Raw genomic sequence first — 135683 nt, 5'->3', positions numbered from 1 at the left:
ATTGAAAGACCATTGAGGATTTATTTTGACAACAAGTCCGCGGTTCTTTACTCCAACAACAATTGGAGTTCTACAAATTCAAAATTCATTGACATAAAGTTTCTGGTTGTTAAAGAAAGTGTTCAAAATGGATAAGTTTTCATAGAACATATAGAGATAAATTTTATGCTAGCTGATCCACTGAATAAGGGTTTGGTACCTAAAGTCTTTCATGAGCATGTTGCTCATTAGGTGTTGTTTCTTAGGGTACCTTAGTTCTGTGGGAGTCTATATGTTTTATATTTTGCTTTGGATATTATATACAATTTTTTTTATGCATAATAAAGTTGATGATTTATTGTTTTATTTTGAAATTGTGCATTATAACTATTATGTTGTAATTAAAGACTTTGGATTGATCTGACTAAAGAATAAAGAAGGATCAATTAGAAATAGACATGTTTGAGATCACATTGCATGAAATTTCCATGTCACTCATCTATATTTGATCTATGTCATTGAGTATATTAATATGGTGATCATCGTGGTCGAGTCACACTTAAATGTGATGAAAGTTGTGGTGGTTCCATAGTTGATATATAAGATAAACTAGATTGTATTAAGGAGAAGTCTAAATATAAATAACATACAGATGCGTGCCTAAAGAACCTGTGATATAATTTTTTCAGGAAGATATGAAGCCCAAGTGGGAGATTGTTATAAATTTATAATTTCTAATTAAGGTGGACATCATATATTTGATACAATGATATCAACTATTTATTTCCGGGATTACATTATAAGTGATCTAATTACTGGCTCCCCTTAGATTTCTAAAAGCTGATAACGAATATGAGTTTAATGGATGGATACCCATCAGGTTAACTTATAAGGGATAATGGGAACCCCATAAGTTAACGCATAAGGAAGGTTAACAAAGAATTAATATAGATAACATGTTCAAATCTAAACAAACAAGTCATGTAATATATATAAAAAAAAACAAGACATGTTCACATAATAGACCCATCACAAGTTACCTAGCACAATATCAATTTTTAGTCTTTGGACAAAGAAATTAATTTGTAAGTGGTACTCTCAATGTAATGATCAAATATTAACAATTAGTTCTGTCAAACAATAGCATTTCTTGGGAGCGACTATTATTCACTTGAAGAAAAAAACTTTATAATTGTTACATATTTATCATTATATGTATGTTATTATTTGGCCAAATTATGTTTTCCTTCGGGCCGAACACAATTTGCATAAATAATCTCATACTCATTTGTGTAATTTCAATTAATTTCCACAATAGAGATTACTTTGGCAACATATTGCATCAATTAATTCAAAATAATTACCAAACAAAAAAAGGTAAACAATATGAGTTCATCACAAAAAATATAATCTTGGAATTAAAACCTTCAGAAACATGGCAAAGAAGCAGTTTCCTTCCATATAATTCCAAATCAAAACAGTGCAAGCTATTTAAAGAAACATGGCAAAGAAAGCATTTTGATATAAACATTTGCACCAATGCAATAGCAATATAAATCATTATAAGTATGTACACTTTGATTATACATATAATATATATGCACATACTGAAATTTCAATATACATATACCATAATATAGGAAAACACGTAATATTATACAAAAGTGCAATGCATTGAAACATTAACTCAATTGAATTCCCAGTTGAATTCAAAAAAATGCATGATATCATAGCACAGTGCCCAAAAAAATGCACGTTACCCTATTGATTCATCTTTCAAAATATCCTAAGCATTTGCCACTTTAACCAACAATTTTTTTTCACAATTCTGGATCAGAATTTTTATCTGGATGATATTTGAGAGAGAGTTTGTAATAGGCTTTCTTGATTTCGAAAGCATTAGCATTCTAAGTAACACCAAGAAGATCATAGTATGCACGATAATGTTGAGCAGTGTTATAAAACACCTCCTTTGGATGAGCAATGGCATAATCGTATTGATAAACACAATTTGCAACAATCGAGATTGCAAAAGCATAAAATAAAAGTAGTATTTCATATATTGATAGATAATTCAAACCCTAAATTTCCAATCTTCATAACATTACAGTGGAAGCAAACAAAAAAGTTCCAAATTTAAATTATGGTTCATACAAAAATTGGAAAAACACCCTTTATGGAGAATTATAAAAATTCAGAACCTATGCTCTGATACCACTTGATGGGAATTCCTTATGATTGGTGAAATACTAATCATAGGATCTTGAATCTCATGATTCTCACACACATATATGAAACAAATGGGGTAGTGTCATACCTGAATCCATATTCTGGATGTGCTCCTTTGACCTACATTTCTAAAAGAGGTTTTGTGGTATGATGGTCTTCCTCAACTAAATCTCTGATTCCTCTTGGGACTTGCATGTTCACTCTGATGGAAAGAGGAGAAAACTGAATTTGATTTGGTGTGTTGGGGACCATAACCTTCCTTATGCGTTAACTTATAAGGTTCTCATTATCTCCTATGTGTTAACCTGATGGGTATCCACCTATTAAGTCCATATCCGTTATCAGTTTTTAGAAATCTAAAGGGAGTCAGTAATTAGACCATTTATAATATAATCACAAAAATAAATAGCTGATATCATTGTATCAAATATATAATGTTCACCTTAATTATAAATTTCTAATATCTTATTACTACTATCTTTACCCAACCACATAGATCAAGTAATTAAATCTCACCTTCCCTCATGCATCTCATCTGTGTATGTTAAAAAAAACTTCTTACCACCAACAATCAAGTGTGCAGATCAATTGATAGGATTTTATTTTAACTTCTCTAAATTCTCTAGTTCAAGTTCCTAAAAATGTTTTTGTGTTGCCTTTGTCACTCATAATGGTTTGATAGAAAAAAAATATTATTTGAAATCTAAACTATTACATAGTAGTATTTTTATCACCTATAAATGACGACATATAAGATTCTAGGAAAAACTATATTTTTTTTACTTTGACCTTTTAAAAAATGAAGTATATAATGTTATTGTCAATTACAATCCAGGTCTAATGCATTTTGAATAATGTCATGAATTAATTAATATATTAAGAGTAAATTACACTGACTCTGAGTTTTAGCAAAATTATACAAATCATCATCATTTTCTACACATACATAAACCTCTTTCATTTTTATACTTTCATTATACTAATCGCCCCTGCATGAAAAATAAGCGTAATCTTTTAACAAAAAATGTGACAAATGCAATTAAGTTAAACAAAATATGATATATTGTGGAGATAAATCCTAATAATATGAGTGGATACTTCTTCATTATTTTTGGTTCATTCTGATATAATATAAGAGCGATTTAAACAATATATCTTTAGAATTGTTGGTGCATTTTGTAACAAAAAATAATAAATATACATTGATTTGTATATTATTTGGACTTTTCTCCACAATATATAAGTTTTGTTTAACTTAATTGCATTTATCACATTTTTTATTTAAAAATAGACTTATTTTTCATACAGGAGCGGTCAACGTGTTACTCTTCTGAAGTCGGTCATGTCATCTTTACCTATCTACTTCTTTTCTTTTTATAAAGCTCCTGTTTCTGTTATTCATGAGCTTGATAAAATTCAGAGAAGATTTCTTTGGGGTAGGAATGAGGTGAGTAAAGGTATCCATTGGGCGAGTTGGAAAAAGGTGTGTTGTTCTAAGGAGGCAGGGGGTCTCGGGGTAAAAAAATTTGTGTCTGTTTAATTTAGCTTTATTAGGTAAGTGGAGGTGGCGATTAATGCATGAACGTGAATCCTTTTGGGTGAGAGTAGTGAGATCCAAATATTGTGTGGAGTCGAGTGGGGATTTTCTCAGGGACGAGTGTTTCAGGAAGGGGTCGGTGTGGTGGAGAGACCTGGGGTGTCTGCAGAGTAGAGAGAATGGTATTCAAAACAGTTGGTTTTATGGGGGGGTCATCAGAAGAGTCGGGTCGGGATTTTCTACTTCGTTCTGGAAAGATAAGTGGTTTGGGGATGTGAGTTTTAACTGTCTTTACCCTAGGTTATTTCAGGTTGCTCTGGACAAAAATGCTTATATTAGCTCATTGGGCGATTGGAGGAATAATGTTTGGTGCTGGAATCTGGAATGGCGTAGACTGTTGTTTTCTTGGGAAAAAGAGGAAGCTGATGCCCTTCTTAATTCTTTAAAGGATGTCAGGATTTTGCAGGATTGTGCTGATGGGTGGTTTTGGGTGCATGAAAAAGATGGAACTTACTCGGTTAGAAGTTCTTATAAGGCCTTACAGAATGAGGATAATAGCTATGATTCGTGGTTCTATAAAAAAGTATGGGGATCCAATGTTCCGCTTAAATTGAGATGTTTTGTTTGGAGGTTATCTGTAGATGGAGTTCCAACCCGGCTAAATCTGGTTAGGAGAGGTATCTTGAGGGATGGAGCACAATTAGGATGTGTTTTCTGTGGAATGGCGGATGAATCTGTTGATCATTTGTTTTTTTCCTGCTCTTTCGCTTATGGTGTTTGGCAAGCTATTTTTTCCTGGTTTGGACTTAATTCTGTTTTTCCAGCTGGAATTAGGAATAACTTCCTATCCCATTGGTCTTATTTGCGGCTAGGAAATCCTTATCATAATCAGTGGATGTCTATCTGGTTTGTCACCTTGTGGTCTCTTTGGTTGGCAAGGAACAAAGCTATTTTTGATAATTCCCCTTGTAATCTTGATGCGGTAATTTCTGTTATTCAGCTTCATTCTTGGAACATTATCTCTGCTAGATCTCCTACATTCTATTACTCGTTCATGGATTGGGTGTGGAGCCCTTCAAATTGTTTCAATTTGCATATGTAAAGGTTTTTTTGTGGATAGGAGCACCACTTGTTCTCCTAATTTTTTTCTCTATTTAATATAATTCATTGCTGATCAAAAAAAAAAATAAGCAATTTTATGAATTATTCTACTATATTTTCTAGTTTTGATATTTTGAAATTTGGAGGACAATGATTTTCAATTTCCATTATATTTTTTACTTTGAATATTTTGATTTACACTTATAATTTATCATATTTAATGTATTTTTTTATTAATTTATACACGTATCCCTAAACGTATCGTATCCTAAATTTTAGAAAAAATGCGTGTCGAGTATCGGATACGTATCGTATCCAATACACGTATCCGTATCTGTGCTTCATAGGCGGTCAGTGTAGTGTAGAAAAGTGAAAAGTGGTTTGTATGATATATGCTACTACTAGGCATGAACATTTTATAAAAATGGTATCCTATGTTTAGCAGTTTAGCAGACAAATAATATCTCAAATTCAGTACTACACATTTATCAGATTCCATACATGTTTGTCTGCTGATATTATTAAGACAACATGTATGTAAGAAAAATAATATCAAATAAATCTTAGTCCTTTTTAAAAATTCACTACAAGATTTCATTGAAGGTTCCTCTTGAATGCAATGCAATGTTCACCAAGATTCACAAAACCCCTCAAATATCAATTTTCTATTACCCTTATATTTTAAGTGTCTCAATTTTGGACCCTTCTAAGAGCATGCAAAATTGTCGGTAAGGAATCTCTCACCATACCCTTGTCTTTATGGTGGCCCACATTCCATTGCATGTACATGCATCTCAATTTCTTAACCTTATATTATGTTGGCCCAACCAAACTACACACCAATAGAAAATGACAAACAACAACATGAAATGAAAAAAAAGATATTGTAGAATTCAACCTTATGTTATTTTTTTAATATATGTATACTAGTTGTAGGACAAGGATCTAATGTACATAAGTTTGTTCCATATCAATCAAAATATATCATGTTAATTAAAAAAAATATTCATGACGTTTTCTATTTTTGTTTCATTATGATTGCTTTGAGACAGACTTCAGATATGCATGGGGACAACAAATGTTTATCCATGGTTGTGGATGCTTCTTCAGTCCAACAGTGCTATTCTGTGAATCATGTCTACTTTTTCTTTACTATTAATTCTGTCGTGTATATGTATATTTTTTATTCATATGCATAAATTATATAGTATGTTAGAACAAGTACTTTGATAATTAAATACATTATGTGTTTTAATATAAGACATGTATAAGATAAGGTGCAATAATGCTATGAGTATGGTTATGATGAATTGTATATTTCACTCTCATCTTTGCATCTTGTGAAGTTGTAATGAACCATCCGACAAGTAAGACTATTTATATCATATTTAACCTGAACTTTTTATCCACACATTTCATTATTTATAAATTTCATTGTCTGTTGCACCTGCATTATTGTATAGGTTGTGTGTTCCTGAGGAACAAAATAATCGAGTAACTTCTTTGTGTGGCTTATCCGTATTATCACTGCACTAAATGTGTCCTCTAGTTGCATGTTGAAGATAATTTAACATTCTTACATTTTTTAATTGAGTTTTACATATATCAACTATGTTTATTCATAGTTGCTGTCAGGGTCAAATCACTCCCATGCGTAATTAAAAAAGTGAGTCATATGATGATGTTTTTTTTATCGACAATTGTTAGTAGGTTAGATTGTTATTATTTTGTTGTAGGTGATACTCCTTTTTTATTGATGGTAAGACTTGAACCCACAACTTTCTACACTTTGTTCCATATGATGATGTTAAGCTTGTTAATCCAAATAAATAAATGTCTCCATGTAAAATAATGTTAGTTTGTATAATAATTTTTATGTAGAAACATATTTAATTAACCAATCATATTTAGAGATAAACAAATTTTTCCTAATCTTTGATTATGGTTTTCCTTAGTCTCTTTCTCTAAGATTTGGATTAACATTTATTTGATTTATTTTTAAATCGGCTCAGAATAATTATTTTATTCAAAGTAATTACTTAGATTTAATTATGTCAATATATAAATTAATATTATTGTTTTTAATATATTGTGAATATTTTATTCTGATTTCATTACGTATAAATGTTAATGAATGATAGCTGGGCTGCTCAATTAGGGTAACCCTTCATGCAAGGGACAAATTTCCAAGCAGTCAGTCTTTTTTCTTACCTTATCTAAAAGGAATTATATAATTCAAAGATATATTGTCTCAAACTATATTTCACATTAATGATATTGAAATAAAAATAAAAAAATAATGAATATTTAATTTATTTATGATATATTTTTATTAATGCAAAACATGATTTATAATATAATTTAGGATAATAGATCACTTTTCCCATTATACCAATACAGCCATGAACGTTGGAAACACCAATTTATACCCAACGTTTCTTGGAAACAAAATTATTTATTAATATTGATGAAGTTACTATAGCATCAAAGTAAATATCTCTCCTCCACCTTTTAAGCAATTCACACATAATTTTAGGAATCCTCATGAAAGAGAATATGTTACCCAACAAAAAAAAGCTTCATAATTTTAATTGAAATTTTATTTTTATTTTTATTTTTATTTTTATTTTATTTATAATTAGGTACTCTCGTACTACCATTAATATATTTGTTCTCTGCTGAAAATAAATAAATATACTATGTACCTACTATACCAAATTCTTACACTAACTATTAGACACAATCAAGAACCATATGAATGATACAAATTTGCATGCTCTCATGAGTCAAAGATTTTGATATATTTGAAGATAGAATGAAAAGGATGTTCCTCAATGGAATGTGTACAAGCGTGTGAACAAAGCCAATTATTCAACTATATATCAAACTTTATTCAGGCTTCAATATATTCAATCTAACAAACCTCAATGATTAAAGGTTTGAACCCATCATTAACAACCCTAAAACAAACCAATTTGTCTGGTGAAAAAGAAGCGTGATACTAATTTAATCGCTAATTGAGGATTTTGACCCGACAATAATTGGTGGCAACAATGTTTGCTTTCAATTAAGATTAACATACAAATTCTATTATCACCTAACTCTTAATTTGGCGGTGTCCCTACCCACATACATGTCCAAAGTTTAAAGATATCCAATGTTTGTTGATGTCATCTTTCTTTAATTTCTAACGTTTTTTATTATGTTTTATTCTGCAATCAATGTACTTGGTCATTGGTGACTATATGTGTATAAATCGTGAGGTAAGTAACCAATTTTATACTAGAGAAAAATATATATATATTGACAATATATGAATCCAAATGAATGGTGAATGATGTAAGAACAAGTATACATTTTGATACTGTAAGTGTATAACTATTACAATTTTATGGACAACATACTTTATGTCTTAGAATGTGTATCACTCTATGTGTTAGAGTTGTGATTAGTTGAAATAAATATATAAATTAAAAAATTAATTATTAAGTATTTTTTACTAATAACAACTTATGATACATAGAATAACACATATTCTATAAGAGAAGATATTGTACCCATTTTATATATAAAATGTGACATGGACCCATTGTGGTGGTTAATTAAACTAAGATTATGAAAAGTAAGGCAAAGATACTATGTATAAAATAGATGTTATGATTTTTTGACCCGCTATCTAAGGAGTGGAAAAGTGGAAAATTTCACTATCTAGTATAACAAGTATATTTGTGTTTCACTTTGAAGCTTCTCTTTTGATATGTTGGATTATGATTCTGTTGTCACATTAGAGGACCCATTGAGTTTGTTCAATTAATCCCCGGAATCTGTGTTAATTCTAGTAAGTAATTGTGATAACAACTTGTTGGAAAAGATGGGTGAAATGGGATCACAATGATTTTAACTTGTTAACTACAACGAGTTAATTAATAAAGTTACAATGAGTTAACATTTAAGTGAGTTGTTAAAAAACAATAAAGTGTAGAGTAAGCATTTCTAGCTTTGATTAAAGCTAGAAAGTTGTAACCAAAGCAAAATCTAGATTCAAATATTGTGGGGTATGGGGACTCGGTTGATTTCTTTTACTTCTTCACTAATTCGTAGTACAATTCAAATTTAATTATAAAATTTGAAAAATATTAGTCAATTTATTGGAACCTTGGGAGGTTTATATATATATATATATATATATATATGGGTTCTAACATGTGCAAGAAAGAGCATGGTTAAATAAGGGTCCATTTATTAACAAAGTGTTGATCTAGTGGTGTAAGGTCTCACTAGATTTACAAGATGACCAAAATATCAAGAGTTTTATTCTTATGAACGACCTTTGTTGTGAGGGGCAGCCACACACCAAAAAAAATTAGTTTATTACCCAAAAAGGTGAGAATACCTTTGGTAGCACCAAAAAGTAAGGGTCACATCTTTTGTCCAATAAATTGTGTCATTTGCTATTGTTGATCAGAAAAAATATTTAATAATTAAACTTTAATTTAAATATATTTTTTCAATCAAATATAATAAATGATATATGAACTAACAGATCTTCAGGTTAAATAATGTCTCCAGACTAGATAGAAAGTATGACTTTTGATAATAAGTAAGCGCATGTTAACTTTACTGCTTTTGCTCTTTGACATTTAAATGTCAACCAGAAAATTGATTTTTGGCATTAGTTCCCCTTAATTTATGCAAAAATATAATACATTAATAATTATGGTTTAAAATTAAATAGTATGATTTTTCATTGTTGTTAACTTATCACCCACCTCTATTTTTTTTGTTACAAGGGAATGGTAAAAAACGCCTTAATTTATTTTTCATTATTTTTGTTAGGTTTATTCAAGTGTGAAGTCCCATATTAGATATGCGGGAGGAGCGAAAGAGTTTATAAGAAGGAAATGCTCATGAAACTAAAGCTTTAAGGTTTTGGTTCAAAACGTGGTGTCTCACTTGTGACTATTCACTATTCCCTCATGGTTGGAGGCTCCCCGATAACAGTCTGGTCCAACCAACAGTTTCCATCCACCTCTAGCTCTCTAGTTTCTGTTCAATTATATGTTGGCAGTTTTATTATTGCTTTAATTTATTTCATTTTTAAAAGTGTAGTTAATTAAAAGTGTAAACTCAGGTATCTGAATTATTTCCATTCAATTCGTACTTCTTATATATGGAGTAGATCAAAATGTTTGGAGGAGTTCTCGTACAATTTTATATTTAGATTCTTTTTGTTTCTAAACATAACTTTAACTTGATTATATTCTATAAACTTAGCATTATTTTTTTATCAGCAATGATAAACTTAGTTTTATTAGCCGGTTAATTATATGGTAACTTGTCATGCATATAGATTCTTATAACCTATGATATACAAATTATCCAAATCTCTAACTATTGACACATACTTAGAAATGGACTAGGTAGGATTAATGAACATATAACAAAGCTAAGACATCTACAAAATAAGAGTATAAAATCTATATATTTTATTAATATATTATTTACTATTTATTTATATTATATTTAAAAATCAGATATAATTAAATATGAATTATGAATAACACAATAATAATAATGTAGAAAAAACAACCCAAAACTAATGAAGGAAGTTCATGTGCCGCCGACACTGAAATCAATTCACCTTTTTTTCGATTGATAACTCTGAAATTTATCTATATGCCCATGGCTTTATGTTCATACACATTTCTTACACTATTTGTCTTCTTCTTTTCATTGACCCCATATGTAACTAGTACTTGACTACTTCTTGTGTCATATATACTCCAAAACAAGTACACATCTATAATTTCCATACATCAAAATATCAACCTCAAGCACCAACCAAATCGTAATTGCATAATGTACGTAGTAACAAATTCATAGGCGATGGTCTAATAGAGTAAAGTCTTGATAAAACTTCAGAAAGGCCAAAAGGTCAATTGTTCAATTCATGTAAGTGACACTTATTATAAGAGATAGTCTCGCATCCCGAAAAAGATTAGTTACTCTTTGTAGTACCTAAAAAAGTTCATGGGAATTATTATCACATTAACCTTCTACTTCTTTCGCTTGCCATAATTGTTTTTTCTACATTTACATCTTTTATGCCTATTACATAGAAAGAACCTCTTCGCTTACAGAAATAAAACCATGTATATTTACCATTCTCAAATTCACTAAGTAGAAGTCTCGTGCATTATTCCCTATTTTACTTTTGCGGTTTCCCGTTTGTTTGGGTCACATAGCAGGGTGAATCTGTTCACACAGCTCAGCACCTAGCGGTTGGTACATTGGTACATTATTATGGTACGGTTTGGCCAGAGTGGGGTCAACTATTAATACTCATAATAGAGATATCATTTTCAGAAGGAAAAAAAATCAACACAATTTTAAAGAACGGATGAAATTTTAAGAGGGGTAGATAATCACATTTTAATGATTGAGTTGTACGAGAATCACAATAGACCCTTTGTGAGACATATATGCATGTCTGAATTTGTATTAAGGTAATATTGGTCTTTTTTTCTCCTTTTATTTTAAAGTAAATACAACGACATCATAAATTGGAAGAGTACTCTTCAATAAAGAATCCTACCTGCCACAAACTAAGACAAAATTACATGTTATAAATTAGTTAACGATTTTCTTAACATCAATTTTCCGGGTTAAAACTTTGTATTTGGTTAGCACCCTTATGCTGTATTAATATATTATTTCTGTTTGTTGGATGTAAAAAAATCCAGTTAAGGAGAACATATAAAAAAAATTATGTTGAGAAATTAACGGATCGATATCTACATTAATAACTAGGTATTTAGTTTTTGAGTGTTATTTTAAAGTTGAGGTTAAAAGAATAAATTAACTATCAATGAGCAATGAGTTTAAATTTTTGACATATTTGATATTATGGGCATAATGCATATTACAGGTATTCTAGGTTAAAAATTGCAGGATATGTACTAAGTTCCTGCTTAATGGGACCAAGGATGCAAATATATACATATTGTCTTCATGGACGTAGCCAAGAAATATCTAGTTTTTATTTCAATATTGAAAATTACTCAAATATCATTATATATTGCTTGTATATGATAAATTATAAACTTATGAATAAATAATGACCGTGTTCAACTATATTATTACTAAGAGTTGGGATAGATTACACAACAATTAAATATATTTGAATAGTGAGTAGATCTAAATCATTAGATGCTCATAAAATTGATGGTCAAGACGTGGATTAAGTTTAAAAAACTTACAAATGGATCTCTACTCATATATGAATTATAATATAAAATTTATGCACAATTAATACATCATTTATTATTTATTTTTATTACTTTAAGATTTATTAATAATTAAATAATACAATAAAGTATATTAAACTTTTACCCTATTATTACATACATTTTTCTGATTAAACTAAATATCCCAAAGAAGGGTGGGGCCTAATGCATGTCTCTCCTCCATGTGCCCTTATTGTTTTACCCGAGTAAGTATGGAAAGTGCTTTTAGAATTAGATTTTCATTATTTTATCTCTAAATCACAAGACAATAAACATATTACACTTTGATTAATCTCTAACTCACAACACAATAAACATATATTACACTTTGAATAAACATAGTACACGACCTTCCCACTTTGAATTCATAATAATAAGAGTAAATTACACTGACACCCTCTAAGTTTTAGTGAAATTACACAAACCACCCCTCACTTTTTTACACCTACACAAACCTCCCCTATTTTTAAACTTTCATTACATTGACCACTCCTGCATAAGAAATAAGTGTAATCTTTTAAACAAAAAATGTGATAAATGTCATTAAGCTAAACAAAACATGATATATTGTGGAGACACGTCCAAATAATATATGACTCAATATTTATTTATTATTTTTGGTTCGTTAAACTAAATTATAAGAGCGATTTGAACAATATTTCTTTAGAATTGTTGATGCATTTTGTAACAAAAAATAATAAAGATACATTGATTTGTATATTATTTAGACTTGTCTACACAATATATATATTTTGTTTAACTTAATTGCATTTGTCACATTTTTTTGTTTAAAAGATTACACTTATTTCTTATACAGGGTGGTCAATGTAATGAAAATTAAAAAATATGGGAGGTTTGTATAAGTGTAGAAAAGTGAGGGGTGATTTATATAATTTCACTAAAACTCAAAGGATATCAGTGTAATTTACTCTAATGATAATGTTCAGGTCAAAAAATCAACAACCTTACAACTATGATAAAATTATTATTATAAAGATTTTTACATTATCAGAATATATCATCCACTAATCATATTCCATTACAATGGAATGCATACACATTAAATAGAAAAAGTAAGTACTTGAGTGTAGCTAACTAAATGTCGGTATTACTTACCAGCAATGTATTGATCTAGTAGTATAATGTCTTGTTAGATTTCTAGGATGACCAAAAGATTAAGAGTTCGATTCCTGTGAAGGACAAACACGCAACCAAAAAGAAATTAATTCATTACCCAAAAGGGTAAGCTGATAAAAAAATGTCGGTACGACCGTACAATGCATGGATGAACTTTTTAGGAAAAAATGGTAGAGTAGAAGAAAACAGCCTGTGTAGGGAAATGCAAAGAGAGAGAGAAAGAGTCCTACAAAGTTATAGGTAAAATCTGAGACTGAGACCACATCTTTGTGAGAGACCCTACTGAGATTTTCCCTCTGACCCTCACAGTGAGAGCAATGACATTGAACAAGACGTGACATTGAAGTGTATGATAGAGAATCTCATCTGTAACATTAATGTCCAAGATATCAATGAAAATTTCACAAATTGTGCATGCATGGGGCTACTTTTTTGGTTGTGTTAGCTCACAATTTTTAATGCCAGGACCATAATTGTTAGATGTAGGGATATGTACGTAGGAAAACAAATGAAGGGTAAGCAAAAGAATAGAATATACAGAAATATCTGCTCTGGTTTTTGCATCAATTGTTGGATTCTTACTCTAAACTCTAGAGAATAATAACATAAAAACAGTATACTTCACAGGTTTCTTTCTATGCATTTATTCATTGAACATTGTAGAATGTACAAATTTTTGCAGAGTGGATAAGATTGATTATGAGATAAGAGACTTAAATGATGGAAGCTCCATGTATTTATTTTATATATTGTATAATAATAACGCACGATTATAAATCACCTTTTGACTTTCTCCCATTAATGTTTTTATATATAGATAACTGAATTTAATAAAGGATTTTTCATACTCCATCCTAGAGTTATGAATATAATAATCAAATTTATGAAGTGGAACCTGTCTAAAGACATTGATTATTTAATGTTGTTGTTACATTATCATTTATTAATAACTTGTGTTGTAAACTTGTAATATTTATTTTTTCAAGGGGCAGACTTGTAGTAGCATAGGGTAAAAGAAAGGGATGAGACATTCCTAATGTTTGAACTTGAATGTGCATTCATTGTTTGTTTAGGTAATTTAATTGAGTGAGCTAATTCTAAGAATCAATGACATCTTATAATGTTTTTAAATATCTTTGAATATTATATAATAAATAGCTTAAAAATTGCCCCATAAACTAATTTCTCTCACAAGTTTACTCCATTAGTTTAATGGTATTGATAACCAGTATCTTAAATATATTAATTCATAAACCAAAATATTGAAAAAGATTAATTCTCGGGAGTCATATTTATTTGTTGGGATAGATAACCATGCATTACAAAAGTGATTAATTCCTTATCCAAAAAGGTTAAAAATGCTCTTGATAATACAAAAAAATCAAAACATTAAAAAAGATTTAAGTGGTTTCACAACTTTTAGATTTTCAATGTTTTAAGAACACTCATTTAAATTTGAATTTTGTCATGTTTTGTTTGATAATAGGATATTGTCTTCTTGGAGGAAAAAAAATACAATTTTCCTCAAAAAATAATGAGTAAATTACACTTATACCTCCTGAGTTTTAGTGAAATTACATAAACTACCCCTCACTTTTTTACACCTACACAAACCCCCCTCATTTTTATACTTTCATTACACTCACAATCCCGGCATAAGAAATAAGTTTAATTTTGTGAATAAAAAATGTGATAAATGCAATTAAGTTAAACAAAACATGATATATTGTGGAGACAAGTCCAAATAATATATGAGTCGATGCCTCATTATTATTTTTGGTTCGTTACGATATAGTATAAGAGCGATTTAAACAATATCTTTTTAGAATTGTTGATGCATTTTCTAACAAAAAAATAATAAAGATACATTTATTTGTATATTATTTGGATTTTTCCTCACACTATACCATGTTTTATTTAACTTAATTGCATTTATCACATTTTTATTTAAAAGATTACACTTATTTATCATGCGGGGTGGTCAATGTAATGAAAGTATAAAAACTAGGGGATAGTTTGTGTAGGTGTAAAAAAGTGATGAGTAGTTTGTATAATTTTACTAAAACTCAGGGGGTGTCAGTGTAATTAACTCAAAAATAATCAATGAATCTTACAATGATACATATAAATTTGACTAAAGGGTTACCTCTAACCGTTCAATTCTAATAGCCCAATAAAGTTTAAATTCATAAGTTCATACTCGAAAAAAATTGAGCTTTTTTTTCAACCGTCCTTTAGGATATGAACCCTATTAAGCCATACCTAGGTTTTTTAGCCTAATCGGCAAAGGTGTGAAGCTCCACCGGATTATTGCAATGTACAAATGGTTTTGTTAACCTCTCAAACCACTTGATCTCTTATGTATATGATTCTTCTAATTAGAACTTTATCACAAGATATAATTGTTGAATCGAAATAAAACTTTATCAAATCAATATGATATAATTGTTGTCTTAGATATGGATATATGCATTTGCTATAGTGCACTATTATCCTATTAAAATTCTAATTTAATTTTGGTGCACATGATTGTAAAGTTTTATTACACTAGCAATGTATCATTCATTATTAATGTGTATCACTCTTATTTAAAAGTTAATTATTGATAGCATATAATTAATTAATGATATGTTAATAGTGTTGTCTTTTGTATGGAACTGGGGTAAATCGGATGATCTGAGTCTGACCGGGTGAGCTCGTGATGAAGAAGTGGAGTTGACGTTGATTGTTGTTGTACACCCGTCGGGGAGGTACTTGAAAAGGTTATCCAACACTCAAGTCAGTACGTATTTAGAGAGATAGAGAGGCAGAATATAAGTAGAGAGATAAGTGATTAATAGACAGATATATTAGAGATAAAATACTCTCTTATTTACAGGAACAATGCAGTTGAAGTGTAGGCTACCCATTGACTAGATTGGGCGACCGGTGGCAGCGCACGAGCTCTCCACATGTTAGACCTAATGTGGTGCTGATTTGGGCCTTGAAGACAGACCCGTAGGCCCAATCCAATGTTCTTGGCCTAACTTGGAAATGTGGGGTAACCCGAAATAACTGGGTTGTCATGCGACACCTTACTCTAGTCGGATTGGAATAGCCCGACGTGATGGTCGAAGACAACAAGTATCCGGTTTACCCGGGTAGGAACAAGTGCAAACAATTCTCACATCGTGAGAACACATATTATTTTCTCTTAAAATTAAAAATATAATAAATAAAAAAGAAATATTAATCAAATATTGAAAGAGTCAAAGAGGAAAGGAAGAGAATTGTGGAACACATCACTATGAGCTTCCCACCACTAAATTTTAAAATTTGTATCCTAAAATGAAAGTAACCCGAATAAAGGAACCAAATGAAAGAAAAGAAGCAGCACAAAAAGGACTATGACGACAAAAGACTGTTCCCACCAACACAATTTAAAATTCATGCACATCATCACATTTAAGTTGTTGAATTGCAATTCTGTGTCTTAGGCCTTCTACTTTTCCTTTACTTTCAATACAGTACACTATTTTTCTTCCATCTTTTTCTGATACTTTTTGTATTCAAAATTCAGATTAAACATCAATCTTTATCTAACAAAAACATGTTTTTTTGACCAATTAAATGCTTATATGAGGTATAATTTATATTAGTCATTTATATTTCATATATCATGCAGTTTCAACTAATTAAACTAGTTGTAGCACACCAGCACACTAAAAACCCAAATTTTAATATTTTTTGTACTACCAAGGATAATCCTTTAATATTTTGGGTAACAAATTAATTTCTTTTGTGTGAATGACTATCTCTTTCGATAAGTCTTATTCCCAATAATTGAATCATTAATCTTTTAGTCATCATAAAAATCTAACATAGTTTTACACTATTAGACTAACTTGATTCTTGATTTATTTTATAATATTATAAAGCTAATAATGTGATCCGAATAAGTCACCCATCACAAATCTCATAACAAAATACAGAACCCCAATATTATTATTTTTAACACTAGGAATGTTCTTGGATCATCACATAGTCACATTAATCTCACTATATAAACCCATCTTCCACTCCTTTTTTTCATCACTCACCATTCAACAACATTCACATCTTACAACACAAATCTCTATCACACAATCTTCTCTCTATAAAAAAAAACAACTAACTGTACAAATGACAACATTTCTCAATTCTGTTACCGACTTGAACATGATTGACTCAAACTTTGAAGTTGATAAGCTCACTTATGAAATCTTCTCTATCTTAGAGAACAAATTTCTCTTCGGTTATGGCGATTCCCAAAACCAAAAGAATTCAGTTTCCAATTTCATTCCGAAGGAGTTTCATTCTGCTAATGACGCCGCCGGCAAGGTCAGGGTTCTATGCATTGACGGCTCCGGCGCCACCGACGGTATCCTCGCCGCAAAATCCCTCGTTCACCTAGAATTATGCCTGAGGAGAAAATCCGGTAACCCTAATGTTCACATCGCTGAATATTTCGACGCTGTTGCCGGCTCCGGCGCCGGCGGAATCCTCGCTGCGCTTCTCTTCACCCGCGGAAAGGACGGTTTGCCTTTGTTCACCGCTGAAGAGGCGTTGAAATTCTTGATCGATAACCGGAGTAAGATTTTCCGGCCATCTAACTCGATTATCCGGCGAGTTCTCCGGCCGGTGGCGTCGAAGGCGGAGAAACTGTTCCGGAAGACGTTTGGTGAATGCACACTGAAGGACACGTTGAAACCGGTTTTGATCCCCTGCTACGATCTCATCACGCGCGCTCCGTTCGTGTTCTCACGCGCTGATGCGTTGGAAATGGACGGTTACGATTTTAAGATGCGCGACGTGTGTGCCGCCACGTCTTCTGACCCTTCTTTAATGGGTCCCACTGAGATAAGATCCCTCGATGGAAGGACAAAGATCGTGGCCGTTGATGGAGGAATCGCGATGAACAATCCAACGGCTGTAGCAATCACGCACGTGCTGAATAATAAACACGAGTTCCCTTTCTGTAACGGCGTTTCAGACATGTTAGTCCTGTCACTTGGTAACGGAGAGTCTGACTTTAACGCCGTCAAGTCACCGTCATCTTTTGTTAGAATCGCCGGCGAAGGAGCTTCCGATATGGTAAGAATTTTTATCACATGAAAAAAAAATTCCCTTATTTTAATTTATTATATAAATTTAAAATGCCCATGAAAAAGTTGATATTTTTATAATAAAAAATTTGTAATGGAATGGTGGTTAGGCTAAGAGTAATGAATGTATTCACCTAACTAACACCCATAATTTATTTATAATTTATATTTTGTGCATGTATGTGATTTATATTATTTTATTTATGATGGGGTTGGTGGATTAATTATTGAGATTATTATTCTAAATGTGTTATTTTTTTCCTGAATAATGTAGGTTGATCAAGCTGTATCAATGGCATTTGTGGAATGTAAGATGAACAATTATGTGCGTATTCAATCAAATGGGATAATGTCAAAAACAAACAAAGTAAAATCTAACAAAACAATGTTGGATTTATTGGCTATTTCTGAAGAAATGTTGGCACAGAAAAGTGTAGAATCTGTTTTATTTAAGGGAAAGAAAGTTGTAGAAAACACTAACTTGGAAAAGTTAGAGTTGTTTGGAGGAGATTTGATTAAGGAACAAGAGAGAAGAAAAAACAGCATTTTACCCATAGTTGTGTTTAAGAATGCTTCTCCATCACCTAGGACTTCATCTGCTACTACTTTGTCTACTTTATCTTCAAGCTCTTAGAAAATAAAAAGGAGATTAGGAAGAAGAAAATCAAAACTAGAATTAAATTATTGAGTTTAATTAATTTTTCATGTGAGTTGAGTCTTGTGGTTTTTTTGGATTAGCTGCCGCTTGGGACCAATTAAGGAAAATTGACTCTAAAAAAGCTGTGCAGAACTGAATCCTAAATACCACTTTTCATTATTTTTATTTATTTTTCTTCTCTTTAGTTTTGGTATATATTACTTGTATTTAGTGATTATGGTTTGTGTATATGGCTATGGTCAAAAAGATGAATTTTGTTGTGTTTGAATGTGAGAATTAGATTGTACTGTTTGGTTATATAGTATTGTGACTCGGATGCATTGATTTTGAGCTAGAAGTTGATGCATATATCAAGTCTCATCTTAAAACAAAGGTCGATGGTCTAACGGTGTAAGGCCCCACTAGATTTTTAAGGTCAAATGTTTGATTCATGAGAATGACACTTGTTGGGATGAACAACCATAAATCTCGAAAGTGATTAGTTCCTTATCCCAAAAGATAGAAATATCCTTAGTAATACCAAAAAAACCTTAAACACAAAGCAAATATAATTTTTTTAAATATATTTTTGAAAACAATCTATGCTCTTGAGTCATAAATCTCTAATCCAATAGTTTGTAAATCAATAATATATTTATTCGGTTTTAGTATACAATTAAACTCAAATGAGGCAATTCAAGGGATGTGGTATACCCTAAAAAACAAATAAGGCAATTAAAAAAGTTGGTACATAGTTTCATATATGCCATGCACACTTGTAGAGGAGGATAAGAAAATCATGAAGCATATAAAAGAGGAGTAAGTTCTAAGTTGAATATTTGATAGTGATATTTATGGGGAGAATTAAGAAAACCGAAAGAGACAATGAACCAAGCTATCCAAAATTATGAGGAACAAGAAGATGCATATTTGGTTCATAAAAATTAGTAAGTGTTTAATGCTATTAAGAAAGTCCTTGAGATTTCTTCATAAGATAGGGAAATATTAAGGCTAGCTACTATTTTCTTTTTAAGTGTATTTTTATGAGTGTTTACTCCCTTATGTTCCAAGAGGAATTAGGGTTGAGTAAAAAATACTTATTGATCTAGTGATGGAAGGTTTTGCTAAACCTAAAAAAATTAAAATGTCAATGATTCAATTCATGTGAACAATACTTGTTGGTAGAAGTTATCATGCATTATACACCCCGAAAAAAGATTAGTTATCTCCCTAAGAGGGGAGAGGATACCCTTTATAATACAAAAAAATTATAATCTCATTTTAATTAAGAATGCTTAAAGTTTAATTCTAGAAAAACAAATCATTAGTTGAGGTGTATTAGGAGAATGAATATTTTTTTACTCAACCCTAATTTAAAGGTCTTATTAACGTTCTTGAGAGTTAATTTGATAGAAATACATGAGGATACATTTCTATAAAATCTAAAACACTTTTTTTTTAATTTAGTATAAGTTTATTTAATTTGTTTAATTTAAAACAAATTTGCATTGAAATCATTTTTCTTCTATTTAAATCAGTCTCATATAATATTGAACAAGTCTATCCACATTAATATTATAAAACTCATGTAAATTATCGATAAAACATTGCTCTATTATAAAATGTTTGATCATTAGGAGTAACAATTGTGGGAAGAGACGGTCATATAACTGAAAAAAGATTAATTCCATATTAGTATAAAAAAACTCATGAGAATTTAAATCATGGATGATCAAAGATATTTCTTTTCTACAAGCGTAAAAAAAAGTGATTTCTTTTGTAATAAAAAATAATTGGAGTAGAGTTTAACAAAAAGAAAAGAGTCCAATAATTCATTTGAGTGATTCAACTCTTTCTTAGTTAATCCTTCAAATCCCTAATTCAGTTGAAATTCAAATTAACAACACCAAATTCAATTCATTTCATTTCATTTCATTTCACCTCACTCTTCAATCATCCCAATGGAGGATTCCGATGGAGTCCTCAACTTCGATTTCGAGGGCGGCCTCGACGCTGCTCCTCCTTCCGCCGCCACTGCCACCGTCCCATCCGCTGCCGCCTCATCCGGACCTCTTATCCACCACGATGCCTCTGCTGCCGCTTCCTCCATGGCCAACGGCAGCTCCGTCGGTATAACCCCTCATTCCGCTGCTGATCACCCCTCCGGCAACGTACAAGGGCGGCGGAGCTTCCGGCAGACGGTGTGCCGGCACTGGCTTCGAAGCCTGTGTATGAAAGGAGACGCGTGCGGGTTCCTTCACCAGTATGATAAGGCGAGGATGCCTGTGTGCCGGTTTTTTCGGCTTTACGGGGAGTGCCGGGAGCAGGATTGTGTTTATAAACACACCAATGAAGATATCAAGGAGTGTAATATGTGTGTTTCTTTCTCTCATTGATTCTCATCCTTTTATTTTGTTGTTGTTAATGTTGCTGTTGTTGTTGTGTGATTGAATATCGAGATTTGACAAAGTTTTAGGTTGGTTGTAGATTACCTGACATAACCTTCACATTTTATCCGGGATTAGAACTAGCTGTATAGAGCTTTGCAACAAAGCACAATATGTAGGGTTTATGATAGAACGTAAAGAAAAAGTTGTAGGTGAAATTACTAAGAAGGATTTAGATATCAATAATTTGTATATGATTTATGATAGAATATTCCAGGGTCGTTTGATACATAGCTTACCCTAGCTAGTGGGAAAAGGGCTTGATTGTTCTTGTTATGGTCTGATTGGGGTTGTATGTTTGCACTTTTTTTTTTTAATTTGATTGGGAGTTTTAGTCATTGGTGTTAGGGATGAGCATTACATGCTCTTAAGTTCTCATGAATTTCTTTTCTATTTGTGCATGTTTAGGCTGCCCCATAGTTTGGTTCTAATTTCTAAGATGGTGTTTCTGTGTACTACTACAAATTGTCTATTATATATAGTAGAACCCTTTTTGTTTGGTTTGGGACTCTCACTATTGCAAATCACTTTGTACTCTAACTAATCTAAGTTGAGCCAAGAAGAATCATTTAAGGGGGCAAAACTCTCCTAATGACATAGAGTGATTTTTCAATGATTCCTTTCTGTCTTTTGATTACATTTGGGATAGGGTAATATTTTTTGGCATCCCCTTGATGCTCTGCATATGGGCCTCTAGTGGTGTTTCTTTGGCATATACTACATATGCATAGAGAGTGACATGATTTGTTGCTTGGCCCCACTGCTTAGTTTTAAGGTGTGTTTTTTATGCGAAGAAGCCTTATTCTCTTGTAGTCTTCTCTCTTCTCATCTAATAACATATCTTTTATTATAAAAATAAAATTCTCTGAATATTTGTTTTTTCCATTCACAAAAGAGGAACTGAGCTCCTTATAGCTTGGACCAAAATTCGCTGGTAATACGCTAGGGCCATTTGGTTATATGAAATGATGACGAAATATTATGTATTACTATTACATCAAATTTTACTTTACTTAAATTCTGAGTTTTGTCTTCCCTGGTTAATAAATAGTTGTATTATAGTAATGGTAATTGGGCTTCAAGTGCATGTAATGTAAACCATGTATGAACAGAGGAAGGGGTTGGGTGGTGGTGGGAGTAAGCCTTATGGCAAAGTTACAAAAACACTGGTTACTATGTTGTAATTAGATCGTCTAAACCACATTTTAATCTTAGGGAAATGCCTTTTCTTTGCTTCAACATATTATTGACTTATTATTGCATCTTGAAGTTCCTTTTTGATAGATAGTGGTCAAAAAAGAATTAAGGAAGTATGAACGTATGATGGTGATTCATGTATATATGATAGAAGTTATTCAATAACCTTAGAGATATAGGTTTATGAGAAAGAGAGAGTTCCACATTTTGGGGTACATGTGACGCGTAAGCAAAGTAATGGAGGGAACCTCTGACATAATCATCACACCCCAATCTTTAAAGACTGGGGTTGGTGCAAATTTGGCTAAGATTCGTTGGTGAGTTATGTTATGTCATTATTTAATTATAGGTAAGCTGTTGTCTTTGTCTATAATTCATGAATTAAAAGTTTGTTTGCACCTCCCATTTTAGATGAATGATTTTTTATAAGTTTCAACTGATCAATAGTATTTGAAAATGGTGATTGTGAAAGAGATCAAATGTTCAGGATATTTATTCCTTTTCTTGTCCAAACATATTTATTCTAGTTTGACTTAGTTTCGTAATGCGTTATATTCTAGCTGCTTAACATTTGTAAATGATATCTTTGGCATATTTTCCAAGAGTGGGTTTTCCCAAATAGTAGGAGGTGCTTCATGTCTTATTTAAGGGGTTTTGAGAGAAGAAAGGACGGTTAGATTCTGTGGAATTGTTCACAATGTTTTTGATGATCTTGTCTTTGGTGCATTTTGCTCAAGGGAAATGAGTTTTTCAAAGAAGTTTCTGCCCTGCATTAGTTCTTGGTGTCATTTTGGTGTTCGAGGAATGAAGTTTTATATGGAGCTTCTTTGATGGATATTCAAAGGAATTGATTTGTTTGATGTGGCTAGGATAGTATCCTATCTTCTTTTTCTCTTTTTAGCTTGGTCTAGGAGGATGTGCTATTATACTGTTGTATTCATTTAATTATTTTTTGCTCCACTCTTATGTTAACAGTTGCCCTCTATCATCAAAGAAATATGCATGCATTCTTTGTCTGATTAGTTCTATTTATCTGCCATTATCTTCTTTGTTTAAGTTAAGGTTATCAACTTCTGTGTATATGATCTTAATATTTTAATATTTCTGCATGTGTAGGTACAAGTTAGGATTTTGTCCCAATGGGCCTGATTGCCGATATAGACATGCAAAATCTGCTGGACCTCCACCTCCTGTTGAAGAGGTCCTTCAAAAGATCCAGCATTTGTATTCTTACAATTATAATGGTTCTAACAAATTTTTCCAACAAAGAGGTGCTAGCTATAACCAACAAGTTGAAAGATCTCAGTTTCCTCAAGGAGTTAATTCTACAAATCAAGGTGTAACTGGAAAACCCTTAGCAGCAGAGTCAGGTAATGCCCAGCAGCCGCAGCAAGTTCAACAATTGCAGCAGCAGGTCAGCCAGAGCCAAATGCAAAGTCCTGCTAATGGTCAGCCCAATCAAGCCAATAGAACTGCAATCCCTTTACCTCAAGGAATATCTAGGTCTGTTCAGAGTCTTGTAGTTTTCAATTAGGCTGGGTGAAATCTGTCATCTGTATGCCCTTACAGTTACTTAAATATATAAGCGTAGTACATATAACATATTGAACATATTTTTATTTGGGAGATTATGCCAACATTTGCCTTGTGTAGTTAGTTTCTCCTAAGACTATTGCTATCACTTGGCTGTCTACACATATATTTGATGTTGTTTGTTATTGGCTGATCACACACATCAATGTTAGTTGATTTCTTGCATGTTCTTTACCACTAATTGACTTCAACTCAATTGGATGAACTTCTGGCTTCTAAGGTCTAATTCCTCTTGGAATTTTGATACCTTGACAAGCTAAGCTTCAAGTTCTTAATTGCTTACTGTTTAATAAAATTTATTGTCAGGATATTATTTGTAGTCCATAGTGTAAAAATGTAAAATAAAGTTTGACAATTATTGAAAGTGAGAAGGACGTATGTATCTCAAAAAGAAAAGGTTGACATGTTAAAGGTAAAACATGTCAGAGCAGCTTTATAACTTTAACAGTATAATTCTCGTTTAGGTTATTACCATGTGCTCTCTGTTTGTTTCACTCATTATCAAGTTATCTTCTATTACCGAGAGAAATATTGTTATAATATTGGTTCCCTGTGCCTAGAATTTGAATTTGTATTACCTGCTGTATGGTTCCCGTTACCGAACTAGAGATTACTACATTATCATTTACCGTTCCAGAAGGGAAAAAATAGATATTTTTTGAGGGGTCTGTCCTCAAACTTAGATTCTTTATCCTATACAAGCATTGCTTCAGTTGAGGCACTATTCTTTCATAAATGAGTTAGACTGATATACTTCTCCACTAAAAACCTTAGGTATTTTATTGTTAAAAGTTGCAATCGTGAAAATCTTGAGTTATCTGTGCAACAAGGAGTATGGGCAACACAAAGGAGCAATGAATCCAAGCTAAATGAAGCCTTTGACTCTGTGGAAAATGTGATATTGATTTTTTCAGTCAATCGAACACGACATTTCCAGGTATATTTTGTACTTTGCATCTCACTTGACAGGGTTTGTTTGGTTTTACAGGTTTAGGCCAATGATCTCTTTGCTATCCAATTTGACAGGTGGAATTGAAAATATTCAACTCCTTCTAAAATGTAGCATGCCTTTAGATTATTTTTACATGAATACTAAAATTTGAAACTAATTGATAGATTTGTATTTTGGGGCTTACTATTTGCCCAATTCTGGGCTTAGAATTGCTTGCAGTGTTAGCACTTACCATTAGTAAATTTTTCTCAACTAGCTCAACAATGGTCAGTATCAACAACAAAACAATATCCAAAGCCTTTTTTTGCTAGGTAGTGGACTACATGGATCTAATGATGCCACTGTGTTCTGTTAAAAACCAAATCTTTCAAGAATCAAGAGCCTATTTAGATCTAAATCCTTTTTTATAGTTTCACCTAGAGTTGTTCTTAGTCTTCATCTAAGTTGTCCTCCATTCTATCAAGTCTCAGTCAGTACTCAGTACCACTACTACCTAAAAAGATAACCTGTCAAAAATTTCATATTTAATATCGTGAGTAAACTAAAAATTGGTAAATGTCTTCTAGTCCTAGATTTATCTTTGATACAGACTCACGGTGCGAGGTACTCCGACGAAAGTGTTTGTGGTGATGTTGGTATTGCCTAATGCCTATTGATGGATATAATGATGCATCGATCCAACTAATTATGTGTTGTTGCTTTCTTGTTCAATGATATTTGTCTTTTGCTGATAATGTAATTCCATAAGAGGAGCAGCCATATAATCCCAGATCTGCATTTTTGTTACCTAATAGGTTACTTGAAGAATTTACTACTTCCTTATGTTTCACATGAATAATAAAATGCTGCCAGTCAGCACTTGGATATTTTCTTTGGCTGTCGCGAAGCCACCTAACCTGAACTTATCTATATGTTTGCAGGGTTGTGCAAAGATGACATCCAGAATTGGTGGTTCTGTTGCAGGGGGGAATTGGAAATATGCTCATGGAACTGCACATTACGGGCGGAATTTTTCTGTTAAATGGTTAAAGGTATTAAAACTTCGATCCATTTCCATGACTTATCTTCTCGATGAATGGCAATAATGCCATAGGTGAATTCTGACGATGGCCTTGAAGAAACTTGGCTGAGCAGCTGCTTCTCTTGTCTGAACTTTAGTACCCACTATTTCCTTCTTCAATGCACATTTTGTGATTTTATTTTCATAAAGGGTGTCAAAATTTCCCCCCTCCATTCATCTTTCTATCATTCAGATTTCAGACCTCTATCTAATCAAACATCTGTACCAAATCATTTTCTTTGCCTCAGAAATTATCAACCCACTAACTGCCTTTATCCTTGGCTATTATTCAATATCTACTAGGGAAGATTTCGTTTTGTGGGAAATTAGATCACTAACTCTTATCCAACCTTCTCTCTCATGGCATATTACTACTATAGTTTCTTTATCTTACATGAAATGTTGTGGAATCTGATGTATTCCAGTTATATCTTTCTCTTCTTTCAGTTTTTTCTGTCCTTAATCTTTTCGTGGCCCAGAGAGGTCCATATTAAAGACTTCCTACTTTTTTAGTTAGGGGTCTTCACTTTTTGTTTTCCATGTCCTTTCTTGCACTCTCCCTTTTGGTAAGGTTCCATCTCAAAACCAATTGGCAAGAAGAGTTGTCCAAAAGTTATATAAACCAGACCACAAAGAATGAGGTAGGCGATGTGAGACAAAAACATGGTATCAGAGCTTATGTGAGTGGTCAAGAGTTCGGTCCTTGTTGTCCCCATTCTTCTAAAAATGTAAAAGAAGCTAAATTCAACACAAGGTATGGTGGACCTTTGCATGATCCACGCTTTAAGACCAAAGGGCTACTGCATGAGGGGGCATGTTAGATATATAAAAAAAACATTTATATGCTTTCACCCAGCACAACTTAAGCTTTTGCAGAAGTTGGTGCTTGATTGACACCTTCTCATCTAACAATATTTCTTCTTCTATCCCAAAAAAATTAAATGAGATAACTAGATGAAGTTTTTTCATGAACTAGTATTAAAAACTGTGTAATGATATCTGGAAATTTTTGGTACATTAAATACTCTGTCTACTTTCATTATTACTTGCAGTTATGTGAACTGTCATTCCACAAAACTCGCCACTTACGGAATCCATACAATGAGAACCTACCAGTGAAGGTAATATCTTTTCCATTTCAATGATCTAAATTGAAGTGTAGTATGATATGTTGTTTTCTTGCTTTACCCTCGACTAGCTACCTTCTTTTCCTCTCATGGTTATTATTGTATAGAGAAAGTTGTCATTTAAAGTTAATTTTTTCTTTAATATAGCAAGGGTTTGAATGTTGGATGCATCATGCATGTGCTGTTGATATGATGCCTGTGAATATGTTACTTGGATCCACCTTCTGCAATAGCTATACTTCGAATTTTACCTTACTATCTTGGTTAATATTTTATCTTTTGCCGCATTGGTTCTTTTATGTTTTAAGTGGCCATTTTGCATCACCAATTAGTAGTTATCCCTACTACCTAAACATAAAAACAGATACAATCTTTTAATTTTGACCATTGCTAGGATATTGTCATTATCTGTTTGGTATTTGAACAAGTGAGTTGATGAATGCAGCATAGTATTGATTTCAAGCTACACACTTTATATGCATGTCAATTGTGGAAATAATTTGAAGTATTAATTTTTAGGCCATTTTACCATTAAAAAAATTAGGCTAGATCTTTATGATATATCGCACTGCAGAAAGTGATAGTAATAGTAAATGACATGAACAAAAAATCATTTTTGAACAGTCCTGAATTTTATGGCTAATCAAGGAATGTAAGATATGCCATTTGAAGTTTCGTTTATTTATAATTTGCATGCACTGTATACAGAAATGGGATATATTTTCAAATGGTCTAGTCACGCATGTCCATAGATCTGCAGTATATATATCCGTGTGTATATGTGGGTGTATATATATATATATATATATATATATATTCATTTTGTTCATTTGCGAAATTGTTGGTCCAATTTACTCTTTATCTTGTATGATGCTTCCAGTTGTTGGATTAAAAATATTCTGTAAATGTAATTGCAGATAAGTAGAGATTGTCAAGAGTTGGATCCCTCAATTGGTGAGCAATTAGCATCCTTGCTTTATATTGAGCCAGATAGTGAACTCATGGTATGTTTTCCTTGAATGATCTTGTTTATGTAAATAGGAACTGCTAGAGATAGGTTCATGATGTACGAATGGAGAAATAAAATTATTTGGTTTGCTGCTACAGAAAATAGTGTTGCTCTGGGTTTGTCGATTTTATGTTTTCTTCTTATATACTATGGAACTTTCTTCTAAGAAATTTCCAAAACACGAGCTAAGAGTATTCAAGCTCGGGAAAGAACTAAGAGCTAAAATTAACATGATCAGGGGCATTTCCTGAGCCCGGCTATCTAACCTAACCCTATTTGAGTACTGACTACTGAACATATTCTAGCATAACATCATAGTAAGAGGGCTTCCTTTCCTTCCTCAAAGTTGTTGTGGATCAAATATTGAACTTGTCTGTGTATGTTCTAATTTATTTGTTGAGACTCAGCTAATTTAGTGAATGGATTTAGTAAAAATAAACTACTCTTTGACCTGTAATGCTTTTAGAGTTGGATTAATATCTGCTTTCTTTTGCATAACTGCAGGCTATCTCAATTGCAGCAGAGACTAAACGAGAAGAAGAAAAGGCAAAGGGAGTTAATCCCGATAATGCAGGAGAAAATCCAGATATTGTCCCATTTGAAGACAATGAAGAAGAGGAAGAGGAAGAAAGTGATGAAGAAGAGGAGAGCTTCGGTCAAGGTGTTGGGCCACCTAATCAAGGCAGAGGAAGGGGCAGAGGCATGATGTGGCCGCCTCACATGCCTCTTGGGCGTGGAGCACGACCTATGCCTGGAATGCCAGGATTTAACCCAGGAATGATGGGTGATGGATTACCCTATGGGCCTGATGGATTTGGTATGCCAGATCTTTTTGGTATGGGGCCCCGCGCTTTTGCCCCATATGGTCCTAGGTTCTCTGGTGATTTTGGAGGGCCCCCAGCAGCCATGATGTTTCGTGGGCGGCCCTCACAACCTGGGATGTTTCCTGGTGGTGGGTTCGGGATGATGATGAATCCTGGACGCCCTCCCTTTATGGGAGGGATGGGGGTGGGTGGTCCGCCAAGAGGTGGTAGGCCAGTCAACATGCCTCAAATGTTGCCTCCACCTCCGCCCCCACCTCAGAATGCCAACCGAGTCCCCAAGAGAGATCAAAGAACCAATGACCGGACCGATAGGCATGGCTCAGGATCAGAGCAGGGCAGGAGTCAAGACATGCAGAGTCAAAGCGGCGGACCTGAAGATGACATGCAATACCAGCAAGGATACAAGGCAAATCAGGATGATCAAAATGAAGATAGTGAAAGTGAGGATGAAGCACCGAGGCGATCACGACATGGAGAGGGGAAAAAGAAAAGGGACACATAGAAAAATGCCAATACAAACTCTAAATGCCCTTCACCAAACACAACATATTGATGATCCACTAACCAGGATTCTAGTTTCCAATTATTATTATTTTCAATGAATTGATAAACCAGATCTCTTTGTATGAGTTCTTTTTTGACTAAGAGACATGGGGTGCTTCACAAAAAGTTTATTAATTTTCTTCACATGTGATGTAATGTTAACATATGGTTCATTGGACATTTACTGTTAAATGTAACACAATCAGAGGCAAAATTTAGTAGACTCAGAAGAATGTATACTTATTTATTTTCAGTATTTGTAAAGTGGACGTAACAATAGATTACCCCAATGAAAAATGTGGGATGGTTTACACGTCGTAGCGCATTTCCTTTATGGCACTGGTTAATCCAATTATGACTCCTGGAAAAAGAGGATGAATCCAAATATTAAAAGAACCAACCAGATTCACCAGTATTTGATGATGATGATGTATAGATAGTATAAAACTTTATACTGAGAATATATAAATATTAAAGAAAAAAAAATCTAGTGTAACATATTTTTATACTATTATTGTATCATTTATCATGCAAGTAAATGATGGATAATGTATTAAATATGTATAAATTTTTATATTGACAGTGTAAAGATATTACAGTCTAAATATTAAACTTTTTTATTTAAAAGTTTATATACTATTTAGTACATAGATGATGAATTAAACACCAGTAATAATTGCACTATTGCATAACCCCTTTCTCTGCATCCTATATGGACACATGTTAGTTCTTCTATTTTTAGAATGTTGTCAGCATTTTATTGATATTTAGGAATGATTGTTCAGTGAAATTAAAAAGAATATACAATTCATTTATTAGTTCAAGACAAGCTCATCTAATGTGTAAGTTTGTGTATTAGAGTCTAATATATATGAATCTATATCAAACTTTCATATTGATTCAGAGCAAATTGATTTCAACCACTATCTTTTAAGCATCTTGGTCAATATATTATTAAAAATTCACACCTACTAAAGAGCTACCTTTTATTAATAAATAGAAAAGTTAAAGAGCTGCCAGCTGAGTTATTCTGATAAACATTTAATTAATAACTTGTGACTATTTAATATTTTATATGAAAAATATATATACTTATTTTACATTATCACTATATCATTAACAATTCATATTTTATTATTATTGACTCTTAAATAAAAGTAATACAAATTAATGGTGAATAATGCACTGACTAAGTATAAATATTCACATTATCGGTACATATATATTACATACTTTTATATATAGATATATATGTGTGTGTGCAGATTAGGTTTGTAGACAACCTATTTTTTATTAAAATAAATAGCAAATAAAGTATAATTAAAAAAAGTCTCTGTCACATAAAGAAGGGATAAACGGTTTTATTTAGTGAGAATGGTCAGTAACACTTGCTAAAAAAATATAAAGTGAGATCTTGGGACAATTATTTAAATTATCATATCATCATATGGGGTTGTTGTCTTAGTCTTGTAGATAACTATATGATATGTGAACATATACTATTTCGAGAACTCACTCATTTTGACATATAATATAGGATAAGGAATATCTGAATACATCTTCAGGGTTTATTTGCATATGTTGGTACTATTCATGTATAAAATTTCCCTTCATTAAGTTTTTGTTTTCATTAATAGGAGTCTCTTCAGTATAGGCCCTTGTATATATTTTATAGTCTTTAGTTCTAACATTTTATATACATTTGATATTAGCTTTTTTTTCATTTCTAGTTGTGGACACATATTTTTAATGAAAAATAAGGAAAATAAAACTAGAATTTACATAAAGATGACAAATATTATCGTGTCAAATCATCAAAAATAAATAAATATATGGAAGTATATCAAGATCTAAGAAGAACATAAAAACGACACAGAAAATAGAAGATTGTGATTGTTCTGGATTTTTAATTTTAATCTCAAATGTACATAAAATATGACGACACATACATATACATAGGGATCATAAAATTCCACAAAATCTTATATAAAATCACTAATAAATTTGTCTCTATAGCATGGGAGGATATTAATAAATAAAAAATAGCATGCATGTTAAATAAAAGATTAAAAAATTCATATGCATATTAAATCTTCTGCGTTTATGCTAATTTTGTTTGAATTTATTTTTGATTGGAACAACATTGATACCCACTAAATACTTTAATTTAGTAAACCTTAGAACATAATGATTTCTCTTAAGAATAAATGTAGAGGTTGAATCTAGACCCATATGAGAAAGTGGTGGTTAGATTAAGGTTCTAGATATTCAAGTTTAGTTGTCCAACAAGTTAACCGTATGAAGCAATAAATACTTACATTATGTATTTTTCAATGCCACAAGTAACAGCAACAGAAACTTAATTTAATTCATTAAATTTATTATTAATAATTTAGATATGTCTGATATCATTTATGTTGTACTATTCAATAATTTCTCCCTAATGAAACCATTAAATAATCTTATAACAAGGATTGAAAAAATGGTACAGTTAGATGATAGAAAAGAATTAGAGTGGAGAAGAATCTCAAAGTTATATAGTACATAGCTAGTTTTGAAATAATTATTGTAATTTAATTAGATATAATATTTTTTGGTATTATCAATGATATTTAATCACTTTTTTGTATGGAACTAATTTCATATTGTTCATCTTAAACAAATGTCGCTCACAGAAATTAATTAGGAATTGACATCAGTAAACAAACACATAGTTGGTAATTGGATATAATATAAACTCATTAGTATTTAAATATACTAAATTCAATAAATAAAAAAACAAAACAACACAAATGAAAATTTGTGAGGGTTTGCTCGGTTATAAGAATAAATAATATTCATTACTATAATTTTTTACTTTCATAATTAATATATTTTAAATTTTGTTAAGCATATTAGGTCAACAACTCCCACCAGATTACATGCAAACATTCTACAGTTCAAGCATCCTAATTTGACTCTTCAATTGGATGGATCCGATCAAACCAAATTAATGAAATGGATTTAATTTTAAAAATAATGAAATGGATTTGGATTGATTATTACATGCATCTGGTCGAAATCAATTATTTAAAATTTGAAAAAAAAAATACATATCCTTAGTTTATAATTATATATATATAATAGACCAGTTCTCTTATAAATTTCTCCAATTCAACATTTTAAAAGTTAAGAGTTTGAGTTTCATTCACAACAAATACTAATATACTAGTATTTGTCGATAAAAAAATTCAACACCTTATAAAAGTTAAGTGACAATCGAGTTATTGAGAAACATCTAGAAAAAGAAATAAGATGAAAACAGTAGTATTTGATAAGCAATAAAAGGAAAAGCGGTAGCTATAATACAGAAGGTGGCAGGAATGGTTAAGTATGAGTTGAAATTGAAATTGAATTTTAGTTAATTAAAATTTTGTAGGGTATAAATATTATGAAAACCATTTCCTATGGTATTAAATAGAAGCTGACTATACTCTATATTCTATAACAAGAAACAATGCACCAACTACTCTTGGATTACTTTGTCTGACTTATTCACATGTCCATTATGCACATCAACCACTGTATTTATTGACTTATTAAATAAATGTAAATGTTGTCACTTAGACAAAGTTTGCAACATTGATTCACAGCATCACATGATAAAAGATGTGTTACAAAAATTAAATTATGTTTGGATATATTAATTAATTGTTATTAAAAAAATGTTTTTTTATTATTGAGTATGTTCTGATTGGGTCATTTAGGTGGGCTTTTAGATATATTATTATCAAATTGCACTTCAATTTTCTTATTTTTTTTTACTTTTATTATACAGAATAAAATGAATAATGATATATCAATTTGATAAAAAGTAGTAAAGCTATTGAAATATAAAATATAACTCTCACTAGAAATATCAAAGTTCAGATTAAATAAAAATTACAGTATATTTAGATTTGCACATTTATAAAATATTAAAATTGGTAAAATAATTCAATTAAGTTGTGTAATGGAGAAAAAACAATGATTATGTAACTTGTGTTCATCGCATATACAATAAGATTGTAATATCTATCCCCTCACCATAAATATTTATACACATTTAGTATATCACTCATTATTCATTTGTATTACGTTTTTTGAAAAGTTAATAATAATTAAACATAAACGATAGATGATTCAATAATAGTATATAAAACTCATACATTATTAATAGTACATACATTTTTTCTCATATAATAAATGAGCCGTGAGTCTTGTAGTGAAACCTAAGGCTATGGTTGGTTGGGTTGAAAAGGAGAGGAAGGAAAGAGGATGAAAATAATGTTTTTCATTGTTTGATTTGCATGGAAGAAAAGAGAAAAAATTATGGAACTCATGCTTTTATATTTTATCTTTAATATTGGGAGGAAAACTGATGGAAAGATTAATGAAAGAATTTTGCTAATTCCCTACATTTAAGAGAATATAATAAAGTATTTCCTCATAGCATGAGATAATTTATCTCCTTCCGCCCAATATTAAAGATAAAATATAAAAGAAAAGTCTCTTTTGAAGATACTTTATCTCATGGTATGAGGAGATACTTTATTCTCTTTAAAAATTCACATTTCCTGTTAGTTACCCTTATAAATGTTGATAATTTACTAAATTTTTTAAAAACAAACCATCAAATGCATGTCATTATTAATAATAAATTATAAAGAAAAATGTATGCACTGACAATGTAAAAATTGTATATATTATATGTACATTATCCACCATTCATATTTAATTATCATTTACTTTTAAAAAAAATACAAATAAATATCATAACAGTACATAAGAATAAGATATTACACTCGTAATTATATTATATTTTTTTCTTTCTATATTTTTTCTCATTTTTCTACCTTTCCAAAGGATTAAAAAAATAATTACATTTTTATTTATTTTCTTCTAGTAATTCTTTTCCTTTACTTTTCTTTTCTAAACTTTTGTTCTGTAAACAAATAGTGTAAAGGAGGTGACATTAATTGACTCCACCAGAAAAGCATAGAGGTGGAACAAATAATTCAAAATAGCAATAGAAATTGAGGTTCAAAAATCTAAGCGAATATGTCGAAAAGTTACCAATGCAACAAGTCTATAGACAAATGTTTCATGTAATACAACTTGGTGTTAAAGCTTTTTGAGCAAAGCTAGTTTAATTTAATGTAACACTATAGCTTTATGGAATAATATACTCCTACCACATGACTAATTAGTAATAAAGTGATGATTCATATCGTTAATTCCAATAAAATTAAGATTCTATGAACAAATCCTGGTCGTGTCAGTTCAATATGTAGGACCACTCAATATAATCATATTATAATAATAATAATAATATATGAATTTCATAGAGGATTTAGTGGTAAATTCAAAATCAGTAATAATGTCACAGCATCATAGTAATGAAGGACCAATTGATGAGAAAACAAAAAATGTAGATGGCCAAAATGCATGCACCTTGTAACAGTTCTTAATGTTCATCATTGACAAATGATGTACGCCAAAAAAAAATTACACTTGAAAAATAAATAGTAGAAATGAGATAGGTCAAGGATAAGGTTGGCTACCATGTTTTTTCTATAAAAAAGATTGTAATATTCTCTTGTAAGAAAAAACACCACTCTTCTTATCACTTTAAGTCCTAATTGGTTTCCTAAAAAATATTATTTATTGCCATCTATCACTTTAAGTAGGATAAATTGTCAATATGTTTATTTTTAAGAGTGTGATATCTGTGTAACAATAATATAAAAATTTATATACAATCATTACATTATTCCTTATTCATTTGAATTACTTTTCTTTAAAAATTAACTATAATTAGAAATGAATGATAAATAATATAATGATACTCTATAAAGTTCATACATTATCAGTGTATATATTCTCCCTCTATTTTTAATCTATTGGAGAAGAATTCGTCTTACCTCTGGTTCAAATGATGGATAAGGGTAAAGATATTTAAATTGAAGAGATAAGATAAAAAATGAAATAGAATGAAAATATCATTGTTAAAAAATTAGAAGATAGAGGGTTAGACAAAGAAGGGGAACGTCCGTTTAAAAGTCACTTGCTCATTTTTCATTCCCTTATACCCAGGCACCCACTTTTGCATGAAAGAGCCAAACTTTGAAGATGAAAGATATTTAGTTCACATTTTTTTCTTAAAATAAATCTTCTATATTTATTAGTATATGCCACAATTCTAACAACTTAGTTTTTAATAGAAGTTTATTAATTTTTTAATGAAATAATTATTTCTTATTTGAGACAAATGAAGCATTATAGAATACAAAATATAGAAGATTTATGTTGATTATTTCTTTCTTGGTTCCCCAAAATATTTAACCAATCAAAGAAAAGTAAACACATATACTTACAGAAAAATGCTAACCATCGTTAAGAACATTAATTAGGGACTTAAAAAGAAAAATGTTTTATACAAAAGTGGTAAAATAATATATTTAAAAGTGTTTAGTTTTGGAATAAATGTTTTCCTCTTTTACTTGGCATTCCTTAACAAAACCCTTATTTATTTTATTCCAAGGAATAATACATGCATATCTTGATTAGAAAAGTAAACACACTAACACTATTTTATTATGGATTTAATATATAGGCTAACCGTGTAAGTGATTTTTATACTATCAGTAAATTATCTACCATTTATATGTTAACCACTGTTAAATCTCTCAAATAAAAGTAATACAAATCAATGATAGGTGATGTGGTAATAATGTAAAACTTTAAAATATACTAATGAGATCAACTGCTGTCCAAGATGATGGATAAAGATCTGCCGTCCTAAACTATGTCCCAAAGTCTATCCCAAACCAATCATATTATGTCATGTCAGTTAAAAAAATTAAATACTCATAACTTTATCTATTTTTGCTTTATCATGATTGGTTAGAGACAAGATAGGAGATATACTTAGGAGAGAGGAGATCCACATCCCAAGATGATAGCAATGATAATTTGTCTGTCTATAAATAAATGCTCTATGGCATCAACAACAACACACACAAACACAGTTCAGACATTATTAGAAACAAGAAAATGAGCTACATTCGTGTCACAGTAGCAGCTTTGTGTTGTGTAGTTGTTGTGTTTGGAGGACTAACATTATCCTCAGATGCACAACTTGATACTTCATTTTACAAAAAATCTTGTCCCAAAGTTCATTCTATTGTACGTGAAGTAGTAAGGAATGTTTCAAAGAAAGATCCACGTATGCTTGCTAGTCTCATTAGGCTTCATTTCCATGACTGTTTCGTTCTGGTATGTATACATGTTTCTTCATATTCTTCTTCTTCTTTTTAACTATAAAAAAGTGCTTTTATTAGTTTGGGACTTTGGTTATGTGTAAGGGCTTTTATTAGTGAATTTTTTCTACTTCATGTTCTTTGGCTTACTTTTTAATTTTTTATATAAGTTTTCTAAAATATAAGGCAAAAATAGAAATTTTATTGATGGTTTTGGTGCTCATGAATCTTTTCCCCTTCATAATGGGAAACTTTCAAAATCATTTACTTATGGAGTAAATATGGTTTCCATTACAAGGAGTAGAGTACATAAATCTCATTATTATTTTATCAGCAAATAAAACAATGTTTTATTAAAAAAGTAAGGAGGGTCCATAGAATAAGTGGTACTTCATTCCACATGCATAGTTTAAAGAAATGTTAATAAGAATTAATATGTTACAAAGGGTTTAACATTTTGCTTTTAGAATGCTCTAGAATTTAAGTAGATTAACTACATCGGTTTATCCATATGAAAATTTTTACTCCAATAAATAATCTTGTTTCTAAATTGCTAGATAATAGTGAAAATATCAGCATTTGCATATTTTTTCCACCAGTAACATGTTAAAAATTAGTGTCAACATCTTTAGGGAATTAAGACTAAATTGTGAGTATAATTTTTGGATTTAATATGTATACATTGATAGTGTAAAGTGTATTTTACACTGCTAGTAAATTATCTACCTTTGATTTATTAACCATCATAGACTTTTAAACAAAAGTAATACAAATTAATGGTGGATGATATGCTGGCAATGTAAAAAACTTTAATCGGTGTAAAGATTTTAAACTCATAATTTTTACCAAATAGTATATGGCTTTGGACATGAGGAAAAAAAAAGATTTACTGATTCATCCATATATAGAATTTCTTGTGTTTCTTCTATATACTTTGTTATCCTCGATCTTATATTTTGTGAACATGAAATAACTTGATTATGTTATTCATGGCAGGGTTGTGATGCATCAATTTTGTTGAATAACACTGATACTCCAACCAAGATAGAGAGTGAACAACAAGCTTTTCCAAATGACAACTCAATAAGAGGATTGGATGTTGTGAATCAGATCAAGACAGCAGTGGAAAATGCTTGTCCTGGCATAGTTTCATGTGCTGATATTCTTACCCTTGCAGCTGAAATTTCTTCTGTTCTGGTATACCCTCATCTTTGTGAAACATAGCATTATAAACTGTTTGTGCTTGTATTTGTTGGATTATATAAAATATATTTATGTCACAGATTATGTTTTATTAACTTCAAATTGAACTAATTATTTAAATCAAGAGTTATGTTTTAGATGAAAGCATTAAAGTACACTTACCTTATGATTCCATTCAATTTAAATGATATATATTTAAATAGGCATGTGTGCTAGTGCTTCTAATTTCTGAAGTTTAGTTTCTACTAACAAGTCTACATTGTTTAAGAAATCAACTTGGAATTTTTAATGGGAAACAGAAGTTTTAAAATTAAAGTTGCATTATAACATTCCTCATGAACTTATAACAAATCATTCAAACAAGTTATGTTCTTCTTCATCTCCAAGGGCTGCAACAAAGTAGATCAGATATCGATGTCCCAGATCTTATCTTATACATTGTCCTATATCTTGTTTCATTATAAACCTTTATTATTATTTGTGTTTTTTTCTTTTCATTATCATTGGCACAGAATAGCATGCGGGATACGATTTAGGACAGCAGACCTTTGTTCAAACATGCATGATTAATTAGAACTTCTCTTATTTTATAATTGACAGGGTGGTGGTCCTGATTGGAAAGTTCCATTAGGAAGAAGGGATGGTCTAACTGCAAATAGAACTCTTGCTAATATAAATCTTCCATCTCCTTTCTCTGGTCTGGATCAACTTAAAACCCGTTTTACTGCTCAAGGCCTCAACACTACTGATCTTGTTGCACTCTCAGGTTCTAAACATTCTCCAAATAGATTGGAATAGTTCCTAGACAAGTTTTTTTTTCTTGATCCAATTATAAAGTTGTTTAATTTGTTTTACTCTTGATCTAATTATAAAGTTGCTTAATTTTCAGGTGCTCATACATTTGGTAGAGCTCGTTGTACATTTATCACTAATCGATTATACAACTTCAGCAATAGTGGCAAGCCTGATCCAACTCTCGACACAACTTACTTACAACAATTGCGAGGCGAATGCCCTAACGGTGGAAATGGGAATAACCTTGTTAACTTTGACTTATCTACACCCGACACAATCGATAACCACTACTACTCCAACCTTCAGGTTAAGAAGGGGTTGCTTCAGAGTGACCAGGAGTTGTTCTCGACAACCGGTGCCGATACAATTAGCCTTGTGAACGCATTTGCTAGTAACCAAGATGCTTTCTTTGCAAGTTTCAAGACTTCAATGATAAAAATGGGTAATATTGGTGTGATAACTGGGAAGAATGGAGAAATCAGAAAACAATGTAACTTTATTAACAAGAAATCTGCTGAGCTTGATCTTGCTAGTGTGGTCTCAAAAGAATCATCACAAGAGGGTATTGTTAGCTCTTTCTAAATGTATTAATTAGGGTGTGTGGTTATGCTTGAAATCGTTGTGATTTGAAGGCACTAATAAACAAGTTATTGGCACTTTCTTGCCACTTTCTTGTATTTTGAATCAAGTAGTGTTGATCATAATCAATTTCTCTTTATGACTCTTATTTCCTCTTATTATGTCTTTCCAATGATAGTGTTTTACATATATACTTAATGTATATTGTTTACCTTATTTTTTTAATAAGGCGAAAAATATTACTACACTGGGAGAGATTTTTGCCCAAAAGCAATTAAAATATGCAACCACTATCAAATATTTTTTAGAATGTTAACAAGTGTTCATTTGAAATTCATAATGAACCTAAGTTCATTTTTTTCAAAATTTTAAATGCATTATTACCTTGTAAAACTTGTTTTTATTGTTTCTTTAATCATGTCTTTGAAACAGCCATTAATATGACTTTTTTTATATTTTAAACATTTGTTAAAGTATTCTATTATTCTTGTTATTTACGACCAAAATTACTCTTCACTTCTTACCCATCTAGTCTGGTTAGATTCTAAAATGTCTACAACCCAAGAGGTGACAATATTGACTACCTATTCAATATCGTGTAACCCTTTAAGGTAATGTTTAAAGGAGGTGACATAATTGATTGTACGAGAAAAGCTAACAAGTGGAACAACTAATTAAAGAAGAGCAATTGGGTACGAGTCGGCATGGGCCGTGTTGGGATGAGTTAAGGTTTATCTCTTACTCGATCGTAAATGTTGGTCAGTCCATTTTATAAATCTGGACTCGGCTCTAGATCCAAAGCTAACCTAATCCTAAATATCAATCATGTTAGTCTTTAAACTCGAACTCATTTTATATAATACATATATGATGAAAAAAATAAGAGAATCAGTGATACTTCGACAAAAAATGTGTCAATACTCTATATAATTTTAAATAAAGACACATGCAAACATGATGAGTGAGTGATCATGAGATAGGTCGGGACATGTCATGTTTGGTCCCTACCCAATCTTAAATATTGATCGGGACTAATTTTTGAACCTGAACTCGATCCTAGACCCGATGAGACCCGACTCTATTCATGTCTGATCATAATTAGGCCATACTTGATGAGCGGGTAAGGTCGGGTCCTGCTCACCCTTATAACTGTGGTCCAGGCTCAAAAATCGAAAAGAATATATGAAAATTTACTATGTTGAGAGACATTTCACATTTATATACGATGAGAATGTAAGAATATTTTATACGGTAATGTATCATGTTTATCATTAATAATTAAAGATTTGTATATAATTAATACTATATTATGTTTATCATTAATAATATATCATCCTACTAATATATTTGAGAATCAATGATACTTTCAATAAAAAAATGTGTCATTACTCTATACAAATTTGAAAAGAAACACATACAAATATAATGACTGAGTGACTATGGGATAGGTCGGGATGGGTCATGTTTGGTTCTTATACGATCCTAAATACTGACCGAAACTAATTGTTGGACTCGAACTCAGCCCTAAATCTGGTGAGACCCAACCTTATACAAGTCCGATCATAATTGTATCATACCTAATGAGCAGGTATGGTTGGGTCCTGCTTACCCCTACAACTGAGGTCCAAGCTTAAAAATAAAAAAGAATATATGGAAAAATTACTATGTTGAGAAACATTTCACATTAGTATATAATGAGAATGTAAGATAAACGAAGATTTGTATATAATTAACACTATATTATGTTTATCATTAATAATATATTATCCTAAAAAATATGCTTAACTTATAAATCAATCATAAATAAACAAACTATCATTTATACTTTATGACATACTGTTAAGGATAGAGCACAATGCGGAAGCACATGATTGAATCAATTGAGAACAAAAGAGAAGCAAGTAAAGGATAAAGAAAATAACACACAAGATTTAACGTGGAAAAACCCCCTCAGTGTGAGAGGAAAAAAACCACGGGCGTTCAAGAGCAAAATTCCATTATATAAAAAAGAAGAGTACAAGAAATCCTCTTATAATGAATGAGGACAAATGACAATATTTCTTCTCACAAATACTCTCTCAAATGGAACAAGAATTCTCACCAAGAATGCACTCACAATATATGTGTAAATGAAAGAGATGTTGTGTGTTGTGAAGATGATTTTGAAGCTCTCTATATGAGTTCTTTTATAGGCAAGCAAAGTCTTGGTATCTTGGATATGAAGCATTGGATGCTTGGAAACAAAGCCATAAAAGTGACATAAAATGTCATTAAAGAGAGTCATAAAATAATCATAAAATTCTTTTAAGACATAGAAATGAGAGGCATCTAACACATACATTAATTTTTTATAGTGTAAAAAGATTTGTAAGAAATTATATTATTTTTGTATGTATATATATATATATATATATAGATGTTCAACTCGGTATTTAAAGCGTGATAAAGCAAAAGCTTGGTTTAATACTCTTTGTTTCATATTTTAGAAATATGTAAAAATTTGATCTAATTTAACTAAAATAATCTTATTAAATGATGTTGGAAAATAAATGAAGAATTGTGGGTGAACAAAACGAGTAACAAATAATAAACATAATTAGAAAATAAAGTATAATAATATATTAAGTTTCCAAAAAATAAAACATCTAAAGATATGAAATTGAAGATGTAGTAAAGTAGCAGTTATGCTTTGTGGAAATAGGATACTAATGTCCAGAAATAGGTTTTATGATTCAATACTAGGAAAAAATCATGGTTTTCCACATGTATGTTCTCCACTCACACCATATTTTATAGTCAAAAAATAATGTTTGCAAGTAAGGTGAATGTTGATAAAATGTGAATTGTGTGTGGAAAATTGGGAGTCAACAATAGTTAGCGCTTTTGGCTTCTCACGTTTCTACACTTGGATCTTATCAAATGACATTTTCAACACTCACAATGCTAAATGATATTCCATCCCTTCATTTTAACTTCTCCACATATATTAATAGGTTCATTTGTATTTCATTTAGGTGAGTACTTCTTTAACTTATCATTTGTTCTTTTAAATTTTATATTATTATACTTTACTCATTATCTCTTTTATTGACTATCTAGGGATAAAATTTAAAAAATGTAGGACATACTAGATCCCCAAGGTTAAAGGTTTGATTTCTAAGATTGACACTTGTGAGATAGACATTCATAAACTTCGAAAGAAATTAGTTCCAAACTAAAAAAGGTGAAAGGATATCAATGATAATCCAAAAAAATAAGAAGAATTTTCTCTCTCCCAAAAGACAATTAAAAAGAATGAAGGAGCAGAATATTATTATAAATAAGATATATACAAGCTTTTAGCTCATCTATCTAATGATTGTAATATTGTATAACTTATATCTAATTAATTTCATTTGACTTTAATTGTCACTTTTATAATAAAAAATTAAAATCATTTTCAAGTAAACAATTTATAGATCATGTCATAATAAATAAAATTTTAAAAAAACCTTTTGGATGATTAGAGAATGGACTATAAGTTTCATTATGCATAGATGTTATTATATAATATTAAATTTATTTAGAATAGGATTTGTCGTTTCATGATTTTTTATTCCCAATTTATTCTAATTTCTAAGTCAAATTCAATTTATGGTGATATTTTTTTTAATCAGATTTGAAACTTTTGGATTGTGTATTGAAATGAAAAGGGTAGCCTTAATTCGTATTAATAGTCATATATTTTTTAATTATTGCTGCATATACGTGCTACTTGTTTAGAATCCAAGGATTTTTATGGTAAAATAAAAAAATGAGAAAAATTATGAAAAAATAAGGGTTCTCATAGAAGGTGGGTCGTTTCCCCTTTAGTTATTATTATTTGGGTAAACATGTTAATGGTGTACTTAATGAAATTTTTTTATTAAAATAAACTCAATAAAAAAGTTTTGGTATGCATTATAGAAATTTAAAATAAATTTTTTTTTGTGTTAGTAGGGGATAACAAACAATAAGACTAAAAGATAATATTTTGTAAATACAAAAATACAGTGTAATAAACATCCAAATCAATTAAAATAAAACAATTAGAAGTTATTTTTTAAGTCCACGTAAACTTGGTATAAATTCTTTTGAACCCTACTTGTCGGTCCTAAAATGAGCAAAGCAAAAATTAAAAAGAATATGCAAATATTAATATTAATATTAAGATCCATGGTATGGCCCATGCCCCACACTTGTGGCCATTAATTATTTTTTGTCTCTCTATAAATAAATGCTTCTTATCAGTCCTTTCTTGAAACATGTTCTTTAACTTTAGAAACAAAAAAAAATGAGCTCCACTAGTCTTACAGTGAGAGCGTGTGGCATATAATAATTTTATAATTAAGAAGATAACTAAATTATAATGGCTAATTTATAGAAGAAACATATTTTATTATAATATTACTTCTATTAAAGAGGAAGTGATATTAAAGAGTAGTTGTAGTTGTAGTTGTAGTTGTTGGCTTCCTTTATTACATAACAGTTAACATTTAAATTTTGAGAATTTAAGTTTTAATATTTCCGTTGCATGAAAATATTAACTGAAAAGTGATCATTAAACACAAAACTAGACCTATAAGGTCTTTGATTATGGAAAAATCACTAAACCAATGTTCAAGTTTGTGATTTGTTCTCCTTAAGTTTGTAGCATTATTTAGCCAATAACTAGAATGAAAAAAACCAGAATATCAATGCATCTTGGAATAAACTTAAAATAAATGCTATGTTTGGAATTTTACAATATGAAATTTATATTAAAGGAAATAACAAATTTAAATGTAAAAGTATATTTGATATTTTTTTGGTACATGTATATTTGATATTTTGATTGCACATAAACTTTTATGTTTATATATGTTACTATATTTTATAAGTAAAATTGAAGTTCATTGACATGAGATATTTCTGGATTGCCAAAAGATTAATTAATTGTTGTCATAATTAAAAAAATATAATTGACAAGGACATATTAACAAATATTCAACCACAAAGAAAAGATGAACTTATTTATATTGAAAATGAGAGAGAATCTGGGTATATATACCTAAACTCAATTGTAAAGTCAAACCAAACATATGCTTATTTTGCTGGTACTAATTTTCTTCAAACTTATTTTGACAAATTCAAAAGTTTCATAATACATTGAACACTTGGTTTATTTTAGGAACTATAGAGTAATTATAATTATTGAAGATAATAACATGATTAGCAAGCAGACAATGAAACTAGCTAAACATCTATAGATTTGGTTACATTTTGACCTAAAATCTTGAGGTTATAAGTTTATGAATATTTTCACTTATAACATTTAATTTAATGTGCATGGATATCCACCAATCTCAACTAAACCTAGGAGCCCATCTAAAAGGGGATTTTATTCTATGGGTTTAAGAATCAGATAAAGTTTAATATTATATCTTAGCCTAAAATATCGGAAGGTATTAAGTTCATCAGATTTTCCGCTTATGAATTTTTCTACTTATGTGAAACTTCTACTCACATTTGATTATCAAACAATTGACACTAAATAAACTATTTGTGATACATTATTACACTTACGAGGAAATGATTCAAGTAAGAATAAATGTTATTGTGATATTTTTAAGTGATCACAAGATAATTAACTAAATTTTTTAATTATAATAATTTTTGTTTAATTCTGTGATTATTTGAATTTATTATTCTCACCATTTCTATATCACAACTTTTCATTTATTGTATATGAGGTGATTTATGACAAAATATTAATCTCTTTCATATATATATATATAATGTCCTACAAATTGTGTCACTCTATATGTCATTGTGCATGATTAATTGAAAAAACATATTTAAATTTAAATTTTAATAATTAATTATTTTTCTAACAAATCACAAGCAGTGGCATAAATGTGTGGTATATATTTATTATTATCATAATTTTTATATATAAATTGTTATGATTTCAATCGCTCCATCTGTGTCATTATTCTAGATCTTTTTCATGATGCAGAATAAGTAGTGTCAAAGTTAGATGTCGGGTATTTATATGAATCACACGCTATGTTTATTTCTTCATAATAGCCACCGCAGACAAACAAGACCAATAAAAGTAGGTTTGACTTCGTTGCACTAGATTTTTACACTAAATTGTATTCCAAAACCATAATTCTGAACTTAATATTATATTTTGTAGAGTATTCATAGAAATATCACAACAACAATTAGTTGCATGATCAATTCAGTATTAACATTGAACACAATGCAACTGGACACAAGCATATTTAAAATACTTCAGCATATTTTAAAGAGAAAAATATGAATGTATTAAAGTGTATGACTTTTATTTATTATTATTATTATATCTTTTATTATTCATGTTTTATTATTATTGACTATTCAAAAGAATTAATATAGATGCATGATAAATATTAGATTGACTGTGTATAGATCTTTAAAATGATAGTGAATAAACATTATACTGTAATTTAAAATGTAAATCACGCATTCCCTACCAAGCCTATCATTAAGGGTTCGTTAACATCTTAGATTAACAAAATCTTTCATTTAAATACTTAAGTTATTGTATTGTTAACTCTTCAACCCTTAAACAAGGATTTTAGGTTGAGCACGGATCAAATAATTAAGAAGAAAAAACATGCAATGTAAAGCTAATTAAAATCAGCATTTCTAAATATATTAACTTACTCAATTTCTTATGAAGACTTCCCCTTTAATTATACATTGGTTAATGGATCAAGAAAAAGGAAAGCATGTAGAGAGTAGTAACATAATATATATATAAATAAATAATAAAGAGAATAAAATATCTCCTTATATGAGGAGATAATTTATTTCCTTAAATTCACTCATTATTTGACATGTGTTTATTTCCTTTCCTCTAGAAATTTTCATTTTAAATATAATATAAAAAGACATATGTCAAATATTGAATGGATTTAAGGAAATACTTCATTCTCATATATAAAATATATAATTGTAAGGGACATATTAAAAATAATATCTTATATTTCCCCTAATAAAAAAAATCATCTTAAAAAACTGGAGTATCCCCTTATCAAGTTGTAAGGGACATATTAAAAATAATATAACAATATATAAATAGCTAGATAAAAATATTTTTTCATACTGAATACTAAAATTTTATTTACTTTTGAAAATACAACTTGTTATTGTATAAATATTACCAAATGTGTAAATCAACTAGGAGAGTTAAACCCCTTAATTAACTAGGGGTTTCAGGTTTGTTATCTGCATAATTGACCTTTAATTTTGAAAGCTCACACTAATACTCAATAGACTATAATATGAGTGAATTTGTTAAACAATAGTATCCTATTATAAATGTATCGAATTAAGGTGAAAATTATGGGTAAATAGGAAAAATGAGGCATTGATGAAGTCCAAATTTGATTCATTGAGTGAAATGGATCTCGCTCAGCAAATCTTTCAGTGCACCAATTTGCCCATTAGCATAGTTCAACAATCTTGAAAGCAATTGTATTAATGATCAATTCAACTTGAACAAATTACCTTTGTAGATAATAGATCTGGTTCAAACTAAATGGAACAAACCAATAACTTTAAAAGTTCGATTTATGTGAGTGATATTTATTGGAAGGATAATCACGAACCTTGTAATGATTTAGTTCTTTATTATAAGATAAGAAAATTTCATTGGTAATACAAAAAAACTAAATGAAACGTGGGGAAGAGCATGGGTTACATCTGAGATTCTTGCAAATCAAATGTTATTTTTTATTAACAAAATGTATTGGATGAGTACAATCAATTCTAAATTCATAGACAACAAAGAATTAAGATAGAATTATTCCAAACAAAGAATAAGTTAGTAAAAATCCATGATCTATATCAACGTGAAGAGATATTAACGATGTGAGACTTTGAGAACAAGATCACATTTCTCCGAGCCTATCCCAATTCTCTGCATCCAACAATTAAAAATTGCCATATAAATAAAAAGATTTTTTTAAAACAAATGCTATATTTTTATATTACTTACTTAAAACTTATTGAATGAGACTGAAAATGATTACATATTTTAGGAGATATGATCTTTATTCCTACTTTAGAACCGTGGGTAAAAGGCAGACTGTTTATTCCTACTTTATCTTGGTCCCACCCACGTGTTGCTTGGCACAACGCCCTAATGCTTAATAAAAACAACAAAAATCTCTAGGAACAAGGTCAAATATGGTCGATAGAGAATTGAGTAAAATAAATGTTACATGGTTTAATCTCTCTCATGTATGGTGCTACAATGTTACTCATTGGCTTATGAGCATGGTGGTTTAGGTGTTCAAGCTTTGGTGTATTCTTATCTTTGATTAAGTTTGGTGGGGTTCAATTTTCCATGCCAATAAAAACTAGTTTCATATTACCTAATCACTAAGTTGTTCTTCTCTCTTTTATAATGACAAAGATAAATAAATGTTATTTTAAGAAAAAAAGTTTAATTTTTATCATGTGAATCATTAACCTAATAGCTTTTGACTATCATCTAGAATGCCTACCAAACAAAAGAAAAAAAATCTTTAGATAGCGATATTCATCTCCCTTATTTTGTACATTTCATTTTCGGAAAATCAGAATTAGAATCCTTTCTAAGAGAAAAATATACAAAATGCAAAAAAAAATATCACGTAACACTTTTATCCTCAAATATAAGTAATAATATTTTTATTCTTAAACATAAAAGTAAAATCAATAACATGTTTTGCAAATAGTAAAAATGATTATTTTCCATAAATAATTGGCATGACATGATTGAAAATTTGAACCACACCTATCTTGAAGCATGAATGCAGAGAGAAGGACATTACATTATAGGTCATTTAATGTCTCTATAAATAAAGTCTTATACATCTTCCTATTCTCTCAATACAGTTCAAATATCAGAAAGAAATAATGAACTCTCTTCCTCTATCAGTAACAGCTTTGTGCTGTGTTGTGATTGTGCTTGGAGCATTATCTTTCTCTTCAGATGCACAACTTAGTACTACATTTTACGATAAAACATGTCCTAATTTACATACAATTGTACGTAATGTGACTTCAAATGCTTCAAAATCTGATCCTCGTATAGGTGCTAGTCTCGTCAGGCTACACTTTCATGACTGTTTTGTTCAAGTATGTACATATTATTATCACACGCTTTCTTCATCTCTTTATATGTTTATAGTCAATTCTTATTTCTATTCATTTAAGTTAAAGATAAATATTTTTACTTTATTTACTCTAAAACAAACTAAATTTCAATCAAGCTAGCTAGAGTTTGGAAAAGTTTTCATAAACAGTTATTGTATTAGATAATTAAAAGAATGCATGGGTCAGTGAAGGAAAACTTCCTATTATCAGAGTTATAAGGTGGTTTGATAGCTAAGTTGGAAGGGTTTAAGAAATGAAATGAAGAAGGTTGTGGGTTCGAGTTTCACCTATAGCAAATTTAAAAAAATAAAAAATGAGTAGTTATAAGTTGATTTGATGATTATGGAGAATGAGTGAAATGAATGAGGTTGAGGTTTAAGTCTCACCCACAACAAATACTAACATTTTGCGACCCAACAAAAATATTATATGAAAGTTATGTGATTGATGATTGTGGCAGGGTTGTGATGCATCAATCTTGTTGAACAACACAGCTACTATAGTGAGTGAACAACAAGCTTTTCCAAATAACAACTCAATAAGAGGATTGGATGTTGTGAATCAGATCAAGACAGCAGTGGAAAATGCTTGTTCTGGTGTAGTTTCTTGTGCTGATATTCTTACCCTTGCAGCTCAAATTTCTGTTGTTCTGGTATCTCTCATCCTATATTTCAATAAATTTGTCTAAAGTATTATTTCATCACCTTCCATTTCCACTTATTAGTATATTAAAAAAGAAGGAATTCTTTTAAAGTTAATATTAAGAAGTAATAAAATGTTTTTTGGGTGTTGAGAATAAGTAGTAGATTTGATTTCCCGATACTCATGTATAATTTTTTTAACCCATTATCTTCACCCAAATGAAACTTAAATTAAGAGAAACCTTTATGAAGTTGAAACTTATATCATGTGGTTATTATCCTTAATCACACCAAAAAGCAACAATGGTATATCTATATTAAATTTTATTTTGTCCATAATTTTTTCATATTTAAGGTTATATATAGTTTAAGAATTGATGTAAAAATTTAAGATTGTTTGAGTATAATAACCTATTTAAATCCGTATTGGAAACTACATAAAAGAAAATAGGGAAATGAGAGAGGAAAAAAGAGAAGTAGTAATATAAATGGTTAAAACATTTCTATAATAATTTTGGTAGAAAGAACTTTTCACTTATTACAATGATTTGCACCATGTGTACATGATTGCCTTCAAGAAAAATACATGTAATTCAAAAAAAAATCCGATATTAAATATTTAATATGTTGATAAAAATTGAGTATCTAATAGCTTACTTCATATTAAAAATTATAAAAAGTAAATAGAATTCCCTACATAGAGAAATCAATCAATATCACTACCAAAGATATATCTACCTTATTTATGTTATCTACTATTTTTCACCAAAAAGAATATGATGTGGGTCATCTTTGAACCTTCTAACACTCATATGGAGTGTGACTAATTAAAAGCTGGTCTAAAATGGCATTATACATTTAAAGTTTACCTTATATATTATCTTTTACAACAAAAATACAATAATTACAACTATGGCAGGGTAATGGTCCTGATTGGAAAGTTCCTCTAGGAAGAAGAGATAGTTTAACAGCAAATAGAACTCTTGCTAATCAAAACCTTCCAGCTCCTTCCAGCACTTTGGACCAACTTAAATCCTCTTTTGCTGCTCAAGGTCTCAACACTTCAGATCTAGTTGCACTCTCTGGTATGATTTTTTTTATACTTTTCAGAATATTTTTTATGTTGGTAATTTGATGTGTGTTCTAAAGATGATGTTTGTTAAAATAAGAAATATTAGTAATGTAATAAGTGAGATGAATATTATAATATATATATATATATATATATATATATTATTTGTGTTGTGAAGATTATACTTTATATCAATGTTACGATAATCGGATTGGACTGAGCAGTTCGGCCGCTGATCGGACTTGAAAACGGTTCTAGTTTATATTCTTAAACGAATGAGGAGTTAGACAGCTTTGAATCGAAAATATTCCAGTCCAATCATATTAAACCTGATTAAACTGTAATAATTTAAAAAGTGAATCGAACAATTCAAATAATATTTTTTTTAAACAAAATACTCCTCAAATCTTTTATTTTACTTATATATGAATTCTAACCAAATGGATTAACCATTTAAATCGATTATGGTTAATACAAACATTACTTTGCTATCTCAAGTAATAGTTTTTTTTTTGGACCTACACACCAATGTAAAATATGATATTTTTCTTAAAACTTATTCATGAATTTATCCAATCACTAATCAAATCTTAATTTTTTTCAGGTGCACATTCATTTGGCAGAGCTCACTGTAACTTTTTTGTAAACCGATTATACAATTTCAGCAGCACTGGAAGTCCTGATCCAAGTCTGAACACAACTTACTTACAAACACTTCGTACAATATGTCCCAATGGTGGAGCAGGAACAAACCTCACCAATTTCGACCCAACCACTCCTGACACATTTGACAAGAACTATTACTCCAATCTTCAAGTTCACAAGGGTCTTCTTCAGAGTGACCAAGAACTCTTTTCCACAACTGGTGCAGATACCATTTCCACTGTCAACAGTTTCAGCACTAACCAAACTCTTTTCTTTGAAGCATTTAAGGTCTCTATGATAAAAATGGGTAACATTGGAGTGCTGACAGGAAATCAAGGACAAGTTAGGAAACAGTGTAACTTTGTTAATGATAATTCTGATGGATTATTGGCTACTATGGCATCTCAAGAATCATCACAAGATGGCATGGTTAGCTCATACTGATTATGATAATAAAGGCTACAACTATATATATATTGTAATATGCTGTAAAATGCATATCTGGGGTGAAAAGTTGATTAATAAAGAGTGCTGCTATATAGGCACATTTATGCCATGTGTATGGGGTAGATAACGTTTGTATTTGGTACACTACAGCTATTGTTATAACTATATGTTCGACATTGTTAAGCCTCTATATGTTAATAAGTTATGGTTTCCTATATTAAAAGTGGACTATATGGTACTTGAACCAACACTGTTATGTGGAAGTAAAATAAAAACGAAATACTGTTATATGTGGAATAAAAATATAATATCTTTTACAAAATTAAAGTACAAATACTTTAAGACTTAATAAAAATAATGTTTGTCCAGTGGTATTTTACACCTCACTTTTCTTAGTAGAAAGAATAATAATTTAGTTTTGTTGAAGAATATATCATTTTTAATTCGAATAAATAAGATGCATATATAAGAAGTAAGGAAGTGGTACTTTGTGACACATTGTTTTTTGTGAGAAGGATTTGTCACAACTTTATTGAAGTATTTATTATTTTTAATAAATAAAAAATAGAGACAAATATAAGAACTAAGAAATGCCACCCATAAAACATTTTTTGCAACATGGACCAAACTCGAAAAACAATGAGTTCGTATATAAAAAAATAAAATAAAAAACTCCAAAGAAACATAATGTAGGTGAGACAAGTTTGGACATGTTAAATGGTGATATGCCTGAAATATGTGTTTGAAATCAGCTACCATCAATTTTTTAAGGTAGAACTTGTAGTGTATATATATAATATATATGTTCTTCTTAGTTGAAGTATGATAGACTCCTAATATAATATGTTTTATATATATTACTTCATCAATAATAAGATTATATGTCTCAACTTGGTGTCTCTAATTTTATCTTACCTAATAATACAGTGTTATGTCGTCAATTAAAAGATTTCACCTCACACTGCCTATAAAAGATACTCATTCATGTGCCAACTTTCTTTACCCTTACTAAAATATAACAATTGAAATATTACATGAGAGTAATATTATTAGGGGTATATGATTGAATACAAGAAATAACACAACAGATACAACAAAATAGTAGGTATCAACAAAGCAATACATCTGAAACAGTTCTAAACAGAACATACCCAACCCCACTATTTATGCTTCAAGCTGTAACATGTGTCTGGCTAATAAAACACCATAGAGACAGTACCCCACCCTAAACATATAAATTACACTTGTTAGCATCAATATGATAACAGACAATTGAGTGGTTCAACCATCCATTTATACAAATACATGCAAATGTATCCTGGGTCAGATCATTATATATCTTAGCTTGGATTTTTCAATTATCCTATTATATATATATACTAAAAGGGTGTAATTTAATGAAAAAGTAAAAGATACTAAACCCATTACAAGACAATAATTGAGGAAATTGCATTACTTTAATTTCCACCTTCCACTGGCCCATATACACCAATTCATAAAAGATATATGTTTATTTAAGAGAGAATAAGCTTTTTAGTGAAAAACATACATTGATGTGGGATTTGGTAACCCATTTTAGGTACACCCAGCTTGTTCATTTGTGATTTAAAAATGGGTAAAGGAAACAACAATGTAACAAACATTGGGTAGAAATAGACCTTAATTTATTTTCCAAGGACCAAAAGTAAGTCAATACTCAGAATAGAATATTACTAGAACACAAATTTGTTGAGATGATAATGTTTGGTACACGCAGTTTTACTTTTAACAATTAAAATATGTCTTAAAAATTGACTAAATATATACTCTCTTTTTTTTATAAAAGAAAATTGTATTAAAACGAGCACAAGGGGTGCCCACCCAATACAAAAGAGATCAAGCGGTCAACTTTGTAGAGCAAAGTTGTATACAAAGTTTTGGATTTATACACCAATTTGCAAAAGATAAAGATAATACATTAATAGAAACAAAAGAAGAGAACCAAATCCAAGATCTAGTTTGAATTAGATCAAATAGATGCACATAACTTGGAGTCTTGTCCAAAAAAATCGCTTCATTTCTCATAAGCCACACAGACCAAACCACCGCAAACCAAAGCATTCTCCACACTTTTACACATCTTCCACCGCGAAGGGCCTCATGAAGCTTGAAGGAGTCTAGAGTTGACGAAGGATTTATCACACAGATTTGTAATCAAGAATAAAAACCTCTCCAAATACTTGAAACAAAGTCACAAGATATAAATAGGTGGTCAATAGATTCGATATGATTATGACAAAAAGTGCAAACCAAATCATCCACCCTCACAATAACATTCCTCTTAAATAATTCATCCTTAGTTGGTAGTCTTCTTTTTATGAGTTTCCAGACAAAGCAACAAATATTTGAGGGCACACAGTTAATCCAACATTTTTTAACTCTTTATCTATAGCTAAATGGTATATATACTTTGGTTCCCAAATCTTTTTATTTATCAATTTAGTCTCTAAAAAATTAAAATAATCCCAAAAATAGTTAATGTTTGTTAAATTAATCATCTTTAATGTTTGTTATTATCCCTTATAAAGATTGTTTTTTAGTTTGAATTTTTATTTTTCATTAATCAAATTAATAGTGACTAAAAGTTATCAGGACAAAGGTGGATATTTACTCTTAAAATTGTTACTTTAAATTTAGGTGACTTATATTATATATTTGTTTATACAATAGATTTAGAATAAAGATATAAAAAATAAGATAAAGCTAAAAACTATTCATGTGCAATAAAAATTATGCATGTGACTTATGAAAATTCTTACTATAACTATCAACTTTAATTTGACCAACAAGGAATTAACTAACATTTCACAATCTTATAAATTCAAATCTTGTTATCAAGCTCATAATCTTATTGATTACTAATTTGTAAGTATTTCTTTAAATGCTCAAAACAATAAATGTCCCCTCGTCATTTATTATCTATAAGGTGATAAGTGGATACTCTTTGTTAAAAGGAAATTAAACAGTTAAAACCTGCTTTGGAGAATTAGACTCTAAATTTTCAATTCAATTAGAAAAAATCCTTAATCAACTTGCATTCACCTTGAACTATGACATTAATTACTTGTAGCTTTTTATTTACTATTTTTAATTTTGACAAGATATACAAATTATCAATTTTTATAACAAACTTTTACATGCACCCACAAAAAAGAGTCCAATATATTTGAGGATAGATATACGTAATCTTACCCTATAAGTCGAGAGCTTGTTTTACATGCACTCAAATCACATTAACATAAAAAGGTTAAACTAAATTACTACTGTTTTTTTTTTACATTTGGAATAAAATCTTTAGGAAAGAAAAAGCATTAGGAATAAAATTATTCATAGATGGAATATAGTAAACTTGGAATGCACGGTACAAAGACTTTTGTCATGAAAATTTTGAACCACACCAACAGTGAACCATGATCTCCAAGGACATTGCATTGATTGTTTCTCTTTAAATATAAGCTTCATATATGCATGTTATGGCAAAAGCAACAACAACCTCATTATTACTAATTCACAAAGAAAAAAATGGATTCTCTTAATCTCACTACAGCAACAGCTTTATGCTATTTGGTGATTGTGCTTAGAGCACTACCATTCTCATATGCACAACTAGACCCTTCATTTTATAATGGTACATGTTCAAATGTGCATTCAATTATAACTCAAGTTCTCACAAATGTTTCAGCATCTGATCCTCGCATACTTGGAAGTCTCATTCGGCTTCACTTTCATGATTGTTTTGTTCAAGTAAGTATATATATATTTGGTTCTTCATCGCTTACCTTTAATGTTCATTGTTTTGGAGTTTTTAAGTGTGAGGAAAATAGTACATTGTATAATTTATTTTTTGAAGGAAATTGTACATCTTATAAAATAGGTAAGTTGAGAACATTTAATTGGAAACAACACACATATTTATTTTCTTAATAACATATATAGCAGCCATGCAATGGTGTTGTTGCTTCACTGTAACCAATGTGCATAAAATTAGGTGGTTGCTTCACAATGAAACGTTCTATTCCAAGAGAACTACTATAGCATTTATTTTGATTAAAAATATAATTTTAAATATAAAGGTGTGGGGGTTTTAAGAATTGCATGAATAGTATAAAATATTAGTTAAACTGATTTATAAAATATTAGTATAAATCAATTATGTTAACAAAGTTGTAGCACATAGGCTATGAACATTGGTAGCTACACAATTTTCATAATGACCATAAAAACTTTGCATAAGAGAAGAATATTTTTAATAAATTTATGTCCCATATTTTTCCACATTACATCTTGAATGTATCACGATTCTTTAACTTACTTCAAGGGATATTTATCACGTTAAGTGAGAGCAACATCAAAAGTAAAAGTAAAACTGTTTGGAATGTCTAAATTATATATTGATGATAACAGATGAAATGTTTAGCAAGAGAAATGAAGTCATTCTTTTTTGCCTTAGGAAGATGGATCACCTAATAAATGATCCAAATGTTTGTGATATGACAGGGTTGTGATGCATCAATTTTGTTGAATGACACTGCTACTATAGTTAGTGAACAAGGTGCTGCTCCAAATAACAACTCAATAAGAGGTTTAGATGTTGTGAACCAGATCAAGACAACTGTTGAAAATGCTTGTCCTGGCATAGTGTCTTGTGCTGATATTCTTGCCCTTGCAGCTGAAATATCTTCTGTTCTGGTATGTCTTATCCTGCATGCATTTAAATTAATTTCTTGTAAATATGTTTACTTCCATTGCCATCTAGTATATAAAATCAAATAACAAGAAACTTTAAAGTTAATTTTTTTCTTAAAAAGAAGATTTTCTGAATGACTTTACTATTTACGATAACAACCAAGCTTTTATCTTATTAGATGGAATCAGTTACATGCATCAAATGACGTCATAATCTTCTATTATAAATCATATTCATTGATAAAATATTGATCTCTATGATATGGATCAACGATGTGGAAAAAATTTAAATATGATGTTAAAAAGTAATTTACAAATATCATTATCTCTTGTCAGTCTAATGGCCCAGATTGGGAAGTTCCATTGGGAAGAAGAGATAGTTTAACAGCAAACCAAACTCTTGCAAATCAAAATCTTCCAGCTCCAACCTTAACCTTGGAACAACTCAAATCTGCATTTGCTAATCAAGGTCTCAACACTACTGATCTAGTTGCACTTTCAGGTATGAAATTTTGATATCCCTTTTCTAAAAATAACATCACATTACATAATTAAATTACTTATTTATATATATGATTGTATATTATAATTTCATTTTCAGGTGCTCATACAATTGGAAGAGCTAAGTGCAGTTTATTCATTGGTAGATTATACAATTTCAACAGCACTGGAAACCCTGACCCAACACTGAACACAACATTGTTACAAACATTGCAAGCATTATGCCCTAATAATGGACCTGGAACTAATCTCACAAATTTGGACCTAACAACTCCTGATACATTTGATAACAACTATTACTCCAATCTTCAATCTCAAAATGGTTTGCTTCAAACTGATCAAGAGTTGTTTAGCACAAGTGGTGCAGATACCATAGCCATTGTTAACAATTTCATTAGTAATCAAACTCTCTTCTTTGAGATTTTTAAGGCATCAATGATAAAAATGGGAAACATTGGAGTATTAACAGGATCTCAAGGAGAAATTAGAACACAATGTAATTTTGTTAATGGGAATTCTTCTTCTTCTGGATTAGCTGCTATAGCAACTGAAGAATCATCAGAAATTAATCTTGTTAGCTCAATATAAAATTTTAACCAAAACTATGTTGCAAAATGTTTATATTAATAAGGATCCTACAGGCATAAATATGTCATGTGCCTATAGTTGATCGTTATAGCATTTTTTTTTACTTTAATATTATACGACTAGCTACCTGTATTATGAGGATTCTGAATCCTTTGGTGTTGATATGTTTACATTTATAGTTGATACATTTATAGTTGATACCCTGCTTGTGGACGAATTAAAACTTACTAGCAAGTAGATCTTTTAGAGCAACCAAGCTTGTTCTTAATTAAATAAGACATTCTTACTTTGTTCTTCATTGTGTTGTGATTATTTTCTTATTTTTGTTATTAAATAAGAACAATTTTTTGTTATTCTTAACCAATGAAAGTGAGGAGAGAGGTAGATGTTGGAACAAAAAGTAAATATTGTGGACCCAAATAAGAATAATATTTGTTATTATTCTTAACTAATGAAAGTGAAGAGAGAGGTAGATGTTGTTCTTATTTCATAAGAAATTGTAATAAATTATAAAATAATATTGAAACCCAAATAAGAATAAAAATTTTGTTATTTTTTTTTGGCTTTTGTAATTATGGTGTTCTAGATACCTCTTTTTTAATATGTGATGACCAATGACATTAATTAGTCACTATAGATGGTTTTCAACATAAGATGGGAGTTTAGTACAGTTTTTTTTTTTATAAGAAAAATGAATACTCTTTCATAATACTGCAATTTTTAAAAGAAAAATAGCAGCTAAAATAAATTGAGGAGAAATTTTTTATTTGCGACTAAAATTCCCAATAATCAATTATATCTATATAATGAATCTACTCTTAAATCACTGTTTTTGTCTTATCCCCTTGATCAATAGCTACATATGTTGTTCCCTTTCTCTCTGTCTTTCTTAAAGTGATGTTATTCATATAACATTAACATACTTTTAATAGCATAACAACGTGTGAATTTAAAAACTATAGACTTTTCTTATGTGATTAAATGTTAATAACTTCACAGGCACGCGGTTTGATTTTAGAGCAATGGAGTAAGTAAGATTTGTGCCAAAAAGTCTAGGTTTTAGGTTGGATCCCAACCGAAAGTTTGAGAAAAATATGAATAATAAATCATCATATAAGTATATAGTTATATGGTTCTAGATATTCTTAAAGCAAAAGAAATTTAGCTGTCACAATTGGACGCATGAAACAAACATTTTAGGTTAAGATCATCACCGATACCGGAGAAAAAAGTATATAAAAATAAAAAGAAAAATTAGTATAATGTGACTTTTTTACTATTTAAATGTAATGTGATGATACTTGTATCTTTAAGTGCAAAAGCAAAAACAATAATTTATCTCTCGAATACGGGGTGATATTCTTTTCCATATTCATTATTCAATGCTTGATGTCATTTTTTCAAGCATTAGGCTATATATGGAAACAAACAAAAGCAACAAAAGTAGATATGAATAATTCATCTCCCCTTAAGATCTTTAGCTTAAGTCTTTCTGCCTCTTCCAAATGTGCAAGTAATGTCTAAAATATTTATATTATATACGATGTATCTTTAATCCAAACAAAGACTCATGTTTTTTCATGTATTATATAATTATAAATGTAAGTGTTTTGACTTAATAAACAATTTAATAATTAATCATGACATAAGACTCAGCTTTAAAATTGTTCTCTCATTTCAATAGAGATTACCTGAAGTGTGGATAATTTCCATGAGGCGCTTCCTAATTTGACTCTTAACATTCACGTATGGATGATGTATAAATCATATTCAGTAGTAAAATAATGATCTCTAAGTTTCTTTTTATCATTTTTGTTTATGGTTTTTTCTGATCTTCCTCTAAAAATTGGAGTAGGCTTTATTTGATATACTCTCATTATAGTAACACTCATCGATCTCCTCCACACATGTTTAAAATACTGGAAGTATAATTCTACCATATTTTTATAATAAAAATTACTTCAACTCTTTTCTAATGCATTAATTTTTAATTATATATTGTCTATTATATTCACTCATCCAAAATTGATGTTTTTTATAAATTCATAGTTATTACTAAAGTATTTACATTTTATACGAATTTCAACCACTTTCAATGATACTCCATTTGTATTTCATTTCAAAATAAGAAGATACTCTTTATTATGTATGTAACCTTTTTTTATTTTTTATCAGCACTATATAATGTAACTTTACCTTTACTGCATGTGAATAACTTTTTTTGAACCATATATAAACAAAAGAAGAAAATCATGACGAGTTGAATGCGGGAATGTTGTTTCTTTATTGGGAGAAAAAAGCATAATATTGATGTGAGAGTTGATAGAGCCAGCGTGTGAATTGGGATTTTTAAAATGGTTAAAACCTTAAAGAAGCAAATTTAGAATAAATAGTAGGTAGAAAAGTAATAATAAAACTAAAGCAAGTCTTCTTCTTTTAGATATGAATGCTTGGAAAATTCAAAAAGGAAACTATTTCACAATGAAGCATGTGGCTATTTCACAACATATATATTTAAATTATTGGTACTGGCGATACTTTTAGGTTTAAAGAAGATCTTATGATTTTGTGGAATATAAATGTTTGGTGTACGATCATTTGTCATATGAGAAACCATTTGTTTGGTATTTTAATTAATTTTGATTGATGTAGTGAGTAAATAGTATAAAGTGATGGAGAATAAGTGAATGAGTTAAAATAATGTAGAAGTTAGTGACTCATATATCAAAATGTGTTAAGGTTTTAATCAAAATATGATATCAAGCTCATTAGGTTATTCATAATGAGCCAATTATTTATTCTATAAAGTGTGAATTTGAATTCAAATAAAAAGCTTATTTTCTCATATAAGATATATTTAGTTATCATGCATATATAATATTTTTAGAATGTCCGAATGCAACTAGATATAAGTTAAAAACATTTGTTATTTATCGACTAATTACAAAGCAAATTTAAGCAAAATTATATTTTGTTTGTCCACAAGAATATCTACATAAATTTCATTATTTGTAAAATTCAAATCGACTAATTACAAAGCAAATTTTTATTGTTGGTAATACAAAAATATAAGTTGAATTTAATTAATGTTTATAACTTTTTATTGTCTCTATTTAGAATAAAACGACTCAACTATTAAGGACAGAATTTCTAAAGTTAAATAATGATATTGGAATTGCATAAAAATAAAAATTTCGTTTTCATCAAATTAAATTTAAAATACATTTTCAAAACCAAACTAAGTTATGAAGAGACAAAAAAACTCCCTTTTAAAAAATGAATAAAAATATTCATGAATGAAATCTATCACAAAAATTTGAATCAATAATGTTGATTGCCCTCAATTTCGCACATTAGACGATTTTAAGTAGATTTAGGAGTTGACAATAAAATGTAAAAATTTGAAGCATCAAGAATTGCCACAAAAGTAAACTTGGAACTCTAAGGCACTCCATTTGTTGTATATTTATTATTAGAGTGTAATATTTATACACTGGTAGTATAAATATTTATATGTAGTCAGTATATTTATTTGTATTACTTTTATTTAAGAGATAATAATGATTGAAAATGAATCAGTATATACACATTTTTCTCTTATTATTATTATTACAAATACTTTACATTTCATATGGAGCAATATTATTATTTTTATTTGTCCGAGTTTAGATTATCTTATTTTTATGTCATTAAAAATATCAATTAAATGAACAATATTAAATAATGATAAGATTACATATTAAATGAGAGTAGGATGGTAATTTTATATTATACTTTTACAAAATAAAAAATAATTATTTTTATTGATATGTGCAATTTAATTGGAATTGTGGGATATGAGGCAATATTTTGCTTTTCTCACTTTACTTTCAAAAAAATAGAAAGTCTTAAACGACCAGTTAAATTTCATCATTAGACTGGTAGTTAAACTTGCCAACAAACATTTACATCAACATAAAGGATGTTGTTATAACTTACAATGAGGTCTTGAGTTACAATATTTAGGGATGTAGCTATATTTGTATTTAGTAGGAAGAGTTTTACCTAAGGATATCTATGTTTTAGACTAAACTAAAAAGAAAGTATTGAGAAACAACTTTACAACTTTTAACTATGAGAGTTTAATGATATAAGACCTCATTAGATCCTTATATATCTTACCAAACAAATGTCGAATGTTCAATTCTATGAATAATATTTGTTAAGTATAGCAGTCACACGCATTCCGAAAAAGATTAGTTTGTGTGAGGATACCTTACATTCTTTATTTGCATTAATGGATGACTTAGTGGCATGTAGTCTCTCTATAAAAAGAGTGCACCACATTTGCTCATAAATGAAAACATGAAAATGAGTTCACTTCGTTTTACTTTGTGTTGTTTGTTGTTTGTGGTTGGAGCATTATCGTTTTCCTCAAATGCACAACTTGATCCATCGTTTTATAAGAATACATGTTCTAATGTACATTCAATTGTACGTGAAGTGATCAGAAATGTTTCAAAATCTGATCCTCGTATGCTTGGTAGTCTCATCAGGCTACACTTTCATGACTGTTTTGTTCAAGTATGTTCACTTTTTCATTCTTTACTTATCTTTTTCTTTCAACTTTGCCTTTGACCCTTTAATACTTCAATCTCTTCGATAAAAAAAAAACACAACTCATTTATTAACTTCTTTGCTACTACAATATTTTTATTGTTAGTATGACTGGCTAGAAGTTTCGTTCTTGCAAGCATGTTTTTTATTATAAAATGGGCGACCTACTTTGTCGGTAGGATCTAGAGATGTCATATGTATACAACCTTAGTATGAGTGGCTAGAGGTTTGATTCTTGCAATCATGTTTTTAGTATAAAAAGGGTGACCCACTTTACCAGTTAGTGGGATCTGGGATGACAGATGTATACAACCTTAGTATGAGTGGCTAGAGGTTTGGTTCTTGCAATCATGTTTTTTAGTATAAAAAGACAACCCAGTGCCACTTAATGAGGCCTGGGGATGACACATGCATGCGACCTTAGTCCCTCAAGTGGAGAGGTTATTTTCAGGAATTCAATTCATGACTTTATGATCACTAAACAACAGCTTTATTATTGCGCCAAATTTTTTAGTATGAGAGAAAAAAACTTTGCCACCATAACTGGCTTAGATGAATTGTAATCCAATCTATCATGTTCTCTTAATGTTTTTATTGAATGGAAAAAGTAAACTAATAGAGTAAGAAGGGAACTATATATTAATTAAAAAATTGAAGAAGAAAAATTAGTAATTTTCTTAAAAATTCTTAAACTACATATATTGTAGAGAGTACTGGCTCATTAAAATGCAGGGGACTTTGTTGTTAAACCAGATTGGAATGTAGAAATTTTCATTTGGGGGTACATATAAAAAGTTAAACAATAGAAACAACACTAAGTCTTAGTTTCAGCTCATATATGTATACTTCTTGAGACTTAACATACCAAGCAAGTAGATTTATATTATTCATGCTTATGACAGGGTTGTGATGCATCAATTTTGTTGAATGACACTGCTACTATAGTGAGTGAACAAAGTGCTGCACCAAATAACAACTCAATAAGAGGTTTAGATGTTGTGAACCAGATTAAGACAGCAGTTGAAAATGCTTGTCCTGGCATAGTATCTTGTGCTGATATTCTTGCTCTTGCAGCTGAAATATCTTCTGTTCTGGTATGTAGTTAAAGTTAACTCCTATAGTGTAATGAATTTATTTTAAAATGTTGAATTCCATTACTATATGTATGGTTTTATGGAAAAGTGAAAACTTTGGTTATATATTATTTGTATTAATACTTGGCAGGCTCATGGTCCTGATTGGAAAGTTCCATTGGGAAGAAGGGATAGTTTAAATGCAAATCAAACACTTGCTAACCAAAATCTTCCACCTCCAACCTTTAACCTTACTCAACTTAAATCAGCATTTGCTAATCAAGGCCTCAACACTAGTGATCTAGTTGCACTCTCGGGTACGAAATACTATAGACTCTTTATGTTCTATTTACGAGTTTGTTTTTGGAAATTGCTTGAGGGAAAAAAGAGCCATGAAAATTTGTGAGATAGTCGTGAAGTTTTCAGTTTTTCTTTATTCCCTCTCAAAACATAGCAAATACATGAAAAAGACATTACAAATGTATATTATGTATAGGAAAATGTTTCTAGCTAAATTAAGGAGTCTTAAAAGTATAACAAAATAAATAGTTAAATATTGTTGTCCCAAAACAAATAGTCACATGGTTATTGAATTTTCTTTGCAATATCAATAATGATCCAAATTGGGCCCTGCCTAGAGCCACTCTTAGGCTTTATGGTTTGACTAACACCATATGGAAAAACTATTGGAAACCTTAATATGATATAAGAGTCAAAACCCAACTTTTTTCAGTTATTATGGGATAAAAGATACCCTTTAGTTCTGGGTTAAAGATAAACCTTAATAAAAACAACTTTAGAAAATATGTAATTAGATGTACTTGTATTAGTTGGAATTTGTGCATAAAAATAAAAAATGTAAGATTCAAAATATAATGTTAGAAAGTTGATGTATAAATAACATAACTCATTTATATGATTGTACATGTGTTACTTTCATTTCTAGGTGCTCATACAATTGGAAGAGCCAAGTGCAGTTCATTCATTGGCAGATTATACAATTTCAGCAACACAGGCAACCCTGACCCAACATTGAACACAACATTGTTACAAACATTACAAGCATTATGTCCCAACAATGGACCTGGAACTAACCTCACAAATTTGGACCTAACAACTCCTGATACATTTGATAACAACTATTACTCCAATCTTCAATCTCAAAATGGTTTGCTTGAGACTGATCAAGTGCTATTTTCCACTAGTGGTGCAGATACTATTGCTGTTGTCAACAATTTCATCAATAATCAAACTCTTTTCTATGAGAAGTTTAAGGCATCAATGATTAAAATGGGCAATATTGGAGTATTAACAGGGTCTCAAGGTGAAATAAGAACACAGTGTAATTTTGTGAATGGGAACTCTTCTTCTTCTTCTGGATTGGTTACTGTGATTACCAAAGAATCATCAGAAGATGGCATTGTTAGCTCAATCTAAATGAGTTAACAAGTTAAGGGTGTGCTTTAAAATGAAGAGATTAATAAAGAGTTCTATAGGCACACACACACATGTATTGTGACTATGCTGATTATGTAATGCTTTGTACTTTGTATTCTACTGATATATACTACCATGTTTATATTCTACATTGGGTCTTTATATATTTGGATGTGATATTTGGGTTTGTATTTGTGGTGCTTATAACTTTACTTAGGGACTTTTCACATCCCACATTATTTATTATAAACCCCAAAGTGTCTTTTTTTTTGTATTATCGATTATATTTTTTTTCCTTCTTTCATAAGAAAGTAATCTCTTTTAGGATATATGTCTGTTCCTTACAATAAGTATTATTCCAAAAAATCGAACTCTTATACTTTAGTATTTGTGAGAAATTAACAGTTACTACAACCACCTTATAGATATGATATCTATTCAAAAAAATTCATGAAACACATACTTATTCACAAGAAAATTCTCAAGACACATCCGTATGATACTATATGCATGTAGAAATTACTCAAAAAATGCATTCCTATGCTATTGGAGATACAAGGTCCTTTTTGCATATGGTGCATCACTATGGAAGTTTACTTCCATAATTTAACAAAAAAAGAAAGAGAATAAAATAAGATAGGTGAAAAACATTCACCTTTCACATTTTGGACCTATGTAGTATTGAATATGGACCCCAAAAACTAGAGACCACTTCTATTAACAAAATTTTGATTAGAAAAATGATTAATCTATTAAGAAAGACATTATTTTTGAACTCTATCTACGAATTAGTATATATTTCCTTCGTGTGATGAAGATTAAACATAATCACTAAACAACTTATAGTTAACTTTATTAAGTCTATTAGTTCAAATCTTTTTCTATGAACTCAATAGCTTAAATTTTTCATGAGTAGTTAACTATATAGGGAATATGTAGCCACCCAAGTTTCATGATTTAAATCAAATAAATATATTTTATTTGTAATCAATTTTTAGAGGTTTGAACAAATCTTATTTCATATTTGATGTACAGAAAAATACATGATTTTCTCAGGCCCAACAAGTGAAAAATTTATTCTTAACACGCCATTAGATACTTTTAAAATTTTATTTTCATATATATATATATGAATTTAATTATCAAACAAAATCAACACACATTAATAACTAGTGAAGCTTTGTTGTTATTGTCTTATAAACTAGAAACTAAATAAGAGAACATGATGTAGAATAAAGGGAAAAATACTAAATTCTTTTTCTAAATTACTTTTAATTTTGAATTTCACCACATTAATTTTTACTTTCATTTTAGTCATACCAACATATTTTTTCCACATCTCCTAACATTCGTAATTTTATCTATTTAATTATAATTATATTTTTTAGTACTGGTATCTCCCAATAAGTGTTACTCATAAAAATCGAACTTAAGCTTAGAATCTAGTGTGATCTTATACTACTAAATCTATATTTTGTTGACATTTAATTATAATTATATGTATCAGTATTATTAATACCGTACTGGTCATCAAATCGGTTAGGATACTAATATAGTGGTAGTAGTTCAACCGGTGGTTGACTAATTAAACGACATAATTAGATATGCATATATAATATATTAACGTTAATGATAAAAATTAATAAAAAATCAATTTTTTTATTTTCATTAAAAATTAATTTTAAATAAAAACATATTTGTATGACTGGTATGATCAATTGAAAACTAGCCAGTATGATTAATTTTAGAGTAAATTACACTGACACGTCCTGAGTTTTAGTGAAATTACACAAATCACCCCTCACTTTTCTAAACTTACATAAACCTCCCCTAGTTTTGTACTTTCATTACACTGACTACCCCTTATAATAAATAAGTGTAATTTTTTAAACAAAAAATGTGATAAATGCAATTAAGTTAAACAAAACATGATATATTGTGTAGACAAGTCTAAATAATATACAAATCAGTCTATCTTTATTATTTTTGGTTCGTTACACTACATTATAAGAATGATTTAAACAATATTTCTTTATAATTGTTGATGCATTTTGTAACAAAAAATAATAAAGATACATTGATTTGTATATTATTTAGATTTGTCTACACAATATATCATGTTTTGTTTAACTTAATTGGATTTATCACATTTTTTGTTTAAAAAATTACACTTATTTCTTATACAGTGGTGGTCAGTGTAATGAGAGTACAAAACTAGGAGATGTTTGTGTAAGTTTAGAAAAGTGAGGGGTGGTTTGTATAATTTCACTAAAACTCAGGGGGTGTCGTGTAATTTACTCATAATTTTAACAACACTGAACTATACCAATAAGAATAAAATAATGCTTTCAAAAAAAATTGTGTTGTTTTAGGTAAAAGTTAAAGGGTGTAAGTGTAATTCGGCCAAATCCCAAAGGAGCAAAAACCCATTTGTTGTTTCTCTCTTAAACCCTACTTGAAGCTGCTACCTCTCTCTCTCTCTCTCTCTCTCTCTTCTCACAAAACCCTAATCTCACACTCTTCTCTCTCTTTCTCCCCCAATCTCTTCTCAATCTCAACATGGCTGGTAAGAACCGCAACAATAATCGGAATGATCCATTCTTCACTCATGATTCCCGCAAAAAACGTAAACCCAACAAGGATCAACCACTTGAAGATGATGCCGAAATTGAAAGCGATTTCGAAGATGAACAAGATGATGCCTTTTTCACCCGTGACGGTGAAGACAATTCTGATAATGAATCCCTAGAGAAGGAGGATGAAGAAACTGAAGCTGAAGCTAGGAAGAGAATCGCTAATGATTATTTGAAAATGGTTCGTGATATCTCGCAGAAAGAGAAGGACCAAATGGATGATGATGATGATGAGAGTGATGATGATGGTGCACGTGATTCTCTTGTTGCTCAGAAACTGATTAAGGAGCAACAAGAAGAGAGTGGTCGTGTTAGAAGAAGCATTGCTTCCAGGTTTGGTTCTTCAGTTTCTGAGATTGTTGTTAACCTTGTAAGAAATGCTAAATTGAAATTGTAAGTGAGGAATAATGTTTTTAAAACTTAGTGCAAGTAATTGTAAACCAAGTAAAGTTTTAAATTTTATCTAAATATTTTGGCATATCTGTGTTTGACATTATGAAAAAATTGAAATTTTGAATGTGAAAAGTTGTAGAATATAGATAGGGATGTTTGAAAGTATCTCTGAAATGTCTGATGGGTAAATATTAAGTGTCGATGTCACAATGTCTGTTTTGGAGTGTATGTGTTTCGTAGTTCTTAACACAGTTGCTTCTGTTATTATTTTGATTTTGGATAGGGTTCAAGTGGCGGAGACTAGTGGTGGTGGGTTTAGAGTGTTGGTGAAGCACAGGAATTCAGTTACTGCAGTGGCACTGTCGGAGGATGATTCAAGGGGATTTTCAGCTTCCAAGGATGGAACCATTATGCATTGGGATGTGAATAGCGGAAAGTGTGAGAAGTATAAATGGCCTAGTGATTCAGTGCTAAAGTCTCATGGTGTGAAGGAACCTCAAGGTAAAGCTACCAAGCAAAGTAAGCATGTATTGGCATTGGCTGTGACTTCAGATGGTCGGTATTTGGCGACTGGTGGTCTCGACCGCCATGTTCATTTATGGGATACCCGTACCCGAGAGCATATTCAGGTGCCTTTCCATTCCTTGTACAACATAAGATGAAACAATTTTGGGTTTCAGAAAAAACAAATTTCACTATGTCTCTTGGTATAGTGAGATGGGCAGTTATTTACTAGTTATATTGGACCAATCAAATAATGGAAATGTAATATTTGCTGCTTGTTTGGTGCCATACTTTCTTGAATAAAAATGCATCGCCGCCATTGTTGTATTTGTTGCACATTGAAACGGTTAGATTTAGTGGATCGTGAGTTATTTTGAATGTAAAAGCAAGGTCATATTTGTTATACTGCAAAGTGAAATCTTAGCACTTGCAAAATGATAGACCTATTTACAACTGTAGTTTTAAGATCTTGGACTCTTTAGTTGAGCAATAATTGGTTCTTAATTTTGTTCCTTTGTCTTTTACAGGCGTTTCCAGGTCATAGAGGCCCTGTTTCTTGTTTGACATTTAGGGAAGGAACTTCAGAGCTTTTTTCGGGTTCATATGATCGGACAGTTAAGATATGGAATGCTGAAGACAGAACATACATGAATACCCTATTTGGCCACCAGAGTGAAGTAGTAGGTATTGATTGCTTACGCAAAGAAAGGGTACTAACTGTTGGACGTGATCGTAGCATGCAGTTGTTTAAGGTAATCTCATCAGTATGAAGTATATTTTGCATTTTGACCATGAACCAACTAGTATGCTAATATGTGTCCCCTATTTTCTCCTAATGTTGCATTAGTCTGTTGCTTTCTATCACTATGTATGGAAAGTTTTCAAGTGGTTAAGGAATTATGGGACAATTTGTTATCAGCTAAGAACTGCTTCTTGGGCTTTCCTCATTTCTCTATAAAACAAAGAAACTCCATTATTGTGCCATGTCATGTGTTAAGCAAAGATGCTTGTAAGACAAAATGACAACACATGTCCGGTTAAAACTTTTTCTTCTCTGATACGACCATGATATTATGGATTATGAATCTTTTTTCTTACATTTTCTATTTTATATACACATATATGCTGTTCCCGTGTCCTCCATTTTTTAGAATATGGTCTGTCCATATTGCTTTATATTTGTTTTTTCTTTATTTGTGTTTGTAGTCATCTTTCTGACTTTTCATAATGTATATTTTCTCTAATTTAGGTTCATGAAGAGTCACGTCTTGTATTTCGCGCTCCTGGGTCTTCACTAGAATCCTGTTGTTTTGTTAATAATGAGGAACTCTTATCTGGTTCGGATGATGGAAGCATTGAGCTCTGGACCTTGCTGCGAAAAAAACCTGTTTTCATTTTGAGGAATGCTCATGCTTTACTGACGAATGGCATTAAATCTGACCAAAATCATACAGAAGGAATCCCCAATGGTGACTTAGGTAAACTCATTTCATCTATTACTGCATTTGTATAGGATTTAAATTTTTATCCTAGAGAGGCCAAAGGATATAATATTTTGCCTTTTGCTAACTAACTACTACACTTTTTACACTCTGAATGTGTTAATCATTATAGTTATATCATTATCTTACCCTACAGAAAATGGTCACCACCATCCGGAGAATCATAGTTGTTCGTCAGTATTTTCATGGGTCAGTGCAGTTAATGTTTGTAGAAACAGTGACCTTGCTGCATCTGGGGCTGGTAATGGTTCTGTCCGATTATGGGCAGTTGAAAGTGAGACTAAAGACATCAAACCTCTTCATGATGTGCCATTGGTAAGTAAAAGAAATACTATCAAAAGTCAGTTCCCTTTCTACTAGATAAGTTTTGTTTAGGTGTTGAATTAGCTTCTTCAGTAAATCTTATCTTTGTGAAATGGCTCTCCCCTTCTGTACAAAGGCTGGTTTTTCATACCATGTAACAAGTTGCTTGAAGAATAGAGGATATAGAACAACGTGCTTCAAATCACTAAATTTACAAGTTTGTTCGTAGAATTGTATTGCATGTTACTGTTCGTCTGTCCATTATTAGATTCACAGTTGTGCTGAGTATTTTTTGAAATTGACAAAAGCACTAGCATCTAACTAAACCTTTTGCGTTACAGGTTGGTTTTGTGAATTCCTTGGCCTTTGCAAAATCAGCACAATTCTTAGTTGCTGGAGTCGGACAGGTGAAGTTTTTCTCAAACTGTTCTGTTCTGCTTATAATGCCATGCTCTTTCTTGTCTGTTATACATTATATGAAGTTTTTCTCAAACACTGATTGTCTGTCATCTTTGGAAAAGCAATGTGCCTTTCAAATTTAGTTATTTGTAGATGCTTAGCATATAGCAAGGGAATTTATTTGGTTTAATTATTAATAAACCATAAGTGGAATATGCAAGCGTCATGCAATCACGGTTTAAGTATAGAGGTATAGGGTCATCTTATGGTTGGTTCATAATTATTTCAACTCTTTAGAAATGTCATCACTTATTTCATTGCTTTTTATTTCCTGTCATCACTTATTATCACATTTAGTTGAGTATCCTCTTTCTTCCCATTCCCCCTCACCAATTTTCTTCTATTTGGAATTTCACCAATATTCTGTTATTCGTCTAACGTTATCTTTTCATACAGGAACCTCGTCTAGGAAGGTGGGGACGAACCCCTGAAGCACGGAATGGAGTTGCAATTCTTCCTCTGAAGTTATCATGAATGAAGGAGTATACATCCTCAATTATGACATACAAAATGCAACAACATATGACTTGAAAAACATGTCTGTTCTTTGATCCTAATTATATGTATTTTGTTTACATCCCCTTCTTAATAGCCAAAAAATTTTGTTACGGCCATTTTTGTACGAGATTGATTTTTTTCAAATGTGATTTTTACATTTTATTATCACTCAATCGGTTTGGGCAAGTGTGAAACTATTCAATTTATTTTAGCCCCATAACCACCAATGAGAATAATTGAGGTCGGCCTTGGGAACCTTGTTTTTTACTCTAGACAAAAGTTCTTTCGTTGAAACAATTATTTTTGTAATATTCATTGTCTCAACTTCTGCCTGATTCATCTTTTCTTGCTTCACGAACGAGATTCTTATATTCTACATGGCTTCTTTAAGCATCTTTATGTGCAAAAAAAGTGAAAAGTCTCGTTCTCTTAAAGTTGACAATTATATATCGCAAAATATTTTAGGCAAAATCATAAAAGAAAACCCCATTATACAATATACCTGAAGAAATCGGCACAAGTTCAAGAATCTGAAGGTCAAAGTATATAAATATGACAAATCTTATTCCTCTCAGAACTCAATTACAAAACATCCCCTCTCCTTTATTTTATTTTCTCTCGTTTCCAGCATGCTTTCTAAAGTACAAATCCACATCACCAATGCCACCAAGTGCTTCGCGATGCAAGAACATGATTTTGAGTTCAACAGTTTTGTAACGAACCTCCCTATAAAAAATCATATGGTTACTTCCATGCGAACGAACAAGTCAGACAGGGAACTTCATTTTCATACCTAAACACTTGGCACCAAGACATGTACTTGTATGAACAATTAAACATGACAAGGAAAAAAAATGGGTAGCACTTAATTGGATAAGCTAAGTATATGGACAGGTGAAGAATTAGCAGTAGCTACTAAAAGCATGAGCTAAGAAAAGGCCTAAACACAAGCTTTAGAAGTAGGTGGGAGTAAAAAATCAGTATTCCTATTGAAATCAAAAGAGCTGCTGAGAGTTTCTAAATACTCTGTCCGGCCGAACTCCAGAATGCATCTTCCCATCTGGCTAATATGTTGCATAGCTACCCAAAGCGAATTCACAGGAATTTACGTTAGCTACTCATTTTCGACTTCTTTTTTTATTTCTTTTGTACCCTTATCACTGTCTCCGACTTCATCCACTGCCGAATCCAGAGAAGTGGATAAAGTTGAACTTGGATTTTGACTTCCTGTATGAGTTGGCTCAGGGGTTTCAGTAGTTAGGCTCTCATTAAGAGACACTGATGGTTCAGCAGCGATCTGTTCATCCTTTGTTAATGCAACACTGGGTAATGCTGATGGCTTAGCAGCATTGGGATCATTCTTCCCTGATTCTCCGTTGGGAAGAGCATCAGAAGGGTCACTGGCATCTGAAGATTCCCTCCACTCAACCCACTCAACCAGTTTATCAGTTCCAGCTTCTAATTTTGGTTCTGCTTCTGCTTCGGGCAAAGATGTTGCCGTGTCAACTAAGTCCTCATCTTCACCAGTAACAACATTATCATCTCCACTTGCAATAGCACCCTCCTCCTCAGCATTGGGTGATGGAGAAGCAAGGGCACCAGTTGAGCGTTCATTGGCTACTTGATCTCTATCCTCCTCAAAAGCAAACCAGTTGGAATTTGTGAAAAGAGACCCGCTGCATATGTCAAGACAAAATATAAAATATATGAATAAAAAAAGGCTTGAATGTGATTTCCATAGGCTTACATATGATTTTGATCCCTATATTTATAGTTCATTTTGATTCTAGTCCCTGCTTTGAATATTAAGTTTAGTCGTTGCCATTAACTTGATGGAATATGCTGATGTGAGGAGATTAAATACTTCTCAGAAAAAACAGACTAAAATTAGCTCGCTTTTTGTCCCTACATTTATGTCAAGCGCTGATTTTAGTCTGTTTTTTTTAGGATTTAGTCCTTGAAGTTAGCATTTTTCACCCAAATTTAATCAGTGACTAAAATCAAAAGTAACTAAAAATGCAGGGGCTAAATTTTTTAAAAGTGGGACTAAAATCAGTGAGCCATAAATGTTATTATATTTAAGCCTAGAAAAAATATAAAAACTTAGAACATGAGGCCATGACATTTCAATTTAGCGTAAAAACTGACACATGATGATCAGGCACACCATATACCTTTCATGGTCATCTCCCAACCGCAAAGACGATATAACAACTTCTGCAGATTCATCATCAAAATAGACATCCTGCAGAATACATTTATATATTATATACTTTATTATGACCATCAGTGAAAAAATATAAAAATGAGAAATTCCCCATGAAAAGAAAAGGAAAAACATGAGTATGTACTGCGACTACAGACTGCTTGGGTGAAAGCACCATCTACCCACAGGGTGCCGCTCAAGTTGGTAACCTGAGCATCATGCGGGTACACTTTTATGTAGGGGGCATTGAAAGCATCTTGTGGCCAGGGCAATGCCATCAAACACACAAGTGGGCTCATGCGACAGTGTGAGACCAAAACTATAAGAAAATCTATTAATAAATAATCAAATGAAGGGGATACACATAACCCATAAACTATGCTTGGTGATATTACATTCAAAAGAATCAAGCAGACAAGTAGTTCCTGTTTCAAAACTTGTATAGATTACACATCACAGATGAAATTGATTAAGGCAAAATATCTTAGGGAACCTGGGACCAAATCCATCTCTTGCTTCTGTGCTCATGGACACTAAATATATACTCAATTTCCCTTCACTCTGAAATTAAAATGTTAATTCTATAGTATGTCATTCCTTTCCTAGTTCATCCATTTCCGTAAACAATAGTTAAATCAGGACTTCTCTTCTTCCTAGTCCCTTTCTGATTTAGAATATCCACTGTCATTATGAATATCTAAACGACTAATGCGAGCATTGAGTGAAAACTACAAGAAAATGAATTTCTTAGAAGGTTGTCAACCGAAAGAGTTGACTATGAGAATAAGGCTTTAAACTCCCCTAACTCCCTTGAGAAAAAAGGTCTATATCACAAACTACACAAAATTTGCCTTCCAAAATTTTATAAGCATTGCAAAGGACAGGTGGTCTTAGCTGATGTTACAAGTTATAGAGACAGATCATAAATCAAGGCCAACATATTGCAAGTATAATGTGTAATGTACTAGTGAGGTGAATCTACCTGATACACCAATGACACAAATATTGTATGTGATCAAATGACTCTTTCCATTTTAGCCAAATTTGTTTACAGGGGGGATTTATCCAAGAATTAACTTACACATGCAATTATAAGTTCATCTCCCCCAATCCCAAGACTCCACATTGACAGTAAAAGGAAAATAAAAGTATACCTCGTCATCCCGTTCAAGGGAGCCGTGAACCTGAAACACATTATATACAGGTCGGGAATTGAGAACCAATGACTAAAACCATAAAATGACAATCATGGAAAGCAAGAGAAACAAATTACATAAAGCAGGTTCATTATCAAAGAGGTACAAAAACCTAAAATTGGCATCAGCCATCAGAAATTTATCTTACTATAATGAAATACAGAAAATTTATGAAGGGATAACAAAAATAATATTTAACCACTACGAACATGGTTACTAAGCTCCTGCAGTAAAATGTGCAAAAAAAATTACAAATTTGTTATCCATCGGACAAAATTTTGTATTATATAATAAAATACATAATAGTTACGAAATGTTGATGAACTAAGGATAGTAATTCCCAATGACTAAGAAAGTAGTAACCAAAATCCATAAGTAAAATGCGTAAAAAAGCGCAAACTGGTTATTTGTTGGACAAAATTTGCAGAGCAATTTGACATAAAAAGTAGTAGCAGAAGTTATTGAGTTTGAGATCTTTTATAACTGTAGGTGTTAAGATAGTCCCACGTTAGATGGAAATATGGTCAAGCTTGTTTGTTTAGTATGGCGAAGATATGACATGCAAACTGCTTTCTGATAGGATAAGTCGTCTTTACTACCTAACAAAAGATTTGAGAAACTACTTTCTTAAGTCTTCTTTAACCCAGAACTAAGCCGTTCCAATTTAAGTTAAACCTTCTGATACTATAAAAACCCCAACACAATTCATTTTGCCAGCAACTTCTTTTAGAGTTCATGATATCTGATAAAATGAGAGAAGGAGAGAGTTAAGGAAACTGGGAACAGAAAGCAGAGAAAGGAGAGATTTGGAATTCAGAGAACTGCGAACTCTCATAACTGACTGAATCTGGTCTGGTTCAGGTACATAAAGTGTGTCTAGAACATCTAAAATAGCGTAGAACCCAAGCATAATAATTAACTAACTGTGAGCTGGTGACATCTGTGTGTTAACACGTCGGCAAACTTCAAAGATCTTATGTGTTACTACATTCTAATAACTTCTGGTCATTTTGGAAAAATCTACCTTAAAGGTATTATACAGGCATACACCGATAATCAATTACAACTGAGGTTGGATAAAATGAACTTTCAATAAGTTTCAATGGAAACTCCAGATGTATCTCTTTTATGATAAGACCTATAAACAATGAAACAATGAAATGCATGTTACAAAGCAGATTGACAGGTGCTCCTTAAAAAGGAATATACCTCTTCAATGTCTTCGTTATTGTAAATGCCATAACGGAAGGCTTGACTTAAGTTATTTGCTAAGGCTGCAACATCATAGTCCCGATCTTGATAATCATCATCATCACTATCTCTATTCCTGTCATGCAACGCTGTTGGTCTCCTGCGAAACAATTAACTTAAAGTCATCAGGTGAGTCTCTTAAAGCATAAAGAAAATTACGTGTTGACCTATATGAAACTGTTCATAAAAGAGGTATATAGCCCGGTCCCAAACTGAACTTATGAAGCTGCCACAGAATATCATAACTCCAACAATGATAAAAAATTTAAGGCAACGGATCATGCTTATGGTCAATCTCAAGCCTTGCACACAATTTTGCTGTGGAACAGGTATTACACATGACAAATCTGCAAGCATACAACTCATCTGATTCTGCTCTATGTCTTGCATGGAAACCAGGAGGGGGTATTGTTTTAGCAGAAAATGTATAAGTTCTGAAATTTTACACTAAAAATACCTTACAATACCGCAATAAATCCCTAACAATTGCATAAGAATTATAAAAAATCAATATGCAACTATGGCTGACCCCTCTTGAACTGCACCACAGACCCAGTAAAAACTCTTTAATCAATAACTTCCATTAGAAAGGTTCATTAGAAAGCATACATCTGATCACCTCTCCAACTCCTTTTTGCCCTTGTCTTTTGACATGGGCAGTGGCAGCAGGAAGGTGTGTATGCATAAAGCAGGAGGGAGGTCACAGTTTGCAATGTGGTACTTAACTGCAAACTCACAATTTCAGGTATCTAGCACATCCCTCACAGTACCATTCATGGTATACAACAAAAAAAGATCCTAATTCGAAAATGTACAGTTTCATTCAGAAGGAACTGCAAAGTTGTAATTTTCCAGGTCTCATTGAGACAGTGCAAGTGCCAATTAACCATGGGTAGAAAGACAATGCTAGTTTTTTATAACCAGAGTTTTTTGACGGGGAGGGGAAATTGGGCAGCTGCTGGGTTTTGAACCTAGGTGCCATAATTTATATCCCGCAGCTCTACCAACTGAGTTAGCCTCATTGGGATAAGAGGGTGCAAGTTAATAAACAAAACATACCCACATGCCCATTGATTAACATTTTCCACAGTGTTTCGCTTTGATAGAACATCTGCATACCAATCTGTCCATTCAGTGTTTCCCTGTCAATTTTAAAAGTTTGAAAATGAAGATAAATGATCAATAGACACCAAACAGGACAGCAATAGAAGTTTAAACACTCAAAAGGTCCTACTACAAAAATTGCTGGAGACATAGTAACAAACCTGCAAATGCTCCTGAATCACACTGTTGCTATTCCCTAACTGGCCAAGTTTGTTAGAAATACGGGTTAAGTGTCCTATGCTTCCTATCCGAGGAGGTGACTTTCCCTCAGAAGGTATTGTTGGCTGCATAAGAAGTTCCAAAAACAAATTGGTACATTAAAATATTTATCCATCCTAATACGTGTTCTGTAAAATACTAACATCATCAAAACTTAAAGACAAGAAAAAACAAATAAATTCAAGATGATATAAATTCGAAGTACAAAAAGATCATGTACCTTGTTTGCATCAGCTTCCAATGTGAAATGCTTTTCTGCTTGAATAATTTTCCCAACAAAATCACAATCACTGAGAAGGTGCACCACAAGAAAAGAATTCTTGCTCTCCAAGCATGACATTATAATATTTTCTACATGGTGATGCAGAAAGTTATTGTATGGATACCTACAACATTGAAACGGTACATTAGGGGATGGAAAGAAATGACTCTAGCAAAAGATAACAGAATTGCAGAACTTACTCAAAGAACAAGTCTATAATTCTTTGTACTGCTCCAAGATCAATCAATTTCTTCTCAGCAGCTTCACTACCAACAGTTACTAAGACTGATATAAACTCTATAATCTGAAAGAACATGTGTTCGGTTAATATTAAAGCATAACTGCAATATTACTTTTCAATAGCTTTCAAAATCATGAATAATAATATAATAAAATGACATTGTCACGGTATGATAACAAAAATGTTCAAAACTCTAGGACCAGATATGGAATTAGCAACAGACTCAGAGATAAATGCAGTAGTACAAATAATTATTTTACCTTCAAACGATTTTTTCCAAGAGGTGGTTGTAACTTGCCAAAAGTAGTTAATAGATTTTCAGCAGAAGAAACATCTAAAAGCTTCAGTAGATCACCTGCAGAATAAGGGCATGATCACTGTTTATTTTCTCCAGTAGAAGCAGCCACAGCAAAATTACAAAACAGCTACAAGCATGCATGCCAAAACACACATGAATCAAAATGCAACATTACATAAAGTATGAATCTAGCTAACTGAATTGAACCCACTGATTCCAAGCTGGAATGAAACCCGTTATTCAATATGTTGGGAAGTAAGTCCATAATCGCCTACATCCTTGTCTCGGGAATGGTTTAACTATCTGTCGGGCTATTCCTCTCATAGCCAATTGGGGAGATGAAACCTTAAAATGGTATCAGAGCCAAAATCCAACTTCTCTCTCAAGGTCATGGGTCAAAAGATGGCTTTTGGTCAGGTCAAAAGATGTCTTTTGGTCATGGGTCAAAGATAACCCTTTGCCTGATCTGACAAACTTATATGGAGGGGGCATGTTGAGAAGTAAGTCTCACATCGCCTACTTCCTTGTCTCGGGAATGGTTTAAATACTTGTTGGGCTGCTCCTCTCAACCAATTGGTTTTGAGATGGAACATTAACACATTATAATAATAATTTACATTAGAGATGTGAGTGTAAACGGTTTTGCATGGCTTACTATCTAACTGAGAATAATTATTTTATAATGAAATAAAAAACAACATGAAATGAAGCATCAGCTGAAAATTATAAAGGATTTAACCGATATAAAAATGCATATCAAGATGCAAGTTAAATTTGCATTTTATTCATGCACTTAGACAAACAATTTTACCCTAAAACATGCTGCCAAACCATACAGATGGTTGTCCATTACCCCTTTCACAAGGAGAAGTCTCCCACAAGGGTTTCCCTTCACAAAGGATTTCCCCTTTCACACAAACTACATTCTTTTGAATGCCCTCTCTCTACCCCCTCTCTCATGTATCTAATCATTCCCCTCTAACTAGACTAACTTTCCTGTCCCAGCTGCATTCTAATAACCGCTCTAGCTGCCATATTACTATTACCCCTCTTACCCTTTCCCTGCAATATCCTAGGTTCCTAACACCACCGAGACTATGGCAGCTAGCATGAGGAAGCTGCCACACAATGGCATTGAGGGCGGTTTCTCAGAAATCTGGCACAACTAACGATCATGATGGCACCACGACGCCTATTTAACATTAAATACAGCTCATATACTATAAATACTATTACTAACAACTTGGTAAAGGTTTCTATCTAACTGAGATGCAGAATTAACAGTTAATTCAAAAGTCAGGACCAGAGGAGGAAGTCTCACCCAGGCTTTCTAGCATGCCCTCAACTGTCTCGGGATTTGCAGCTACAGTGGATCCATTAGTCATTTGGTGATTATATGTATGATAGGCTCCAAAAGTATGTCTCTTAGGGTCTAGCAAAGATATGCATACGCACAGAGAATTAACAAGAACAGATTTTGGGCGAGAATCTTCCAGAGCGTTACGAAATAATCTTCCTATAAAGCTGCAAATAGTATATGATATTAGACAAAGAAGAAAAGAAAGCAACAATTTTAGGTCATGAAAAAACTGATGTAGGATAGCATCCTAGCCCCACCCACACACAAAAAGGGAAAAATCTACCTGGGGCTGGAGATTTTCGCAGAAAGCCCTGCTGGAGCAAATCTTGTAATGGCACATAGAATTTCTGCTGCATTAGCATGAACTTCTGGAGAATCCTGTAAGCCATACCAAAGTTAATGTATATATAGTCAATGTGAATGTATTTGCTGGCCTTATCTTCTCTTAATAAAGAGAATATGGTTATTAACATTATCCTCGCACCATTCTTTTATTCATGTTTTCAAGGAGAACGAGAATATCAAAATTTAAAGCTGCCTACAATGTGTACATTTTCTTTATAGGTTAGAGGACTTTAAACGAGAAATTTTATTGAAGGAAAGTAGTAGTACAAGTAATAAAAAGACAAGAGCCCACATGTAGACCAAAATAATTACAGCAAGTTAAGTGCTCATGGGCGCAATAAAGCTATTGAACCCTATGACTGGATTAAACCGTGAGAAAAATACCAAAGAAAAAATACCAAAGAGAAGAAAAACCATAAAAATGATACTGCCTCATACCTGATGTATATGGAACACAAACTACTCTTAAAATACGAGCATCCCAGCCCGACCAAACACGTCACTTAGAAACACAAGGGGGCTGTTAAGGCCATAAACTTTGAGTCTTAACTACAGTTAACACAACTGAAACTAACCAATGAGAACATCCACAAACTCTAAAAACAGACACTCGCAATTCCTCTGTTCTCTGTATATGAGGCTGTTTAGACATATCATAAATATGCTTTATGATTTCATTCTAAATGATAGCCTCAGTGTCAAGACTTCCTGCATGCTTCCATAGTTTACTAGAGTGCTTTTGCTGATCTCTGTATATTTTATATACTGGTAATTCAAAATCCATGCTACATTGAGATTCGGTTCAATATTTTCATGAAATTCCATTATTCCTCAAACAGAATTGTCAACAAAAACAACAACCCTTAATCCCACTAGGTGGGGTCAGCCAAACAGAATGGACAAAATTCATAAATAAAAAATTAACCACATGAGGAGTATAAATCAGATAGAAAACACGGTGAGGGTATAACTGCATTATCCGCAATAAGAACAGTATATATATATATAACTCGAAAAGAGAACTGGTAATTATTATCATCATCATCTATACTATATATAAAGCCAAAACTTGAAATAACTTTCCTCATGGTGTAATTTTCACTTCATGTTTTGCCCTTAACATTATTTAATTTTTACAAAAAAACCATATAATCCTAAGCAACCATCACCAACACATTAATTAACCACATATCTCACCTTAAATTAAACAATATCATAAACACACAAAAAATATAATATAAAGTACACCGAACACAACAAATATATTCTAAATCTAAAAAATGAAATATATAAAAATTGAATATATAGTATCATGCAATATTCGTCGGCAGACACGAAGAGCCTGTACACACTAGTAAATCATAAAGTATATAAAGCATATAGCATAAAGTAATAAAAAAGACAGTGACTGAGGAGACTTGCTTAAAAATAATATGCTACACTGAGCATAGAAATTAACATTACAGTGTTTAAATACAAATGAGAACTACTTATTAGCATCACAGTTCTTAAAAATAGAACATGTAACCCATCAAATCCAGTAATACATATTTAAATCATAATTATTAACAAAATATCATTACATTTAACTGATCAAAATTGAGTAATAAATTTTTAATTTACAAAAGTGAAACAAATATATGAGTTTCCAGATGGTACTTACTGAAGAACTGAACTTGTCCACAATCATTTCAAGCACATCAGTCTCTTCAATCCACTGCATTGCATCCACATGATTTACATACATATGCTCATCAGCACCAATCAGGCGTATCAAAACCTGGTTTTAGAACAGAAGCAGTTACTACCAAAATTACAAATGTAAGGAAGCGAGAAATTGAAGAAGAACTGAAAGAGAATAGAGAGAGAGAGAGAGAGAGAGAGAGAGAGAGAGAACGAAGGTGAGAGGAGAGAATAAGAGTGGTAACTGCCACTCTTCTTTCTGTTATTGATTAGAATGAATTAGTTACAAGAATGAGAAGCTCACCTCTATTTATAGTATTGCTTCTCTTACAAGCCTAGTAGTTAGTTGTTAAAACTAACACACTAACAAACAGAAATACAAAACTAATACAATAGAATAGAAAGCTATTCTCTAATAACAAATACACGCAAACAAACATTTAACAGAAATTCAGAAACAAGGAGTAAAAGATTTTTGAAGATTTAAAAATTTTAATACCAATGCATGTCTATCATTAACAAATACAAGTAAAACAAAAGATTTTCAACATGGAGCAAACAAGAGAAAAAGCTTAACCAATGAGTACAGCATTTAAATTATGAAGTACATTTTGTCAAAAACCAACCTCCATGATAGAAGTAATTCCAATCAAGTCAACAAGTTTCCTCACAATTTCCTGGTGAGCCTGGATAGATATGAAAAGAAAATATCAGCCAGCTGAAAAATGCAATCAACGGAAGTATAGCACAATACTGAAAAGTTCATACCTTAACATTTTGAATTTTGAAATCAATGTCAGATACTTTGCAGTTTTCATCATTTACAATAATATAATACATTTTTAGAATAGGACAATAATACAAAATTCCAGTATTCAGGCCAACTAAATAGTTCTACTAAATGAAAAATGCATCTTGTTCTGAAATAATCATTTGTAAAGTATAGTTCAATGTAATGACCATATGCCAGCTATGGTAAGAAAGATGTTTCTGAAAGAATAGCTTGAAAAGTAGTTGTGGGCTTACTTGAACATATTGCATGAAAGGAATTGTCTTGCGCAACAGCAGGCATACAACTACCTAGCACCATGAGAACTTGGTAATTAGAAGGGACTTATTAAAGGAACTAAAAAATGAACACACTTGCGTGAAAGAGAAGGAAAGAAATTTATACAGAATGCTAGGTTCTTATTATAAAGTGCAGGTATTGGCCAACTTAACCAGAATTAGTTCAGAAGTCAAATAATTTTGGAGTCACAAAGCGTAAGTAACTCGAGTCAAGGGGTTCTTTTCTGGGCAAGCTCAATCCTGCCCACCACAAAAGTAATTCTACAACATAACCAAACATCCCGTGAACTTTGAATCTCAATAAATCAATACCTTGCTAAAATATCCAGCTAGTAAGTTACTATGGTGATGAGTTGGGTCCAAAAAGGAGAACAACAAATTCGTCAACTGTCAAAAAGGAATCCAGTCAGCTCTTATAAATATATTACAAGTAAAAGAGTTAGGTCAAAAGTTATGCTGTCTTACTTCCTCATCCTCTATAAGAGTTTTGAGTATGGTATCCACTTCACAGGTAAATATCTCGCAAGCTAGAAAAGGAAACCTGTTGCAGGATAATAGCATCAACATGTATCACACTAAATACCCAGCAAAATAGGAACTTAAATCAATCCCCAATTTAAGTAACCTACTTGAAAGTTCGCTTCTTTTCAGCATCCTCAGGAGCTTCTTCAATAATGTATCGTATCAATTGTTCAACCTGTGGTCTTCCAGACAAACTGCAACAGGCAACAAAAAACTTCATTCAACGCCAAATGAATTAAGACAGGTATAGTTACCTAATCACATAATTTTAAAACATCACATTTGAAATGAAATAATAAGGGAACCATTTATCCCCAACAAAACTAAACAGTAGTACACAAGAAAAAGAGATATATAATTAAAGGTAGGGAGCAAAAAAGGGTATTATAGTGTTTACTAGATAAAAACTACAAATTTCCATATAGTTTCTACTTCAATCAGGGGGGAATTGTCCACTTAAGATTTAAGAATCCATAAAACCCTGCCTGTTATGCTTTGTTTCAAAGCTATACATAACTGGTCTAAACTCGGATAGAAAATTTCTGTTATAAATACTGAATCAAAATTATTTATTCATAAACTCACTTCCATAGAGATAATTTCTGCATAACAAAAACAAAACTGATGAAGCTACTAAAAGAGATGCCATAATAATTTCTAATAAGAAATACATCTTCATAGTGAAAGTGGTAGAGCGTTACAAATTTATAAGGCGGCTATTAAGAGCTTTGCACTCTTGAATAATTTCATCCTCATCAAGTAGTTCGTCCAGAGTAAAATTCTCCCTATCCAAAATGGTATCCACCTGCAACACAATATATCAAATAAACATTAAAATAACTCAAACACGAGGAATCTAAATTTCATTTTAGAAGTTAAATCAAATAAATGTAACACTATTGTAGCCCCAAAAGAAACAATTAGTAAATGTATTTCAAGTTTATACTCTATATTAGAGTAGTCCTGATGATTCACTATTTTGTATTCTCTCCTTTATGTTCAGCTCTTATAAATATGGAGTTGTTAACCTTTCGTAACTAACATTTCATAATATTCAATAGAGGAGGGATCCACTTATTCCAAGAGTAAGTTTTTTAAATTTACTCCCCATCCTAGCCATCAATTCTAGGGAAATCCAATGGTTTGAATTAATGGGTAGATCTAAACCATTAGATATCCCTAAAATTGATGGCTAGGATGGAGAGTAAGCTTAAACCACTTACTCTTGGAGTAAGTAGATCCCCACTCTATTCAATAATATTCATTCTCTTCTTCTCTCTTCTCTCTCTCAAGCTTTTATTAAGTTTTTCTAACACTCTAAAATTTGAAGCTGTATAATCAAGATTCCATGCAATTTACCTGCATATACAAATACAAATATACTAAATTGATATCTCATTCTCATCTGGCAATCAAACACAAGAATGAAACATAATCTATAATATCTTAAAACATGATTTCCAGTCTTTCTCCATTCACAATAGTAGTAAAGCAATAAGGAATTCCCCTTCTCACCCCCATCACATGTACACAAGTGCTGTTCACAGGCATCCAATTCAAATAGTTGGAAACTTGGAACAATGAGACATGTTATCATCTTTCACTTACATATACAATTGATTCCACCATCATTTATCACAGAAGTTCTAACTAAGATTCTATCCATGCTTCATGTATTCAATTATCTATCTCTAGTTCTATTCTGCATTTTTACACTGACAGCTATAAAAATTTAGCAAACGCTGTACAAGATAAACAATATACATAATACATGTCCTCCTACTCTAACGAAACCTAATCTCCCTTCAATTTAACAAGAATGAAAGATAGCTTTGATTCCATTGGAGGATTACAAGGGACATGCGAGATGCACAAGAATTGAGCACCTTATTTTTTTTTCTTCTGTAATGTGCTGTTCTTTTCTATGGATGAGAAATCTCCCTAACTAGAAATTTAATATTAAAAAATGGAGCCCAAATGGTTTAAAAAACAAGCCATAAAAATGGACACCCTTAAAAATGTGGGTGAACCTCTACAACCAAATGCACAATAAAACTGCATAGACATAGCAATGCCATAAGATCTCAGCCTACTTATGCAGGCAAAACCTCCAAATGTGTCATGGGAAAATATTCCAAGGTGACGGGAAAGAAAATTCCCATTTTCTGATAGAGGTGAGGAAAAGCCTCTTAGAAAGAAATATTCCCTGCCAAATTTTAAATTACAGACAGGAAGGAATTGCACTTATAACATTTGGAAGTTGGAAAAAATACAGATTATTCCAAAAATCAAAGCTATTAACTACTAAATGGAAGTTCATCATTTGGATCAGATGAACATTAGTGCCATTCATCTACCATCTACTATTAGTCCATGGCACAAACAAGACAAACTGTGGGCCCTTCACCATGAACCAATCATCATTTCCATAATCCTAAGTCCCCCAACATTCCCCCTGAAGCATTTTTTAAATCATTAAAAATAAATCTCAACCAACAACAATCACATATTATTAGTTCATTGCAATATCAGATTGCTAAAATTCTCAGTACTAGACACTAACTATACACTGGCCAAAACATCAAAATCCATCACTGAATAATCAGGATCAATTAAAAGCTTAAGATTCTAGAATAGTATCAAAAAATATAATTGCATTTAACACTTCACAAATGCATCACAAAATTTCCACCAGCTTCAATTCCTTGTAAGTTCCGATCAGACAAATTCTCGTAATAGTAACAGAATCAAAATCCAATAATATTCAAAACATTGAATAAAAAACAATCACTGAGGAGTTAATTAAAAGATAAAAATCAATCACTGAGGAGTTAATTAAAAGATAAAAATCAATTCAATAACGAGAAAAAGAGCTTCAAAACTCACGGGAGACGCGGTAGACAATCCAGCCATGCGCCAAAACATGATGAAATTCTTGAAGAATGAGAAAAACGAAGACGGATCTGGTAGTAAAGAAAACCCTAGCGGGTTTGGCTCCAAATCAAATTGGAGGAATCGTCGGAAATGGAAGAGAAACCTTAGAAGTTGGAATCGGTGAAGAAGAGAGTGAGATCGAATCGAAAGAAATCAAAACCAAAAAAAACCTTCAATCGCGGGAGAAGAAGAAACTGATTACAGAGTGATGAATATCAATTCATCTCATCTTCAATTTTCATATATCTCTTAATTATTTAAATTGAATTGTTTCTGCCAGAATTTATTTTCCTTATTTATTATTTACTTAATTTAATATAAATTTGAATAAACATGTTTTTCATGAAATTGAGGGATATTTGTGAATAAATATTGATAGACTCAAATTCAAGATTTTTAAATATTAGTTTTGACATTTTTTTAGGTGTCAACCCATATACATAAAAATTAATTTCATATGAATTATTATTAGGGATAACTACTAATTAAAGATTATTTTTGATAGAAAACAAAATATCATAAATTTTATGGTAATTTTTATTGTTAACAAACTGTATGGTTTGTATAAATATTAAAACAAGTTGTATAAAACTAAAATAAAATATATAATTTTCGATGACAGAAAATATATAATAACTAATAACATGTACTATTTATTGAAACAAAAAATTGAAAATGGCTCTTCCTTCGAAGTTGGAGGATTATTATGGTCCACTTGCTGACTAGAAGCATTCTACGTGTCATCATTTCATGTAGATTTAAAATATGGTTATAATTTTTTCTACCATGTTGAAGAGGAAGATAATGAAGCATGTATTAGTAAACTAATTAGGCCGAATCAGGTTAAACCAATTTTAAAGTCTTTGAATATTGTTGGATCGAGTTGAACATCGACCTTCAGATGTATCTGAATAGGGATTTCCATACTCGATTCAATACTTTATTTAAGATAAGTATATGGCACTGTTAGTGTAAGTTATAGAGAACTGAGACACATTATGAGAAAATGCATTTCCTTTTGCTATGGCTTCACTTGTCTATACTAAATTGGATGACACACCAACAATGTAATGATATAGTGGTGTAAGATGTCATTAGATTTCCAGATCGACTAAAAGATCAAGAGTTCAGTTTTTGTGAGCGATATTTTGTTATGAGGGGCAACCACACACAGCAAAAGAGATTAGTATTTTATCCATAAGATAAGGGAATATCCTTAGTTATACCAAAAAATGGGATGATAGTACTTTGCTCTGAATAAGGTCCAGTAATATTATGAGACCATGCTCTTATCTTTTCCATCGACCAGTCTTATAATGTATATGAAGGCTCCTATATGCCATCTATGAGAGTATTCCCTTGTAAGTTACCTTTTAGACCAAATTATGGATCTTTTTGGGCCTCGTCGTGTCAGTTTAAATATTGGGCCACTATCTGATATTGAACCTTACTATTTGGTTGGTCGGATCTAGATCTCGGTCGATTTTAGATCTTATTGATCAGCTGATGGACATCATATGTGAGTTGGTGGTTAGGGCTGACTAGTGGGCATTATATACTAGTGGATGAGCACCGACAAAGTATTGGTATAATGGTGTAATGCCTCATTGGATTTGTGTGATGACCAAAAAATTAAATGTTTAATTATTGGGAGCGACACTTATTAGGAAAAGCAATCACACATACCAGAAGGAATTAGTTCATTGCTTATATGATGAGGGAATATCATTGGTCATATAAAAAAAAAAAGACTAATAAATAGACATTGTTAACCATCCAATTGACATTTGGGGTGGTCATGGTTGGTCCATTGTACTTTGCACATGTGAGTATTAATATATGCCCTCAATTTGGTGGGATAGTTGTAATCTTACATGTTATTAGACTTGTGAGTAAGGTGGAAACAAACCAGGTTTTGCCTTAAATGGGCTGAGCATATATAACATATAGAAATCTGAGTCTGACGTGTTAGTCTGTTTAAAAAAAATTCAAAGTCTATGCATGACTTGTTTAAAAGTTTGGTGTGACATATTAGTCTGTCTAAAGGTCTGTTATATTATATGGTCAAAAAATAGGTCACCATAAGTACATTAGATGGGCTGAAAGATCTACTTTGAGCTAAACTCATATACTCTAATAATTAAATTATATTTTTGAATACATTTTTATATTAAAATTACATATATAATAATATTACTTATATTAAAATAGTATAATGTGAAAATTAATATATAATATTACAAAATAGACTGACATATTAGGTTTAATATGCATTTTAGGTAGTCTAAATTATGGTTTGTTAAGTTAAATAGGCTTTTCAAAAAGTCTGAGCATGACATGTTCACGAAAAAAAGTCTAGCTTGACCTAGTCTATTATAGGTCAGGTAATAAATCTCTGATAGACGGTCTCACTTATTTCCACTCTTACTTGTGAGTTTTCGACTTTATTGACTATGTAATGGTCAAATATGCTTTTCAACTATTGGGTGGAATAGTTGCCCACATAGTATAGTGTGATGTCGAAACTGAGTCAGCAACAATATTCTCTATTTGATTTGACCATGCATTGGTGGTGGACAATTTTTTTATTTTTTTGTCTCCCTTCAAGTAATATAAATTCTCATTGTCTTTTTTTAGATGACATACTATGTGTTGTTGTGTAATCACTCTAATCTTACATGGGGTAACATCAAATAAGGAATGCATTCTAAACATCCTAAGCGTTATTGTGTGATCACTTACATCTCATATAGTGAAGACCTTGATAATATGGTGTGCACTTGAAAAGTATCGGTTATTCTTATGTGACCATCCTCATCTTACCCCATGTAAATTTGGACATAAGGGGAAGTATTTCAAACATATAGACCTTTCGTTCGATATGGATGAAGAAATCCTTATATGTTTAATTGTTTATTAGACCAACTGCTCCATTCGTTCCAACTTCGAGAAAAGTTCTTGATTGGTAGGTGGACATTTGGGGTTATGTCTATTGCTGATTTTGTCATGGGACCAAAGGGATTCAATTGCCTATGTGAGAAGGTTGAAGATGTGATTGTAAATGATACGATGGCTCATCATATAATAAAATGAGTGAGGTTGTTTAGTGTGGTTGTCAGATGGTGAGATAGTGATGTCTGTAGAGCGATTGTGGTTGAAGTTGACCTTAAATGGGTTGGATTGAACTTTAATCAGATTAAGGATCAACCATGAAATAGTTATATAACATTGAACTAAATTGAGAACCAACCTTGATTCTTAAGTGCCTACTTGAATACTATTGATATGAGGAGAAAAAAACATAAATTGATGTACTTTTCATATCATCACTAATTTTGTGAACCGATCAACTTTGAGTTGGTCGTGATTAATACAATATACCAAAGTCATTTCCTCATTGTAGATATATTCATACATTTTATATTATTTTTTCGAATAAAATGAGTTATCAGTATCATAAAGAGTGAGGATAAAGTGTAACTAACAAAAAAAAAGAATTATAAATTAATCACATAGTTATTTGATGAAAAATAAATTTTCAACTACATTTGGTTATAGACTCGTGATCTTAATCTTATAGTATGATATTAAGTTTTGATGTTTAAAGTGAGTTTTCAACCAAGTGGAACAAAAACATGAGAGACAATTTTGAGTATATACCTAGAAGCATGAGACTTGAACCCCAAAAATATCATTTGTGGGTTTTTGTTGGGTTTAGTGGTTCCTCACATTTCTCTTCCCTTCAACTCAATGTCCTTTCTCATCAACATTCATCGACGCATCACCCTCCTCCGCCCATTCACCACCGCCACTTCCATTCTCCACCACTTCCAACACCGCCCTTATTACCCAAATGCCCCTCCCTTCTCCACCACCACCACCACCCACCACCGTCTCCTCTCTTTCACTCCCCACCACCACCGCCGCCCCCCTCCCGACCCCAACGACCCCTCCACCCTCCTCAAGGAAGACGGCGTCTCCCTCTGCTGCCACATGTGGATCGATAACTTCCGCCACCCCGACCGCGTCCTCACCAACCTCTCCTCCTTCCTCCGCCGCTTCGAACTATGGGTCCTCGCTTTTCAGAAGGTATCCACTGATGAAACCGGCGCGTATACACCACGCTCCGCGATTCAAAGGTCTCAGCTTGAGGACCTGTTAGCACTTCGAAATGCTGTTCTTGATGGAAAGTTCAAATGGGGTGCTAGGTTAAAGTTCTTTATCAAATCTCCGAAGGATAAAATTGATTATGATTCGTTATCGAAAAGAAAGATCAAAGCTGTTTTAACTACTACACAGCCTGCACCTTTTCAAGATAAGATTGTTCAGGAGGTTTTGTTGATGATTCTGGAGCCTATTTACGAGGCGCGGTTTTCGCAGAAGAGTTATGCTTTTAGGCCTGGTAGGACTCCGCATACGGCTTTGAGAGTGATTCGGAGGAGTTTTGCGGGGTATTTGTGGTATATCAAAGGTGATTTGAGTAGCCTTTTGGATGGAATGAAAGTAGGTTTGTTGATCAATGCTTTGATGAGGGATGTTAGGGATAAATTGATTGTTGATTTGTTGAAGGCCGCGTTGGTGACACCAGTGGTAACGACTAGGGTTGATGATAGGGAGAAGAAGAAAAAGAAGAGCCGGAAGTATCAGAAGAAGAGGGTGTTGGCTGAGGATGAGCCTAAGCCGGATCCTTATTGGTTAGATACGTTTTTTGGGTTTGCGCCTGAGGAGGCTGAGAAAGTTCCCGATTTTGGGCATTGTGGAATTCTTAGTCCCCTTTTGGCTAATGTTTGCTTGGATGAGTTGGACCGTTGGATGGAAGGGAAGATTAAGGAGTTTTATGTTCCGTCGAAGAGTGATGTTATATGGAATAGTAAAGAAGGGGAAGTAGAGCAGGGGAACACATCTTGGCCAGAATTTGTGCCCACGAGTGGACCTGATAAAACTCGGAAAATGGATTATATAAGATATGGAGGTCATATTTTGATTGGTGTTAGAGGTCCTAGAGCCGATGCAGCAACGCTGAGAAAGCAATTGATTGAATTTTGTGATCAGAGGTTTATGATCAAGCTTGATAATGAGAGCCTTCCTATAGAACACATAACTAAAGGGATAATGTTTCTCGATCACGTGCTATGCAGGAGGGTTGTCTACCCAACTCTCAGGTACACGGCAACTGGCGGTAAGATCATAAGTGAGAAGGGTGTAGGAACCCTTTTGTCAGTCACTGCAAGCTTAAAGCAATGCATTAAGCAATTTAGAAAGTTGAGCTTTCTCAAGGGAGATAGAGATCCGGATCCCCAGCCTTGCTTCAGAATGTTTCATGCCACGCAAGCTCATACCAATGCTCAAATGAACAAGTTCTTGCAAACCATGGTTGAGTGGTATAGATATGCAGACAATAGAAAAAAGATTGTGAACTTTTGCTCCTACATCATACGAGGTTCACTTGCAAAGTTATATGCTGCAAAATACAAGCTCCGTTCTCGCGCAAAAGTATACAAGATTGGTTCTCGTAACCTGAGCCGTCCACTTAAGGAGAGAAAAGGGCAGTCTCCTGAATACCAGAATTTGTTGAGGATGGGTCTTACCGAATCAATCGATGGACTCCAGTATACAAGGATGTCTCTTATACCCGAGGCAGATTATACTCCATTCCCTAGTAATTGGATACCCGACCATGAAAAATCATTGCTAGAATATATAAAACTAGAAGATCCAAAGACTTTGGAGGAGCAACAGGATTTCATCAAGGAACATGGTCTTGTTTCACCTCAAGATTATGTTTCAATGCTTGTTTGGAATTACAAAAAGAATGCTCTTCCTATGGACCAGCTCTCCTTATTAAAGAACAACGAAAGCATTACAGGAAATCAGCATTTGCTACTTGACTCAAACCAGGATGACCCTGACCATATAAGCAAGGAAGAAGAAAATGATGGAAGGATGGATGCAGCAGAAATGTAACAACAGGTTTTGTAATATGCACTCAATTTTTAGATTTATTTTTCTACTAGTTTTAATCTCATATGGTGCTGTGGTGGTTATCTTTACAAGGTAGTTCTTGCTGAATCAACAGAAACTAAAGGAATCAGTTTCTCCATTTCTTGCCTTAGTTCTCCCCTCTCTCGCTTTCTCTGTGTGTGATACTCTTCGCATATATTATCTGCTTAAGTTCGTCTTTCGGATAGAGTATTTGCTGCCATTACCACCATCGATAACCCTTAATTCCTTATGGAGTTGGCTAAAATGAATTCTAGTACCATGGTACGCCATTGTGCTTGATTCTACATCATTGATTCATGATGCCCTATGTATCATAAATCTTTGTCCTTTTGACTTAACATTGGTTTTCGACTTTCACTTTTAACTGTTTACCTACCAGCCGGCGGCTTTCAGATTTGGTTTTGCATCTTCAATTAAGTGTGCTGTCATGTTTAAATATATGTTTGACTCAGTTGCTTTTAGTCCTGTAACTCCTGTTATCTTTTATTACTTAGAATCTCAACTTTTGGAATTAATTAACTACAAATATCACATTTAGCATCTTTGAATCTGTTTTATGTCCAATAAACCCTTTTCTTTTTCCTTTTAGGTCATTATGTTGGTATTATCCGGTATCTTCCCACCATCGATGCTTGCCCGAGAAGGGTATAGCTGAAGAATGAAGAGTTCTTTCACGCAGGCATCGGGTAAAATGCTGGGATTGCTACTATTGTTGTGAACTTAATGGTGATACAAATCTAAGCCCTTCAATACATGGAGGATAATTCAACATACTGCTTGCAGCTTGGATTGCTACATTAATGAGGCCTCAGGAAGTAGTGTGCAACTTTCTATGAAAAAGACTAGGAAAGCATGTTCATAGTAGTTGCGTTCGATCCGGCAAGAAGGAAGAAAATTGGATTCAAACAGGATAATTTCATATAACATGTTAAATTTTTTCTAAGTTGGTTATTTGTTTATATATGTACTTGTCCCTTCTTTTTTAAAATAAAAATAAAAATACTTTGGTACATCCTCACCTTGTAGTTCTTGAATACAATGATATATGTAGATTTTTTTTTTGTTTTGTTACTTTGCTGTATGGAGGTGCCTTGAACTCAGAAGCTACAAGAACTCAGTGAACTTTAAAGCAGGTACTAGGAGGTAGAAGCTTTGATATTAGACTGTTATTATTTCCACCAACAGGGAAATATATAACAGTGTACTATTATCTGCTTTCAATATATACTTTTCTATCTTTCTTCTGATTTGATTCTGGCCTTAGAATATCATGTTTAAAAAATTATTGTCCAAAAGGCAAGTTAAAGGGAAAGAAGGTCCTGCAATTATTTCCAGAAATTTTGAAATTTAACCAAGGGACTAACTTTGTATAACTTTTAACTCTACTAGTTTTATCTGATATATAAAGTCTGATAGAGTTTTTTTTAGCTCAAATTAGTAGTTCATGAACAATAATTATGTTCTAGTACAATGAATCATTCTAATAAATAAGACTAAGCTGGAAAGTATCCTTCCTAAGTTAGTTCTCTAGCCACCACCAGCTTCCATGAGCTCTCATAAATTGTGCTTAACCTATCAAAATGAGAAGAAAAAAACAACCAATCATTTGTATTTCTACATATATTGTTTGATACTTGAATAAAATATAATCAAATGTAATGTTCACAAACATACCAGTTAAACATAAGCTCACTATTACTGTCACTATAATGGTAAATATGCAAGCCCTTCCATCAAGAGCAGCTGAGGTTGAACTGCATATAACAATGATGGCTTCATCAGTATAATATATAGGTCAATTAACACAACAAAGCTTTCATAACATAAATGGAACTTACTTTTCTACTAGGCCCTTGACAGATTTAGTTTTCAGTCCGAAACCAAAAGGATAAAGCGGATCATAGTGAGGATCCCCAACATTCATAGGGAGTTGATCTACCGATTTGAACCATGTCCTTGCAAGCTTACCCGTGAAACCATAGTCACCGAAAAGGACATCTGTCACCCCTTGTCCTTCGGTGCCCGGTAACCATGCAGCCACCAATGCATCTATAGAGGAAATATAGGGTTCGATCACAACTGGCCTGCCAGAAATGATGATCACAGCACACTTCATAGTCCCGCAAACTTTGTTGATGATAGTTGGGCTAGGATCAGCCAATGTAAGCGTCGTGCTGTCCCCAGCAGTCTCGGCATAAGGAGGCTCACCAACAACAACAATGGCATATTCAAAGTTATTGAGCTTAAGATATCCACTATCAGGGTTCTCTTGAAAGAAAACTTGTGTGCTTGGATCAACTGCCGATTTTATGGCACTGAGAATGGTTGTTCCTGTCCATGGATAAGAAAGCTTGTCAATTCATTTCTATAATAGCTCATTCCTTTTCTTGAAGCAGATTCTTACTTTTGTCTTTGCATATGCCTATGAACTTAATAAACTTCATGTTATTAAAAACATCACCCCATTTTTCGTTCTCCACTTTGTCCTCATAAAAAGTAGACAGAAGTTACAAAAACGGGAATACTTACCGCCGATATGTTATGAAAATGTATCTGGTTCAAGTGACTGAGAAATAATCAAAGCGACTTAAAGGATTTAAGCACAGTTGCTTCTGAAATACATGCAAGTACATGCTAGTATATATTTGAAAATATGCACCAAACACTTAGAGCATATTTATAAGAATGACTAGCATCGATGGGTTGTTGCACATTAAGATATAAACAAGATATTAAAAAAAGCGGTCCAATGCACGAGACTCCCACTTAATGAGGTCTGGAGGTAGATGCATGCAGTCTTACCGACCAGAATCTCACATCACCACAGGCCAGTACCTTAGCTTACTATGAATGTCTAAAAGTCACTTACCACTTGTGCCGTTGTTGCCAGTGAATCCTTGCCATTTGATTGTCCACCCACCACATTGGTAACCCAAATTATCAGCATGAGTACCAGCAACTAGGATTTTTGAGGTTTTCTTTGGAAGAGGCAGCAGTGGAGGACTTCCATTTTTCCCATTCTTAAGCAGAACCAGAGATTTTCTCACAGCTTCCCTCGCTAGGTTCCTGTGTTCCTAGTTAAACAAAATAATCTTATATCTCATGACTCTCAATGTCTCAATTATGCAAGGATATATTCTAAAATACAAGTAAGAAGGAATGCTACTGAAGTTGCATTTGACTTTTGTCCTCAACACAGTTGTTGCAAACACCAGATAAGGTCAACACCCAAAGGTGTATATTTTTTGGTTGGTGAATTAGTGGATTTGGCAGCAAGAGAGATGGATTACTCGTCATGATATGCAATGTGGTTCAAGATCTAGCAGAATATGCAAGAAGACTTAAAATGTCGAGAAAACATTTTCATCAGATATGTTGTTTTCTATCAAATGAAACCGAATGTGATATTATGTTATTTTGATTGAACTATAGTCTATAGCAAATCGAGTCCAAGACTGGAGATATCAATGTTAAGGTTAGGATGGTTTGAATGGCTCACCTGGCTCCCGAGCTGGTTAACTAAACTGTAATCAGCTAGAGGATTCTCAAAAAGACCCATGGTGAACTTAACAAACAAAATTCTCCCGACAGCATCATCAATACGGTCCATTGTTATAATCTTGTTCTTGACCAAGAGTGTAAGATCTTGAATGAACTCACTGAATATGTATGGGACCATCACCTGTAGTAATAGTCAAAAGAAAGACATTTGTTCTATAACTCTATATTTCGGTGGGCACAAAAAATTTCCATGAGTTAAACTGAGCAAAAACTCTAATCACTACAGTCCTGCTATAAATTTCAGCATAGAGAAAAGACTAACCATATCAACACCAGCTTCAATGGAAGCCTGGACAGAGTATGAGTAGTTCGAACCAGGTGGTGTAGTGATTTTGTCAATACCTTGCCAATCTGAGATGACAAATCCCTGACAAATAAGTGAACAAAATTTGTTGTTAGCGTGCACAGTACATACCATGCGGCTTATAATTAGAAGCTGACATAAAGAAGGCTGTCCAATGATGAGTCAGGTTGGTTTATTCTTAAACAATACTTCGTATTATACAGTTAAAATGGCACTGCCAAAAGAATAGCACTGATTGTAGCATGTTACATGAACTACTCAAGACTTGGACACAATAGAAATTTATGACCATAACAATAAGAGAGAATATTGATAGTGTTAATAGGCGATTGATGGTTGATGATATTTGAAGTTAATTCCTTTTAGATTATTTTTCTTAAATTTTAACACAATCGTGATACACTCCAGACGACTTTCATATATTGACTACATACTTCGATTCACATTTGTGTACTACATAATAGTTTAATATCCAAGTTTAACCCAAGACATGTGACTTATGTCACAAATTTCAGATTTTCTTGTGTTTCCACATTCAAATAATGTTTTGTGCTTGTTTTGTGTTCCACCTATCCCTGGGCCTTCCTTCCATGATAGATAGGCCGGGCAATAAAAAAATATGTTAGGATGATTTATGTTAAAAAGAACTTAGTAGCATCTTTCGATTGCATAGAACAACCATACCCTCAAATTTATTATGTAGTTATGTATGAGAAGGAAGAATAAGTAGCCGATCACCTTAAACTTAAGGGTTTTCTTGAGGAAGCCAGTGACTAGATCACGATTTGCATGCATCTTTACTCCATTCCAACTCGAGTATGATACCATGACCGTAGAAACCCCTTTAAGGATGGAATCGGAATAGGCAGGCATGTGAATGCTCATCAATCTATGCCAGTCAATTACCGTGTTGTCCTCGTTAACTCCCTTGGTTGTACCACCATCTCCAACGAAGTGCTTAGCACAAGCTGCTACCTTTGTCCTACAACAAATTTATAAACCTAATGACGGATCGATGGACAAAATGAACTTTCTATACATACAATCAGAAACTATCATTAATTTCATACTTGCCACCAACATATGGTAACCCCTTCTTGTAATGGGCTGGGACATCTCCTTGTAGACCCGTTATGATCTTTGTCATTTTTCGCACAATTTTATGATCCTCGCTATAGCTTTCGTAACACCGACCCCATCTTGGATCTCTACAAACCTATAAAAAAATATTTCGGGAGTAATCAGTAAAATTATAAAGGAAAAAAGTACACATTTGACCACCTCAGATCTTGCCGAACAAAAAGTTACTCTTCGTCTTATTTACCGCAATGCATGGAGCGAAAACATAAGGAATCCCAGTAGCTCTGACTTCAAGAGCAGTCGCAGCACCTATCTTTTGTGCCAGTTCAGGATCCCTGTTCATTAAAGCATACAGGGAACAAAAAGGTACCAACAAAACATCATTAAGATTAAGACAATCCGAGTTTCAAACCTACAGAATAATCCATACAACAACTTCTCGCTTTAGTATATTGCAGGAAGAATATAATAACTGCCGACAAGGCAATAAAGCAAAATTTCAAAATCTTTCAGGTGAAAAAAACTCATGAGCTGCACAAATTACCAAATATCATTACATATGATGATTGGGTACCAAAAATGTTTTCTACACGCCGACAAATAAATTAGTAGAAATGTCAACTTGCCTGGTACATCCAAGCCCAACATTATGGGGAAATATGGTAGCATTATAAACATTATTGTGTCCATGAACAGCATCAATCCCATATATCATTGGTATGCCAAGCCGACTTGCCAGAGACCCTTTCTGAAATTCATTTATCATATCAACCCAATCTTTAGCGGTAGCCTCTGGAAGTGGTTCACTACCACCACCACTCAATACACTCCCTGTGAGCAACGAAAAGAACCCGTCAATTGATAGTGTCACTTAATAATGTCATTTTTTACTATAACTTTCTATTCTTAATTCAAGTATTTTTCCTTTATTAATTCTGTCTTCCTTCACTTTCCTACCTCCCTTATAATGATCTCGTGAAATTTCTAAACCTCAAAGACAAAACTCTGCACGAATGAGTTCACGAAATGGACACGTCAAATCATCCATGAATTTTGCTTTAAAACTAACTTTTCTAGTCCGCCATGTTTATTTTTTTCATCCAACGTGATTGGTCTAACTAATTTGTCGTTTCTTTCTTCAAAACTCATCTCTAGGAAATACCATCTTTGAAACCAAAAAAGGTCCAAGATTCTATAAGTCACTAAAAAGCACAAACACAGAACTTAAATAGCTAAGGACACATTTAATTCAAGCATGAGTGTGGATACAATGCGGCACTATATAATTGAAAGGACGTAAAGACGAAAATTATCTAAGAAGTATATTGGTAGTTTGGTGCTACAACCATTCTGAAGTATTGAAGTTACTTAGAATCAAAGCCTATTAACAGTGAAGAAAAAAGGAAACTTATACAGTTATATGAGGAGTTTTTAGTCTTACCAATAAAGTTAGTTTTCATAACATCGGCATTGGCAACACTCCTATCAATTTGCACCATTTGACCAATCTTCTCTTCCAGGGTCATTCTATCCAGCAAGTCCTTAACACGAGCCGCAACCGGTTGCTTCGGATCTTTGTATTTCAGATACTCAACTTGAGCTTCTACATTTGATACTAAACACCAACATAGCCACAAAATACTCAACAAACCAACCAATGTCCTAGACATGATGAAATTCTCACACCTGCAGGATTAGACAAATGATAAACACACACAATAATGATTTAGCTTTTGGACTTATATTTATACCCTACATGGATTGATTCTAAGGAAAATGAAAGAGCAAGAAAAGTAAAGCATATTAATGAAAAGGGACAACTACATTACTTGAATCATCAGTTTTTTTTAAATGGAAATGTGAAAAGTGGTACAAAGCATATAATTATCAAAAGATCAAGCACCTTTTTTTGAAGCACACACCATATTTTTAAAGCACCCAAAACATGAAGTGAAGTTAAGGAAACAAAACAAGCAAATAACAACATAGTACAACTGAAATGGTTGTCTGGGTCAGAGAGAGAACTCACAAGGAAAGTAAAAAATGGAGTTTTGATTGAAAAGGTTGGAACTTTGGATGGTATAGGGAAATGGGGTGGTGATAGAAATAGCAAAAAATGGAAGATTGTGAGGTGGAGAAGCTGAGAGTGAGAGAGAGTGGAGTTACTATGATAGCAGTAGAAGACGGTTACCATTATTTTTGCCTTATTTATTTATTTTTAAGGAAAATTATATTGTCATAAAAAATATCCAACAACATAAACATATGTTACAAAGGTGCTACTTTCGTGTTTTTTATTATCAATTTACCATTGACATATTCTTTTATATATAGGAGAATTTTACATGAGGATATCATTACCAATATGAACAACCTTATATTTATTTATGTATATAAAGATTTATAACATTATATATACTAGCGTGTTGACATGCACTGTGGTGTCTGTCAACTTGTTTTCTTATCATTTGTAATGTATAGTTTGTATTTTATAAATTCAAATATATTTTTTTGCACTAAATTTACGGTTGAATTTATTCAATTGGTTTAATATTCAATTTTTTAAATATACTTTTAAAATAAGAAGATAATAAAGATAAAATAAGAAAATAATATTATATGGTTTTTTGGTATAAATAAAAAGATATTGAGGGCAAAATAGGAAAACACAAATTACACTCTGGAGTGATTATTTTGTGTTTTCCCTTTATTAATAGTATATATATATATCATTATTAATATGAGATTTATAATAAAAGGATATCATTATCGTTTGGCTAATCGGATATCACTTGTGAAATATTTGGTCCTAAAGGATTTAATTTGATTAAGGTGATGTTCTATTTGATTGAAATGAAACAATATCTCTTTTTAATTTAAGAATATAAGTTCTTTGACCATGACTAAGTTATAAAACTTACCTATCATTTCTCACAAATTTCACATTGATACTAGTGAATCATTTGTAAATTGAATTTTAAGAGAAAGTAAATATTTGAAAGACATAAATATATTTATGAGATAACTTTAAAATTTTATTATCTTTTATTTCCCTCTAATAGGAAACGGAAACAAAATGGTGCAAGTGTATTGAATCTTGATGCATATCCAATTAAAAAGGTGACACTTTCATGAAGCATCTTAACTCTTAAGCAATGAAATGAAACCGAAGAAGTAAGAAAGCAAAGTTATTATATTATTTTTACTTGACAAGGAAATCATAATCACATCCCACTCCTATATACCTCATTGCTTCTACATTCTCCTCCCTCTCTTCAACTCTTTTTCATTGCTTCTACATTTTACTCTATACTTTACTTACCTATAATTTAATAGTAATAATATATAATAGATATAACCTTTTTAAGAGAGAGAGAAACTATAAAAATTAAATTATTTATACACACGATTTTGGCAGAGGGTGCAACTAAAGCCCATTAACCAGCCCAACGTTGACTAGGCCTCTAAGATGAATGGATCATGACTAGCCTAGGAGGTTTAGAGATCTATGTATTCCGAGAACAAATATTTAAATATATTATCTATTATTCATTTATATTACTTATATTTAAGAGTAATAATAATGATACAATAATAATGTGTAATTCTCTTACATTGTTTGTTCATATATGGTAACAAATTAATATTTTTTACATTATTAGTGTATTATTCATATATTAATAACAAATGACTTTTAATTGTATGATAAATTTTCATAACGACATATTTTAAAAACAACTATCAACATGATACGAGAGAGATAGAAGAATATAAAAGTGGTGATGACTTGAGTAATATAAGTATATAAAGGTAATAACTATGTCACATATTAAGTGTCTGACTACTATCTACCACTCATTTTTATCAGAAAAATATTATATGAATTATATATATATATATATTTATGACAAATAAAAATGAAGAGATAAAAAGGGTAGTACATGATAAAAGATATACTTCCATCAAAGAACAAGTATTATTGCTATCTTTTTTTTTTCAAACTTATAATAATGAAACAAAAAATATTTAAACTAAGCTCTTTTTCTAATTCAATTATAAAGTGTAAAGGTGAGGGACAATTTAAGATGCCCTTTTGATTTTACTTTTGGTCTATATAAAGTGTGTGAGGAAAAGCTAAAAAACACTAACATGCCAAATCAAATGTCAACCTGAACAAATTAATTTTGTAATGGGCCCAAAATCTATTATATATGTCCCCCAAAGTCAAATAGCCCATTTCACTTTTTACTTTCTCTCTATCCCTCCATGATATCCTTATAACATTATGGAGGCTACTTTATTTATATGCTCAATCTTATTTATAATTAACATATTACACAAAACCGACTAGTTAGTCTAATGATATAAGAACTCAGTCAATTCTCGTACATTTCAAAGTTCATTTTTTATGAGTGACATATATTAAGATGAACAATCATGTTCATACTTTTTTTATAGCCGACTTTAAATTACTTTGTATTTCTCACTGAAATACTTAAAAATGAAAAGTTACTTCCACACATCCATAAAAAGAGTTGAGTAAAAGAAGATATATGAAAATGAAGTCATAAAATAGTTACTAGTTGATAAGATTATATAGATGGGTGTTGATATTAGTAATAGTAGAGAAATAATGCAGACAAAGTGTTCTGACATAATGCAGGTTTGAACTTAAAAGCATTTTTCAGACCAATCCATGCATTCAATTAATACAGTTAAATTTCTTGCTAGTTAGTGCAATACAGTGCCTCTCAGGTAATAAAGGTAAATGCAGCTAGTAAAGCGTTATTTCAGATTTACCAGTACCATAAAGTTTAGTTGTTACAACTTTTCACATAAATAGAATCTCATAAGTAGTCATAAATACTATTATATAACAAAAAGTAGATTCTATATTATCTTAATTCTATATTTTTTGTACATTGAAAAGCTAAAAAAACAAAACAAAACAAAACAAAAACCTAGCTCACAGGATTGAGATCGTGCGTAAGATAAAAAGACAAGTAGAATGTGTGATGTTTCAAATTTTCAGAGTATCATCAGAATGGGAGCAAGTTTTACGATATAGTTAGTCATTTGATTAGTCTCACGAACAACAAAATTGATCTCAACGAGCTAGTCTTTAGATATCCAATACTTAATAGTAGAAACTATGATCCTGGTTTGCTGAAGGGGAATATGTGTTTCCTCTGTAATAATATGGACAACCTCAAGATAACTTGATTTGATTTGAGAATAACCTTCCTAAACCCGAAGACCAAGCAAGTTTTAACCCATATTCCATAGCCATAAATTCTACTAATATTAGCGATCCAACCCAAAGTTAGTGGAAACCCAGATAACCAACTACCTGCGTAATCTCGAACAATACCTCCTCCACCCATGACATTATCAATCTTAATTCTATTTCGTTAAAGTGATGTAATTTGATATAAACCACTAAACTTTAATGTTATTATATGGATAATAAATCAAAAAACTTTAATATTTATGCATTTGTATTTGATATATTTCAAGAAATTCGAATGATCGTAGACATAACTCATATATTTTCTGGAAAATGATATATCCTTCTACTATATCTTCCTACTAATCCTCCTACGCACAAGAAGATGATATGTGTAAAAAAAGATACTTACTTAATAATGATCGAATTACAAGTGACATATGTCACTTTTTTGTGGGTACGAGGATATAACAATGTTCATATTTTTTTAGTAATCCCAACGATAATTACTTTCGAGTATGTATTTGCCCTCTCAAAAAGTATGCTATGAGGAATCAAACTAATAATTTTTTTTTTGTTGAAGATCTGTCAAAATATTGGGCAATTAGATCAACTTTGTCAAATAAAATAAAAAATTGAGAGAACCCAAAGATCATTGACAATGATTTGATTCTATGTAGATATTGAACCAAAATGGTAGAGGCCTAAGCCCTGATATGAAAAGAAGCCAATTAACAAAAGCAGGAAAAAAACAAATCCCAAAGTTTGAGTCAACAACTTTTCCTAATTAATCTCTCAAAAACTTGAGAGAGAGCATGATAGTCTATTCCCCTATTCCACTATTCCACTCTTTTCTTTTGCTCAGCCTCTTTAATAAAATCTTAAGAAACCTGCAAAGCTGAAACAGAAAGATATGTTAAGTCCCATAAAAACACACACCCCACCCTGTCAATTCAGAAACCCACTGAGGCATCACAAAAAGCCTAATAACCCTATGTGACATAACAACAAACCCTATCTATCTACTAAACTTTCATTGGATTTTTAAAACCTCTACATTTTTCCCACCTTTAATTTCTTCAACCAACCAAACACTGGATCATTTGCACGCTTATTCAGAATCTTTAATTCAAACTTTCAAACACTATCAACAATAATAAAGGCAAAATGAAATCAAATTAAAAGAAAGTAGTAATCTACTAGTTTTGTTTTTATTAAGAGAAAAAATAATGTATATGTCATAATTTTTATGTACTACTAAGGTATATTTTTTTTTTTTGGTAATAAATTAATCCTTTTCGGAATGTTGGAATGTCATTTTCAACAAGTGTAACTCTTTTACTCATTTTAAAAATTTAGCAGAATCTTATACCACTAAATCAATATGAAAATTTTTGATACAATGTATCATTTACAATCAATATTCTAACATTCTTTGTAATATAAGTAATATAGGTAAATAAATGATATATTGTAGGTATAAATGTTTATACTTATATGTTTGATAATATATGACTTTTTTTATAGTATTAATGCAGTATTTGTTATTTATATTTAATTATTATTGTATTTTTATAAAAAATAAGAAAAAATAATGATAATTGATATATTGAAAGTGTATAAATATCATGAAGTATATAAATAACTTGACAAGGAGAAAACGTATTTATGTGTGCATGTAAAAAAGGGTGAGAGTGAGACACATCACATGTAATAACTAAGAAAGCATTATGTGTCTTATGTTCTTTGACACAAACAATGAAAACATTAATTTTTTTATTTACAAAAAATTATATTGTTTTTCTACTAAATTCTTTTTAATTTTCTCACCATATTACTTTTGATATTAATTATTGTTATACAAAATTAAGAATACAAATATGATAAAAAGAATAAAGAGTAAATTACACTGATACCCCCTGAGTTTTAGTGAAATTACATAAACCACCTCTCATTTTTTTACACCTACACAAATCTCCCATAGTTTTTATACTTTCATTACACTGATCACCTATGCAGAAGAAATAAGTGTAATATAAGTGTAATCTTTTAAACAAAAAATGTGATAGATGTAATTAAGTTAAACAAAACATGATATATTGTGTAGACAAGTCTAAATAATATACAAATCAATGTATCTTTATTATTTTTTGTTACAAAATGCATCAACAATTCTAAAGAAATATTGTTTAAATCGCTCTTATAATATAGTGTAACGAACCAAAAATAATAAAGAAATATTGACTCATATATTATTTGGATTTGTCTTCACAATATATCATGTTTTGTTTAACTTAATTTCATTTATCACATTTTTTGGTTAAAAGATTACACTTATTTCTTATGCAGGGGTTGTCAGTGTAATGAAATTATAAAAATTAGGGGAGATTTGTATAAGTGTAAAAAAGTGAGAGATAATTTGTATAATTTCACTAAAACTCAGGGGTGTAAATAATAAATAGTATTTAAATTTGAAGAACGAAAGTTAAAAACACACAATTTTTGGGAAAAAGCAACATTGGATGTATAAACAAAAGTGGAAAGCGAAGGGTCTCCACGCGTAACACAGATAAACACACTCCTTCATCTCCCTGTCACAACATTGACCCACTAATAGACAAAAATGGCATTATGGTAATTTACCACTTGATGTTATCACTCATATATATAAAAAACATAGTACTATTTTGTTTTTGAGTTAACTTTCATTAAAAAACATGATTAATTGTAACACAAATTTGGTTTATCATTAATATTTTTGATGATTATAGTAGTAGTATATAGTATATACTATATAAGATATAAAGAATACTACTATAGAGTAGGGAAGAACTAAGGAGAGAGAATAAGAAAATGGCACTAGGCTCGAAAATACTGTGCCTTTCGCACTCAAACTTTATAACTCCTCGAATTTCAAACGTTGAAGATCATATATCTTAAAGAACAAATAAATACCTTCATTAATATGAGTAATATAATGTGCTATGTATCATCATCATTCATGTTCATGCCCATGCATGACCATAATTGGTGCATGCATTACATATGGTATGTGTAACATATACTCATGGATAAACGTATATGGAATCATTTGAAAATAATATGCATAGCCTTATAAATCATCTTACACCATAAGAATAATATTCATGGCTAACAACAAACCGAACCAATTTAATATTTATTCGAAACTCGATTCGTTATTTATCTCGATAAACTTGGTTCATGAATAAAATGAGCTGAAAATTAAGCTCGTTAAATAAGCAAGCTGAACCTCAGTCGGATATAGTTCGACTCGTTAGGTTCATGAACTGACTCGATATATATATATATAAAAACTAATTTTTATGTTTATTATGACTCATACATTATTTTTTATATTTATTGTTATTATATATATATATATATAAATCTTTTGTAGTATTTTTAAAAATTTAATTAATTATTTGAGTTGTCCAAATAAACCATTAGAACAGAACTGAACAGTTCACAAAATTTAATCGAGACGTAGTCGAGCTAAAAAAGTAACTCGTATCGAACTCGAGTCAAGTTTCAAGTTGAGTCAATCCTTATCGAGTTGAACTCTGATATGACTTTCGATTCGTTTCGTTTTCAGCCCTAATAACATTTATCACTTTTTATTAATATAAAAATTTGATATGAGAATATACCATTATTCAGAATTATTTATTTGATTGACAGTAAAAGGAGTTAAGGAGGAAGATGAGTAGCTAGAAATGGCAAATGGGAACAATGCAAAATGGGAAGCATGTCAATATTAACATGAAATGGAAAAAGAGACAAATATAGGCAACACGTGTGGGACCATGGTTTCAATTATTGTCTCTACTTCAGTTTACATAAAACGGTGGCGTATTGATGATGATGAGACATGGAATGGGGTGTGTCATTATTAAAAATTAAAATGATGAAATCATAGTGACACAAACCATTCCTCCTTCTAAATATAAACTTTATGCATGTCATACTTTTTAGTTCAAGTTTGCTCTATATAGAGATAATGTAACAGCCAATGTTATGCAATAAGAATAAGACATTAATCTCATTATCAAAGATTTGCTTCAAGTGAAAAAGATATATATTCTAACCACAATCAACTTTATTAGTTTCATAGTTTGTTAATTAAAAAAAATCACTTTTATTACTTTGTATTCTCTAGTCTTTAATATTATTCTTTTGTTATATACATCCAAACTTTAATCTCCTTATTTACTTGTCAACATATTCATCACACTCAAAATACAATGACCAACAAAACGTTGTTATAAGGTGTAAGGTCATGCTAGATATTCAGGATGATCAAAATGTAATAGTTCGATTTCTAAAAGTGACATTTGTTGAAAGAGGTAATCACGAACTCTGAAATGAATTAGTTCCTCACGATAAGATAAGGATATACCATTGATAGTACAAATATTTTTTGTATTTAATTCAGTAGCTGATTTATGTCACGCTTACTTGTGCATCATTATTATGCATAGAGATATTTTCTTCCCTACCAAGCATCCTTCATATTTGACAACCTCATCATCATATGTCACCTTCTTTCTTCCCATGTCTACCCACATCTCCATACTAACAACATAATTACTCAAATTTATTGTTTTATAACATTTCAAGCGTTCAATCAAAAATACCTTATTGTATCTTCATTTTGTACCTAGCTATAATGAGTAATCCTTTTACTAACTCTATAGTTGACTTTGACTTGAGTTCAATCCCTAAACCAATTAACCCAACTATCAAATATAGTACACAAAAATGTTTTTTAAACAAGAGGAACAAATATATACACCAACTGTATATGAGTTTTATACAATATCAATGCATAGTCTATCATTTATGTTTAATTATCAATAATTTTTTATACAAATAAATAGTAATGATATATTTATTGTGCATAAATCTTTACACTAACAATATAAATCTTTACACTCTTTAAACTAAATGGATTAAGTCATGAAAACTTAATGTTAATAATGTGTAATATATTTTTACATATCTAATGGACCCTCTTAAGACCATATTAGACCAAAGTCTCATGCATTAAGATTACGTACAACTAGAGACACATATTCTATTCCAAAAATATTCCATTTCTTGTATCACTTTCTCTATCAGAATTTTTTATTATTATTATGGTTAAATGATTCTAATTATGGTTCACCAAAAAAATAGTACTGATTGTTACACTAATAAGATTGATAAGCTTAGTATCCACTCCACAATCATTACCATTCTAAATAGCTAGACTAGTGACACAATCATAGCCATGTCTTGTCAACAATGGTTCTTAAACCCAAAATAGCACTATGCCAGCAAAAATAGTTTCAATAGAAATGGTTAAAAAATTCATCATAAAAAATACCATAGGCTTCAAATTTTGAAAACTGAACCAATGCACACTTGCTTTAGAAGCAAGTAAGACATAATAATGACACATTGTGGCCTATGTAGGGAAAAATATATCATCTTAGTATCAAAATCCTTGAAAAGTTAACCAAAAACCAAGAAGAATTTTCTTTAACAAGTTAGTAAAGGATTCAACTTATTGATTAGGATTTTAATATACCAAAAAAGGAACATAGTACTTCAAAAGGGACTAAAGCAAAAACTATAGTGAATGGCATATTAATATTAAATATTAGCTAGCATGAAATCATGTCATTAATACATTGGTCTGTCATAGGATATAACTTAATAATACAATAATAAATATAATAAGTATCTTGATAAAGATGGTTTCTACCATCACACAAAAGACCAGTTCATGAACATAAAAGCTAAGCAGTGATTGGAATCATCATCATTGAGAACTTTCCATGCAATGGCTTGTTCATAAGATACTGGACGATTCATACTGGATACACATATTCCTGATGGCAGATATGCAAATCCCTGAAAATAAGCATAGAAAATAATAGACAATGTTTAATAATATGAACATTGAATCAAATAAAACCAAATATAATTAAGAGAAAAGTTGCACAGTATTCATGAAAAATAAAGATACTAGCTTTAAGCATTTATACAAACATTAATAATCACTCACTTGTTGCATTATGTTGGAGAATTCAGAGCAAAGGACTTTTCTACCAGCTTCATCAAGAACTTTATCAAGCATTATATCTTGAAGGGCAACTAGAGTAGTTTCAAGCATGTCAAGTCCAGCTTGGTTTGCAAAGGTGAACACTGGAGAAGCCTGAAAGAGCAAGTTTTGGTAGTTAGAAGAATACAGAATGGAGATTATAGTGCAAAAGAAAGGCACATTTTGAAGAACATATACTCAAATTCTTCAGATTCAGCTTCTAAAGAGAAGATATTTCAAGGATAAAGGAAGTAATCACATTTGTTTTTACAGAACAGCACATGATTGCATCAGAATGGTGCCAGAGTTGCTTCAAGATTGCATCGCCAGATGTCGACTCAACTCGAAAGAGTTCTGCACCGGTGTGGATCCTGAAAGAAACAATTCACATGGTCATACCACAATAACAACTGACAATTTATTTTTTGTTACATGTCAAATGACCCTGAGAACTTCTTTAATATCAGCTAGTTGTAGATCATGCATCCAACTAATAGCTATTCTACACACAACCACATATTACTAACTAAACGGAAACCATCCATCAAAGACTACTATATCCACCTAGAGAAAGTTAAATTAGCCTCGGGTAAAAATAAATTAGCTTGTACCCAAAAAATGATTCGCAGTTCAAATTAATTGAAGGCTAACCTGTAGCTTCTACAAATCCATCGAGCTAAAGTAAGGGCCTCTGGTGAACCGGGAAGAGACTTTGGCACCAGCTGGGTACTGAGACGAGCGGGAGCAATTGCCATGGCAACCCTTTGAACAGATCCCACAACACTCCGCACATACTGGCGAGCCATAGCAGCCACATTGTCTCGCAGATGGTTCTCAAAGGTGAATTGGAATGCAATCGTAAGGACAGACCTAAGGTTGTAATCAGTTTCACCAGCTGGACGAATACTACCAGATCCTACTTCAAGCGTTGATGCCAAATCCAATGTCCTAGTGTTGGCCGGAGCATCCTGAGATGAATAAAAACAGAAACACGACATCTTGTAAGTCAGGGTGCGACAACATCCAAAACTAAAAATATTAAAGTGGCAAAAGTTCAAAAAAAATCTCCTTTAGAACGATGAAAGTTATTCAAAAAAGTCACTGAACTGTTTTAGGAGCCAGTGGTATGACATGAAAACCAGAAGGCAGTAAAGGAGCATCATCAGCAAATGATTCATCAATAGGAGCAAACACAAGTTGAGCACATGCCCCAATCGAATTTTCATCAATCCCACTGCACAGCTGCAACAGCATATTCATAACTGGTCAGAAGGAATTGCTACAACTTCAAATTATAAAATATACGCGGACAGGTGGCCCCGACATTCACCCAGTATACCTGCAGAAGATACATATCTCGTGCCAATGACACATCATCAGGGGGGAACGCATGACCCTCTATACGAACTACCTCCAAGAACTGCAGCATAAAAAGGGTCATAAATAAGCACAAGTAGAAAGGAAAAAAGAATAAAGGTCAACCCACAAGTCAAGAAGACTAATACCTCCTCGTGTTCAATTGTATGGGCAAGAGGTAAAATGATTTGGCTGGTGGGGAAATCAGCAGGTCTTGCAGAAGGAACTGCATAGGGACTAGCCTTATGACAAGCAGCGGAATATGCATCAACCCCATAATCAGCCCACTCGGATCGATGCTCCCTCAAAAAGCGAACAAGCAAAGGAGGAGGAACATTCTAAACAAGCATTGAAAAAGAGATAAATATAATGAAAACCCAAAATATACTTGGTGAATTTGCACTTCAAAAAAGTTCATGTAACTAAATTAATATTTACAATATGGAATTATTTGCTTCTGAAATACCTGAAGTAGCATTGATGCTTTGGCACACAGGACCCCGCCTCCAAATGATGGAAACATTGATGAATTGTACTGGGACCCGAAAAATTTGTTGGGGGTTGAGTTTACAGCAATAGTCACATCATCGACCCCATCATTACCCAACAGAGACCAACCATCATCAACAAACCCATTCACAGCATCATTAAAACCCCTAAAGAAGTCAAATAATAACAAAAATATTAATCATTAGTGATTAAGAATAGGGTTGAATTTTAGCAAGCATACGAATAATTCTTCAATCAACTTCAATTCAATAGACCAAGTATAGTACACTCGGTCAATAATTCAAATGCCTAGCTAGCCTTAGATTCTGGACAAAAAATTCCGGTAGGACCTTACCTGCAAAGTCTTTGACTCAGTGTCCTTAAAACAGCGGGCTGGCGTCCCCCACCATACTGAATTTCTCCACTTGATTCTTGTGCTATTTGTCTAATGTGTTGCAAGGCCTATATTGTAAAAATCAAATATTAATTAATTTGGACATAGTTAAGGAAGTGAAATATGTATAATTAGAGAGTATACTTACCGCAATAGTCAATTTCTGGGCCAAGATTTTTGAAGACTCATAGAGAGGCCTCAATACTTCGGGGACACTCCAGACCTGAAATAGAGTAACAATGTTAAAGAAACAGAAGCCGTAAAAGTTCAAGGTATGGAAATTCAGAAGAAGAAAAAATAAGATTTTAATTGTGTTATGTTCCTTACGTCTAAATCAATATGATCAAGCAGGTCTTGCAGAAGGAACTGCATAGGGACTAGCCTTATGACAAGCAGCGGAATATGCATCAACCCCATAATCAGCCCACTCGGATCGATGCTCCCTCAAAAAGCGAACAAGCAAAGGAGGAGGAACATTCTAAACAAGCATTGAAAAAGAGATAAATATAATGAAAACCCAAAATATACTTGGTGAATTTGCACTTCAAAAAAGTTCATGTAACTAAATTAATATTTACAATATGGAATTATTTGCTTCTGAAATACCTGAAGTAGCATTGATGCTTTGGCACACAGGACCCCGCCTCCAAATGATGGAAACATTGATGAATTGTACTGGGACCCGAAAAATTTGTTGGGGGTTGAGTTTACAGCAATAGTCACATCATCGACCCCATCATTACCCAACAGAGACCAACCATCATCAACAAACCCATTCACAGCATCATTAAAACCCCTAAAGAAGTCAAATAATAACAAAAATATTAATCATTAGTGATTAAGAATAGGGTTGAATTTTAGCAAGCATACGAATAATTCTTCAATCAACTTCAATTCAATAGACCAAGTATAGTACACTCGGTCAATAATTCAAATGCCTAGCTAGCCTTAGATTCTGGACAAAAAATTCCGGTAGGACCTTACCTGCAAAGTCTTTGACTCAGTGTCCTTAAAACAGCGGGCTGGCGTCCCCCACCATACTGAATTTCTCCACTTGATTCTTGTGCTATTTGTCTAATGTGTTGCAAGGCCTATATTGTAAAAATCAAATATTAATTAATTTGGACATAGTTAAGGAAGTGAAATATGTATAATTAGAGAGTATACTTACCGCAATAGTCAATTTCTGGGCCAAGATTTTTGAAGACTCATAGAGAGGCCTCAATACTTCGGGGACACTCCAGACCTGAAATAGAGTAACAATGTTAAAGAAACAGAAGCCGTAAAAGTTCAAGGTATGGAAATTCAGAAGAAGAAAAAATAAGATTTTAATTGTGTTATGTTCCTTACGTCTAAATCAATATGATCAACAATATGAATAATGGATCCACCACCATCACAGGGTCTGATTAGATAGCCACTAGGAAGCATCTCAGCTCTTACAAAGTTTGAAGATGGGGGCCCTGTAGGGCCTCCGGTTGAAGTAGTCAATGATCTCTCACATATCTGCCGGTATAGAATTGTCGATATGTTAAGTTATCTTGCTATTATAAAAGGAAATAATAAATAATTAAATAATTTGCAGTGTATTGGCATAAAAAACAACTATGTACTCTCTTCTCATTACCACAAGACTTCCATCTTCCAAACTGGTGGTGTATCTTAGTGTCCAGAAGTCACGCGCTGCGGCCAATGTTGTCGGCGCATAAGTCTGATAAGAAAAACAAACAAGTTTTTCCATGTTAACAAAACAACTGAAGCAAATTGAAATTAATAACTACAGTATAGCTTTATAACTTATTTTGTATGTAAAACTAACTACTAGACCTGCATGTACATGAGCTCTATTGTGCCTCCATTTCCTGTGGGGGCTATGCTCAACACATCAAGGCATCGGCAGTCACGATACCATGACAGTCGATCTTTAAGAATCTCGGCAACCTGATATGAATAATAATCCAAATGAAATCATGTAAAAGCATGTTAACATTGTTCACCAAAGAGTGAATAGAAAAAATATGGAAACCACAATATACCTTGGTGGGTTCTAGACTCACAAGGCCACAGGCTCGTGCTGCTACCCCACTACAATTGCGGGAAACAGCAACTATGCCAATAGAATCCGGACCAGGCTACACAATGTACAACATATATAAGGTAACAAACAAAATCAAATCAAGTGAATGAATGCATGCTCATATACAAATTCATGAATTGGTCATACCTTCATCCCAATCATCTGGACCCAGTCGACAGCAGTTCCAGTAGCCTTGGACAGGAACTCTGCCAGGGTCTCCTCCGCAATGGCGAGAAGACTAGCAGAACAAACAAGTCAATAACATGGCAACAATATTACTATTAAATTGAATAACAACAACAACAACAACAACCAAACCTTATCCCACTACGCGGTGTCAGCTATAGGGACCGAACAACACCATAATGCTATATCGTAAATCATGTTCATCGACAAAACATTGAGTTACTTACCCAGCTGGGTTGTTAGCATCCCTTTGAGGATGCTGATGAGGTGTGATATTTTGCTGTTGGTTTTGAGCAGTCATCACCACAGACTCACAGCTATTGTCTGTGGTGGTAGCAGCAGATACCTATTCACAAAATACACGACATGCATAAATACACAAATATATTCACACATACATATAATAAACATAACAAAAATGGTGGCATCTATAATAGTATATACTAAGAAATAAGAAAAAGTAAAGCAAAATCACAACATGAATAGAGAAAAAGATTAGTCTTACAGTGGTTATTTGTTGCTTCATGTAACCATTTTCATAAACCAGATGAGAGACTTGCTTCTGAAGACGATCATTCTCTTCCATCAATAGCTTGTTCATTGCAGATAGCTTTCTATTCACTGTTTGCAACCGAGAAGCTTCTTTCCTTTGTTTCTCACGACATCTTAAGATAAAATCAACAATGCATTGTAAGAAAAAGAAAAAAACAAGGGAAAATCTTTTGGGAAGAACAAAAATGCAATGAATTAATGATGTTTAGTAAAGTAAAAATGATAAACAAACTGTGACCAAACCAAAGATTTGGAATGCAAAAATAAAGCATTGTTCCATAATAAAGTTGTTATATGATCAAAAATGTGTTTTTCTTATGCATGACTTTAATAACATTTGTACACATTACAGAAAAAGTGAGAAGAGGAGAAAAATGATTTGAATAAAAGTTTAAACTTTAGCACCCAAAAAAAAGTTTACACTAAAACAAACATGACTTTGTTTCTTTGTTTCACAGAAAATGGTGGGAGTAACATAAAGACAAAGCTTTATGTAAAAAAAGAGATTTTTATAGTAATGAAAACCTTCTATTCTGAAACCAAACTTTGATCTGTTTTGGTTCAATGTTAGAGAGTATAGGACACTCCCTTATGAGTTGTTGCCTCCTTAAAGAACTTGGCTTAGGACATTCAGCATAGACCCTTTCCAATGCTTCCACTTGTTCTGGTGTATACCTCACATACTTGCTTGAATCCATGATGTTGTTATTGTCTTTGTGCATAGATAGTGCCATAGTGAGAAAGTTGAAGTGAGAGAGTTTGTGAGAAAGAAAAAAAGACACCAACTTTGTTGTTGGGTTAGTGTGTGGCTCTCAAAGAGAGAGAGCCTTCACTCTCTTTCATTAGATAGGTGATGACTGATGAGTTTCCTCAGTATACAACAAATTTGAAAGTGAGAAACAAAGCTTCAAACTTTGATTAATAATGAAGGGTTAATGGGTCTACAATGCTCTTTATCTAACACACATATCTCGAGAATGAGAGAGTATATCACTGTATATGTGTGTTTTTATGTATAGATTATAGTATGTTACATTTTATGTAATGAGTTCCAAAAGGCAAATAAAAAACCAGTAAAAGGGACCTTAGAGTATTTTCTTTTTTTTGGTATGAAAAGTAAACTCTCACCACAAAACATTGGTTTAATAGAATAAGATAATGCTAGATTCTTATGAATGATACTTGTTGAGAATTGACAACCATGAACCTCGAAAGAGATTCGTTCTTTGCTCATAAAAGTGAGGATACTCTTAATAATACAAAAAAAACTAATATCTTTTATAGAAATTTAATTTTTAACATTTTAATGATTATAATAATATGTGGAATTTTATATTATTAGACAAACATATCAGTATAATGATATATATAAGTGTTAATAAAAAATAATGTGCATAAATAAGTTAAAAATTGATATGTTACGCCCTTCTCTGTGTGCAGGAAAAAGATAGAACAGAAACAGTACAAGTGCAGTAGCATGTCTCTCCATGAGATCATGTTTGGATTAAAATGAATATGAATATGCATGATGATGATGATGTATGACTAGCTATGTACATGCATCAGATTTATTTCATGTATACATATCCCGATGTACAATATATGCACATGACACACATATAAATACATGAGACGCTCACTATTCATAAGCCTCACAGAGGACCAAATGATATTACCGGGTGTACATCTGCTATCCTAAAATAATGTATTATTTTATGTGATTGATTCAGAAAATAATTAATTACTAAAACTTTAATTGAAATATATTTTTTCAACTAATCACAAGCACACTTTACAAGACAGCAGATGTTTTCCGGGTATTACTTCGAAGAAAAAGTAAATAAAAAATAAAAGTTACAACTTCCTTATAACAAATTAATTCATTTCATTTTTATTTGTTTTAAATCTTCAGACATATACAAAATTATTCAAAAATCAATTGACAACTAATTTTTTTCCTTCATTGATTGATTATAGAAAATAATTATTGTAAAAGAAAGATACTCATATTATATGTTACCTACACAAACAATAACAACTTTAGGGCCAACTGAATTGATAGAAGTGTGGATCTTAAAAGTTTTAGGATCTAAATAAATAATAAATAATGTAATGTATAAAACTATATATTGTTGGTATATATATTTTTTCTCTATTTTAAAAAGTTTATTTATATAAAAGTTCTAAGGAATAACTTGTTTAAAATGGTTTTGATGAGCTATTCACAATTTTACAAAAATTAAATATTGCTTGATTAGAATTTAGAAAAGTGTGTTAAAAAATGATTGCTTAAGAAAAAGAAGATTTATATCGTATCCAAACTAACAATACTTAACACAAAATCATTGCTTAAGCAAGAGAAAGTATACATCATCAAAAACTAACTACTAGTTGATATTATTTTGTATCTTTTATATATGTCATAATTACTAGTGTTTCATTCATTCAAGTATTATGTCCTTCTAACTTCTCGAGTTCTCCTTAGTTTTATGTCACATGTACAAATATACTTAAAATTTAGAATAAATATATATTAAATAAAAAGTCAGTCATATTTTGGGAAGAAAATTTGAAATTGTGCAGTAGGACCCTTGGACTCAATTAAAAAATATTTTTCCTTTATGAAAAAACATCTTTAACATAAATGAAAATTTAAAACTAATATGTTATCTATTATTTTTTTCTCCAAGTGGTTTACCTTAATTCAAAATTTGGAGCATGATTACCATTTAGGATAATAACAAAACATATTAATGATTTGAGCGAAAAATACATGGTGAAGTCACTTATATATCCATGCTTCATGTTTTCTAGTTGCAAGATAAATATTTATGTAGCATATTTTGATGAGTATAATTAGTGATTAAGAAGAAGTAATTACGATGAAGTGTTGAATAAGTTTAAGGCCTACAAGCAACCTAGCATAGCATAGCATATCGAAACCCTAAAACTCAACCTTGTATTAAGATCCACTAAGCACACCAACTTCTTCCTTTTGATCACAATTGAGAGTGTTTCCCACCTCTTTTCCTTTACTCATAAGGATCAAAAAGAGAGAGAAGAAAGATAAAAATGATAATGCTGCTTATAATCATCTCACAACTTGGTTTTTATCATCTAATTGTATAGAGGAACAAAGATCATATGTCTCGAATGATATCTCAAACCAATCGGAACATCACCTTTTGTTTTTAAATTTTTTTATTCACATGACAATATGTGATTGACCAGAGACAGTCAATGAGACATTGTTAAAGACAAATGATTTCCTTCATTTGCGCTAGACACTTGAAAGTAACATGTCTTTAGCATTTTTCAAAAGATAAAGTATGAGAAAAGCATTTGACTTGTGGATATTTACAAGGTTGACATTTGCATAAGGCTATCATTTTCATGTCTACAAAGCATCCAATGATTCAAATTAAAGTTTGCTAAAAAATCACTCATTTAGCCTTCAATAACCAATAGTGCTACCTGTTTATAGGAATTTTAATGTACAACACTCTTTGTCTTTTTTTGTTATGTAAGTTAACCATTATTTATTACCTAGTATTAAATTTATGGGATTTCACTCATCATTATCTGGTCTATAATATTAAAACTCCCAGCTATTTCCAAGACATTAATATTATGAGGGAAAATGCTAATATCAATGAGAAAAACACTTTAAAATAATCATTTCATGTTAAAAATGATTATTATTTAAAAAAGCTAATGAATTTAGTTTGTTAATATGCACTACTTATCCTTTAAAACGTCTATTTCAATATCAAATTACTTTTTTCTCTTAAACAATATAGAAAAAAATGTATGCATTAACGATGTTAGAGTTTTTATACTGTCACGGTATTATCTATCATTCATTTTCATTAATCATTGACTCTTAAATAAAAGTAATACAAATGAATGTATATGATAGAGAAAAAAATGTATACGCTAAGTGTTTTTTACACAGTCATTGCATCATTCATTATCTATCATCATTAACTCTTCATAAAAAGTAATTAAAATGAAGGGTATTGATGTACTGACTGTATATATATATATTTACACTGTCAGTGTATAAATATTATACTCTATATAATACACTGACTATATATAAATATTTACGGTGTTGATAACTCAAACAATATTATTAAGAGTGAATGAATTAGTCCTTTTTTCTTGAACATAACCCTATAATGAATTAATGGGCATATGATAGGGCTCTTCTAGAGGAGTCAAACACACAAACTCACTTGTGTTCTCTTGTCCCCTTATTGTTATATGTTATGATAGTTAAGTCTCCTTTATCCCTATCACTTTTCTTCATGAAATTAAAGAGTTTTGGACAATGAAACCCCACCAATGGCTCAACTACATTCATCTTTCTTGTCCTTATTACAATGCTTCATTGTGTGTTAATAAAATAAAACATACAAAGGTGGAGGTCCCTTTCAATTCCTTCTAGTCCCATGCGGAGACCCAAAAAGGTTTTTTTTTTAAATCCTCTAGTGGAAGGTTTATGAACCCTTTTCATTACATACCCTAAAAGAGTGTGATAGACTCTCTTACAAGACCCTACCATTAATTAGGACCTTTCTCACTCTACAATTGTGTGCATGCCTTTGCTTCCATTTCACATCTATTTCTCATCCTCTTGTTTTCTTCATGAGGGTCCATGCATGATAAGAGGTGTAAAGGTAGGTAGCCCTACATAGATCAAGAAAATGATGCTCATGTGAGTGAAAATCTCTATGCTCATGTAGCTAATTATGGCAAAATATCATTATATTTACTTAGTAGTAGTGGTATTTAAGTATACACTATCAATTAAGTTGGTAGTTATCCAGCAAGAGTTGAAAATCTATGCACTGATAGTGTAAAGTTTTTTATACTGTCGGCACATTATTTACCATTGATTTATAATAATTTTGTTTGAAAGTCAATATTAGCTAAATATGAATGGTGGAGATTTGCTGACAGTGTAAAAAATACTTACACTGTCAGTGTATACATATTAAATAAGTATAGACATTGAGCTTGGCGTAATAGTAATATTGTTGTTTAATGATTGGTTCAAATTTTGGAAACAAACTCTCTATTTGTATAATAAAATTGCTTACATCTACATCTCCAAACTCCATTAAATATAGTCTCGTGTATTGGATTACTCTTTTAATTATAGTTGAAAGAGAGGAAAAGTTGGTAATAAGAATCAAATGGATGCATTTATGTGATCATCTATTTATATATTTATTTTGTATTGGTAGAATTGATCCTGATGTTTTTTTGTTATTATCAAGGTATTTCTTTACTTTATAAGTACGAAACTAATTATTTTTAGGGTTTGTGACTATCCTTTCCAATAAGTGTCCTTCCAAAAAAATCAAATCATTTACTTTTTAGTCATCCTGAAAATCTAATGAAACCTTACATTAGTAGACTCTCATTTATTTCATGCTGAAGTTAGTAGCATTGATATATGCAATAAACACGTATTAATTTTAAAATGTACATGTCTAACATTACTACTTGAGCTTAGTTTAGTTAATATAAGAAAAATGTATCATATACAAAAAAATAGTGTAAATGATTATTCCATAGAAGAAATACAATTTAGGAGATTAGATGGTACCAATTTGGAAATTACAAAACTTGTATCCATTCATAAATTAAAGTAAAACATAACCATATTAATATAGTACCCATCTTTTAGTCTCAATCAAATAAATTATTGATGATTAGGGTTCAAATAAAATCCTATAATTGTTTCAAAGATTGCTATCATTATTTACATGTCAAATGTAGTGTCTAGACAAGAACCTATAATTTTCTGGATCATAATCTTCAGGAATTGGAAGTTTGGAACTAAAAATCAGTGACAAATTATGGTATTTGTTCATTATAGTGAACCGTTAGAAACTCTTGCAACTTAAAAGAACTGAAACTTAATCTAGAGATATAAAAATAATGGGTAAGGAAATGATTAATAAGTTGTTGGGGTCAAAAGCATTATATCACATTTTTGAATAAGATTCCCAAACATGTTTTTTTTATGTTACTCACTTTTGGCATTATATCAATTTTTTGTTGGTCACTTCATTAATAATAATAATAAGAATGACATTTAAATGATTTAACAATAATCATATAAAATAAAGAAAGCGGTGAAAGTGATTAAGATTTTATTTGCAATTGTATCTGTTTATTATGTGAAGCACTTTGAATTAATTGATTCCTGTTTAAGTGGTTACTTGAGCTTAGACCAAGTACTAGTAATTGGGAATGAAGTAAAAAAATTTAGGATAAAAGATGAAATGTTAGATTCTTGATAACTTCACTTATTGGAAGAGATAAATACATATTTTAAAATAGATTAATTTCTTTACATGTAAAAGGTGAGAGAATATACTGTATTATACCAAAATATTACAAATAGACTAAGAATCCAAAATTATGTGAACAATTAATCAATGATAAAAAAAAGTATTAAAATCATGAGAAGTATTTATATCTGTTTCAAGAAAACATATATTCCCATGTATGGACCTACATGACATTTTGACCAAGTCTTGTGGCTCATTTGTCTCTTTGCTGCATACCCCCGAAAATAAAATGATATATCTTCCGACAAATCCTTCTATAACATAAGAAAAGTACTATGTATCATAAAGTAGTACTTACTTTATTTATAAACGATTAATTTATGTATGACATATGTCACTTTTTTATAGTGTATGAAGATTTATAAGAGAATATATCATTACTTTGTAATATGTAATGGTACTACAATTGCAATGGCAGAGATTGGTGTGATTGCAGTAAGAAAAAAATGACAGAAAAATTGAAAGACCAGCAATTATTGTGTACAGAGGACACAGTACTGTTTAATTGCAATTTGACACACATGACTAACCTTATATGGTTATTGTACCTTGTACTATCTTGGAAAGTGAAAGTAGTTTAAAACTTTGGTTAATATTACTTTATTACCTAAACATTATTCAATATTTTAGGATTAACCATAAAGGGGTTGTTGTTGTTGAGAAAATTTCACTAATATAAGATCACAAAGGTCCCAATCCTCTACTTATGAAGAGGGTATAACTATATTGTTATACGTGAAGTGTGTGTCGGGTATTCCAAGTATGAAGAAGACATCTCATATACAAAAGTTGACGAGTTAAATAACATATAAGTAAATAGACGCAAAGTAAATTTTCGTGTGTTATTGTGACAGTTAATCAAAGGACTAGTGCACCATGGTCATAAACTCAAAGTCACAGCCTATGTTATTCCACCATCCAAAAAACTGTTTTACATCAATACATTTATTTTACTTTATGTAGTACCATTGTGAATACAGAGCAGAACATAATGTACCTTCTGAATTCTAATAACTGGTCTACTAATTCATTTTCAGCAGGGTTCAGCTTTGAATAACACCAGAAGGTGTTGTTCTTCTATGGATGCTTGTGGAGTTGTTCTTCAATAGGAATAAGACATGTGATAGTTGCTACATATCTAATATTTCATTGATAAGTTAACTTATCATAAATATGCAACAAAGTTTTATATTGGTTATCGACTGTCTAACACAACCTTCACATTTTTTTCGGACTTAGGATCGATTATGTATAGCATCAGACACAAATAGACAGGTTTTTATTATTGTTGTTGTAAGTTAAGTTATGACCCATGTTTTATTCTCATTGAAGAACTACTTCACAACCAACTATTAAACTCCATCTTAAGTTTTGTCCATATTATCATCTCATCAAAGAATAGTTAGATAAAATGATTACAGTACAATTATGTGTTCACCATGGGGTCTTTGTGGGCCATTTTAGGAAGCAAGCATGCTATTATAGTAAAGATTTGGACACATGATAGATTGCTAGGGCCTTCAATCAGATAAGAGAACAGCAAAAAGTGCATAAAAAATAAATTCTAAAATTTGAATGGGCAGAGAAACTGATTCTGAAGTATAAGGTCAAAATGTTCAGAAGGGAAGCTAAAATGAATCATTACTACCAATGCAAATTGGCACTTTTATATCAGATTAATATAGCAAAGTCTGAGAAGTACTTCTGTAATCATTCATTTCATTTTGATTGGCAAATAGTAAAAAAGACTCAACCTTTATGTTTAAGTGTTTAACTTTGCTTCATCTTTGCAGGTCTTTGATAAAATACCAATAGACAAACATGTTCATTATCATTCATTAAGAGGATTGTAACATAAAGAGAGTGATCTTGATGCAACAATAAAGTTACTGCTACTCAGTGGCTATAAGGTTACGAGTTCAAATCCTGGAAACAGTTTCTCCGCTTGCAGAGGTAAGGGTGTGTATATCTAACCTCCTTAACCCCACTAAGTGGGAAACTCGTGCACCAGGCCACCCCTTTTAAGAGAATTGTAGCATAAATTATTTTATATAATAAATCCTTTCAAGTTTAGTTACTTAAAGGTCATGGGATCACAGCATCACACCAGAGACTAGGATACTGATATCTCCAAAAGTTTGATTTAATTTGAACAGAAGCATCATATAGCAATAAATTTTATAAAGGATTTTGCTCATAAAAAAGAAACACCAATTATGTGAGGTATGAGCAGAAGTCACGATTGCCTACTTCATCATGCAACCTGTGCCATCAATTGAATGCAAAGTGCATTGCAGAAACATGGTAGACTTAAAAATCAGATAGGAATGGAAAGTCAAAGAAAACAGACAAAAGATCCTACTCTATATCAGCAGATCAATAGAACCAAAAAACCATCTCATAGCAGAGTTGGGGAAGGGGCAAAGGCAGACCAAAACTTCTCAATACAAGACAATATCATCATTGGTCGTGTATGTTGTCAATTTAACTTTGTGCTAGTTGTTCATTGGCAAAACAGAGGGAAAAAATCAATTAGTATAAGTAGAAGAAACAAAAGTAAATCACCTCTATCTACAAAAAGAAGACATCTTAAGTACAGAACAATCGTAACTTCTTCCACGACGATGGGAAGAAGCCACTGCAAATACGGGCATGACGAAAAGTAGCCACTGGAAATACGGGCAAGATGAAAACATTTAGTTGGCATCACAGAATTCAACTGGTGTCTATAGTTGATTTTGCAGATCAAACTGAAAGTAAAGAATGCACCTGTCACTTGTGCTTGTCACTCAATTCCGCACCTGTCACTTGTGCTTGTCACTCAATTCCACACCTGCTACCGAGCAACAGCAGCTAATATACATTAGGCAAAGCCATGTTGCATCACTATGCCATAGACCTTATCTACTGGCATTAAGCCTGTAACTAACACAATTACCGAAAGGAAGAAAAACCATAATAATTGGTGATAGAGTACATCTCAGAATGAAATAGGTTGCTATCCTGCAATAAATCGCTTTGAGGATTTGCATCCTTGATTATAGCAAATACTAAATACCAAGTTCCAACAGCAAAGCAGGAGGAATAAACACTATAACAGCATAACATCGGTGTTTAACATCATTTAATTAATTGAAGCTAATCCGCAACTTTGTGAATAAACTTCCAGTTGGTTCCATCTCAATTTCAGTACAATGTTTCGGCACAAAAGGTGCACCCTAATATAGCAGGAGATCTAATAGTCTAGATGGTATAAATAGCTTATTATTGAAGAAAATATCAAAAATAAACAACTAGATATGTTTAACTAATGATCTATCTCCTGAACTAATAACCCAAGCACAAGACCTAAATTTAATAGATAGAATGATTTTCAGCAGCCTTAGGCCAGAAGTTTTTGTAGATAGCCCTGGCAATTGGAAGAATAGCAAGAAGCGCAATCTGAAGTTGGTCTGAGCTACTTGTTCTCACAGAGATCTGTCCACTCTGCTTGTTGTTCATTGTAGCCTGAATGGCCATTTTATAATTTCGCCCAACAGAAAATTGAGACTGAAAATTGGCCCCTAAAGCCAAGTCACCTCTCCACTTAACCAGACTAAGACTCAAAGAAGACTGGTCCTGACCAATTGGAAAATCTGCCTCTCTGAGCCGCACTTCTACATTGGTGCCGTAAACAGAATCACCTTTAGACCGCATAATCCCGGTACTGCCAACTAACGCCAAGCGTTTCCCCAGAACTATCTGATCCTCAACTTTCAGCCCAGTGGATATAGTTTCACCCAAAAATGACACAGACAAACCAGCAGCAGTTTTATTCCTTTTGAAATTTTTGAATTCTGTCTCTCCTCCCAGAATGTATGCTATCTGCTTTCCGATGTTCTGTACGTTTAAGCTTGCCATGCTTGATCCATTCTCTCCATGCTTTGTAGCAGCTGAGTAATCCAAGTGGATACTGAAGTCCTTTTTATCCTTTGTCATCTGAACAGTAACAGCGACTGGGAATTTATCGACAACGGCCAGAGAGTGTTCAAGGTTTACACCATCATAGCCACAATCATGGTCCCAACTCTGGGTGACTAACACTGGCCTTGTCAGTAACTGGGAAGTTGGCTCTATGAAACGGTATCTATACGCTGGAATATCATTGTCAAAGGTTGGTGGCAGGGTCATGTCAGGCAATGGAACTGCCACAGCTGCTGGACTTCCATTTTCTTGATCATCTTCCATGTCACCATAATCATTTACACCAGTTTTCCCTTTTTGCTTCATCTCTCTAATCTCTTTCATCCTTCTCAGCTCCTCTTTCCACTGCTTCTTCTGTTGAAGTTTGATTCGATACTCATATTCTTCAAAGTATGCATTTCGCTGTTCTCTAGTAAGCTTAGCAACCTGAGCTTTCTTAAGAGGCCTAAAAGGCAGAAGCTGGTCATATTCTTCTTCATCTGAATCAGAATCAGACAAGTCAGCCAAATCAATAGCAAACTCGCTATCGTCAATGCCACCTTGTTCACTGGGCAGTTTTGGATGGGCACGATGCTGCAGCAACAAAGATAACAAGTATGGAAGTGGCGGGGCGCGCACACGGAAACCAAATAGCCTGTTGGTGTCATACGATTCTTGAGTTTTTGAAACGTTACTAGCTTCGGAAAGAATCTTTATTGCATAGCACAAGAGCAGTAACAGAGGTCTCCAGCTTTGACCATTAGGGAGCACTTTGTGGCCATGTCTGTTTTTCCGACAGGAAGGATGGTTTTCAACAAGTGCGACTGGATTCATTAAACCTGGATTCATAATACGAAATTCGCCAGCAGCTTGTCCAATGCTTTGTTGAACTGAAGTTGATCTTTGAGCAAGAAACACATCATAACTCAATGGGGAACCTGATGATCCATCTGGAGGGGCAGAGGCAGCATGGGTCAGTGCAATTACAACATTTCGCCAGATTGAAGAACCCAAGGCACTAGAGATTAATTTTAACATGGGTACATCGTTGAGATCCCTAGTTTGCATGTCCAGACGATCCACATAGAGAACAATATCAGGAGGAGATTTTTTGATGACCTTCTTAACCACGGACAAGACTTTCCTATTAAAACCATGTTCCAGTGCTGAAGACTTCAGACCCGGAGTGTCAAAAATTCTTAACTTAACTCCATCGACCACCCCAACAATTTCTGTCACAGCAGCTGTGGAAGGACCATACGCACTAATACTTGTCTTCATTTCACCAAAAATTGAATTTATCGTAGCACTTTTGCCCACACCTGTTTTCCCGAGAACCAATATATTTAAAGAAAAATTCAAATCATCTCTTCTCTCTGCTTCAAGCTGGTAAGCACTCTCCATTGCAGCTTCTGAGCTAAATAACTGACCAGTGTGCCTCCCAGCAAGAGTTGTCAACCTGAAAAGTACCTGCGCTGCAATTGATTCTTCTGGAGTAAAACCCAGCCTCTGAACCAGTCTTAAGAATTTTATCCTGATTTGCTGCAATTTCTCTAATTTCTTTTTGTCTTCTTCGCTCAAGTTGATAGCATAATTGGTAACAGGTCTACTAATGGAAGAAGTGAAAGAACTAGCACGATTTAATCCTGAAGCAGGTTTACTAGACTGGAGTGATGTTCCCAGACCAGCTGGACTCTCAACGGAGAAAAGCCTTGATCCATCTCTAGAGCTTATTGTGATACCACCGCCATCTTGTCCAGCACCTGCTTTCAAAAGAGCGGCCAAAACATCAGAATCAAACAACTGATTGTGTCCTTCATCATCTGTGTTCCCTTCTTCCTCCGAATCAGTCACAATCTGACCATCAATTCTGCGAGACAGACCCTGTGAAGTGTCAGCACCAGAGTTAGAGCCAACAGCTGATTGCTGTTCCAGATGCTCCGAGAACTGCTTGGCAGATTCAGAGCTTTCAACGATCTTTTCTTCACCCTCTGCGACTGAAACAGAAACATCAATCTCTCTGACACCGGGATGATGTTCTCCCTCTTCATCCTCTATTGGGCTCATAGCTCGGATCCAGGAAGAACCAGGATTCACATGTTCAGATGTAAGGGAGTCACCAGAGGCCTTAACATGGCTCTCAGTTTCCCCCTCACCAGCATGAGCCTCTACGTTTGTGTCATCTTGCACAGACTTCTCAGTGTCACTTGCAAATTCTGACTTTTCAGCCTTCTGGATAACAGCAATGTCAGTTCCCGATAATAGAGGCTCATCAGCATTAACCTCGATGTTTATGTCATCTTGCACAGCTTTCACTTTGTCACTTACAAGTTCTGAATCTTCATCCTTCTGGACAATAGCAATATCACTCTCCTGTCCCTTCTCTGCATGTCCAGAATCATCACCATCAGCACCAATGTCAACATTTTGATCAGCCTCAGCATCATCATGAGCCTCAATGTTTGTGTCATCTTGCACAGACTTCACGGAATCACTTGCAAATGCTGAATTTTCATCCTTCTGGATAATAGCAATATCACTCTCTTTTCTCATCTCTGCATGTCCAGAATCATTGTCATCAGCACCAGTGTCAACACTTTGATCACCCCCAGTATCTCCGTTCGCAAGCTTATCAGATGCTTCTTCAGCATTCTGCTCAAGTGAGTCAAACTCATTATCCAAACTCAAACCACAAGCTTTACCCTCCAACCCTTTAATTTCAGATCCCTCAACTTCCACCTTCTCACCAGCAACAGCCACTCCAGGAGCCAACAAATCAACATGTAGAGTCTCAATAACGGAGTCTCCAGCACCTGTAAATTAGACATCAACATGTTCAATAAACATACCATAAACTGATTCCATAATCAAAACGCTTAGTTCCACCATGGGGATACAGATACAGAGGTACAGATATGGCACATCACAGATAATATAGGGACATAGATATGGAAATTCTTAGAAGAACACGACATGGCTAAGATAAAACATATAAACTAATATAATATTAACGAAAAACGGACATTTTGAAGACTAATTAGTAAATATGTAAATGTTTAATAAGTTAGCTTTAGTCATTGTATACACAAATAAAATACTATCATTTATATAATTATTGAGATACCTCACTTGTGTTAGTATGAACGTTCAAAACGTATTTAATATATGCCAAGCATTTGATACTATATATATCGAGAATAGTAACCATCATTTTGATTGGCTATGCTTTGAAGGTGAGAGTAAAATAAAGTAGGCATAAAATAACCTCCAACATTATCTCGGTATTTGCTGCTATTTTTTATTTCATAACATTTTGGATTATATTAATTTCATACAACAATTGTCCACTTCATTATACTATACATATTTTTGCTGCTTTGTCAAAAAAATTATCATGAAACAAAAATATATATGCAGTGCATGGTGCTTCAGGGTGCTACCTCTTGTGTCAACTTCATCACTGCTATTGCTCTCCTCTGTAGCAACTTCCTTCTTGACATCCACCGAGTCATGCACCTTCACCTCATTCTCCTCAACAAAAATAATTCCATCAAATTTTCCACTCTCAAGTCCTTTATCATCATCACCATCGCTAGAAGCCTCCACAAAATCACCATTGCCATCACCTAGCGCTGGTTTCGTATACCGAAAGGTGTCATCACTGTTTGAGGTTCCATATACTGAATCCACAATAGAAGAATCAAAATGATTAGTTTCAACCAGTGGAATAGAGATACACAAATAACATGAAACATATAACATAGCTACATAGATATGGAAAATTCTTAAGAAGGATGTGACATGGCTAAGATAAAACGTATAAAATTAATATAATGCTAACGAAAAACCAATATTTTAAAGACTAAATACATGAATGATTAATAAATCAGCTTTAGTCATTGTACACAATAACAACCAAGCTTTAATCCCACTAGGTGGGGTCGGATAGCTTTAGTCATTGTATACACAAATAAAATACTATTATTTAGATAATCGTTGTGATATGTACTTCTATTAGTATAAACATTCAAAAGCAATTTAGATACGAAAATCATCTGATGCTATACATATCGCATAACAATGATGAGCATTATTTAGATTGCCTAGGCTTTGAAGTTGAAAATAAAATAAAACATTCACCACATGACCATAGTATTTACTGCTACTTTTTTTATAACAATTTGGATTATATTGCATTGATACAACTATTATTCCTTTCATTATATTTTGCTTTGACAGTTATAATTTTGGCATGCTAATTGGATTTTCCATTGCAAAGTTCCTATGTTTTTTCCTTACTCATATTTAAATACAATGACAAAGAGGGTGAACCTAGGAACAACGGTGAAGTTGCTCCTATCAGTGCCCAGGAGGGTACGAGTTCAAATCCTAAACCAAAGTGGAGGTAAAACTACATACATCTATCCTCATCGGGCCCACTACATAGGAGTTTCGTGCACTGGGACTTTATGACGAGTTAACTTTATTTGTCTCAACCTGAGGGTTAGTCACATAACTATGTTCCTACAATAACACTCAAACCAAAAAGCATATTGATATTGACTCTACAATACATGAAATGTGAATATTTTGAAAATGATCAAAACCAATTAACAGTTTTATTTACAAAACAATGCACAATTTATTCAAAAAAAATCATAAAACTTATACATAATGCATTGTGCTTCAGGGTGTTACCTCTTGTGTGAACTTCATCACTACCATTGTTAACCTCATTCTCCTCACCACCAACAATTCCATCAAAATCTGATTCTCCATCATCAAATGTTGTGAAAAAATCAAGAGAATTAACAAAAGGGGTGTCCCCAAATGCAAATTTATCATCTGGGTATGCCATTGGAGTCTCGAATTCCTCTTCACCACTCACAAAACCGTCACTTTCAGACCCATTATCAACCACCATTGAATTACGAGTTTGAAAATGTGATTGGATTGAAGGAGAAGAAGGGTTATTCTCCATGGAATGATTAAAGATAATAACGAAATAGAAAGATTAGATTTTTAGAGAAAATGGGTCTTTCTATGTATCAGTGTGTTTATGGCGCAGTGAATTGAAGAGGCTCAAGCCACTACTACTACTGAGTTTTTTTCTTCAACTCAATAAGAACATATAAAAAATATTTGTTTTACTTTTTATATTTTTTTTAATTCATTGGTGAAGCTTCTAGAATTTTAAATCATAATGGGAAGTGGTGTTTTACTTATTTATTTTTCCTAGTGAGATTATTAAGAGTAATCACAACAAAAGCTTTAGTAAAATTGATTTTTTTAAATATGTTATTAGTGGGGTTTGATTTTGTCATGAAAATGTTTTTTTTAGTAATACAAGACAAAAATAAATTAATGTCTAATTATTGAGAAATTGTAGTTTTCACTAGAAGATATTAGTTAAAACACTTTGATATTCTATTCAAATTTCAAAGTTAGACAAGGGTTTTTTTTGTTTCTCACGTATATTATCGCACTGAAAACAATCCTATCCGAACTCGATACCTTACTTAAAGGGAATCAAACATGTATCACTTGAATTGGTAGTTAGACTTTGTAAAATAATATGATTTTTAACAAATATATATCACGTGGGATCTATTCAGTTGTAAAAATGAATACGAAATTTGATCGTACCAAAAAGATTTTACAAAAATATATGATTTTTTATTGGATTGCAATTTTATTTTCAACCTGTTGTAATGTAAACACGTAATATAACGATGAACGACGATAACAAATATGTTCCTTCTTTTTACATGTGGTGTCTCTTCATGTGTATCAAAGAATCATATAATTATTAAATTACAATATTTAGTGCGTAAACTAAGAACTGAAAGTGATTTTAGTTAGTTGTTATGTTATAATAAAATTCCAAATTCGGCCAATTATAATTTTAATGGATTTCTAGTAATGACAATCAAACTCCAAAGCCGCCAACATTATTAATATCGGTAGTCAAATCAGTTAGGGTATTTATATAATAATAAAGCACATATTGGTGAAGTTACATGTACATATATAATATATTAACATTTATGTTGAAAATCAATAACTTTTTATTTTCATTAAAAATTAATTTTAAATTAAAACTCGTAGGTATGACTGGTACGACTCAATTAAAAAGTGATTGGTATAACCAATTTTGACCGATATAATTGCATAACCGAAATAAATAATGTATTATATTGGTATTAAGATCAGTTCACCAATTGAACCGACCGGTATGAACTAATTTTTAGGATGCTGATTGAAGAACTATAACTCGATGCCCAAATTTTGTGTGTCAAGAAGACACTTATATAATGTTATAATAAGATTAAAATAAAAATGTCCTTAAGTAAAATTGAATATTTTTAATATCAAAATAGAATCAATATTAAAAAATTATATATCTAATATTAAAATCATATAATATATATAATATAAAAATATATTAATACTTTACAACCATTGGAAATTCTATCAATATGATCATTGGAATAATAATATTTATAGAATGTTATATTTAGAAAATAGAAAAATAAACAAGTTATAATATCATATCTTTTCACAAAATTAGTATTTGATTAAAAATGCATATAATGTGAATTATATTTATAAATTATACTAGGACACGAGTTAAGTGATAAAAATCAAATCAACCAATTAGAAGCATTCATCCGTATTACACAAATTTTCATCATATCAACCAAATCCAACAATGTATATTTTTATTATAAAATAAACAAATATTAATTAAACATTAAATGCATTATTATTTTTATATAATAATAATTAAAACTTTTTTATATCTTCAAACAATATTGATAAATGCATAAGAAAATTTAGTATTTTTTCCTACTAGTATAAAATTTCACTATATCATATATCATTTCATCAATGTATGTTATTTTTATTAAAGAATTGATGATTTTTAATACATTAAAGATACATAATTTAGTAATAGTGTAATTTTTGTACCTTACCATTGCATATCATATATAAATATACGCCTGATCTTGTGCATGTACTTGAAGATAATACATATGCATGAATTTATATATAAATACTTAGATACGATTATATATTAATAATTACTTATATAAGATCATATATAAATTCAACAAATTCATGTACATGGTGTGCCTTGATTGAAAAATTACAGTCTTGGAGAACCTTTTGAAACATTTACTAAAATGGTGCATTTTTTACAAATTCAGCAATGCCACAGCCGAGTTTTTTTTCCTCATCCCATAAAACTCGGCAATGAGATGGAAGTTTCTATTTTTATACATATTTTACCCAAATTTGGCACCCACAATGAAGTATCTACTTTTTTATTATTCTCACTCTAAAATTAGCACTCAGATCAGAGTTTCTCACTTTTTTTCACTCTCTCCAAACTCGGCAACATGAATAGATATATTTTTTTTTCCTATCCTCTCTCCTATCTCGGCAACCTGGTTGCCGAGTGTCCATGAGTGCTAAAGTTGGTGGAGCAAAATCATATATGATTTTTGCTTCTCTATTTCACATGAAGAGGAGTACCACCATTCTCTATTTCACATGTCCCATAGTTTTTTTGAGGTATATACATATGCAAGCTTTTTAGTAACCCAAAACAAATATTTAGTTTGATTTCTTTACAATTTTTATTTGGAGTACTCAATAGTGTATTCAAAAGGTGCACCAAAACTATAATTTTTTAGTCAAGGTGTACCATGTACGTGAATTTGCCTATAAATTCATATGCATGCCGTGTAAGAAAATTAGAAAATGATTGAGAATATTGTAGTTATCAAAACTAGGGTGTCGACTGACACTTCGTGTTTGTCGACTAGCCTTTTTATTTTATGATATTAAGTATTAAATTTGTATTTTTTTTATTTTAGATAATTATAATATTTTTATTGGATGTACTTCAAGTTATAATTTTTGTATTTATTATAATATCCAACTTAAAGTGAGATGTATTAATTATAGTTATCTACAATTATATGGTCTTACTTTATAAATAAAAAAATATTAAAATTTAAAGATATCAAAAAATCATTATGAACAAGTTAAAGTACGAAACATTACTGAAAGATAATTTTGGCGAACATTTACGTGATTACTTTTATTTTTATTCAAAGTGATTTTTTTTACAATAATCAAAATATTTTCATTTTATTTAATACTTATTTACATATCGTATCGTTCAAAGATGATAGTTAGCGATGATGAGAATAAAATTAATTACTTGAAACATTAATTATTAAATGGTATAAATCAAACTAATTATTGTCTTAAGAACTTTAAAATCATTATTCTAAATCTATAAATAAATCATTCAATTAAATATCTTCTTCTATATGTAATTGCATTTAATTTGTAGGTGATGATGGTAGAGTTAGAAAGGAACTATTGATTTGAAACGTTGGTGTTAAATTATTTAAATTGTATATTCAATTAAAGACATTGTAATAAAAAACATTTATTGACTTGCATACTCAATAGGAAAATTATTGAGGGGATGTAAATGAGTTATGATATAATCCCCTCTTAATCAATTGGATGTTGGTATATTGTAAGGTTCTGCTCGATCTTAAAAAGATCAAAATATCAAATATTCAATTCTTAAAGTGATACTTGTTTGGAAAGACAATTACGCATCTAAAAAAGAATTAGTCTTTTACCCATAAAGTGAGGAATACTTTTTGTAGTACAAAAAAATTATTTTCCTCTTAGGAAAATATGTTTTGTATATGATGTAGTTATGTGTTGGTATGATAATATTTTAATGCCATTATATTCCTCTCTATAATTGTTATAATGATATGAATTTGAGATAATTATTTTAGGAATGACAATGAAAATCGAATTTATTAATACTTGTTTGGATCTAAAATGAATTTAACATGGAATCCACTACATCTAAGTTTGAGTGTTGCTCGAGTTCAACTTTTAGGTTTGTGTTTTATTTCAGCCTTTAGTTATCTGTGCATACTTATTACCTACTATATACAATATGATAATCAATGATTTTAGTGATTTACAAGAATAAAAATTTAACAAAACAAGTTGTTATTTTTTAAGTTATTTAATGATAATGTCAACTTTTAGGATTGCATGAACTTCGAAAGCCACCAATGTAAAGATTAATTCTCCGATTCAAAATATAGGTTTTGGACAGGTTCTAGTCCAATTTGGGGAATTATAATATTATTTTCAACTATATTGAATTTAAGCCTAGATAAGTACAAACTCAACCCTGTTATTCTTAAACTATGTTTATATCCACATTGTTATGATTAATGGATAATAGTGAGTGACAATGAACAATGGACGTGAAGGTAAAAATATTGTATACCCAATAGTGTCTCCAAAGTTTGAAGTAAGGTCGAAAATGAGCTGAACTAAGTCGAATCAGAGCTCGGCTCGATAAGGATTGTCTCAGCTCGAAACTCGACTCGAGTTCAATCTGACTTATTTTTTAGCTCAAGTTCGGCTCAGTTAAAGTTCGTGAACTATTCGGTTCAGTTCGAATGATTCATCTGGACAACTCAAATAATTAATTAAAATTTGAAAAATACTTTAAAAGATTATATATATAATCTTTTTTTATATATATAATAAAAATAAATATAAAAAATAATGTATGGACCATAATAAACATAAAAATTAGTTTATATATATATAAATCCATCGAGACAGCTCATGAACCTAAAGAGTCGAACTATATCCAACTTAAGTTCGGCTCATTTATTTAACAAGCTCAACTTTCAGCTCAAATTCAGCTCATTTGGTTCATGAACCAAGTTTATCAAATTAAATAACGAATCAAGTTTTGAACAAAGACCAACTTGGTTCGGTTCATTGCTAGCCTTTGAAGTCGTTTAAAAGGAATGTGCATCTAGAAGCTCAAAGTGCCAACAAGCTTACACACATGGGTCGGAGGCAAAGTCATCAAAAAGCTTAAAATTGTGCATCAAACACGAAGATATCCAAAATCGTAGACTTGCACTTTCAAGCATAGTCGTTCAGAAGGTTAGACATGTGCATCAAACACAAAGTCATTCTGAAGTACTGTTATTTATATTTTGATCAATCATCAAATCGATGAAATATAAATCATAACTAATTTCACACATATTAAAGAAACTAATTAACAATTAATTAATTATTTCGATTTAATAAAAACACAAATAATTATAATTACTATTTAGTATGTGATGCCTCCAAAGTTATTTCAATTAAATATATCTTTAAAATTATGGAAATATAATTAAAGAATTTGCTTATATTTAATATTAAAAATAATGAAGTTTTTTTTATTATAATTGAGGCAATAGATGACACTTATTTTACCAAACTCTACCCAACCAACCCTTTTCATTACAAAATGATATTTTTTTTGTCACTTCATATGCCATGAGTATGAGATAAAAACACATATGCTATTTTATAGTTTGGGCTAAGGTATATGCTACTAATTTGTAATTAGTTGAAAAAATTATTTAAATTAAAAAATTAATAATTAATTATTTTTATAACAAATTATGACACATAGAGTGACATACAAACTGACAAATTGTGTGATAACGTATACCCATAACCCTTGCCAAACTCAATATATGATGCTTGCTTGTATTTTTACCCTAATGATAGATGCCACTTTAATCAAATCAAAAAACAAAATTCATTCTTTATCAATACCAAACCCCTTTAATCCCAATCATTTTGTTCTAATCACTACACCTTCTTTTCTTTCTCCATCTCGTCATGGCTCATTTGGCACTATCTCAGGTCAACCCCACTTCCTTTTCTCCACACTCACCACATTTTTTGTCTCATCACACTAATGGGTCATCCCTAATGAACTCAAATTTTTAACTTTTTTTTCCTTCTCTATTTTTCTACATGGGTTTTTGAGTAGTAGATGAATACTAGTTTGTAGAGATCAAAGTTCAGTTTTTTTTGGAGAAAAAGGACTTTTTAACTTGATATAAAGGAATTTGTTTTTAGGGTTTATTGAACTAAATTTATTTGATCAGATTATTGAACTAAAGGTTTGGTTGATGCAGTAGTTCTAAAACCTGTGTTTTTGTGCAGTTGGCTTTATCTGTTCCTGTTGGTGGCGATTTGTCCCTCAGAAGATCTGCGTTTAAGGTTTGATCTTTCTTCTGATTTGTTTTGTATGTCTGTTGACTTTGGAAAATGGTTATATGAATGATTTTGTTAGTTTTCAATGTTTTAAATCTGAGTCTGTGATCATTACAAACATAGAGTATGCCAAGAAGCAGCAAAAACCATATCGCCACGGTTAATGCTCGCAATTGTCTGAAACGGTTCTCAAACCGCTACCAAACCGTTATTTAAAACCTTGTAGTTTTGCAATCTTAAATATATAGATCCATGTCCAACTATGTGAAGAACCTGTATTAGTTATGCTGGAGACTGGAGTTTTTCACTACTTTGATCTGCTATTGGCCTATTGCTGTTTGAAAATCACAAGGATGTATGTTTCTCTCTGAGTGAGTTTAGAATAATAATAATAATAACAATCTAAGTCTTTGCCTCCTACGTTCGGCTAAATGGATCCAACGATGTCAAATGATGCCATGACTTTAGCACTCTAGTTTACCTCCATTTCCGAGTTTTACCTTTCCTTTCTACAGAATATAAAGACTTTTTTACCGCTACAAATTTGTTTTAAAAAGTTGTTTTTGTTTGGATAACTCTATTAGCACTCTTTTTGGTACATCCACATTCTCTACTAACCAATTATAATCTTAGTTTTTTTACTAAACATGATTGGTTATTGAGTAGAGTAAATAGGCAATTTAGAGGGCTAATAATCTCACCCATTATGTTCCAATAAGCATGTTTTGAAATTTAGATATTTGTTTATGGTATATAAACTGTATTTTTAAACAGATATATTCTTGATGTTGCAGGCATCTAACTTAAACTCTCAGGATAAACTATGGGCACCAGTCATAACCTTGAACTTGAAAGCAAACCACTCTCGTTTAAGAAATCGTCACGTGACATGTATGTCAGTTCAACAAGCAAGTGTGTCCAAAGTTGCTGTCTCCCCTTTAGGATTGGAAGATGCTGCAGAACCTCCATTGAACTTACACAAGCCTAAAGAACCCTATACAGCAACAATTGTTTCAGTTGAGAGGTTAGTCGGCCCAAAGGCACCTGGAGAAACTTGTCATATTGTGATCGATCATGGTGGAAATGTTCCGTATTGGGAAGGACAGAGTTATGGTGTTATCCCACCTGTAAGTGACTTGTTTTTTTGTGACCGCTTTATGCCTCCGTTCCCTACTCTTGTTAAGTACTCAACATGAATCCACAACGCTTCACCTTTAGTTACAATTCTGAAATAATTTCGAAATTCATTATAAACACTACTGTTCATGGGTGGCAGGGTGAAAATCCAAAGAAACCTGGCGCTCCCCATAATGTTCGGCTATATTCAATTGCTTCCACAAGGTATGGAGACTTTTTTGATGGCAAA

At 31.7% G+C, this 135683-nt stretch overlaps 12 protein-coding genes across 20 annotated transcripts in view; 8 read left to right on the top strand and 4 right to left on the bottom strand.

Annotated features, from left to right (window-relative positions):
- Positions 17330-19370, top strand: LOC109329859 (patatin-like protein 6). Its single transcript, XM_019563722.1, has 2 exons — positions 17330-18381; positions 18667-19370. The coding sequence occupies exons 1-2, from the start codon at positions 17431-17433 to the stop codon at positions 19024-19026; spliced, it is 1311 nt and encodes a 436-aa protein (XP_019419267.1). The 5' UTR covers positions 17330-17430; the 3' UTR covers positions 19027-19370.
- On the top strand, positions 20837-30037 carry LOC109329857 (30-kDa cleavage and polyadenylation specificity factor 30-like). The gene is made up of 8 exons (XM_019563721.1): positions 20837-20928; positions 20983-21403; positions 23790-24176; positions 25041-25203; positions 26139-26249; positions 27331-27399; positions 28323-28409; positions 28919-30037. Exons 2-8 carry the CDS (start codon positions 20991-20993, stop codon positions 29738-29740), a joined length of 2052 nt encoding a protein of 683 aa, XP_019419266.1. The 5' UTR covers positions 20837-20928; positions 20983-20990; the 3' UTR covers positions 29741-30037.
- On the top strand, positions 36803-51822 carry LOC109329762 (peroxidase A2-like). 3 transcript variants are annotated; one of them, XM_019563561.1, is made up of 5 exons: positions 36803-37077; positions 38058-38258; positions 38865-39030; positions 51148-51662; positions 51693-51822. In XM_019563561.1, the coding sequence occupies exons 1-4, from the start codon at positions 36856-36858 to the stop codon at positions 51630-51632; spliced, it is 1074 nt and encodes a 357-aa protein (XP_019419106.1). In that variant the 5' UTR covers positions 36803-36855; the 3' UTR covers positions 51633-51662; positions 51693-51822. The 3 variants fall into 3 exon arrangements, with proteins under 3 accessions (XP_019419106.1, XP_019419105.1, XP_019419107.1); XM_019563560.1 differs by lacking the exons at positions 51148-51662; positions 51693-51822 and adding an exon at positions 39154-39778; XM_019563562.1 differs by lacking the exons at positions 36803-37077; positions 38058-38258; positions 38865-39030 and adding exons at positions 48552-48812; positions 49291-49482; positions 50391-50556 and having other exon boundaries at positions 51148-51821.
- On the top strand, positions 55036-57565 carry LOC109329764 (peroxidase A2-like). Its single transcript, XM_019563564.1, has 4 exons — positions 55036-55418; positions 56172-56363; positions 56697-56862; positions 56962-57565. The coding sequence occupies exons 1-4, from the start codon at positions 55197-55199 to the stop codon at positions 57447-57449; spliced, it is 1068 nt and encodes a 355-aa protein (XP_019419109.1). The 5' UTR covers positions 55036-55196; the 3' UTR covers positions 57450-57565.
- Positions 61779-64725, top strand: LOC109329763 (peroxidase A2-like). The gene is made up of 4 exons (XM_019563563.1): positions 61779-62012; positions 62948-63139; positions 63270-63435; positions 64065-64725. Exons 1-4 carry the CDS (start codon positions 61794-61796, stop codon positions 64553-64555), a joined length of 1068 nt encoding a protein of 355 aa, XP_019419108.1. The 5' UTR covers positions 61779-61793; the 3' UTR covers positions 64556-64725.
- Positions 66995-70846, top strand: LOC109330317 (U3 snoRNP-associated protein-like EMB2271). Its single transcript, XM_019564470.1, has 7 exons — positions 66995-67521; positions 67865-68210; positions 68613-68837; positions 69335-69563; positions 69724-69902; positions 70232-70297; positions 70746-70846. The coding sequence occupies exons 1-7, from the start codon at positions 67115-67117 to the stop codon at positions 70821-70823; spliced, it is 1530 nt and encodes a 509-aa protein (XP_019420015.1). The 5' UTR covers positions 66995-67114; the 3' UTR covers positions 70824-70846.
- Positions 71487-85764, bottom strand: LOC109330006 (serine/threonine-protein phosphatase 6 regulatory subunit 2-like). Of its 2 annotated transcripts, XM_019563952.1 has the most exons (19): positions 85489-85764; positions 83304-83407; positions 82710-82796; positions 82546-82621; positions 82393-82467; positions 82039-82092; positions 81639-81698; positions 80993-81109; positions 79268-79362; positions 78946-79148; positions 77587-77681; positions 77286-77389; positions 77044-77209; positions 76766-76888; positions 76560-76642; positions 75459-75600; positions 74208-74237; positions 73022-73092; positions 71487-72523 (listed from the first exon to the last, which is right to left on the bottom strand). In XM_019563952.1, the coding sequence occupies exons 1-19, from the start codon at positions 85525-85527 to the stop codon at positions 71962-71964; spliced, it is 2286 nt and encodes a 761-aa protein (XP_019419497.1). In that variant the 5' UTR covers positions 85528-85764; the 3' UTR covers positions 71487-71961. The 2 variants fall into 2 exon arrangements, with proteins under 2 accessions (XP_019419497.1, XP_019419498.1); XM_019563953.1 differs by lacking the exons at positions 82393-82467; positions 82546-82621; positions 82710-82796; positions 83304-83407; positions 85489-85764 and adding an exon at positions 82187-82366.
- Positions 89231-92551, top strand: LOC109330277 (uncharacterized mitochondrial protein ymf11). 3 transcript variants are annotated; one of them, XM_019564418.1, is made up of 2 exons: positions 89231-91506; positions 91595-92114. In XM_019564418.1, exon 1 carries the CDS (start codon positions 89287-89289, stop codon positions 91498-91500), a length of 2214 nt encoding a protein of 737 aa, XP_019419963.1. In that variant the 5' UTR covers positions 89231-89286; the 3' UTR covers positions 91501-91506; positions 91595-92114. The 3 variants fall into 3 exon arrangements, with proteins under 3 accessions (XP_019419963.1, XP_019419961.1, XP_019419960.1); XM_019564416.1 differs by having other exon boundaries at positions 91591-92114; XM_019564415.1 differs by lacking the exon at positions 91595-92114 and adding an exon at positions 92129-92551 and having other exon boundaries at positions 89233-91506.
- Positions 92958-98688, bottom strand: LOC109330295 (beta-glucosidase BoGH3B-like). Of its 2 annotated transcripts, none has more exons than XM_019564442.1 (12): positions 98524-98688; positions 97926-98170; positions 97111-97315; positions 96729-96819; positions 96475-96620; positions 96143-96386; positions 95363-95467; positions 95039-95221; positions 94409-94613; positions 93378-93870; positions 93214-93293; positions 92958-93111 (listed from the first exon to the last, which is right to left on the bottom strand). In XM_019564442.1, the coding sequence occupies exons 1-12, from the start codon at positions 98676-98678 to the stop codon at positions 93107-93109; spliced, it is 2157 nt and encodes a 718-aa protein (XP_019419987.1). In that variant the 5' UTR covers positions 98679-98688; the 3' UTR covers positions 92958-93106. The 2 variants fall into 2 exon arrangements, with proteins under 2 accessions (XP_019419987.1, XP_019419988.1); XM_019564443.1 differs by having other exon boundaries at positions 98514-98621.
- LOC109330181 (homeobox-leucine zipper protein ATHB-14-like) lies at positions 107364-113868 on the bottom strand. The gene is made up of 18 exons (XM_019564250.1): positions 113397-113868; positions 112825-112984; positions 112547-112665; positions 112281-112371; positions 112093-112188; positions 111884-111997; positions 111684-111767; positions 111407-111562; positions 111228-111302; positions 111041-111147; positions 110663-110852; positions 109323-109511; positions 109157-109237; positions 108925-109059; positions 108469-108785; positions 108077-108188; positions 107782-107931; positions 107364-107627 (listed from the first exon to the last, which is right to left on the bottom strand). Exons 1-18 carry the CDS (start codon positions 113603-113605, stop codon positions 107481-107483), a joined length of 2532 nt encoding a protein of 843 aa, XP_019419795.1. The 5' UTR covers positions 113606-113868; the 3' UTR covers positions 107364-107480.
- On the bottom strand, positions 122318-128277 carry LOC109330165 (translocase of chloroplast 159, chloroplastic-like). Of its 3 annotated transcripts, XM_019564223.1 has the most exons (4): positions 127880-128276; positions 126622-126861; positions 125445-125994; positions 122318-125396 (listed from the first exon to the last, which is right to left on the bottom strand). In XM_019564223.1, exons 1-4 carry the CDS (start codon positions 128160-128162, stop codon positions 122594-122596), a joined length of 3876 nt encoding a protein of 1291 aa, XP_019419768.1. In that variant the 5' UTR covers positions 128163-128276; the 3' UTR covers positions 122318-122593. The 3 variants fall into 3 exon arrangements, with proteins under 3 accessions (XP_019419768.1, XP_019419767.1, XP_019419770.1); XM_019564222.1 differs by having other exon boundaries at positions 122318-125994; XM_019564225.1 differs by lacking the exon at positions 126622-126861 and having other exon boundaries at positions 122318-125994; positions 127880-128277.
- The window catches only part of LOC109330344 (ferredoxin--NADP reductase, root isozyme, chloroplastic-like), a 2909-nt gene continuing 1068 nt past the window's right edge, over positions 133843-135683 (top strand). Inside the window, exons 1-4 of the mRNA XM_019564509.1 lie at positions 133843-133960; positions 134267-134323; positions 135112-135444; positions 135594-135683. The exon at positions 135594-135683 is cut by the window's right edge and continues 130 nt beyond it. Coding sequence (XP_019420054.1) covers positions 133937-133960; positions 134267-134323; positions 135112-135444; positions 135594-135683 — 504 coding nt within the window. The 5' untranslated portion in view covers positions 133843-133936. The remainder of the gene's footprint in view (positions 133961-134266; positions 134324-135111; positions 135445-135593) is intronic.

This window comes from Lupinus angustifolius, chromosome LG16, assembly GCF_001865875.1.
Source record: "Lupinus angustifolius cultivar Tanjil chromosome LG16, LupAngTanjil_v1.0, whole genome shotgun sequence".
NCBI classification, from domain to species: Eukaryota; Viridiplantae; Streptophyta; class Magnoliopsida; order Fabales; family Fabaceae; genus Lupinus; species Lupinus angustifolius.
The sequence above is the reverse complement of the archived record's forward strand: the minus strand, read 5'-3'. Positions and strand labels throughout refer to the sequence as shown.

Bases quoted from the DNA above. Each gene is read 5' to 3' on its own strand.
- LOC109329764 (XM_019563564.1), top strand. From the start codon at position 55,197: ATGGATTCTCTTAATCTCACTACAGCAACAGCTTTATGCTATTTGGTG. The intron at 56,364-56,696 runs GTATGTCTTATC...ATCTCTTGTCAG, and splicing joins CTGAAATATCTTCTGTTCTG to TCTAATGGCCCAGATTGGGA. The intron at 56,863-56,961 runs GTATGAAATTTT...TTTCATTTTCAG, and splicing joins TGATCTAGTTGCACTTTCAG to GTGCTCATACAATTGGAAGA.
- LOC109330181 (XM_019564250.1), bottom strand. From the start codon at position 113,605: ATGGCACTATCTATGCACAAAGACAATAACAACATCATGGATTCAAGC. The intron at 110,853-111,040 runs GTAAGGTCCTAC...TGACTTCTTTAG, and splicing joins CTGAGTCAAAGACTTTGCAG to GGGTTTTAATGATGCTGTGA. The intron at 108,786-108,924 runs GTTCAGTGACTT...TATTCATCTCAG, and splicing joins TACCACTGGCTCCTAAAACA to GATGCTCCGGCCAACACTAG.
- LOC109329763 (XM_019563563.1), top strand. From the start codon at position 61,794: ATGAAAATGAGTTCACTTCGTTTTACTTTGTGTTGTTTGTTGTTTGTG. The intron at 62,013-62,947 runs GTATGTTCACTT...TGCTTATGACAG, and splicing joins TTCATGACTGTTTTGTTCAA to GGTTGTGATGCATCAATTTT. The intron at 63,436-64,064 runs GTACGAAATACT...TTTCATTTCTAG, and splicing joins TGATCTAGTTGCACTCTCGG to GTGCTCATACAATTGGAAGA.
- LOC109330317 (XM_019564470.1), top strand. From the start codon at position 67,115: ATGGCTGGTAAGAACCGCAACAATAATCGGAATGATCCATTCTTCACT. The intron at 68,838-69,334 runs GTAATCTCATCA...TCTCTAATTTAG, and splicing joins GTAGCATGCAGTTGTTTAAG to GTTCATGAAGAGTCACGTCT. The intron at 70,298-70,745 runs GTGAAGTTTTTC...CTTTTCATACAG, and splicing joins TAGTTGCTGGAGTCGGACAG to GAACCTCGTCTAGGAAGGTG.
- LOC109329859 (XM_019563722.1), top strand. From the start codon at position 17,431: ATGACAACATTTCTCAATTCTGTTACCGACTTGAACATGATTGACTCA. The intron at 18,382-18,666 runs GTAAGAATTTTT...TGAATAATGTAG, and splicing joins GCGAAGGAGCTTCCGATATG to GTTGATCAAGCTGTATCAAT.
- LOC109330277 (XM_019564415.1), top strand. From the start codon at position 89,287: ATGTCCTTTCTCATCAACATTCATCGACGCATCACCCTCCTCCGCCCA.
- LOC109329857 (XM_019563721.1), top strand. From the start codon at position 20,991: ATGGAGGATTCCGATGGAGTCCTCAACTTCGATTTCGAGGGCGGCCTC. The intron at 21,404-23,789 runs GTGTGTTTCTTT...CTGCATGTGTAG, and splicing joins GATATCAAGGAGTGTAATAT to GTACAAGTTAGGATTTTGTC. The intron at 28,410-28,918 runs GTATGTTTTCCT...GCATAACTGCAG, and splicing joins AGCCAGATAGTGAACTCATG to GCTATCTCAATTGCAGCAGA.
- LOC109330006 (XM_019563952.1), bottom strand. From the start codon at position 85,527: ATGTTTTGGCGCATGGCTGGATTGTCTACCGCGTCTCCC. The intron at 81,110-81,638 runs GTTGGTTTTTGA...TTCTAAAACCAG, and splicing joins GAATTACTTCTATCATGGAG to GTTTTGATACGCCTGATTGG. The intron at 79,363-80,992 runs GTAAGTACCATC...TATGGCTTACAG, and splicing joins TGGACAAGTTCAGTTCTTCA to GATTCTCCAGAAGTTCATGC.
- LOC109330295 (XM_019564442.1), bottom strand. From the start codon at position 98,678: ATGGTAACCGTCTTCTACTGCTATCATAGTAACTCCACTCTCTCTCAC. The intron at 96,621-96,728 runs GTAAATAAGACG...ATTTTTTTATAG, and splicing joins TTTTCGCTCCATGCATTGCG to GTTTGTAGAGATCCAAGATG. The intron at 93,871-94,408 runs GTAAGTGACTTT...ATCCATGGACAG, and splicing joins TGGCAACAACGGCACAAGTG to GAACAACCATTCTCAGTGCC.
- LOC109329762 (XM_019563560.1), top strand. From the start codon at position 36,856: ATGAGCTACATTCGTGTCACAGTAGCAGCTTTGTGTTGTGTAGTTGTT. The intron at 37,078-38,057 runs GTATGTATACAT...TATTCATGGCAG, and splicing joins TCCATGACTGTTTCGTTCTG to GGTTGTGATGCATCAATTTT. The intron at 39,031-39,153 runs GTTCTAAACATT...CTTAATTTTCAG, and splicing joins TGATCTTGTTGCACTCTCAG to GTGCTCATACATTTGGTAGA.
- LOC109330165 (XM_019564222.1), bottom strand. From the start codon at position 128,162: ATGGAGAATAACCCTTCTTCTCCTTCAATCCAATCACATTTTCAAACT. The intron at 126,862-127,879 runs GTAACACCCTGA...TTGTGGATTCAG, and splicing joins TGATGAAGTTCACACAAGAG to TATATGGAACCTCAAACAGT. The intron at 125,995-126,621 runs GTAGCACCCTGA...TCTAATTTACAG, and splicing joins TGATGAAGTTGACACAAGAG to GTGCTGGAGACTCCGTTATT.